We start from the raw sequence: 144179 nt of genomic DNA, 5'->3' as shown, positions 1-144179 counted from the left end.
GTTCAATTATGTTCAATTCATATTTGCTACAACACAAACTATTATGTAAAGAGGTTGACAGATGTTTACATTGGTCACAAGAAAAGTACACAGAAAATCCATTCTGTTTCTGTAATTACATAATGAATTTTCCCACCAAAAAATTCTAAATTTTATGTTTAAAAAGTTGCATCCTTTTGGTTAGAATTTTTCCCTGTAGTTGTGATAATATAACCCTTTAAACAAGGATGCTTTTAGTCTAGGTTTTTTAAAACCGCTTCTACTTCTCTCCTGCTGTTTTCATTAAACGAAAGATTTACACTAATCCTGAGCCATCTTTGAGATGTTTGGTTTCTTCCCATCTTCCTCAACAATATCATCTTCTTTAAGCCATGGGGAAATCTTCAGTGGCTGGCTGTCTAGCTCTGAAGCTACAGAGCCTGTAGAGAAGAAGGGATACAGCTTCCCAGAACAACAAATAGAAAATGTGTATAACTTCCTATTATTGTGGACATCATAAAAACATAGGCTTCCAGCTGGCATGTTTAGGAATATCCCTATTTTCGTTGGCTTCCCACTCACTTTAAGATAGGTCCATTGTTCTGTCCGAGCCCAATAATTTTTTCTACCTTCGAGTCCTATAACCCAGTAGCCATTCTGAGGAGACAGAGTGATCTCCCCTTTTCTATGAGCAAATTCAGAGGCAACCCCTAAATCCCACTTTCTTTTCTCGCCAACTTCCACTTCCCAGTAATGTCTTCCTTTGGAAAAACATTCTTTTGCCAGAACAAATGTATGGGAGTCGAACCTCTCCTCACAGTTAGGAACCTTAGATATGTTTCCTGTGTCCCAAAAACATTTTCCATCTGAAACGTTCAGTCTTGGGTGAGCTGTCTTGGGGTCCAAGACCACATTAGCTGCAAAGAAGAAAAAAGGACTTAACACAAAGGCACAGACTTGAGCTATGTGTTACTCTTTAAGGACAGTGACACCCCCTTGTAGATCACACTCAGGCCTGAAAATAGATAACTACAAATGGCACCTATCTATCATCTATCTATCTATCTATCTATCTATCTATCTATCTATCATCTATCTATCTATCTATCTATCATCTCTATATCTATCTATCTATCTATCTATCTATCTATCTATCTATCTATCTATATCTATCTATCTATCTATCTTATCTATCTATCATCTATCTATCTCTATCTCTATCTCTATCTCTATCTCTATCTCTATCTCTATCTCTATCATCTCTATCATCTCTATCATCTCTATCTCTATCTCTATCTCTATCTCTCTATCTATCTATCTATCTATCTATCTATCTATCATCTATCTATCTATCTATCTATCTATCTATCTATCTATCATCTATCTATCTATCATCTATCTATGTATGTATAATGGGCACTCTTTCTAAGTAAAAGAAGTAAACAAAGTGTGCTTCAAAGAGTATCAAACCCATGCCCACCCCCATGCAATTCTATTTCAGTCCATAGTACAGTGGAACCTCGATTGTCAATTGCAATCCATTCCAGAAAACCGTTTGACTTCCAAAATGTTCAACAACCGAGGTGCAATTCCCAGTAGGAAAAATCCATTGAAAAAACTGAGAAAAATGCCTCAGTTTGACTTCCGAGGTGGGTTCGAAAATGGAAGCATTCACTTCTGGGTTGTCGGTGTTTGAAAGCCGAAACGTCAGGGCAGAATCAGTACGCTCAGAATCCCGTGACATGGAAGAGAGCGTTTGGTTAGGAATGGAGGAGGCAGAAGAGGAGAGGGTAGGAGAGCCCAGCGGGGAAACGTCAACTCCTGTAGATGCAGGGAATCAGGAAGAGGTGGAAAGGGAGCAGGCAGCCTCACAGGCACCACAAAGGTTAAGCTCTGAATCAGAAGGAGGAGGTAGATTTATAATAGCTCGAGCCAGATACAGGACAAAAGACAGGGTCAAAGGAGAGTCATAAAGTTCCCACACATTAGATGCTGGAAATGGAGGAAGAGGTCACTGGTGGTATCTGATTCAACAGAGTCAGACTAATGGTGATTAGCTCATGATGACTTCTGTAAATACTTGTAAATAAAGACCATAAAAAGGTCAATGGTGTGAAGTGGCAATTACTGTGAAGAGAGAAACATAACTCCCTGACAAACGTTCAACTTCTGAAGTGTTCGACAACGAAAGTTCCAGCATGTTCAATGGGTTGTCATTTATTGTGCATTATTTACAGCACAGGTGGACCTCTTTCTTTCAGGATAATTGGCACATTCTTTGCACTTGGGGCAGCAGGCTTTGTGTTGATTTTTAAATAAATTATGCACAGTAATAGTGCACCCCTCTTAAACATGAATGTGAAAAGCTGAGAAAAGGTCAGGAGGGATAGAAGGACAGACAAATATGAACACTCTAAAGGTGAAGGGTTCCTTACCTTTCATTGCTATCTAGTTTGAGGGGATTTGGCAAGGGAGCTGCCTTTGACCAAGGCAAAGTTTGGAAGAAGCATCTCTTTGGACACTTCCATTTATCCCTGACCACTGACTGTGCTAGCTGGGGCCAGGGACATCCCTAAGGGATGCAAGGTCAGATGCAAATCACACATAGCATTTTTATACAGCTAAAAGCTGCATCTGGAGCTGAATCAGAAAGTAGAGGAACTGACAATCCCATATCTTGGCAAAAATAAATAAACCTAGAAGGGTCTGAAAATCCTTTTGATGAGCGATAGGGATAACTTGAAACGTTCTATGTACAAAACACACATTCTGACACTGTAAGTGCCACCTTAATTTACCCAGACCAGCACAAAGACCTTTATGACATTGGGATTCCATTGTATCAGTTGTTTCTGGGAAACAGAGTATCAAGCACAGTCTGCTTGCTACACAGAGTGTGTGTGTTTTTTTACTGCAGTGTATGTTGAAAAGTTTCAATAAAATCTAGGATCTAGGATGGATGAGAGAGAGAGAGAGAGAGAGAGATGTGGTTTGCAGGATGGTCTACATAAGCCCTATGAAACAACTAGGGTTTTAATTATATTAATTCATATAATTAATTAATTAATTAATTAATTAATATAATTAAATACTGCAAACCCCAGTATTGATTCTAATTGGTTCTCATTTTGCTAATTAGTATTTCCAAGCATTTGTTATTCTCACCTATGTAGCGATGGACATCTGCAAATTCTGTGAACAAAGGAATGGACAAAGAAGTTTCATGGGCAATAATGATACAGGCAGTGCTAGTCACACAACCACTGGGAATGCTGGCACAAGACGTCCAGACAAATATTCAACCCGTGTCAGTTCTCTGCACATGGGCAATGCAGAGCATGTTAGGAGTTCTCTAATGAGAGGCTGCTTCCGCAATTGTGGAAACATGAATGGACCCATCCTCATTCTGGCACCAGTATCGTAAGGGAACAAAGCAAGGTAGTATTCATTAGAAGGGGCCCTCACATTCAATCCCCGCCACCGAAGTAACATGTATCCAGAATTCTTCATGAGAAAGGATCCCTATACCCTGCTCCCAAACTGGTTCTCTCCCCTTTACCTGCAATCTATTAACAAAAGACCCAGAGGCATGAATAACATTACATCCAATTCAGGCCTGTGTTCCAGGCATGATTTTGTTTTCAACAAGGAATATGTTGGATTTCCTGGCAGTAAGGGAAAATAGCTAATTGCCAAGATATGATCGTATTTTGAATATCAGCATCTAGGGGCAGCTGCCAGAAGGAAAGATAGCAACAGACAGGGATCGGCTAATCTGTCTACTTTGGTTTCTTATTTTCCCAATCTTAAGGCTCAGTTCTCCACATTCCCAAATGAAAAGTCCTCGTGAAAATTCATTAGCATTGTTAGTGGATTTCTCTTGACACACACATTAATGCAATATTTCCTGATGTACACATTCCACAAGCAATCTTATATGTTATTTCCACACAAATATGCATATTCTATGCACACTATATCACATTTTGCTCATGTTACTTGACAGCCAGCTGGGTCCTGGCTGAGTTGGGATGGACGGGGGGATGCCAGCATATATCCAGCTGAGCCAAGAATGGAGAGTTATGCCAGTATAGTCCAGTTGCACCAGCAACCTATCAGGTCAGCCAGAGAACCACTGGATCCTAACCCTACTTAACCCAGTAGATCTTGATAAAGAATCACTCCCTCACCTAAGGAAGTTTGTGCTCTGCTATAACTACCTCTCTATCCTCTTCTCTTCCATATTCTGTTTGACAACCTGTCATATACTATTTTTTCAAGAACATGCATTTTCCCCCTGTTAGTGTGAAATGTTACATATGAATTACCTATTTCTGCCTTCAGTTGTTCTGAAAAAGAAAAGATATAATATAAAGATGACATTTTAAAATGAAGTATTATTTACCTCCCCTTCCAAAATCAGAAATTCGGTGGTGGAACACTGAAAAACTTCCTTGTGTAAAGGAAGTGCTTTCTGTTAGAACAAAAACCTACTGGACATAATGGATTCAGACAATAAGAAGTGTTGCAATATAGAATCAACTGATAGTTTAAGCTGGGTGATGTTAGAATACTGACCTATTTCTCTCTTTAATTCATCTGCAAAGGAAAAAAATATATGGATTTTACATGTAGTAAACATTTCAAAATAAAACTAGAATCAGTGTGTGGCTCAAATTCCTACTCTGACATTATTTAAAATCACTACTGCCCTCTCACTGTTTCACCCTGCGTGCTCTACTCAGACCTATGCTGTTGTTAAGAATAACCATTTTTCTGTCAGTGTTCCTCCATCCCTGCTTCCTCTACTCAAAGTTCTGCCATCCATCCACTGTTCTTCCATTCCTGCTGTACTCAAACTCCTCCCTCTCCCTTTTCTTAGCTGTCTTCTGTGAAAGACATGAAGGATGCAGAGCCCTCAAATATAATAATGCCACACAATGTATTTCATTCCTGGTACTATGTGATGTTTTCAACATGAAGTTCTAGATTCAGTGTTGTAATTTTAAGCAGGTATTTTATTAGCAAATACCTATATATGTGCAACATACATCAGCTGAACTTAGTATTCTCAACTGGGGTATCATCAGCCTTTACAGACCCAGGACCCACTTTTAACCCCAACATGCATATGGGAACAGATGTAGGTCAGCATGAAGAAGCAGGGCCAATTGTCAGTGAAGCTAACTTTTTATTCAAGGAAACGAGCATACGCTCAACAACACTTCCCAGTGTAAATGTAATAATATAATAAATATAACCACAAGAAAACTAAAAGTTTGTGATATATTTTCTAACGAAAAGTTGGGATCAAATAGTTGTTTAAGTGGTGAAGTATTTTACTACAGTACCAACTTAGAATAAGTGAATTAATATTTTTTATTGGCTGTATTGTTTTAAATCTTTTAGCTTTCTAAAAATTAGTTTTTTATTAAAGATTTTCTTATGTAACAAAGAAACAAAGAAAAGTGCATACAGTGCCTCTGCTTTTAATTCAGAGTCTTTTCCAACACTTACCATTTTCTGACTTTAAATCAGGAAACAATGAAAAATAGATTATACCTGCAAATGAAAAGTTTCAGATTAAAACAGTAAACAGCATGAAAATGAAACTAAGGATGATTCCTATTGTGAATCTCACCAGGCCCCGATTACAAGTCACACAAATCACTCTGCTCACAAGTAGTCTGCTGACAGGGGTCTATTTGTGTGCAATATAGCATCAGAGAAGATCACTGCAGCTTCTTCTGAAATACAGCTTGAGGGAAACCAGCAATCCCATTTTATGCAATAAATATTGTGTATTAACTTGCCCTGCTATTTCACTACTTACTTCAGTAGGCCCTTTAATGTGAGGAATTCCATCCCAATATCATCATTTTTTCAAAGAGAAGTCCCCATACGTCCAGGAAAACCTGGACATCTCCTCTTTTGGGGGGTTAACATGCTCGTCTGGGCAGATTTTTACATTTTAAAGGAAATGTCTGGGGTATTTGGGCTCAGGTGACTTGGGCTGTCCTCTTATCTGTTCTTCAAGATATGACAACACTAAGAATTGATGGTGTGCATATATTTCCAGTTTTTTCTACCTAACAGGTCAGGTTTGGGGAACCTTTTTGAACCCAAGAGCTGCAATCCCTGGCAACTGAATCCTTGGCCACTGGTGGCCAGGGCCAGAGGTGATAATAGACACAGCAAGAGATTTCAATCTTACATTTGTGCACCAAGCTACATTCCATCTACACAAAAATCAGAGGTTTCTAGTACACCCACAGGAGCCAACTCCTAGAGGCTGAGGACCCCAATAAAATAATTGAGAGTGTTGATGGGCATTGCCATTCAAATGGTGTGTGCGTGGCATGCCATGTGATTGATTATGTGGGTCGGGGCTTACCTGTGCCCCCCATATTTTATTCAAGTTTGACACTCCAAGTATGCCCAACACCCATATCTCTTTGCCCAGGCAAGCAAGAGCCTTTTCTGCACTTCAAGCATACATTGCAGCCAGACAAAAACACTCAAGGAGAGTTAGATGAAAATGCTACACAATCATATATTTAAAGTACCCACGAGTCTTTTCACTGTCCATTTCACAGAGTCACAAATGCATGAAAAAATGCCTGAAAAACAGAAAGGGGGGGATGAGAAAGGCCTGAGCTTAACTTCCACAGTCCCTCCCCCCATTTTTATCAAGCTTGCTTTTTAGGAGGCTTTCACATCTCAGGCAATCACTTCCCACCCTCATGCAGTTGTCCTGAAGCTATGGGAGGAGTTGGTGTAGCTTTGAAGACAACACCCTCTGTCTAGAATCACAGACCCTCCAAGTGTCCCTATTTTCCAGGGGTGTCCCTGATTTAGAGAAGCCGTCCCAGTTTCCGATTTGATCCCAGAATGTCCTACTTTTCCTTAGAATGCCCCTATTTTCATTGGAGAAATGCTGGAGGGTATGGAGTTATTCAACCCCTGAGCCATCTAAAGGCAATTCTGCATAGGGAAGTATTTTTTTCTAATGTTTAATGTTTTATTATGTTTTTACATATGTTGGAAGCTGCCCAGAGTGGATGGGGCAACCCAGTAAGATGTGTAGGGCAAAAATAGTAAAATTATTATTATGCAATGGGATGTCCCTATTTTTATTAGAAAATTTTTGGAGGGTATAGAATCATTGATTTGTTTTAGATGTCCAGACCAATATCACAATTTTTTCAAAGTGAGGATAGAATAGAATGGATGCTCAGTTTTTCCACCTAACAGATAACGGTTGTGGAGCCCTTTTCCAACTAAGGGATATATTCTTGGGCAGGCACAGGTAGCCTTGGACATATGGCCACTGTAGGCAAAATGCCATCCCCCACAGATTCAGACACCCTCATCTCCCCTTCCTTCCCCCCACTGTTGCATCTGTGCTGCCATTGGTCCTGCCACAACTGCACCCCTACTTGTGGTCGTGCATGCACTGCCAACCATGATGCAGTGGGGCAGCAGCGAGGGCACAGCAGTGGAGACAAAGGCACTGTGGCAGCAGTGGCAGTGGCTTGGGTAAAGCCGCAGCAGGGCTGCTGTCAGTGCAGCAGTGCAGTCAGGTAGGGGGCTGGATCTGCCACCCAAGGCAAATTGCTTCCCTCTGCTTCATAGACGGGCCATGCTTGTGCACAACCTGGGGGGTTTTGTGCCAGTGGTGGCCCAGGCCAGAGATGGTAGTAAGAACTGCAAGAGATATTACTCATATTGTAAAAATGCAAGTTTCATTCCATTTATACAAAAACCAGGGGTTTCTAGTACACTCACACCCATAGCTCTTAGTTTTGGCAAGCACGAGCCTTTATCATAGTTCAAGCATACATTCCAGCCAGACAAAAACACTCAAGGAGGGTGCAGAGCAAAGCTGGTGAGGACTGAGTCCTGAAGAGGGGTCATAACTTGGGAAGAACCCTGAAGGATGGTTAGAAAGGCCTGAAGAGCTGCATTCAGCCCCCAGGCTAGGGCGACTGCACTCCTGCAATAGATGATCTGTACTTTTAACATGTCAGTCATATACTTAAAGTACCTTTGGATTTCAAAAGCTGTAGACATTCTGTTATCAATCTCACAAATTCATGAATATAGAAGGAAATGCCTGAAAAACAAAAAGGGGAAAGGTAAATAAGGCCTGAGCTACAGAGGCGGGTGTGTTTGTGTGTGTGTGTGTGTGTGTGTGTGTGTGTGTGTGTGACATTGTTGCAGGTTGTGCCGGAACAGTTAGCTCTGCCTCTGCTGAGCTAGACCCCTATGGGGTTTTTTAATCAGTCTTGCTCTTTAGAAGGCTTTCACTTGTTACATAATCAACCCCCCCCCCCAATTATGTTATCCTGAAGCCATAGGGCGAGTTTGTGCATTTTCCGATGTGATTGCTGTTCCCTTGTGACTTTCTTGCTCTACTGGATATTGTTTTGATAATGAAACAGGAGGTGGCAAACAAGAAACATCATCCAAGTCCTTGGTGATGAAAATCTCTTTATCTAAACAAGAATAGGTTGAAAGCTCTCCTCTAATCTATGGTAGTGCTTCCACCATCTCAGAGCAGGAGTGACTGCAAAATTCATTTGGGGAATAAATTCATTTGGGAAAATAATGCCAGTAGTGAAGATCATTTGGGTGGAATTAATGTAAGAAAACAGTAGCAAATGTTTTATCAATGATACATAAGCACTGTTTATCTTTGTTTTATGAGGAAGACAAGTCTTGACTGTTTTTAAAAGGAAGGTGATGGGACTAAGGCTAGAGAGATTTTTAACAAATGTCAAACACATTACAGGAGAGCTATTAGAAGGTGCATATGTAGTTGAAGCATTCACTTTCATATTCAAGAATTGCTCAATCAATTACACAGCGCTTCTGATTCTTCAGTAATGCAATATTTGGAATTAGTGAAGCTATCGTACCTTGGATGGATTCCTGCACTGCAGTGGGGTTGAACTAGATGATCCTCAGGGTCCCTCCCAACTCTACAATTCTATGGCTACATGACTGGGTAGTGGCAATGATCATGTCAACTGTTAGCAAAACTGGTGTGCCACATATAGACAACCTAGAAGCCTAAATATGGGAAAGAACACATGTCTTCTAAGCCCTATTCCTCTCTATAGGATGCAGGTATCTGCAATCACTGATATTCTTTTTCCAAATAGGACTAAAATGTCTGTAGAAAAGTGTGAATGACACAGATATTTCCTTATATTTACTATATGTGTTAGCTGGTCTTTAAAAATGTCAACCTTATACTTAAAGTACCTCTATATTTTAAAGGTCACCTTGTGTTTTCAAAATCTCAGCTTTCTGCCTATGACCTCAAGTCAGGGACCGGTGCACAAATAAAGAAGGGAATGGTGCTTGAAAAACTGTAGAGGCAGTTAGTATGTCCTGGTGTCATGACAAATTACAGCTGACTGAAAGTGGAAGCAAAAGGTTTGGAATTCCTTCCAGCTTTGTTCCTTCTGCTTTTCCTAGCCTCCTCCTGGTCTCATATGCTGCACACTTGCCTTCCCTTCTCCAATTCATCTAGGAGAAGGAGCTTGGAAGCTTCTGCTTTCAGTTAATTGCAGTTATAGATCTATACATAATTTCTTATTCTTCTGCAATACAATAGTTGGAATTACTTAAGGTAACCTACCTTTAAATGTATTTTGCACCTTTTCATAGCATTTTCTCAGGAAACATTCTGTCACAGAACAAGAGTAACATTTAAGACATACATGTGGATGAAATCAGCTTTAAAATCAGCATTGTAATTATGACTCTAGGACCGGGAGATGGCACTTGTCAGTCTTCCAGTTGGCAAAGTGGAGGTGCAACACACGTACAACCTGGAGCCTAAATATAAGAGAGGGTGTAGAAAACCTATTGTTTTTCTGATGATTTTTGTTTTTTATTTCAAAGAGGTAGGTCAACTGGTTTATTTCAAAGAGGTAGGTCAACTGGTTTGTACAATTATTATTCCTCCTTGCTGTTTGGCACATCCTAAAGGATCAAGCCCTTTAGGACTCCCAAGGGCTTTTGGTTGACTTTATTGTCTTGATTTCTGTTTGTGCTTCAGGGATAAGTGCCAGCAGGAAGTGCAAGGGTGCTCTTGTGGGCCAGTTGAAGGCTGAGTGACTGCCAGAAGCAGTAGAGCTGCAGGATTAATAACTATGCTGGGCCCTGCCTATTTGCCTACCTCACCTGGCAGGTGATATAACATCCCTTGCATCATCCCAATAATAGCTTCTGGAACAGGTGTGAGGCATCTGGATATCAGGCCAGCCAGCATGTAACCACAAAGGGCCTAAGGTGCATAAATCTCCCTGATGGGGTCTGACATTGGAGCTTTGATATATGTAGGCCCTGCTCATAAGGGTTCGGTGTACTGCTTAGCTGCATCCTTTTTTGTTATTGTTTCCTGAAGCTGCTGATAACTGAATGGGTAATTATTTTATCTTGTTTATGCCATGTTATTCTCTTTAAAGACCATTTTGATGTGCATATTATTCTGTATTCAAGCAATGAATTTCCCCCCACAAGTGTTATTGCCGCTGAATCTAAAATAATGTGATTTTATTTATTTGGCAAAACAGAAGGTGTATGTCCTCTAAGTCCAGTTCTTCCCTCTAGAATGCTTTCTCCCTTTCTGCCTCAGGTTAGGTATCATATGTTTAGAGCCAGGACCAAAATCATCAATTCTTTAAACTGATGGAAAAAAATGTTATGCATAAACATGAATTTCATAGTTAATGGGTTGCCTATACTTTTACTGTTTGAGTTACGTATATATTTAAAGTACCTATAGATTTGACAGGCCACAAGTTGTGTGCATATTCTTGAAGACCTTTTGCTTTTGCTTTTATGAAGTCAGGAAACTGAAAAATATAGGCCAGAATGATATCTGAAAAGCAAAAAACAAACAAAAACAAACCAAAAAACACACACCACAGATGAATATAAAACCGGTTAAAGACGGGGTGAAGTATTCATGGATAGACAGTTTGGGATGAGGGCAGTATTGCATTAAAAATAGGATGTAACCAAAGATATTGCAGTTCCATCCTGTTGGCTAAAAATGGGGACATTTATGGGAAGTACCTGTGCAATTAACTCCACTCACAGCATTCTGCTATTTCCTATATCACTTGTAATTGCTTTGATAATGAATCAGAACATGACAATAAAATCCTTCCCGCTCTTATCAGGGGGAACAATTAATATATAGAAGGATTTGTCATATACATGCATACCTACATGTAAAGGATGTTGGGGAGATGTCAGGAACAAGACAAATGTCAAAGCCACAGCAGGTACTTTATAAACAATGAGGAAGAGTCAAACAGGGGGAGACAGAGGAGATGGAAAGCTGGGAGTCTGTGTTATCAGCAGTTCTTGGCATCCATCTCTTGCAAGAGACAATGGAGTGTGCCTCCAGGGATGAAGTCAAACTGCATTGTTTTTTGCTGTGTTAACAGCACTGAAGTGACCTCTCTGAGGCACAAGCCTGGGCAGTGTATATGGAGGTCCTCGGCTGCCCAAGTGACAAGACCAAACTCTCAGCCTCACTTATGTGGTCTAAAGGAAAGCACAGCAATACATTTGGCACCAGGTTGGCTGCAGGAGTTGCTGAAAGCAGGTGTACCAGATGCCATCCAACCATCTTACAAGCTCCTCTCCAGATTTGTGTAGCCTTTTCTTCTCATGAAGATGTCCCATAAGGCAGCAGAGGTTTGGGATCAGAGTTTTCATTCTCCTAGATGGACCACTCTCCCAGGTTGATGAGCCCTATCTGCCCTTCATTTCCCTCTACAGCACGTGCAGAAACTGCCTTATTGACTGTTGGAACCACTATTGGTCCACTCAATCTGCTGAAGCATGTCTTTGTGTTAAGTCCCTAACTCACTCAGGATTTGAAACCCATCAGCTACCCCCACCTGGTTAAGCCAGCCAGTTGAATCCATTCCTGTGGTGTGACCACTGTCTCATGCTGACAGCTTCAATGAGGCTGGAGACCAAAGGCCGACAAACTATGGATCATTACAAGATTTGTTTACTGGGAAGAGGAAATGCTATGGAGCTAGAAGGCAGATTGATTTGCTTGATGACTGACCATAGTGAAATCTTTGACCTCTGGAATAAATCTGGGATAAGCCAAGACTCTCCAAAGTAAGGTTGGGTTTATCTAGGAGATATTTTGTTTTCTCAGGGGGTGCAAGGAAGCTAAATTGACACTGAGTACCCTTATTAGCAAGGGAAATTTTCACAGTTCATTTGTGGGTCAAAGACAGGAACGATCTTGAATGTGGAAGCTACATCCGCAACAAGTATTTTCATACATTTATGAAGTTCACCATAATTGTCAAAAACAAGATAAATAAAAACATTGTAATTTTCAGACATGTTATTCAAAAGTATTTTATTTTAACTATATTTTCATTAAGATTTCAGCGTAACAAATTCAAAAGGTGGGCTAAACCATTGACCCAACAGTTTAATAACCCATAATTCAAATTATTAAAGCATTTCCAGAGGCAAAAAAATTATTCATACTACCTTGTCGTCCCTCAGTATGGGAAGTATGGGAAGTAATATTTACCTAGATTCATTCCTTCCCTTTTTTCAGGGCATTTCGGCTGGGAATCTTCCTGCTTCTCTGTGATAGGAAGAAAAATGTTTAATGCAAGCTTCAGGGTTAGATGGACTCTATCACTACATTAAATGATTAAAGCCACTCCAAAACCAATCATTATTCATTGTTCCTCTCCATGGTTTGTACTACATTAACTTACCCATAAACATTTTTTTCCCGATGCTTTTCTGTGAGGATATAGCTACTCAAATATTGCTTATGGGTGAATTGGACTTAAAAGTTACTGGTTATTATGACTATAAGTGAGGACTGCTGGCTGGGAGTGTTGAGAGTTGTATTCCAACAAGATCTGGAGGGCACACATTGATATAGATATAGAGGACCAGAAAATATCATTTTCCACCACTGATTCTCACAGGCAACTCTATTACAGCAGCAGTTGTTCTACCGCATTTGTAGAAAACTCTCCAAAGTTGTTTTTATTCTAGAAATGTGAGAAAGAAATATCTCCCTGCTCACTCGAAAAAGTTTTGTGAGACACGATGAATGAGATTTTAAAAACAGGAGAAGTCCCAGAAACATGGAAAGAGGCATATATAACATTAATCCCAAAACAAGATTCAGACATAACGTTAGTTAAAAATTATAGGCCCATTTCATTATTAAATAATGATTACAAACTGTTTGCATATATTTTAGCCAACAGAATGAAATTTTTTTTGGAAGAATATATACATCAGGATCAAGCAGGATTTCTCCCAAGTAGACAAAAGAAAGATAATATTAGGAATGTTTTAAACATAACAGAATACCTGGAAGTTCAAAATGAAAAGTAAGCTGCATTTATGTTTATAGATGCAGAAAAAGCGTTTGATAATGTTTCTTGGGACTTTATGAAAAATGTTCTTGAAGAAATGGAATTTGGAGAAAAAATTAAGACTGGTATCCAAGCCATATATTCAGAACAGAATGCAAAATTAATTATTAATCAGGTGATAACAAATCAATTTAAAATACAAAAAGGAACTAGACAAGGATGGTTAGTTATTTTAGGACAAGTTGCCGAAGAAAAATGGACATTATTTATGTATGCTACAACAGCAGCAAGAATTTTAATAACACAAAATTGGAAGACCAGAGAAGTACAGTGGTACCTTGGGTTAAGAACTTAATTCGTTCTGGAGAGCCAGTGTGGTGTAGTGGTTAAGAGCGGTAGTCTCGTAATCCTGGGTAACCGGGTTCGCGTCTCCGCTCCTCCACATGCAGCTGCTGGGTGACCTTGGGCCAGTCACACTTCCTAGAAGTCTCTCAGCCCCACTCACCTCACAGAGTGTTTGTTGTGGGGGAGGAAGGGAAAGGAGAATGTTAGCCGCTTTGAGACTCCTTAAAGGGAGTGAAAGGCGGGATATCAAATCCAAACTCTTCTTCTTCTTCTTCTTCTTAACCTCAAACTGTTCTTAACTTGAGGTACCACTTTAGCTAATGGGGCTTCCCTCTGCCGCTGCACCGCTGGCACGCAATTTCGGTTCTCATCCTGAAGTAAAGTTCTTAACCCGAGGTACTATTTCTGGGTTAGCAGAGTCTGTAACCTGAAGCGTCTGTAACCTGAAGTGTCTGTAACGCAAGGTACCACTGTACCAGCAAAAGAACAATGGCAAGAAAAGTTGATGAACTATGCATGGACTCGTTGGCAGGATTTAAATAAACATTTACAACTTTATTTACAGAGAAGAAGTTCAGCAATGTGATAACATAGTATTACATACGAACAGCAGAATGTATCATTTGATGTAACAAATGAGAAATGGAAGTTGAGGGAAGTCAACAGGGAGGGGGGAAATTGGAAAATGAATGTTTAGTAATGATAATGGATATTTGTTATGAGGAAAGAAAACTAATAAAAATTATTTTTTAAAAAGAAAAAGAAAAAGTTTTCTGAGAAAGTTTGACTTGATTTTAATCTAAGTTACCTTTAGATTTTAAAGACTGCATCACACTTCCAAGGGGTTGCCATTTTCCCACCATCAGCTTCACAATATCAGCAATCCAGAAAAGAACGTATAACACTTTCATGCCTGAAAGGCAGAAATTAAAAAGAATGAGATACGTCTGAGCTAAATCTCCATGGTTTTTGTTTGGTTTTTCTGCAACACAACTTGCTTTTAAATGGGTCTACTAACTTGTCACAAATTGTTTTCACATTTAAAAATTTAAAAACCCTGAAAGGTTGTTAACCAATTTGAATGTAGGTAATTCATACTTCAGGGTGTAATTTCAAGCATTTTAGCTACAAATAATTTCAAAGGGAGAACTTTAAGCATTTACTCAACACTTCCATTGTAAACAATGTAGTTAATTTTGGCTGAGGTCTCCCTTTACATGGTTCAAAAATGCACACTAAGAAAAATATTGAGTGCATTTTGTGAAGCAGAATCCTTGGCAGGCCACTCTAATACACTTTATGTAAGCAGCTACTCTATGTATATCATGCTAATGGCATGCCCCAGGGATTTATAGAAACTACAGAGAGATGTGAAATTTGACCAATAATATGAAAAAAATCACCAGTAATAGTCAATTTTACCTCAATGCATTTATTTATTTATTTACACCATTTTTATTACATTTTAGGCAAAGCCCACAAAAGGTGTCTCACAACCAAAACCAGAAAAAATCAACAAGTTAAAATAATAACAAAGGTCAAATCACCAAAATAAAAATGAAAGGTCTACAGTTTGTATTAAAGATTGTCTACTGAACTGGCAATATGATTCAGAATTATGAAATGTTTACCCCACTTTTATGGCAGAAAAATACTCTTTATACATACCTTTTCCTGAAGCAACCACAATGGTGTTGAAAATAATCACTCCCTGACTGAAGGGAAAAGAATGATTTCAAGTGAGATTTGCGGTTTTGCAAGAAACAACAAATCACACAAGAGTATGAACTTTGACTGGAGGCGGGTGGGGAATGCCACATACTCACCACCCAGGGAAAGTCATCTGTCGGCTTATTTGTAGTGAGAGGACAAATTCCATATCGATGATAAGAGAAAATGGATTCAAAATGAAACTTGACAGGATTTTTCAGCCAGGTATTGTGTTAAAAATAATAATCTGGTTTTTAAAAACATCAACCCATAGGTGAATGGCAACCACAATAGGAAAGAATTCAAGGAATGTAAGATCACAGGTGATAGGAGAACCCTTCTAGTGGGGTGGCCACCTACTTGTAAAATAACCCCCAAAACCTAGGGAACATGCAGCGTCAGAGGGTATCTGGAAATCACGCTGAGTGGCCAGAATGTTCTGCCAATGAGATATGCCATTATCAAGGAATTTAAGCCATATGAGCAGATAAGCTTTTACTGCATTACCCAGGCGAACCCTGTGATGTGGAGACTGAAAGTTCTCTGTTAGCTGCACCAGGTGTGCACAGAAAGCTCTGCTCATGGCAGTTACTCTGCATGCAAAGTTCAGTTGGCCGAGGAGTGACTGAATTTGGTGTAGCGTTACCTTCTTGAGTGAATTGCTTAATAACGTCTTGAATACCTTTTATCTCATCCTGTGCGGAGTGGTATGAACAAGGTTTGGCTTGGGCATGGGGTAATAATAATAATAATAATAATAATAATAATAATAATAATAATAATTTATTTATACCCCGCCCATCTGGCTGAGTTTCCCCAGCCACTCTGGGCGACTCCCAATCAAGTATTAAAAACAATACAGCATTAAATATTAAAAACTTCCCTGAACAGGGCTGCCTTCAGATGTCTTCTGAATGTCAGGTAGTTGTTTATCTCTTTGACATCTGATGGGAGGGCGTTCCACAATACTTTCACAATCAAAATACTTCTGGCCTGCCCACCAGAAGTGACATGTAGATTAATCCAGACGGGGGTTTCTAAGACTTACATCAAATAAGGTGACCCCCCCCCAAAGGGACCGCCATCTAGGGGAGTGTCATCGGTCCTGGCTCCGCCTGGGCACGCAGAAATTATCACTCCCCCCAGATCCCTTTAATGGGATACCCCAGTGTTTAGAGGGGCAGGAGGAGACTGCCACCTCCCCTCCACCCAAGACAAAGGATTGTTCCAATGCCCCAACTGCCAATCAAGCAAAACACTCACCACCAAACTACTTCCATCTGCATCCAAAACGTGAAACCTCATACAATGTCTGCCAACCAAATATCATTTCCTGGAAAAGTGCGTGCCATCAGACCTGAACAGAGTCTCTTCCAAGAATGTAATGTTGGAGTGCTGAATCACACAGCCACCCCATTGCAATATGTGGCACCTAACTGCACAGTTAGCCTCTTTCCAAGCATGGTTGATTCCCACTTGTGCCATTGTCGTCTCTCAAGCATATCTTACCATACAAGGCATATGGTGGGGTACATGTTGTGCAGCGTCTGCAAGTCCTTAATTATAGCCCATATTAGGTCTCCTGAGAGTAGAGTTTCATTGATTTCTTGCATTCACGTTCGGGGGTGCAACCAGACCAGCAGTTGCTTGGGCTCGACTGCAGCTGTCATTGCCTGCAGTAGGCCCCTGTCGGCTGGTCCCTGCTGCCTGCCCATGTGCTGCTGCTGTTAGTGGCATGTGGGATGTGCCCTTCCTTGTACGCCGTGGGGATACGGGCTCAGGCTGATTAGCACGTGGCATATTTGCTGAGCAGAGATAAGATACCTAGTCCCCAAAGAAAGCTCCCACACTCTACCAATGCCTTCTATAGAAGGACTTTGAAACAATGAGGTAGGAAACACATTCACAATGGGTTTACTATGCCTATTGAACACCCAGGTAGACCTAGACAATCAAGCAAAAATATCAATGTACAGAAAAATTAACTTGAATCAATGAACCACAACCACCAGGATGAAATATAATATTAGCCAAATACAATGTTTAGACCCAATGAATTGATTACACCCCTGCCACCTATCTGGACAGGGCACTTATGTCATGATTCCCTCACTGAAGCCTTAGTGGAGCCTCTGCTGTCCCACAATGCCGCCACACCAAAGGGGTGAGCAGACTTGCTCTACCCAGTTTCTCAGTGGAAACTGCTAGAATAGGGATCGAGGCCCTGTGGCATACACCTGGCCCACGAGGTCTCTGAATGCAGTCTTGATAGGCCATGGGGGTGGCCATGCTACATGGGGGTGGTTTGTGTGCATGGGAGTGTACATGCTTTAGCTCCATCTTGGGCATTAGCTGCTGGGGTGCAGCCCCACTCATTTTATCCTGAAAAATGTTTCCTATTTATATCCTAAGAAGGAATTTTCCACTACAGTTAATCTCTGAATCTTCTCCCTTTCATGTGAACTAAGCTACTAATTTTCAGAGTGGTTTCTGAATGAGGATTAAATGGGATAACGGATGAAAAGCTGCCTTTCTGACCATCAAATATTATCTTTAAGTAAACGTGCCTGAGGGTCAGAGATACATTGAATCAGAAAGAATGGTGTAAAAATTATACATCCTTGACTTGTAGCTGCAGCCACATCTGAGGGTGTCCCCTGGGGGAAGGGACAGAAACATGCATGCTGCAAAGGCCTGATCATTTTCATCTCGTCTGTGAGAGAATTAGAAGGACCTGAGAGTCAGAAGAGTGGCAACGTGAGATTGACAAGCCAACTCCTTCTCCGCCCTGATGAATCTCTTCTGGATTCTCTGTAAGTTTGGGAAACTGGGTAGTGAATTCACAAATATGGTTATTAGAAACTACCAGGGACTGATAGAAAATGCTTAAGCAAGTCCAAAAAAGCTGAAGTAAAAATAGTAGGTTAGGAGAATTCTTAAATCATTGCTCTGCCCTTGTTATTTCCTGTTAAAACATGGTGTTAACATATTGCATGAATGTCATTGCAGGTGCCCTGTTTGCAAATCACTGGTGTTTGGGTGACAAAGATTCAGAGCTTTGTACTTCAATAGGTGAGTTTGAGCCTGTGAAGCCTGTGCACACCAGTAAGTATATAAAGAACTGCAGGACTGTGTGTGTGTGTGTGTGTGTGTGTGTGTGTGTACTGCCACATTCCTAAAATCAATGTATAACTAATGAACATGTTAAGATTCAATATAAAAGAGCACAAAAAGGAATGCTAGGAAAGAAAATAATGCTCATAAATCAATCTACGAACTTTCACAGGACTGCTTGAATATTCATTTTCCATTGCAATTAAGTTTTCGCTTGCTCTCTGCATTCACTTATGCTTTTCTTTCTTTCTTTCTTTCTTTCTTTCTTTCTTTCTTTCTTTCTTTCTTTCTTTCTTTCTTTCTTCATTTTCTAGGTGAACCTCCTGGTCCTCTTTTCTTATTGAATGCAATTTTTGTTCCTGAAGTGAAAATTATCTTCATACTATGTGTTTGTCCATTAGAGGTTGTGCTGACCAAATTTATTTTCTGTAAAGATGGGTCTCTTATATCATCCCAGAAAGCAAATCCCAAAATGCTGATACATAGTCTATGCATTGTCAAAGAATTCTGGCCAATATTCAGAGTTGCGGCATCCTAGAATACTCATCCTATTGGAAGCTTGACATAGGATTGCCTCGTAAGATATTTTTGCTCACCTAACTATTAATCTTCCATATATTTCATACGATCATTGCAAGGGATCGTTGCCTTAGGAGAGCAAGAAAAATTCTCAGGGACGACTCACACCCTGGCTATCACCTCTTTAATCTTCTACCCTCAGCCAGGAGATATAGAAGTATAATCAGCCATACCAACAGGCTAAAAATTAGCTTCTATCCGTGGGCTGTTAGGCTGTTGAACGGAAAATAACATAGAAATTGACTTGCGAGGTGGTGTGTTGTTCGATAAGAGATTGAGTGTTGGGGGGGAGGCTCGTTTAAATTCATTGTACACAGGTTGTACAATGACAATAAAGGTATTATTATTATTATTTAAATTTTCAAAATTAAATTAAGAGTTTACAACCTCAATTTTCTAAATTGAGGTGGCATTAAAATGCTTTAAATAAATAAAACAGAGTAGGACACTTGCATGCCACTTTCCACAAAAAGAAATAATTAAAGGCAATATACAACAAATAATTACTGGGGGAGGGGACAGTGCTAAAAAGCAATACAGTAAGACAAAAATAATGGTGATAAAGCAATCTAATTCAGTCCATTGCAAAAACATTTTCACTTACTCTCTGCATTCACTTATGCTCTTCATTTATTTCATCTGTTCGTTCTCTAGGTGAACTTCCTGCTCCTGGTTTATTCTTGAATTCAACTTTGGTTCCTGAAGGGGAAATTATCGCAGTACTCTGCACGGCTCCATTAGAGGTTGTGGTGACCAGATTCTTTCTCTGTAAAGATGGGGCTCCTGTTTCATTCAAGAAAGCAACATCTCAATATGTTCGATACATAGTCCATGCATTGTCGAAGAATGCTGGCCAATATTCCTGTGGCTACCAGCAGAAGGATGCAAAGAACCAAGAGAAGACATCTGCCCTCAGTGTTGCTCAGAATCTGATTGTCCATCCAGGTAAGTTTGTAGAAATGATCAGATTAGGAAGGGACCTGCAAGAGAATGTTGCATGGTGGGATAGTCCTGTTCAGAGTTCCAACTACCCAGTCATGCTATATTCCAACACAGTCCATTTAATTCCCCACCCATTTGGTTTCTATTCCCCTACCACAACAGTTAATCATAGACATGGAGCATGTTCAGACTTCCCTGGAGCACATTCATATATTTATCTAAACAAAAATAGGCGGTGTTTTACACCTATGCAACAGATGTTGGAAGACCTGGCCAATAGCATACAGATGATGGCACTTCTCCAGGAACACTGGTCAATGGCCTATTAAAATAGATATTGTGTGGACAGGCAGAGTCCGCCCAACCGCAAGTGACCCCCGAACAGAATAATGACTCAAGACAACGTGCTATGGGATTAAAATTGGCCCCAACTTTATTAAGTTTCAGATGTAGGAAGACTTTGGCTCAGGCATGGGGCGTTTATCCTTATCAGTCCCCAGCCAGGGATCTGGGAGACTTCAGGGTTATCCAGACTGTGTGGGGATTGGGCTGGCTCTGGGGAACATATGTTCAAGCAGAAAGCCTGCCCCCCATTTCACTGCCGTTGGAGGGGAGAGCAATGACAATGCCTCCCTCAAGACCCCTTTAACGGGGAACCCTGGTATCACTGCCACAAAGGGGGCGTGGATCACCACTTCACAACCCCCCCCCCCATTTAGGAAGATAGACTAAAGGATTGCGCCCAAGGCCTGAAACCGCCAAAGTTGTGATGTTTTTTTACGGGAAAGGCAAAACCTGCTAATGCAGGAAAATTCCTTTCCGGCCCTTCAATAGTAACCCTGATGTAGCAGCGCCTGCGTACCTGTGGAGAAGAGGTTAACCTGCAAAAGAAGACTTAACTGAGGGAGGGCAGGGTGGGAGCCAACTGCCGCTTTGCAGGTAAGATTCACCCTGGCAACACCTCCCCAGGTGGGATTGGCACAGAACCGCCAGGTATCCAGCCTGGGAAGGATGAAGCCAGCCTGAACTACCAGGAGTTGCATTGGGATCCGGGGAGCTGCATACAACCATGCAAAAGGCGGCCCCTATTTGATGTGGGGAGTGGTCATTGCTGTTAGGCAGCTTATCAAAGAGTGGTGCTTTTACAACCTGTTAAAAATATTCATAATTTATGTGTCTAACCTCTAGCAATAGGGCTTAGGTCATCTCAAGTCCATTTTGTTTCAATTCTTTTGGCACTTCATGGTTTTCTGAAGAATGCATGAAAGATTACATGTGTTCTTCCATCCAGCTAAGTTATACTTTGAGTATGTCATAACCATTGATTATGTCATAACCATTGATATTTACTTCAAATCAAACCCATTATTATGATGTACATTAACATTTATAATCAGAGTGGAAAACTGTTATAATACACTTGCACATTCTTCCAAAAAGCATCAAACCATAGGGAACTTGTTAATGTCTATCTGCTGATTTATCTACCTGTCTCTGGTCATATCTGAATAGACACCCAAACCTTTCTGATCTTTTTCTAGTCGATCCAGGTCAGACAATACCTCCCTATATTTGGATTCTCCGCTCCTCATTGGTGCTTCTTCTCCTGGTCTCAGCTCCAATCATCACCTATTTCATGGAGAAGTGTAATTGCTCCTTGTTCGGACCTAGAAACTAGGAAATCCCATTGGAAGAAAGAAAAATGCCTCCAGACTGTTCTTTGTCTAACCTGCTTCTCTCATCCATCTATTCACTTACAATAACGTTTCCAGTATTCTACTAAGCCCAGATCAAGTACTAGTTTGGACCTTTAAGGTTCCAATAAATGGCTTGGGTTCATGACATCTGGTTAGCTTGCCAGAAGTTTTTATAGCAGGTACTGAAAACAATACAGCAAAGGCGTTTTCTTTGTATTAATGGACATCTTCAATGGATAGCATTTTGTCTACTGAGATTTAAATCATGTGCTGCTTATCTTAACATGCCTATGTTTTAAAATGTTATTTGTATTTCTGCCAAATAAATTGTTGAGCTATTGTATTGCTCTGTATTGTGCCGTATTTCTATAATATGTTACCACCTGGTGTGTGCTATGTTTACAAAGACTACATTCTATGTAAATGAGTAGAGAAATAGATATACAGATAGAAATACAATTATATGGGGATCCTCAGCTGGAAGACCATGGTGGGGAACCTTTTGGGGTCCAACCCCATTAGCCAGCTTTGACAGATGGACAGGGCAACCCACTTGTCCATCACATGATTAATTCTGTTAAAATCCCTTCATACATTTCCCAAACATGGGAACCACAAAGAAAGGGGGGGCTGTCCACCCTATGTTTTGCAAGCCACTTCATGACATGCCTTTCAACCTCCAAAACTAAGGACTCAAAGGAATAGCACAACACGGCTTCAAAGAGCTACACTGGGAAGGAGAAGCTTCTCCCCTTTCCTTGAGCAAGGTATGCTTTGCTCCAGCAAAGGGACAACTGGGGGCCCACGTGAAGCTCCCAATTGTTCCATTGAAGGCCTGGCTTTATTTATTTAGAAAAATATTTATATGCTGATATTCATACGTATATATCAATGGTATATAACTATGGTACATAAAACCATATAATAAAAATCGTATTAAAAGGTTAAAATCAGAAACAAGCTGAGGATGTCAGGTGTAGGATGGATGGAGAAGGCTCCCATAATTTGGTCAGCCAAAGGAGGAGACGTAATGGGCCTTGGTGTGCCTATGGACTGGAGTTTCCCAACACCAGTTTAAAAGCAATCCAACTGGCAACTTCCCTCCTGGCTCCTAAATATTTTTCATCCACAAAGGCATTCTTATTGCACACCTCATTGTGGGGATGACTAGGGAGGCAGGATATATTATTTAATACACACTGGTCAGAACATTGAGGCTGTGTGCTCCTCCATGCTAGTACAACAGACAGACCACACCCTCTTCAAGTCACATATCTACTGTTGGAATGTTGTACTTGACTGCAGTTTTACATCCCACACTTATTCCTCCCAAGACACAAACGTAGGAATGAGCAGGTGAAGATTTTAAAACTGGTGAAACACTGAAAACACTTTTATGCTGCATACAATTTTGTGACCACGGATTCCAGGCAAGAGGGAGAGCAAATTGTCCAAACAAGATGTCTGAGGTGTAACTACCAAATCAGAAGCACTTGCAGTAGTAGATGGTATTGTGCTGGTATCTATCCAGCCATTTGAGGTTGTGCTGCTCAGAGGACCAACGTCCTTCACTGTCAGAGTCAATGTTCATTAAAGTCCCTTTAAGGGAACTGGTCCCTCTCATAGAAGGCCAAACTAGCTACAGGGGAGTTCCCATGTAATGCTCAGTCTGAGTATGACTGCTGAAACAACAGCTCTGCTTTAATAGAGTCCCCAGGCTGAACCCTGCAAGGAACCATGTCCATAGTACTTTCTCTGTCATGCCTTGCTTTGCACCCCGTCATCTCTGTGCTGCTGAGGTAGTCAGTCCAAATGGAGAGCAATTTCGTAGGTTCTCCTCCCCAAAGGAATACCTTAAAGATCCTCTTCCCAGCCTTCCCTTTCATTTGAAAGACTTGAAATCCTTACTTCTGTCATGTATGTTGCATGAGTACTGCCTATTTCCCAGGGAAAATGTGCAGGCTGGGAAGTATCCCAGGATTGCAGATTGACCTCAGATTCTGTATCAAGCTGTGGTCATCCAGATGCTGTTGGACTACAACTCCCATTTTCCTTTGTCATAAGACATGCTGGCTGAGGCAGATGGGAGATAGAGTCCACCAGCATCTCAAGGGCCACAGCTTTCCCACGTTCACTCTATGCAGTATGTTGGCACATGGACAGGGCCACTTCAGATGCTTGCTGAACAGGGGCCCTCTAGTTTGCATATCAGTGACAGAGAGGTGGGACTATGATACGATAATGTTTATTAAATGTTTTGATCACTTTCAGAATTTTTTTATTCTGTTGTTCTAGTGATGTTTGCTGACATGGACTCTCTCATGAGCAAGGGTGTTGTTACAGCTGTGAAAGGTGAACTTGAGCAATAAGCTAAAATATTAAAAGGGCATTAAAAGGAGAGAATGGAATAGGTAATGAAGCCCCCAAATAGCACTTAGATTTATTGTAGACTCTTTTACCACACTGGTTCAGCCTAACATCTATTTTGACAAATACACTTCCTTCCTTTGAGGTTTCTATGAATGCATTTCTAATAGTTTGGCTTAATGGCTATGTTTAATTTTTGCAGTTCTGTTTTTCCAAGTACATCATTGCCTATTAGGAAGCAACCCTTTGCACAAAAAGCTACAGTAAAGCCAACCAAAGTTAAACCGGCATGAAGTTTAACTAGATCCAAGCCTCATTTTAGAAGCAGAGCTGCTGCTCTACTTAAGCTTGCCAAATGGAAAACAACTCTTGAAAGGTGTGTTTATGCCAGATTGCCAGGTCACATGATCTACATGAATGGGTTTAGAATCCAGCCTAAACTCTCCCTTCTTGGTCTTGTCCATGTCATGCCACCAGGATTTATTTGGGGAAGTTACACCAGCCTTGTCTCAGCTAGTTTTTGGTTCAGAAGGCTGAGCCTTGGTTGAACTGGGTTGAGCAAGTTACACCTTTGACTGAGCCAGTGTTGGGGACTTAATGCTGGCTGAACCCAGATGAGTCAGGAATCAGCTGACTATTGAATCCCAAACTCCCGATTTCAGCAGATCTTGCCATAGTGCTTTGACCAAAAGAAAGAATCCACCCACTAGCTATTCAAGTTACCTGGGGACCCTGTCATATAAAGAGCCAAGTTCCCCCACAAAAAGTTCTTTTCTTTTCCTTATACTGAATTTCCATAAAGAAGAGCAACTGCAATTTTAACAGGGAGAAATGTAAAGTATTGCACTTGGGCAAAAAAAATGAGAGGCACAAATACAAGATGGGTGACACCTGGCTTGAGAGCAGTACATGTGAAAAGGATCTAGGAGTCTTGGTTGACCACAAACTTGACATGAGCCAACAGTGTGACGCGGCAGCTAAAAAAGCCAATGCAATTCTGGGCTGCATCAATAGGAGTATAGCATCTAGATCAAGGGAAGTAATAGTGCCACTGTATTCTGCTCTGGTCAGACCTCACCTGGAGTACTGTGTCCAGTTCTGGGCACCACAGTTCAAGAAGGACACTGACAAACTGGAACGTGTCCAGAGGAGGGCAACCAAAATGGTCAAAGGCCTGGAAACGATGCCTTATGAGGAACGGCTAAGGGAGCTGGGCATGTTTAGCCTGGAGAAGAGGAGGTTAAGGGGTGATATGATAGCCATGTTCAAATATATAAAAGGATGTCACATAGAGGAGGGAGAAAGGTTGTTTTCTGCTGCTCCAGAGAAGCGGACACGGAGCAATGGTTCCAAACTACAAGAAAAAAGATTCCACCTAAACATTAGGAGGAACTTCCTGACAGTGAGAGCTGTTCAACAGTGGAATTTGCTGCCAAGGAGTGTGGTGGAATCTCCTTCTTTGGAGGTCTTTAAGCAGAGGCTTGACGACCATATGTCAGGAGTGCTCTGATGGTGTTTCCTGCTTGGCAGGGGGTTGGACTCGATGGCCCTTGTGGTCTCTTCCAACTCTATGATTCTATGATTCTATGATTCTATGCAATGAACAGACAAGTTTGAAAAAGAAATGAAACACAACACTGGGAGAATAATTTGATATGAGTTAGTTTTGATGAGTTTCTCTCAAATTAAATCAGAAATTGTTACAGTTCTTCGGGGCACAGAAATAATCTTCCAAAGACAGTCTAAAAGCTCACTGAAATTACCACTTCCACATCTCCAAGGAAACTGGAACCCTTTTCCATGGGGATACTAATAGAATGGCTGAATCCTTCACACCAGAGAGAGAATGTAAATAAAATGAAACTTGTAGCCAGACAGCAGGAAGGACCAGGTCACTTGCCTTACAAAACTGTTGCTCTATCAACTTTAATATCAGAAACTGGTAGAGCAGGGATCAAGGTCCTGTGGCATTAAGCTGGCCCACAAGGTCTCACCATGCAGCCCAGGCACTCTCCCTTCTTTATAGGCCAAACTTTTTTCAAAGCGGGCCAGATTTGATGAAGTGATCATGGGTGAGGGCCAGGCAAAATTGTTGAGCTTTTTTTGCCCCACAGAAATTGTTGGGTTTAACTTACATTTACACTTAGCTGTTGAAGAGACAGAAGAGAACAGTGACTGTGGTCAAACTTCAAAGAAAGAAGCTCTCCATTAGTATTAGCATCTCCTTACCTGGGATCCTTCAACTTCTGAGGCTCTACAGCAGCCTTTGTCATGGAGACTACAACATGCAGCAGCAGCAGCAGCAACAGAGCTGAGGCCTGATTTGATGAAGTGAACATTCGCGAGGCCCAACCATTTTGCCTGACATTCTGAGTTTCGGGTGCACCAGGGTTTACATCAGCTTAATAGAGTTGGCCAGGACGAAAGAAGAGATACAATTTATGAGCTTTCTCCATAGTCTGCACAGCAGGAGGTGTTCAGTCAACAGTGCAAAGGCTGAGCTGAAGCGTTTCCTGCTGGTTACCTGCTTTCAGCAATAGGGGTCACTGTTTGGTAGTAGCCAGTTGGTTAGCTGTCAGATTCTAGAGTCCATTAATAAAACACAGTGTTCATTCATAAAACAGTAACATAAATCTCCATTGCTACATATTGGGTGTGTATTTCAGCGGTTGAACGTACAACTTTATGGCCATGCTGTAGTGTAGTGCTTATGCAACTGTGAATAAAAGGTGGCTGGGCTCATCTTCCAGGGGTTTTGGGGAGAGGTGACAAAACTGATTTCCAATAAGTGCTCCCCTTTATTTCCATTACAAGTCCTTGAGTCTGTACTCTGAATAGTGACACCAGGGACCTAGAAGGTGCAGGACTAGTCAGTCCAACCCCTGCAGTCTCATCAGGGCTGTCCTTAAGGGAATTGGGGCAATTTGGCCAAATTGGGCCCCGCGTACCGCTCCTAAGGGGGCCCCCACACCAGGGCAATCTAGATGGATTTTATTTATATCTATAAGATTTTGCAGACTTTAGCTGGGAACTGGGGCCCTACAAAAAAAATTCAAGTTGTGCCCCACAGCTTCAAATTGGGCCCCACTGACTAGCCCTGCATTTCATAGTTGCTGGGCCTGAGTTGACCTGCCCTCACATGAAGTCTTGGGTTTGCAATTTTGGGAGAAGGGAGACTGCCTGCTGGGGAGCAGGTGGGCTGACAAGGCCCCCTAGATTTAGAGGCCCTAGGCTTCAGCCTACTTAGCCTATACATAAATCCAGCACTGGGTCAAGGCAGCAGCCGCCCCTCTGCCACCGCCATTGCTGCAGCATCAATGTCCCAAAAGTGTACTGTAGTATTTATTTATTTAGCCATGCCCGCCCCAGCCGACCAGATTAGTTGACCCGAGGAGTGATGCAACCGGGGACTCCCTAATTGAGCAGGGGCTAGCAACGCCCCCCGCGCAGAGGGGAAAACACGTGACAAGCCCGCAAAAAGGCAATGGCTTTAGTACGCAGGTGCTCGGGGGGCGCAAAAGATTGCTTTTTCAAAATTGTGGGGTGTGTGTGTTTGAAACCAGCCCGGGGGCTGCAAGTGGCCCCAAGGCCAGACTTTGGACATGCCTATTATAGGCCATGTTACCTAGGGGGTGGTTTGTGTGCATGGGTGTGTACATGTGTTAGCTCCATTTTGGTCATGGGCTGCTGGTATGCAGCCCCATCCACTTTATCCTGAAGGAATACTATCCTGGGGGAGGGGGGAGAGATTGTCTATTTCTTTCCCTAGAATGAATTTTTCACAGCATTTCATGTCTAAATCTTCTCTCTAACATGTGAAATAATCTACTCATTCTCAGGGGGTATCTGGTGGGGAGTTAATAGGATAATGGATGAAAAGCTGCCTTTCTGACCATCAAATATTATATTTAAGTGAATGTGCTTGAGGGTCATAGATACGTTGAATAGTCCACCTGAAGGAAAGGTATAAAATTAAACATCCTTGAGTCGTAGCTGCAGCCACATGTGGGGGTGTTGCCCAGGGGAGGGGATAGAAACTGCATTCTGCAAAAGTCGTGATGATTTCCGTCTCGTCTGTGAGAGAAGTAGAAGGAGCTGAGAGTCAGAAGTGGGGAAGAGCGGACAAACATCAGATTGGGAAGCCAACTCCTGCTCTGCCCTGATGAATCTCTTCTGGGTTCTCTGTAAGTTAGGGAAACTGGGAAGGGAAACTCCATAATTCCCATCAGAGTTTTCCTAGGAGTGTGTGTGTGGTTGTCAAAATTAATGGACTTAGCTGAGATGACAAAATTGACATGTTTTATCAGAGAAAAGTCATTATTAACATTTACTAAAGATTGGAAACCTCCCACAGACTATTTGCGTGGAAAAGAAAATGAAATAACGACATTTGGATTTGAGGATTGAAGAAAATTGTTTATAGAAGGTGGAATTATTAGGTGTTACACTGGAGTGGATGTAGCGAGTGACGTTTATACGTAGCGGTTGGATGAAGAATCAGAAGTTCTTTAACTTCCTAACTTTTCTCCCTTTTTCTCTTTTAATTCATTTATCATTTCCTTTTCTTTATCTCTTTCTTGTTCTTCCTTTCTTTTCCCCCTCTGTATTAATGTTTTGGTTTGGATTTTAGAAATAAATATTGGACAATAATCTTTGTTATTCTCTTTATAAACTCTAAGAAATTTTATTTTTTAAAAAAAGTTAATGGACAAATAGCAGGATTCTAGAAAAGTTATGTACAAATGGCCTCTTATACTTCTCCATACTACTAGTGGACAGAGAAACTAGGGATAAAATTAAATGTAATCACTTGAAATGGAGGAGAAATTTCCAACATTCCAGAAATAGCACAGCTTTTCATTTCCCCTTCCCTTTTCTCTGCTTCTGTGAAGTTAATGGCAATGGGAAATGAGTTGGCAGCCAGACTCCCATTCTGCATCCTCTCGCATTGCCCAAAACCAATGTCTTTTTAAGGCTATCTGGCGGGTGGGAACAGAAACAGAATAGAAAATTGTTGAAAATACTAGAAGCAAACGCTTCAAGATGGCCTTTTACTATAACAGTGAGAAAAGGAAAACTCATAGAAGAAAAAATATTTTTGAAATGTTTTCAGAAAAATACCTTGTAGGAATTTTTTGCTTCACTCTAAAAATAAAAATGGGGAGAGGCAACTCTAATAGAGACAACAGTATGTACTCATACTTAGGGTTGCCATACGTCCAGGAAATTCCAGAGCGTGTGCCTCAACAACTTTGTCTGGGTTTTTAGTTTTGGGAATGTGGCAAACTGTATGATGATAGATTATGTGACATTTCCATTATAGATCATAGTCCTACACAGAAGATGATGGCATAAAGCATACTGGAACAAGTTAAGCTGCGTTGAAGCAAGATCCAACCCATTTTCAACAGAAGGGCTGCTGCTCTAAGTGAGACAGGGGAAAAACAAGTCTAAAAGTATTGTTCTATGTGAGGTTGCCAGGACTCAAGACTGATTTGAATGAGCTCAGGTTCCAATTTAAGTCACCTGCTCGTTACCACATCCCTGCAACAGCCTTCTGGAGGACTTACAGTGTCCTCAGCTTAACTAGCTGTGCTATGATGAGCATATCTTTGTCTGAGCTGCATGGTGAGCCCAGCCGAGGGAGAGATCTGTTGCATCCTGAGGACTGCAGAAAACCCAAGCTGTTTTCAACAGACATTTTTAAAAATAAACCAAAATTAGGTCTTCCTCTTTAACTTGTGGAGGACATTTCATGAAAACATCTACCTTCTTTCTTCTTCTTCTTCTTCATCATCATCTTCTAGTACTATCTGCATGAGAATAAAGGATTTCAGTTTAAGAATGACTGGGTTATACAACATAATGTAAATGTACAAATTAAAGAAGTGCTAGTAGAAGGAACAGTGTGAAACACATGGGAAAGGGCAATTTTATTGGCTCCTGCTCAGCTCTGCATTCTCACATGCTTGTTTAATCTCTTTCAAACCCCATGCACCCTTTTGCACCCAGAAAAAAACCTGCAGCAGAATAGGAGATGCTCTGGCATATAGAAAACTTAGAAATTATATGCCATTACATTGACTCTCATTTATATGTGTATTATTTGCACAATTGGAAACTTCCAGGGATTGCTATAAAACTAAAGCCACTCAAAAGAGACTGCAGCCAAAATAGCAGGTCAGGAGAATTTTTAAAACACTGCTCTGCCCTTGTGTTTACTTGTTAACACATATTATAAACATATTGCATGGATGTTATTGCAGGTGCCCTTCTTGCAAATCACTGGTGTTTGGGTGATGACAAAGAGCTTTGCACTTCTGCAGGTGAGTTTGAGACTGTGCAAGACCGTGCAAGACTGTGTGTGCTAGTGTGTGCCACATTACAGAGTATGGGATGTGTGTTCCTCTACTAGAACCACATGTTTAATGCTAAATGTTCATTATCAAAGAAGGTCAGGGCTGTTTCATTTCATCATCAAGCTTTTAGAAAATATGAGATGTACTAGAAGCTGCCACCCACACTTCCTCAGCTCACCAATCCCACCAGCCCTCCATCCCCTCCACTTGGCTAACCCCTCCTCCATTTACCCCTCACTCACCCCCTTGCCTATCCCCTCATATCTGGCTAACCCCTCCCATCTTCCTTTAAGCAGCTCATATGGGCTGGAGCTAGAGAGTTGTTGTATCCTAAAATATTCAGCCTATTTTAAATGTGACATAGGATTGCCTCATAAGATCTTTTTGCTTACCTAACTATTGATCTTCTATACCTTTTAGAAGATTGAGAGCTTACAATCCCAAATTTCTAAACAAAAATTGAGTGGTAATAAAATGCTTTAAATAAATAAAACAGAGTAGAATACTTGCATGCCACTGACCCCCAAAAGAAGAAATTAAAAGCAGTGTACAACAATTATGAAAAAACTGTGCTAAAACGCTATACAGTAAGACAAAAATAATGGCGATAAAGCAATCTAATTCCACATGATTGCTGAAATATTCACCCTCCATTGCAACTGCATTTTCACTAATTCTCTGCATTCATTTATGCCCTTTCTTTATTTCTTCCCTTCATTTGTTCATTCTCTAGGTGAACTTCCTGCTCCTGATTTATTCTTGAACAAAACTTTGGTTCCTGAAGGGGAAACTATCACAGCACTATGTGCGGCTCCAGCAGAGGTTTTTCTGACCGGATTTTTTTTCTGTAAAGATGGGGCTCCTGTTTCATCCAAGAAAGCAGCATCTCAATATGTTCAATACATAGTCTATGCATCGCCGAAGAATGCTGGCCAATATTCCTGTGGTTACCAGCAGAAGGATGCAAAGAACCAAGTGAAGAAATCTGCCCTCAGTGTTGCTCAGAATCTGATTGTCCAGCCACGTAAGATTGTATGGGATAGTCGCGTTTAGAGTTCCAACCAGCCAGTCATTCCATATTTCAGCACAGTCCATTTAATTCCCCACCCATTTGGTTTCTATTTCCCTATGACAAGAGTTAACCACAGCCACAGAGCATGTTCAGACTTCCCTGGAGCACATTCATATATTTATCTAAATGAAAATAGGTGCTATTTTGCACCTATGCAACCAATGTTGGAGGATCTGGCTAATAGCATGGAGATGACAACACTTCTCCAGGAACATTGTTTAATAGCGTATTAAAAATAAGTATTGCTTTTAGGCAAGTTATTTAAAAAATCATTATTTATGTGTCTAGTCTCTAGGAATGGGGCTTAGGTCAACCTAAGTCCATCCTGTTTCATTTCTTTTAGCACATCATGTTTTTCTAAAGGTTACATGTGTTCTTCCATCCAGCTCATTTATACTTTGAGTAGGGCCAATGAAATGAATGGTTCTTTGTCATAACCATTAATTTTTAGTTCAAATCAAACCGATTGTGCATTCCTCAAAATATGGATTTTATCATTGCTTTTCAATGCATTTCCAAATAAAATACACAGGTTATATTAAAATATGTATTTCTGTGGGTGCCTTTTGTGGCAAAACCACATTACAAAATCCAGAGAAGTGTGTGATCTAATCAGGAGTTGTGTTCTGATGCACAGTTCAGGTAGGCACCACTGCCTTGATAGAGCACAATTATGAGAGCCTTGTTCTTGATGGGATGATGAGCCATGCTTTTCTGATATTGTCCATGTTTTTACCCACCCAGGTTATTATGATTCCAATGGTAAGTAAGCAGCATTGGTGAGTAAAAATATTGATTTATCTTACTGTTTTAGTATACCATTTTAAATCTTGACACAAGAACAAAACAATGCAATTCATAATCAAACACAATCACAAAAAGAAAACATTTTTTTTCTCATTTCCCATCAGAGATCATTAATACCCTAATGCCACATTTATAGAATCTTTTTGCCACTGTGGAAAGTTTGATAGCACTCTTGATGTCAGTGTCTGAATTTATCTCCTTTTTTGACAAATACAAATGATTACCATCAATCAAGAGCCACTTGGCTATAAAGAGAGTCAGGGAAATACATCACTCCTTACTGGTTTCCTTGCTATTTGTTCAAGCTTTTCACCATATCACTTTATGCCCCATTCCAGCCATTTTGCTTTGAGAGCTTCCTGCCTGCCTATCCTCGGGTGAGAGCCTTCACTGAGCTATTTTGGGTTGTTGGTTGACAGGACCGGAAAGGAATTTTTTCTCTCAGCCTGATTGGCATTTGTTTGGGGTTGGGGAGTTTTCCGCCTTTACCTCAGTGAAATTATGACTTTCCTTTGTTAGGTGGAAGAATATTGTTTGTATGAGGGTGGAAATGGCATTGGTCAGGATCAACATAGTAAAGGAGGGCCCATAAGGGGCTTGAGGGAAGGATTGACCATGGCAAACTCAAGCATGAGTTTGGTATCTGCCTGGTTGAAAAATGCAGCCTAGTGCTCCGGTGAGACCTTGCTTGCTTGGCTTGCACCATGGCAAGGTTTAACTCTGGCTGACTCCTGTCATACAGGTCTGGAATGATTCCAAAGGCACCAGATACATTCCTTCAACATGGGGCTTATGGAATGATGATCTGATCCTGGGACCCAATGCCATGCCAACCCTTGCCCTGCCTGCTGCTGTCAACAAAGATTTGGCCTAATTTTATCCCATCACCGTTGAGCAATCTGGTTATTTTGCTGCTCACATGGGTAACATAGTGCACTTGCCTGGGCAAAAAATGATTAAAAGAAACCAGCCACAAACAGATCATTCACACCCACTGTAAAATTAACTTTCATCAATAATGAGAGTTTTAAACCTCAGATAATATATATATTATATAGAAGGTATTCAATAGTTCAATTATGACTGGAGATTATGTAAATGATAAGGTCTGCCTCTTCAACTTGCTGTAGACATTTCAAGCAAACACCAAATTCTTCAACATTTTCCTTTCTTGTTCTCCCCTTCTCTAAAACACCCTCAAAGGGTGGATAGGATGGAGTATACAGGAAATAGCTATAGTTGAAAACTGAGCAGATTGTTTTTCTTTTACTATTTTATTATATGTTGCAAACTGCTACCGGGATTTCTTTTTCTTCTCTGTCATTCATTGTAAAGACCTTTGGCGAAAACTGATTGATTGATACTATTTGAGAGAATCAATAGGAGTATATAATCAGAGTAGGAAAAGTGTTATGATAAACGTGTACATTTGTCCCATAAGTATGAAACCATAGAGAACTTCTTAATGTCTATCTGCTAATTTGTCAGCTGTCTCTGGTCATATCTGAATAGAAACCCAAACTTTCTGATCTTTTTCTAGTTGATGCAGGTCAGACAATACCTACCTATATTTGGATTCTCCGCTCCTCATTGGTGCTTCTTCTCCTGGTCTCAGCTCCAATCATCACCTATTTCATGGAGAAGTGTAATTGCTCCTTGTTTGGACCTAGAAACTAGGAAATCCCATTGGAAGAAAGAAAAATGCCTCCAGACTCTTCTTTTTCTATCCTTCACACCTCATCCATCTATAAACTTACAATAATGTTTCCAGTATTTTACTAAGCTGGTTTTGAGCTTTAGGGTTCCAATAAATGGCTTGGGTTCATGACATCTGCTAGGCTTCCCAGAAGTTTTTATAGCAATACAGCAAAGGTGTCTGCATAGTATTAATGGACATCTTCAAGGGATAGCATTTTGTCTACTGGGATTTATATTATTTGCTACTTATTTTAACATACCTATGTTTTAAAATATTATTTGTATTTCTGCCAAATAAATTGTTGAGCTATTGTGTTGCTCTGTATTGTGCCGTATTTCTATAGTATGTTAGCCACCAGGTGTGTGCTATGTTTACACAGACCACATTCTATGTAAATGAGTAGAGAAACAGGTACACAGATAGTAAAACAATTATATGGGGACCCTCAGCTGGTAGACCATGATGGGGAACATTCTGGGGTCCAACCCCATTAGCCAACTTTGATAGATATACAGGGCAACCCACCTGTCCTTCACATGACATAATTCAGTTAAAATCCCTTCATACATTTCCCAAACATGGGAACCACAAAGAAAGGGGGGGGTTGTCCACCCTATGTTTTGCAAGCCACTTCATGACATGCCTTTCAACCTTCAAAACTAAAGACTCAAAGGAACAGCACAACATGGCTTCAAAGAGCTACACTGGGAAGGAGAAGCTTCTCCCCTCTCCTTGAGCAAGGCATGCTTTGCTCCAGCAAAGGGACAACTGGGGGCCCACGTGAAGCTCCCAATTGTTCCACTGAAGGCCTGGCTTTATTTATTTAGAAAAATATTCATATGCTGATATTTATATGCATATATCAGAGTGGTTTACAACAATTGTACATAAAACCATATAATAAGAACCATATTTAAAGGTTAAAATCAGAAACAAGCTGAGGATGTCAGGTGTAGGATGGGTCGAGAGGGCTCCCATAATTTGGTCAGCCAAAGGAGGAAACGTGATGGGCCTTGTTGTGCCCATGGACTGGAGGCTCCCAACAGCAGTGTAAAACCAATCCAGCCTCTGGCAACTTTCTTCCTGGCTTCTAAATCATTCTCACGCACAAAGGAATTCTTATTATGCTTCTCATTCCTCCCAAGGCACAAACAAGTGGGAATGAGCAGGTGAAGATTTTAAAACGGATGATACAATGTGAAAGCACAGTTATGCTGTAAAAACCTTGTGACCAGGGATTCCAGGCAGGAGAGCAAATTGTCCAAACGAACTGTCCCAAATGTACATACCAAATCAGAAACACTTGCATAAGTAGATTGCATTGTGCTGGTATCTATCCAACCAGTTGAGGTAGTGCTGCTCTCCTATGATGCTGAGGACTCCGGCTCAGAGGACCAGCCTCCTTCACTGTCAGAGTCAATGTCCACTAAAGCCCCTTTAAGGGAACTGGTCCCTCACATAGAAGGCCAAATTAGCTACAGGGCGTTCCTGTTTAAGGCTCAGTTTGAGCATGACTGCTGAAATAACAGCTCTGCTTTAATAGAGTCCCCAGGCTGACCCCTGCAAGGAACCCTGCCCATAGTACTTTCTCTGTGATGCCTTGTTTTGCATCCCTTCATCTCTGAGCTGCTGAGGTAGTCAGTCAAAAAGGAGAGCAATTTCGTAGGTCTCCTCCCCAAAGGAACACCTTACAGACCATCTCCCCGGCCTCCCTTTCACCTGGAAGACTTGTAGTCGATGTACATTGCATGAGTACTGCCTATTTCCCAGGAAAGATGTGCAGGCTGGGATTGCCTAGGATTGCAGGTTGACCTCTGATTCTGTATCAAGCTGTGGTCATCCAGATCCTGCTGGACTACAACTCCCATTTTCCTTTACCATAAGCCATGCTGACTGAGACAGATGGGAGATAGAGTCCCTCAGCATCTCAAGGGCCACAGCTTTCGCTGGCTAACTCTATACATTATGTTGGCATAGATACAGGGCACTTCAGATACTTGCTAAAGAGGCAGATGGGGGGCAGCTAGTTTGCATATCAGTGACAGGTGGGACCAAGGCAATGTTTATTAAATGTTGTGATCACTTTCAGAATTTTTTATTCCATTGCTCTAGTTATGTTTGCTAACATGGACTCTCTCATGGGCAAGGCTATTGGTGTTACAGGTGAATTTGAGGAATAAGCTAAAATATGAAAAAGGCATTAAAAGGAGAGAATGGAATAGGTACTGAAGCCCCCAAAATAGCGCTTACATTTTCTGAAGACTAATATACCACACTGGTTCAGCCTAGCATCTATTTTGATGAATATACTTCCTTCCTTTGAGGTTTTTATGAATGCATTTCTAATAGATTGGCCTAATGGCTATGTTTAATTTTTGCAGTTCTGTTTTTGCCATACACATCATTGCCTCTCATGAGGTTCCTGTATCTGTAGAGGTGGGTATCATAGAAAAAGTATTAGGGAGCAACACTTTGCACAAAAAGTTATAGTAAAGCAAAGCAAAGTTAAAGCGGCATGAAGTTTTACCATAGCCGAGCCTCATTTGAGAAGCAGAGCTGCTGCTCTACTTAAGCCTGCCAGATGGATAAAAATCCTTTAAATGCGGGTTTATGCCAGATTGCCAGGTTACATGATCTAGCTGAATGGGTTTAGGATTCAGTGTAAACTCTCCCTTCTTGGTCTTGCCCATGTCATGCCACCAGGATGCTCATTTTGGGTAAGTTACACCAGTCTTGTCTCAGGTAGCTTTGGCTTGGAAGGCTGAGCCCTGGTTGAAAGGGTTGAGCAAGTTACACCTTCGACTGAGCCAGGGTTGGGGACTTAATGCTGGCTGAACTCAGATGAGCCAGGAATCAGCTGGCTGAGCAAAAGATATATTGCATCCCAAACTACCCATCCCAACAGATCCTGCCATGGTGCTTTGACCAAAAGACGCAATCCACCCACTAACTATTCGGGTAACCTAGGGACCCTGTTATATAAAGAGCCAAGTCCCTCGCCCCCCCCAAAAAATGTTTTATTCTTTTCCTGTCATGATATTCTTTATACTGAATTTCCATAAAGAAGAGCAGCTGCAGTCCAGTCGTGACTGACTCTGGGGTTGTGACGCTCATCTCGCTTTATTGGCTGAGGGAGCCGGCGTACAGCTTCCAGGTCATGTGGCCAGCATGACTAAGCAGCTTTTGCCGAACCAAAGCAGCGCACAGAAATGCCGTTTACCTTCTTGCTGGAGTGGTACCTATTTATCTATTTGCACTTTGACGTGCTTTCGAACTGCTAGGTAGGCAGGAGCAGGGACAGAGCAACGGGAGCTCACCCCGTCGCGGGGATTTGAACCACTGACCTTCTGATCGGCAAGTCCTAGGCTTTGTAGTTTAACCCACAGCTGAAAAGGAAATGAACAATGGAACAATAATTTGCTATAAGTAAGCTTTGATGAGTTTCTCTCAGATTAATTTGGAAATTGTCGCAGTTCTTCGGGGCACAGAAATAATCTTCCTAAGCCAGTCTAAAGGCTCACTGAAATTACCACTTCCACATCTCCAAGGAAGCTGGAGCCTCTTTCCATGGGGATGCGAAGAATGGTAGAATCCTTCATACCAGAGATAGAATGTAATAAAATGAAACTGGTACAGACAGCAGGAAGGACCAGGGACACTTGCCTTACAAAATGGTTGCTCTTTCCACTTTAACATCAGAAACTGCTGGACTCTCACAATGCAGCCCAGGCACTCTCCCCTCTTTATAGGCCATGTTATCTAGGGGGTGGTTTGTGTGCATGGGTGTGTACATGCTTTAGCTCCATTTTGGGCATGGGCTGCTTCTATGCAGCCCCATCTACTTTGGCATAAGGGAATACTGTCTGGTGTGGGGGGATTTCCTATTTATTTCGCTAGAATGAATTTTTCACAGCAAATGTCTGAATCTTCTCTCTATCATGTGAACTAATTTACTCATTTTCTGAGGGGTTTCTGGTGAGGAGTAAATAGGATAACGGATTAAAACCTACCTTTATGACCATCAAATATTATCTCTAAGTGAATGTGCCTGAGGGTCATAGATACGTTGAGTAGTCCGCGGGAAGGAGAGGTATAAAATTAAACATTATTGAGTGGTAGGTGCATGTGCATCTTAGGATGCAACAGACCTCTCCCTCAGTGGGGGTGTTGCCCAGGGGAGGGGATAGAAGCATTCATGCTGCAAAAGTCATGATGATTTCCGTCTCGTCTGTGAAAGAAGTAGAAGGAGCTAAGAGTCAGAAGTTGGGAAGAGTAGACAAACATCGGATTGGGAAGCCAACTCCTGATCTACCCTGATGAATCTCTTCTGGGTTCTCTGTAAGTTTGGGAAACTGGGAAGGGAATTCATGGATATGGGCAACTTCTTGAAAGATCTGGGGAAAGTAAACTCCATAATTCCCATCAGAGCTTTCCTAGGATAGTGTGTATGTGTAAGATGGAAAGACTGATCATTACCAAGAATGGAAGAGTGGTTTTTAAAATTAATGGACTTAGCTGAGATCGTGAAATTGACATGTTTTATATGGAAAATTCTAGAGCATGTGAGGGAGCACGTGCCTGTGTGAGAGGGGGATCAGTGCAATTGGCGGTGGTGGACAGCAGGGCAGGAGTGGGTGATCGTAAAACTTTGACACACACCACCCCCCAAAAAAGAAAAAAAACTCAACAACTTCGTCCAGATCTGTAGTTTTGGGAATGTGGCAAGCTGTATGACGATAGGTTCTGTGAAGTTTCCAATATAGATCATAAGTCCTACGCAGAAGAAGATGGCATAAAGCATACTGGGACAAGTTAAGCTGGGTTGAAGCCAGTTCCAACCGATTTTCAACGGAAGGGCTGCTGCTCTAAGTGAGGCAGGGGAAAAACATGTCTAAAAGATATTGTTCTACATGAGGTTGCCAGGACTTATTTGAATGAGCTTTGGTTCCAGTTCAAGTTGCCTGCTCCTTGCCACATCCCTGCAACAGCCTTCTGGAGGACTTACAGTGTCCTCAGTTTAAATAGCTAAGCTATGAAGAGCATATCTTTGTCTGAGCTGCATGGTGAGCCCAGCTGAGGGAGAGATCTGTTGCATCCTAAGATGCACATGTCTTTAGATCTTGTGATAGGATTGCCACTGAGGACTGCAGAAAAGCCAAGCTGTTTCCAACAGACATTTTAAAAACTAAACCAAAATTAGGTCTTCCTCTTTAACTTGTGGAGGACATTTCATGAAAATATCTAACTTCTTCTTCTTCTTCTTCTTCTTCTTCTTCTTCTTCTTCTTCATCGTCTTCTAGTACTAACTGCAAGAAAATAAAGGATTTCAGTTTAAGAATGGCTGGGTTGTACAACATAATGTAAATGTACACATTAAAGAAGTGTTGGGAGAAGGAACAGTGTGAAACACATGGGGGAAAGGGCAATTTTATTGGTTTCTCCTAAGCTCTGCATTCGCACATGCTTGTTTAATCTCTTTCACACACCATGCACTCCTTTTGCACCCAGAAAGAAAAATGCACCAGAATAGGGGGTGCTCTGGTATATAGGAATCTTGGCAATTATATGCCTTTACATTAACTCTCATCTATATACGTACTGTATTGCTTGCATAATTGGAAACTACCAGCAGGGGCATTCCAAGAGGGGGTCTCACTCCGGGTGCCATTCCAAAGGGGGGGGGTGACAAAAAGCAGACCCCCAATTGGCGGCAACCCCCAGGGCACATGCCGTTTGCCGTGTGTCCCCCCCCCCACGGTCGGTGCACCGTGCCCTGTGGGCGGTGCACCACACCTCCGGGATGCACGTCACACCCCCTGAGACGAGCACCGCTCTGGGTACCAGAGCGGGTTGCTTCACATCTGACTAGCAGAGATTGCTAGAAAACACTTAAGACAATCCAAAAGGCTGCAGCAAAAATAACAGATTGAGAGAATTATTAAATCATTGCTCTGCCCTTGTGTTTACTTCTTAAAACATATTATAAACATAATGCATGGATGTTATTGCAGGTGTTCTGCTTGCAAATCACTGGTGTTTGGGTGATTTCAAAGATTCAGAGCTTTGCACTTCTACAGGTGAGTTTGAGACTGTGCAAGTCTGTGTATTTGTGTGTGTGCAGAATTGAATAGAATGGTGTGGGGGGGTGTTCCTCTACTCATTCCAAATGTTTAATGCTAAATGTTCATTATAAAAGAAGGTCAGGGATGTTTTGTTTCATCATCAAGCTTATAGAAAATATGAGATGTACTAGAGGCTGCCACCCACACTTTCTCAGCTCACCAATCCCTCCAGCCCTCCATCCCCTCCACCTGGCTAACCCCTCCTCCATTTACCCCTCACTCACCCCCTTGCCTATCCCCTCATATCTTGCCCAAACCTCCCCTTTAAGCTTGGCTGAACCTTCCTTCCTTCTTCTATACATTTTTAAGAATTAGATTGAGAATTTGCAACCCCAAATTTCTAAATAAAAATTGAGGTGGCATTAAAATGTTTTAAATAAATAAAACAGAGTAGAACACTGGGATGCCACTTTCCCCAAAAAGAAATAATTAAAAACAGTATACAATAAACAATTATGGGGGGAAACAGTGCTAAAAAGCAATACAGTAAGACAAAAACAAAGGTGATAAAACAATCTAATTCCACATGATTCCTCAAATGCTCACCTTCCATTGCAACTACATTTTCACTTACTCTCCGCATTCACTTATGCTCTTTATTTATTTCTTCCGTTTGTTCTCTAGGTGAACTTCCTGCTCCTGATTTATTCTTGAATTCAACTTTGGTTCCTGAAGGGGAAATTATCACAATACTCTGTATGGCTCCATCAGAGGTTGTGGTGACCAGATTCTTCCTCTGTAAAGATGGGGCTCCTATTTCATTCAAGAAAGCAACATCTCAAACTGCTCAATACATAGTCTATGCATCACTGAAGAATACTGGCCAATATTCCTGTGGTTATCAGCAAAATAATGCAAAGAACCAAGTGAAGACATCTGCCCTCAGTGTTGCTCGGAAACTGGTTTTCCACTCAGGTAAGGTTGTAGAAATGATCAGTCTAGGAAGAGACCTGCAAGAGAATGTTGCATGGTGAGATAGTCCTGTTTAGAGTTCCAGCTAGCCAGCCATAACATATTCCAGCACAGTTCATTTAATTCCCCACCCATTTGATGTCTATGCCCCCACCACAACAGTTAATCATAGCTACAGAGCATGTTCAGACTTCCCTGGAGCACATTCATATATTTATCTAAATGAAAATAAGTGCTGTTTTGCACCTATGCAACCAATGTTGGAGAATCTGGCCAATAGCATGGAGATGACAACACCTCTCCAGGAACACTGTTTAATGGCATTTTAAAATAGATATTGCTGTTAGGCAGCTTATCAAAGAGTGATGCTTTTGCAACCTGTTAAAAATATTCATGATTTATGTGTCTAGCCTATAAGGATGGGGCTTAGATCAGCCTAAGTCCACCCTGTTTCATTTCTTTTGGCACATCATGTTTTTCTAAAGAGTGCATGAAAGGTTACATATGTTCTTCCATCCAGCTCAGTTATACATTGAGTAGGTGTAATGAAATGAATGATTCTTAGTCATAACCATTGATTTTTAGTTCAGATCAAACCCATTGTTATGATGCACCTTAATATATACATTAATGTACACATTTTGTTTGCATTCCTCAAAATATGCATCTTATCAGTGCTTTTCAATGAATTTCCAAATAAAATACACATGTTATATTAAAATACATATAAAGTGGGTCCCTTTTGTGGTAAAACCACATTAAAAAATCCAGAGAAGTTTGTGATCCAATCAGGAGCTGTGTTCTGATCCACAGTTCAGTTTGGCACCTCTGCCTTGATAACAGCACATTTATGAGAGCTTTGTGTTTCTTGATGTGTTGATGAGCCATGCTTTTCTGATATTGTCCATGTTTTTTCCTGCCCAGGTAATTGTCCTTCCAATGGTAAGTAAGCAGCATCAATGAGTAATAATATTTATTTATCTTATTGTTTGTTTTAGTATGCCATTTTAAATCTTAACAGAAAGACAAAATAATGCAATCTATACTCAAACACAATCACGAAAAGAATTTTTTTTTCTCATTCCCATCAGAGATCATTAATACCCTAATGCCACATTTATAGAATCTTTTTGCCACTGTGGAAAGTTTGATAATAATAATAATAATAATAATTTATTATTTGTACCCCGCCCATCTGCCTGGGTTTCCCCAGCCACTCTGGGCGGCTTCCATAGAAACCAAAAATACACTAAAATATCACAGATTAAAAACTTCCCTGAACAGTGTCTGAATTTCTCTCCTTTTTTGACAAATACAAATGATTGCCATCAATCAAGAGCCAGTTGGCTATACAGAGAGTCAGGGAAATGCATCACACCTTACTGGTTTTCCTGCTATTTGTGTATGCTTTTCACCATATCACTTTATGCCCCATTCCATTCCAAATAAGCATGGGACGCCTTTGCCCAGCGGCACTGTGACCCATAGATTGCAGCAAAATACTGGGTAAGGTTTTGCTCAGTATCTTTTCTCTGTGTGATGGGCTCATGGGAAAAAGCTGCCGCATGAACCCTTGCTGAAGAGGGGAGGAAGAAGCTTACATAAGTCTCCTTCCCCTGGAGCTCACAGTCATTTTTCTTAGAGAGTATAGAGGTGGGCCCCATAAGAGGCCTGAGGAGAGGACTGACCATGGCAACCCCAAGCGTCGGTTCAGTATCTGCCTTGTTGGAATCTGCACCCTGGTCCCCCAGTGAGACCTTGTATGCTTGGCTTGCACCACTGCAAGATTCAACATTGGCCGAATCCTGTCGTACAGGTCAGGAGAGATCCAAACCCAACGGATCCATTCCATCTACATGGGGATTGTGGAATGGTGAACTTATCCTGCCATGCAAACCCTTGCCCTGCCTGCTGCTGTCAATAAAGACTTGGCCTGATTTTATCCCATCATTGATGTGCAGTCTGATTATTTTGCTGCTCTCATGGGTCACATAATGTGCCTGCCTGGGCAAAGAATGATTAAAAGAAACCAGCCACAAGATAGATCATAGAAATTGATTGATTTATATTATTTGAAAGAATCAATAGGAGTATATAATTGCTAGAATGGGGATCGAGAAACTGTGGCATACACCTGGCCCATAAGGTCTCTCAATGCACTCTTTATAGGCCATGGGGATGGCCATGCTACATGGGGGTGGTTTGTGTGCATAGTTGTGTATCTTGGGCATTAGCTGCTGGGGTGCAGCCCCACTCATTTTATCCTGGAAAAATGTTTCCTACTTATATCCTTAGAAGGAATTTTCAACCATGATTAATGTCTGAATCTTCTCTCTATCATGTAAACTAAGCTACTAATTTTCAGAGGGGTTTAGGTAGGTGTTAAATGGGATAACGGATGAAAAGCTGCCTTTCTGACAATCAAATATTCTCTAAGTGAATGTGCCTGAAGGTCCGAGATACATTGAATAGTTCATCAGAAGGAATGGTGTAAAAATTATACATTATTGAGTCGTAGCTGCAGCCAAATTTGAGGGTGTGCCCTAGAGGGAGGGGATAGAAACATGAATTCTGCAAAAGTTCTTGACATAGGATTGCCTCATAGGATCTTTTTGCTCACCTAACTATTAATCTTCTATAACGTTTTAAGAATTAAATTGAGAGTCTATAAGCCCAAATTTCTAAATAAAAATTGAGGTGGCATTAAAATGCTTTAAACGAATAAAACAGAGTAGAACACTTGCTTAACACTTTCCCAAAAAGAAATCATTAAAACAACTATGGGGAAAACCACTGCTAAAAAACAATACAGTAAACAAAATAATGGTAATAAAGCAATCTAATTCCGCCTCTATTGCAACTGCATTTTCACCTAGTCCCTGCATTCATTTATGCTCTTTCTTTATTTCTTGCGTTTGTTCATTCTCTAGGTGAACTTCCTGCTCCTGATTTATTGTTGAACACAACTTTGGTTCCTGAAGGGGAAACTATCACAGCACTATGTTTCGCTCCATCAGAGGTTGTGGTGACTGGATTTTTTTTCTGTAAAGACGGGGCTCTTGTTTCAGTCGAGAAAACAATATGCCAAATTACTCAATACATAGTCTATGCATTACCAAAGAATGCTGGCCAATATTCCTGTGGTTACCAGCAGAAGGATGCAAAGAACCAAGTGAAGACATCTGCCCTCAGTGTTGCTCAGAATCTGATTGTCCAGTCAGGTAAGATTCTCAGGGACCTGCAAAGGAATGTTGCATGGTGGGATAGTCCTGTTCCAGCTAGCCAGCCATGCCATATTCTATCATAGTCCATTTCATTCTCCATCCATTTGGTTTCTATTCTATTGTGGCTTAGGGCCCTCATATCTACGGGACCGCCTCTCCTGGTATGCCCTGCAGAGGACCTTAAGGTCCATGAATAACCATAGTTTAGAGGTCCTGGGTCCTAAGGAAGTCAGGCTATCATCCACCAGGGCCAGGACCTTTTCAGTGATGGTTCCGACCTGGTGGAATGCTCTGTTCCATGAGACTAGGGCCCTTCAGGATTTAACCTCCTTCCATCAGGCCTGTAAGACAGAACTATTCCGCCTGGCCTTTAATTTGATTTCAGCCTGATCTTTTATTTCCTTTCTCTTCCCTCCCCCTCCCCTTTTATGAAGATCACCCTCTCTGAGACCCCACAGCTAATTCTCCCCTGGCCTCCTTGCTGGATCAATTCAGCCAGCTAGCCCTGGGGATTATCTAACTGAGTTTTGATTTTTGAATTTTATTGTTATTCATGTTTTTATACTGTATTTTATACTGCTTATATAATTAAGTGTTTTAAAGTGTTTTAAATTTGTTGTTAGCCGCCCTGAGCCCGGTTTTTGAACCAGGAAGGGCGGGGTATAAATTAAAAATAATAATTATTATTATTATCATTCCCCCACCACAATAATTAATCAGTATTTCATAGCCACAGAACATGTTCAGACCTCCCTGGTCTGCTTTTGAGATTACAATGTTCAAACCGTACAGTGTCTTTGGAAATGTTTTTCATCTGTTTACATAAAACTAGCACATGCCTTGAGTGTGTAAGGTGCCATTTTGGTTGCATAAGGTTTGACACTCAACTCTAAGCAAATAGATTGTGGAAAATGTATGGATGATTGTTTCTGTAGATCAAGGAGCGTGAGTTCCTCCAGAGTGCCTTGATGGCATCTGATGACACAGAATTTCTAAATGATCAGCATAGATGTACCCAGTTTTCCCTATTCCAGGGAGGGAGGTAAATGATAGGTACATCCATATCCCATGAGTTGGAGTACTTTATGCACTCCTCTCAATTTTCCACTGTAGGCATGAAAATATTTTGAGCTGTGTGCATAGTTGCATTAATACTTTTGCCCTTTTAGTACTGCATAGCAAAACAGCTATGCAAACATTTTCCTTACCATGTCATTTCAACCCAGGTTTTTGCTAACAATAGGACCATCCTTGACTACAAATTAAGATTAAGTGGAAGAGGTTGAAGCACAAAGCTAGGTTCAGGTGAATCTCTAAACCAAACCTTTGTTTAGCTGCTATGTCAGTCATTCTATGCTTCCAACATGTTCCTATTTGAGAGAATCAATAGGAGTATATAACCAGAGTAGGAAAAGTGTTATGATACACTTGTACATTCTTCCAACAAGCATCCAACCATAGGGAACTTGTTAACGTCTATCTGCTGATTTATCTATCTGTATCAGGTCATATCTGAATAGACACAAAACCCTTTTTTTCCTATTCAATCCAGGTCAGACAATACCTCCCTATATTTGGATTCTCCGCTCCTCATTGGTGCTTCTTCTCCTGGTCTCAGCACCAATCATGACCTATTTCATGGAAAAGTGTAATTGCTCCTTGGTCGGACATAGAAACTAGGTAATCCCACTGGAAGAAAGAAAAATGCCTCCAGACTGTTCTTTGTCTATCCTCCTAAGCTCATCCATCTATTCAGTTACAATAATGTTTTCAGCATTTTGCTAAGCTGAGTTAAAGTACTGGTTTTGACCTTTAAGGTTCCAATAAATGGCTTCGGTTCCAGAAGTTTTTATAGCAGGTACTGAAAACAATACAGCAAAGGTGTCTACATAGTATTAATTAATAGACATCAATGTATAGCCTTTTATCCGCTTTATATTATCTGCTGCTTATTTTAACATGCCTATGTTTTAAAATATTATTTGTATTTCTGCCAAATAAATTGTTTTGCGATTGTGTTGCTTTGAATTGTGCCGTATTTCTATAATATGTTAGCCAACCAGTGTGTGCTATGTTTACAAAGACCACATTCTATGTAAAGGAGTAGAGAAAAAGATACACAGATTGAAAAACAATTATATAGGGATCCTCAGCTGGTAAACCATGGTGGGGACCTTTTGGGGTCCAACCCCATTAGCCAACTTTGACAGATGGACAGGGCAACCCACCTGTCCATCACATGACATAATTCAGTTAAAATCCCTCCAGACATTATCCAAACATGGGAACCAGAAAGCAAGGAGGGGGGGTTGGCAGCCCTGTGTTTTGCAAGCCACTCTTTTCTATCTCCAAAACTAAAGACTCAAAGGAACAGCACAATATGGCTTCAAAGAGCTACACTGGGAAGGAGGAACTTCTCCCCTCTCCTTGAGCAAGGCATGCTTTGCACCAGCAAAGGGACAACTGGGGGCCCATGTGAAACTCCCAATTATTCCATTGAAGGCCTGGTTTTAGTTATTTAGAAAAATATTTCTATACTGATATACATACAAAAATATCAGAGTGGTTTACAACAATTGTACATAAAACCATATAATAAGAACCATATTTAAAGTTTAAATTCAGAAACAAGCTTTGGATGTCAGGTGTAGGATGGGTAGAGAGGGCTCCCATAATTTGGTCAGCCAAAGGAGGAGATGTCATGGGCCTTGTTGTGCCCGTGGACTGGAGGCTCCCCATACCAGTATAAAAACAATCCAGCCTCTGGCAACTTCCCTCCCAGCTCCTCAATAATTTTCATCCACAAAGGCATTCTTATTACACACCTCAGCCCTCCCAAGACACAAACAAGTGGGAATGAGCAGCCAAAGATTTTAAAATGGGTGAAACACTGTGAAAGCACTCTTATGCTGTATACCATCTTATGACCAGGGATTCCAGGTGGGAGAGCAAATTGTCCAAACAAGCTGTCCCAGATGTACATACCAAATCAGAAGCACCTGCAGAAGTAGATTGCATTGTGCTGGTATCTAACCAACCAGTTGAGGTTGTGCTGCTCTTCTAGGATGCTGAGGAATCCTGTCCATAGTACTTTCTCTGTCATGCCTTGCTTTGCACCCCCTCATCTCTGTGCTGCTGAGGTAGTCAAGTCCAAATGAAGAGCAATTTCATAGGTCTCCTCCCCAAAGGAACACCTTACAGACCATCTCCCCAGCCTCCGTTTACTTGGAAGACTTGAAGTCATTACTCCTGTCATGAAGGTTGCATGAGCAGTGCCTATTTCTGAGGAAAGAAGTGCAAGCTGGGAAGTGTCCCAGGATTGTGGATTGACCCCAGATTCTGTATCAAGCTGTGGTCATCCAGATGCTGTTGGACTACAATTCCCATTTTCCTTTGCCATAAGACATGCTAGCTGAGGCAGATGGGAGTCCACCAGCATCTCAAAGGCCACGCCCACTCTATGCAGCATGTTGGCACATGGACAGGGCCACTTCAAATGCTTGCTAAACAGGATGATGAGGGCGGCTAGTTTGCATACCAGTGACAGGGAGGTGGGACTATGATACGATAATGTTTATCAAATGTTTTGATCACTTTCAGAATATTCTGTTGTTCTAGTGATGTTTGCTGACATGGACTCTCTCATGAGAAAGGCTGTTGTTGTTACAGCTGTGAAAGGTCAACTTGAAATATTAAGCTAAAATATTAAAACAGCATTAAAAGGAGGAAAAGGAAAAGGAGTGAAGCCCCAAAATAGCACTTAGATTTATTGTAGACTCTTTTACTACACTGGTTCAGCCTAACATCTATTTTGATGAATACACTTCCTTCCTTTGAGGTTTTTATGAATGTATTTCTAATAGTTTGGCTTAATGGCTATGTTTAATTTTCGCATTTCTGTTTTTCCAAGTACACCATTGCCTCACATGAGGTTCCTGTATCTGTAGAAGTGGGTATCATATTAGGAAGCAAACCTTTGCACAAAAAGTTATAGTAAAGCAAACCAAAGTTAAAGCGGCATGAAGTTTTACCAGATTCGAGGCTCATTTTAGAAGCAGAGCTGCTGCTCTACTTAAGCCTGCCAGACGAAAACAACCCATTAAAAGCGTGCTTATGCCAGATTGCCAGGTCACATGATCTAGCTGAATGGGTTTAGGATCCAGCCTAACCTTTCCCTTCTTGGTCTTGCTCATGTCATGCCGCCGGGATGCTCATTTTAGGAAGTTACAGCACCCTTGTCTCAGCTAGCTTTCGTTCAGCAGGCAGAGCCCTGGTTGAACTGGGTTGAGCAAGTTACACCTTTGACTGAGCCAGGGTTGGGGACTTAATGCTGGCTGAGCCCAGATGAGTTGGGAATCAGCTGGCTTAACAAAAGAACCATTGCATCGAAAACTCCTAATCTAACAGATCTTGCCATAGTGTTTTGACCAAAAGAAACAATCCACCCACTAGATATTTGAGTTACCTGGAGACCCTGTCATATAAAGAGCCAATCCCGCCCCCTCAAAAAATGTTTTATTCTTTTCCTGTCATGAGATTCTTTATACTGAATGTCCATAAAGAAAAGTCGGGGGGGGGGGGAGGAAACACAACAATGGAACAATAATTTGATATGAGTAAATTTTGATGAGCTTCTCTCAGATTAAATCAGAAATTGTTGCAGTTCTTCAAGGCAGAGAAATAATCTTCCTAAACCAGGCTCACAGAAATTACCACTTCCACATCTCCAAGGAAGCTGGAGCCCCTTTCCATGGGGATACTAATAGAATGGCTGGATCCTTCACACCTGAGATATAACATAATAAGATGAAACTTGTAGCCAGACAGCAGGAAGGACCAGGATCAGTTGCCTCACAAAACTGTTGCTCGTTCCACTCCAACATCAGAAACTGCTGGACTAGGGATCAAGGCCCTGTGGCATAAAAGTGGCCCACCAGGTCTCACAATGCAGCCCAGGCACTCTCCATTCTTTATAGGCCATGTTACCTTGAGGGTGGTTTGTGTGCATGGGTATGTACATTCTTTAGCTTAGGCATGTCCAAAGTCCATTTTGGGGGCCTAATCCGGCCCACCGGTTGGTTTAATCCAGCCCCTGTGGGGTAAAATCATTAAAAAACCTCAACAACTTCAATCCTAAAAAAGCCCAATAACTTCAATCCTAAAAAAAGCCCAATAACTTCAATCCTAAAAAAGGTCAACAACTATGGTTGGCCCTTTGGTTGGTCCTCACGGCCCTTCACTTCATCAAATCTGGCCCTTTTTGAAAAAAGTTTGGACACCACTGCTTTAGATCTATCTTGGGCATGGGCTGCTGGTATGCAAACCCATTCACTTTATCTTGAGGGAATACTGTTCTCGGGGAGGGGGGGATTTCCTATTTATTTCCCAATAACAAATTTTTCACCACAATTGATGTCTGAATCTTCTCTCTATCATGTAAACTAATCTACTCATTTTCACAGCACCTTCTGATGGGGGAAAATAGGATAACGGATGAAAAGCTGCCTTTCTGACCATCAAATATTATCTTGAATGTGCCTGAGGATCACAGATATGTTGAATAGTTCAGCAGAAGGAATGGTGTAAAATTATACATCCTTGAATCGTATCTGCAGCCACATGTGGGGGTGTTCCCCAGGGGAGGGGATAGAAGCATACATGCTGCAAAAGTCGTGATGATTTCCGTCTCATCTGTGAGAGAAGTAGAAGGAGCTGAGAGTCAGAGGTGGGGACAAACATCAGATTGGGAAGCCAACTCCTGCCCTGCCCTGATGAATCTCTTCTGGGTTCTGTGTAAGTTTGGGAAACTGGGAGGGCAACTTGATCTGGGGAAAATAAACTCCATAATTCCCATCAGAGCTTTCCTAGGAATGTGTGTGTTTGTGTCAAAGATGGAATTACTCATCATTACCAAGAATGGAAGAGTGGTTGTTAAAATTAATGGACTTAGCTGAGATGGTGAAACTGACATGTTTTATCAGGGAAATTCTGGAGCATGTGAAGGAACATGTCCCTGTGTGAGAGGGGGATCAGCGCAATTGGTGGTGGTAGACAGCAGGGCGGGAGTGGGTGATTGTCAAGCTTTGACCCCCCCCCCCCCCGAGGACTGCAGAAAAGCCAAGCTGTTTTCAACAGACATTTTTAAAAATAAACTGAAATAAGGTCTTCTTCTTCAACTTGTGGAGGACATTTCATGAAAACATCTAACTTCTTTTTTCCCTTCTTCTTCTTCTTCATCATCATCTTCTAGTACTATCTGCAAGAGAATAAAGGATTTCAGTTTAAGAATGACTGGGTTGCACAACATACTGTAAATGTACAAATTAAAGAAGTGCTAGTAGAGGGAACAGTGTAAAACACATGGGAAAGGGTGAATTTTATTGGTTTCTCCTCAGCTCTGCATTCACACATGCTTGTTTACTCTCTTTCAACCCCATGCACCTTTTTGCACCCAGAAAAAAACCTGCAGCAGAATATCAGGTGCTCTGACATAGAGGAAACTTGACAATTATATGACATTACTTTGACTCTCATTTATATGTGTATTATTTTCATAATTGGAAACTACCAGGGATTGCTAGAAAACACACTAAAGCCACTCCAAAGAGGCTGCAGCCAAAATAGCTGGTCTGGAAAATTATTAAAATACTGCTCTGCCCTTGTGTTTACTTGTTAAAATATATTATAAACATATTGCATGGATGTTATTGCAGGTGCTCTGCTTGCAAATCACTGGTGTTTGGGTGATGAAAAAGATTCAGAGCTTTGCACTTCTACAGGTGAGTTTGAGACTGTGCAAGACTGTGTGCGCTAGTGTGTGCAGGATTGCAGAGAATGGTATGTGTTTCTTCCTCTACTCGAACCACATGTTTAATGCTAAATGTTCATTATCAAAGAAAGTCAGCGCTGTTTTGTTTCATCATCAAGCTTTTGGAAAATATTGGATGCACTAGAGGCTGCCACCCACACTTTCTCAGCTCACCAATCCCTCCAGCCCTCCATCCCCTCCACCTGGCCAACCCTTCCTCCATTTACCCCTCACTCACCCCCTTGCCTATCCCCTCATATCTTCCCCAAACCTTCCCCCCCCCCCTTTCAGCTTGGCTGAACCCTCCTTCCCTCACATTCTGACCATTTACTAAAGCTATTCTGACTTTTTCTCACATCCTGCACTGCCTGCTTTTAAATGAGGCCAGGAGGGGCTTTAGAGAGCAAAACCACTCTCTGAAGGGCCTCCCATCCTCATTTAAGCAGCTCATGTGGGCTGGAGCTAGAGAGTTGTTTTATTCTTAAAAATATTATCCTATTGGAAACTTGACATAGGATTGCCTCATAAGATATATTTTGCTTACCTAAGTATTCATCTTCCATACCCTTTTAACAATTAATTTGAGAGTCTACAACCCCAGATTTCTAAATAAAAATTGAGGTGTGTTAAGATGCTTTAAATTAAATAAATAAATAAATAAATAAATAAATAAATTTAAATAAATAAAACAGAGTAGAACACTTGTATGCCAGTTTCCTCCCAAAAGAAATAATTTAAAGCAATATACAATAAATAATACAAAACTAATGGTGATAAAACAATCTAATTCTACATGATTATTCAAATGTTCGCCCTCCATAGCACCTACATTTTCACTTACTCTCTGGATTCATTTATGCTCTTGAATGAATGAATGAATGAATGAACAAATGAACTTTATTACGGTCAAAGACCAGCATAAGAAAAACATATAATAAAATAGTGGTTAGGATTTAAACAGATAATTGTTAGAGCAAATAAGGACGAAGAAACAAGCATAGGATAAAACATGTGAATAAAATATGAGATTAAACACTGATAATGGATGAATAAAGACTGATAATTAAAACAGATAAAAGCTAAGAAAAAAAACAAATAAAAAACATGCAGTTTAAACAACTGTAAGAAGCAAAACTTAAGGGAAGACAGGTCTTGCAATATGGGCCGTCAGTTTAGGACTGGTTTGTGACACAAACCATCCTTTGGTGTATATCCATCATGGCAGCGCAAAATCTAGCTACTGAGTATGTGACATCTGGGTTTTCATCCTGGAGTAGTAGGGAGATGTTAAGTTGTTCTGTACGTCCTGAGGATTTTTGCAGGATAGGCAGGATAAACCTGGCCCGTATGTCTATGTAATACAGTGGTACCTCTGGTTAAGAACGTAATTCGTTCTGGAGGTCCGTTCTTAATCTGAAACTGTTCTTAACCTGAGGTACCAATTTAGCTAATGGGGCCTCCTGCTGCTGCCGCCACTCAATTCCTGTTGTTACTGGGCCTACTTTGGGAGGTTCGCTATGCTTTCGGGAATTTGGCCTTATACCCATCAGCTCTATCCCTGTAGAGTTCCTGAAAACGTGTCTCCCAAATCCTTGACGGGATATAGGATTCTGCCACTAATGGTTTGTTAGGTTGGGAGAGCCTTATGATGTTCCAGAAGAGAGCTGCATTAGGGTTCTGTAGGATGAGGTCTGCAACGTATCCTTCCAGCTCACTCCATTGGGCTCTGTTGCGTGTTGAGTCCCACAACGTCACCCTCACCAAGAAATCACACTTCACACATCAATTTTGTTTAAGGATTTTTGGCATGATTTTGGCCACAACTTTATTAAAATACAAATACGTGAGTGGTTGCTTAGGCATTGGTTATGACTATCTGTCCATGCCCAGGGACAGAGCTGACTTCCGGATTCCAGCGGAAGCCAGCATGGGAAACAAGTATTGGGTGAGAAAATGAAGCCGGGTATCAGTCTCACACCTCTCACCCTCATGTTCCTGTGGGGCTTGCACGGCCCAAGTCCGACTCCGGGGACAAGGACGAAATGAATGGCAAGCCCCTGGATTCCTTTAACGGAATTCCCTTTCCGCACCACCATTTGGAGGGGTAGGCACTTACCCCTCTTCCAACCAATTTTAACCAATGCCTAACCGCCAACCTTACAAGTTGTGACTTATTTGCTACGCAGTAGGCGAAACCCAAATGGCCCCAGCCAATCAGCCAAATGGTAAATTCCTACCAGGCCCCCGCACCAAGGTGGACGACCCCATGACAGGCATAGCAAGGTCAAGCGAACCATAAAACCCAACCTATTAAAGGGAGGGTGGGCGGGTGATCCAGTGCAGAGGCCAAGAGGACGCCCCAGGAGTGGCGACCTGCATTTATAGCCTCTGACCCCTCCTCCCCTATTGGCAACATGCAAAATTCCCTGGCAACACAATTAACCCTTTATGGTTCGGCCCTTATCCCCTGCAAGGCAACTGCAGTGTGGCTTGTATGTCCCAACCGCAACACATGTTCTCATTTCAGGGAGAACACGCTATATCAGATTTCTGGCACATTGGGGGCATGTAGGCATTTATAAATAGTAGAGCCTTCTCATTGAGGTGGAGTATAGTAGCCATTGGCAAGTGTCTTGAGGGAGGGGAGGGGTCTTGGTGTAGAGCCAATGTTGGTAGAGATAAAGGTCCCCAACCGCCCTTTTGCTCTGCCAAGCCTCTTCCCTGGTTCAGCTCTGGTTGTAAAGGAATGATACCCATTTAATGATATGTCATCCCTGGCCCAGGTTTCCTGAATCAAGATGATGTGATGTTGTGATAGAAAATCAGTGAAGCAAGTACCCCTGATAGATGCAGCCTATCTGGCTACATTCCAGGTTTGGAGGATGACCTTATGCTGGCCTGTTGGCTGTCAGTCCCTCTTTCCCTCGTGGGATGGTTGGGGGGCTATTAGTTCCTTCTGTGCCCTTGGAAGTATTAGGGAGGCATGTGCTGCAAAGTGGGGATCTTTGACTAGCAAAGAGCCAACTTCCTGAGCAGGGACCTCATTTGTCCTGTTCTGCCAGAGAGGTAGTGGGGGAAACTGGTCCTCCTGTTTAACGGTGAGTATCTGGGCACCAGTTGGATTGTGAGTTTTGGAGGCATTAGGCAAAAGTCCATGTGTAGCCTGGGTACTATTGTGTGGTTTCAACTGTCTGTCGGCGACATGGGGTTCCTTGAAGGTTATTAACATGGGAGTGTCAGGGTTGTCAGAGTCCCCCTCTTCATCTCTGTCACTTGGGAAGAGATCAGTCAGATGCACACATGGCCTTCTTCATGATGGGGAGCTGTTGGTCATATTTAAATGTCGTGTTTACAGTTCCAGTGTCCTTACGTCTAGAGTTGAAATTTCAGACTTTATGCTTACTAATCTCCTCTTCAGCTCTTGTAGTTCTAAACTCAGGGTTTTATTCTCCCCCTTCGTGCAACTGGCAATTCTGTTATTTAATTTAGTTTCACTTTTCAACATTGGCTGTGATTCTTTGCCAGAGATAAGCTGTCTCACTGTTTCATCCTTGAAGACCCTTATCAGGGGAAGGGAGTGAGTCCGCCATAAGATGCTTTCATCTGCATAAGTCGGGATGGGAGGGCTGGTTTGCTAAAAGTGATAAGTAAACGTATAGTATTTCATATGCTGGGCAGAAAGTAGAATTTTTCCAGATCTTCTTTTTGATAGTGGCAGTTCAGAAGCTGGGATAGGGATGTCATGATTGACCTGTGTTTTGCCCATCTGTGCACATTGAGGTGAATCTCGAGCATTATCTGATTCTTTTGAAGGACTTGGCAAGATCTTGTTACATCCGGGACTCGGGTTGTTGGATCGATGATGCAGCTGTGCCTTGTCATCTTTTTAACCATTTGAGAGTTTGTCAAGGGGAACACATGTCCAAATATTCCTCTATATTAACTAATTTAGTCAGAATTTCATTCAGTCTTTGAAGAACTAAGACCATGGTTTCTGCAGACATTATGCAAATTTCTTGGTAGGGGTGTATGTTAGAAATCTGTTTAATACAAGCTCCTCCACTGTCTTGTTCTAAAGAGATGGGTGGGCCAGCATTTGGGATAGGGGGAACCCCTCTTGTTCCTAACCTCTTTGTCGGATTATCTCATTGCCTCCCTAAAAGGGAGGGGGTCCCATGACATCGTTACTTATTATTTGTTTGGTTTCCAATCTGGGGATGAAGGTATCAATTTTCAGCTGCTTCTCTACTTTAGAGGATTTGTGAGTCCCAATTATGCTGTTTGGGCTATTCCTGCCTCATTTTTCCCTTCTGGCAGCCATTCCAGTAAAGTTAGCAAAGTTCTACCAAGCTGGAGTCGAGTCTTTGCAGCAATGTTTTAGTCCAAAATTTTAGCCAGTAGACAAAACTGCAGGTCAGTCACAGAGGCAGGCTTCATCGGGCGTCCATTGTTGGGGTAAGTCAGGTTGAGCAGTAAAACAATACAACAATAAACTAAAAACAAGGAGAGGCGATAAGGCAGCCATTAAGATGTTAAAAATGTGAGATTAGAATCAGGAAATGGCTAAAAACTACTTAAAAGCTTAACTGAAGGCAGGAGCTCAGACTAGGCTGCTGTCTCAGTCGCCATCTTGGATCTTTTTGCTCACCTAATTATTGATCTTCTATACCTTTTAAATAATTAAATTGAGAGTTTACAACCCCAAATTTCTAAATGAAAATTGAGGCGGCATTAAATGCTTTAAATTGTAAAAAACAGAATAGAGCACTGACATGCCACTTTCCCCAAAAAGAAATAATTAAAGGCAGTATACAAGACACAATTGTGAAAGAAGTGCTAAAAAGCAATACATTTGGTCCACTGCAACTACATTTTCACTTACTCTCTGCATTCACTCATGCTCTTTATTTATTTATTTATTCTGTTTGTTCTCTAGGTGAACTTCCTGCTCCTGATTTATTCTTGAACGCAACTTCGGTTCCTGAAGGGGAAATTATTGCAGTACTCTGTACGGCTCCATCAGAGGTCATGGTGACCAGATTTTTTTTCTGTAAAGATGGGGCTCCTATTTCATTCAAGAAAGCAACATCTCAAAATGCTCGATACATCGTAAATGCATTGCCGAAGAATACTGGCCAATATTCCTGTGGTTACCAGCAGAAGGATGCAAAGAACCAAGAAAAGACTTCTGCCCTCAGTGTTGCTCAGGATCTGATTCTCCAGTCAGGTAAGATTGTAGAAATGATCAGACTAGGAACCTCCAAGTGACCTGCAAGAGAATGTTGCATGGTGGGACAGTCCTGTTTAGAGTTCCAGCTAGCCAGCCATGCCATATTTCAGCACAGTCCATTTCTATGCCCCCACCACAACAGTTAATCATAGCCACAGAGCATGTTCAGACTTCTCGGGAGCACATTCATATATTTATCTAAATGAAAATAGGTGCTGTTTTGCACCTATGCAGCCAATGTTGGAGAATCTGGCCAATAGCATAGAGATAATAGCACTTCTCCAGGGACACTGTTTAATGGCCTCTTAAAAAATAGGTATTGCTATTAGGCAGCTTATCAAAAACATTCATGATTTATGTGTCTAGCCTCTAGGGATGGGGCTTAGATCAGCCTAAATCCATCCTGTTTCATTCCTTTTGGCACATCGTGTTTTTCTAAAGAGTGCATGAAAGGTTACATGTGTTCTTCCATCCAGCTAAGTCATACTTTGAGTAGGCCCAATGAAATGAATGAAATGAATGGTGATTTTTAGTTCAAATGAAACAATTTAGTTCAAATTGTAATGATGCACATTAATATATACATTATATTCCAATGGTGCGTAAGCAGCATTACTGAGTAAAAATATTTACTTATTTATTTGTTTATTTGTTTGATTGTTTGTTTTAGTATGCCATTTTAAATCTTAACACAGAAACAAAATAATGCAATTTACTCAGGCACAATCATGAAAAGAAAATATTTTTTATCATTTGCTGTCAGAGATCGTTAATACCCTGAGACCACAATAATAGAATATTTTTGTCACTGTAGAAACTTTGATAGCACTCTTGATGTCAATGTCAATGTCTGAATTTTTCTCCATTTTTGACAAAGACCAATGATTGCCAGCAATCAAGCCGGTTGGCTATACAGTGGTACCTCAGGTTAAGTACTTAATTTGTTCCGGAGGTCCGTTCTTAACCTGAAACTGTTCTTAACCTGAAGCATCACTTTAGCTAATGGGCTTCCTGCTGCCGCCAAGCTGCTGGAGCACGATTTCTGTTCTCATCCTGAACAAAGTAGGTACTATTTCTCGGTTAGCGGAGTCTGTAACCTGAAGCATATGTAACCCGAGGTACCACTGTACAGAGGAAAATGGATAGTTTATTTATTCAAAAACATGAGGGAGGAGTAATACCTGATTTAGGGTTGCCATATTTCAAAAAGTAAAATTCCTGACACCCTAGCCTTCCTCCAAAAAACACACTGGGGGAGGAAGATGAAGTCATATTTATTTTCCACCATCCTTCTACTCCTCAGTTGGTACTACTGCATGTGGGGAGTCAGGGGGCACAAGCACCCTTTGGGTCTCCCATGTAATGGGGGACATTTCTTCTGCTGCTCGGGGGAGGCAGACCCCCCCCCCCAAAAAAAAACCTGGTTGCCACACGTACAGGAAAATCCAGACATCGCTTAAAATTCAAAAATTCCCCCAGGATGCCTTTTTAGGCATCTGATTTCTTTGCATATCTTGGAATTTTCAGGACATATGGCAATCCCAACCTGATTTAGGTGGGGCCAATTTTGGCTTTGTGAGGGAAACCAAATGAAGACTCTTTTTTGCGTGACCAGGCTACAACAGCCACAGCCCCCAAGGATCATAGGAAAGGAACAAAGACTCTCACAATGTGTTATGGAATTAAAATTAGGCCACAACTTTATTAAACTTCCGAATGTAAGAAGACCTTGGCTTAGGCCTTGGGCGTGTATACCTCCCAGCCCCCCCCCCCCCAGCCAGGGGAACTGGGGCACATCAGGGTAAATGGATATGGGGGTGCACTGCAAGATGTATGTGTACACAAGCAGCCCAGCCCATATCCCCGCATGTAGTTCACTGACGACACCCATAGGGAAAATAAGACTAAAGGATTCCACCCAAGGCCATAACCGCCAATTAGTCTTTGATCTAATTCAGGTTGCTCTTCTTTTTTGACAGGGTCAAATAAGAAAGTTATATATGGAGTTGTAGGTGTTACCATTCTGGTGTTGGTACTTTTGATCTACCTTTTGGTCAAGAAAGGTGAGTGCTGGTAACCTGAAGCAATGATAATCTACCACGAAAAGGCTTGATTTTTCAAGTAGAAACAACATTTGAATTGAAACTCAGCTTTCCTTCAAAACACACACTTGCAATGCAAGTCTCCAACCAAAAATGTCTTTACTTTCTATGTGTGTGCATATATGTGTGTGTGCGCACACATGCACAGGTATGGGAGAAATTGTGCACAAACATGTATATGTTAGCAAAAAGAAAGTACAAAACTGAATTCTGTTAGGGGAAATTGTATCCATTTAGAAGAGTGTGCATTTAGAGGAGTGGCTTCAACTGCCACTCCTCCTTCATGAAATTGCCCCCTCCTTCCAATTTTGTGATAGGATTGCCATATTACAAAAAGTAAAAACCAAAAACCACCCCTGAAGTTGTCGAGCTTTTCTTTTCTTTACAAAAACGCGCCCCCCCCCACCAAACACCGCCTTTTGGAAATTACATCCAGATGACAATTCCGCCTTTGAAATACCTAATTTGTGACAGTTTCTTTGCCTCTCTTCTTTTTTTTGTTTTAGTGCTGTGTCATCAGCTATCTTCAAGGCAGGACAGAGTCACCACTGAGCACATTCCTTTTGATTATGTGTAAGATTTTCATTTCTTCATTCGCTTTATTTGTATGCCGCTTTCCCACAAAAAAATTATGCTCAAAGCAGCATAGAAAAAAAGAAGGCAGGAATTTATTTCAAGCACTCCAAAAACAAGGTCATTGTTAACATAGCAAAAAAATATTTTTTCATGCACTATGTTCTTTGTTCAGCCCTACTGTTGAGAATGTGTGGGGATTTTTGTTTCTTGTTTTTTACACTTTCTCCTAAGCTGTTTTCCGGCAAGGTCCCTGCATCTCCCCACTGCCACTGTTGGACAAAAGGTTTTCTGCCTACAGAACCAGTAAATATGTAGCATCACAAATGCATTTGTCTCTTGTTTTTCTTAGGGAAGAAACTGCAGTCAAGGACAATAGCAGAAACCTGGCCTCTGAAGAAGTTCAGTGTAAGATAATTCTTTTCTCCCTTTGGACTGAGAGTCATGAAAACCACAATTGCATCACAAATCATGCCACAAGTCTAGCACACAATCAGAGGATCTGCAGAATGTTTAGCAGCTTTATATTTTTTGGTCTGAATAGTTAAGTTTGCAGACTTTGTGACTGTGGAAAAATGCTCTAAAAACGAGTATATACATGTTTCTGCTGAAAAACTAGGAAGACAGTTATGCTCTTCAGCTAATCACGTGACTGTAAAATGGGTTTGAAATATCTAAAATGAAGGATTAAGAACTTTGAATTCAGGTGTTACTTTTTAGTATTGCTATACAATCCCTTGGAGGTTTCTGTGTGAAAGGCAGAATTTAGTTTTAGGATACAAATATTATGTTCTGGAACATGAAAACCACAAATTTAATTAAGTTTTTAAAAATCCTTTCACTCTCCAAACCTTTTTTTTTTTTAGAATAATATTTATTCAGGTTTTAAAGCATTACCAAAAAAAAGAAAACACAATACAGAAAAACAAGACATTTCCAAGAAAAAATGCAAAAAATAAAAAAGCAAAAAAGCAAAAACAGATAAAAGGGAAAATACATACAATCAAAACAGAAGGGAAAAAAACAAGTTAAACCTTTACATAATTTTCTTTCTATGACTTATTTCCTTGACCTCCTCACACCTCCCCTCTTTGTTTTCTAGTTCAAATAGATATTTCAGCAAATCCTTCATCTTTATTTTTATCCTAATAATTTATCTTAATATACTGTAATTCTCCATTCTCTCTTTCACCAATTAACCATCCACTTTTACTTTATTTAATCTTATTTCTCATTAAAACTGATATATTTAAACCTATTCTCTTAAGACATTTCCCCTAGGGTCATAAAAATTCCATTCCACGATTCTCCATCTCTCATTAAAAACACTTTTTTAAAAAAAAACAAACCTCAATATATACACTTTAAATTCCCAATTTTCTTTCACCGTCTCCCCTCCCCGGTCTCGGCCCCTACCAACAGTTCCATCAACCTCCAAACCTAATGGAAGGTACAGTGGTTTTATTTTGTTATGCAGCTGCATTCCAATGACCTCAGATGCAAAACCTTGTGTCTCCAAGAGAAACTAGATTTTTCTGCAGTTATTTCTAACTCAGTGAAGCTTCTGGTTCATGCTTACCTACAAAAATTGTAATACATTATTTGGTAGAATAGGCTTATAAATAGAAGTTGTGGGCTGTGGGAGAGAATGCTCCCACTGTGGTTCCTAACCCACATGACGCATTCAACAAACAGTGACGCCCACATAGCCATTTCGGAAGGCTTCTCTCAATGTAGCTTTACCAGAACCGCTGAATTTGAATGTGTTACTCATTTCCAGAGAGCTATTTTTGAAGGCCTATAGTATACAACTGTTTTTGTTGCCCTCCCTGACCTCTTAGTCAGATGCATTCTCAGGATAGCACAACCACCCAGACACTGATGGATTATAACTCTCATCAGACCCAGCCAACATGCCTTTCCACTCCTGACCCTTGCTGTTGAATGAAGAACTCAAACTTTCTGTTTCTGCCAAATCCATTAACGCATAGACCTGGGTGATACCCAGGCAAACAAGAGTAAAGGTACAGCAGGTGAATTGTATGGCCAAGTGTGGGCTGAGACATTGATCCAAGAAGCTACACATACCCTGCCTCTTCCTTTTGAGGAGTAGGACAGAAACAAGTCTTGACATAGCAAACGAGAGGTGTTTCTGCTCTGGAAAAGCAAACTGAGAAAGCAAATTGGCACTTTGGTGAGTGAATGGGGCCTGTGAGGTATGTTTATGTCAGTGCTGACTGATTCTCAGACACCTTTCCCAGAGAAGCTCAATACTAGCAGGACTGACAGGAGGTGTCAGTGATGGCAATGGTCCTTGAGGAGCTGCGTGGGCATTGTTGTATTTGAAGCAAATGATAGCTTCAAGAAAGAGCCTGGTGATCAGGGATGAACCACTCCTAAAAGGCTGATACATGTTACATTTGTACACAATACACATAAGTACACATACTTATACACATCCTTGAAGATGTACTGTGTGACTAGACTAACTGTGAATTTGTCTTCAGATGCCACACTTACGGGACTCCATCAAACAGTGGTGAGTAAAATGTCTCAGCCAAATCTGGGGTGATCTGTCTTGGTACAGTAGACCATATTCAATTCTGACTTTGACTAGTTTATAAAGTGTACCAGACAGCCTCCTACCCCTGAACCCAGGACTGTTCAGGGGTAGGAGGCTGTCCAGTACACTTGCCCCAGGACTCGGAGGGCTAAGCTGGCTGGGGGGGGGGCGCCAGGGGCCTGCGGGACTTACACTGTTGTGCCAAGAACTTTATTCTAACAAAACTTCCTCCGTGAGCCTCAGACAAGCTCTGCATTGGCCTGATATTACCCAAGGAAGTGGACTATTGTAGCCTGCCCCACTCATACCCCCTCTGGGTCCACTTATGTACCAAGAACCCTGGAATACTGTGTAAAACTACAAATATATTCCAGATAGATGAACAGTTTTTTCTTGCCATAACAACAATTGACCCCAAATTACTTCTGCCAAAAAGCCAGTATCAGTAGGTAACTATTTTTTTTCCAATTTCCAAGCGATCACCACCCCGAAATACAGAAACAACAACCTATGCATCTGTTACTCCATTGTACATGCAACCTGATTGAGAGACCTCAAACATTTCACATGCCGATGCTGCATCCTCACAATGCATGACAATTTATGGGAATTGATAATATGGAAGAAGTTTGAAAGTGCTAGAACTGGAGGAATTTGGAAGCTTTACAGCCCCCAGAAGATCTGAGAAGACTTTCATCCAATTTTCTGTTTATTATTTTATTTACTCTTTCCTGCCTCTAACCATGCAATGATCCTTTATTTGTTTTCCTACTGTTATATGCACTTATCGGTAACCTTCAAATTCTACCATATCCTCATGGTTGTGTCTGATTGCAATTTCATTGATAATGTCAAATGTTAAATGATGTAACCACAGGTCGATGGAATGACAAAAGTGATGTTCATTCTGTTGTGTTAATTATGGTACACTTGTTTGTTCAACACAATAGAAATACCTGGGAATTCTGGTTGCTGACATCCTAGGCCTATAAATATGGGTATCATAGAAAGCATAGAAATCATGGCAAATGTAATTTGCCTATTGGTTTGTTAGATACGAAGATGAAGTAATCAATCTCTCCTTCACACATGAGAATGTTGGAGATTATCCTATATTCTAAATTAGCAGTGCGGTCAAAGCCCAGGATCTGTCCGGATAAGAGAATTTAGATAGCCTTCTCAGCAGTTGCGCCTGCCCTGTGCAACACCCTCCAATCAGATGTCAAGGAAATAAACAACTATCTGACTTTTAGAAGACATTTGAAGGTAGCCCTGTATAGGGAAATTTTAAATGTTTGATGTCGTGCTGTGTTTTAATTTGTTGGAAGCCACCCAGAGTGACTGGGGTAACTCAGTCTGATGGGTGGCATATAAAGTTGTTGTTAGATTTTCCAAGGGCTGAGCCAGGGCAATGCTGATTAAGTTCCCTGTGCTGGCTGAGCTGGAGATATTCCCACTGGTGAAACATAAGCCAGTGTAAGTCTAAAAAGGGGGTGGTAGGTACATGATGGGGAAGGAGAGGCATACACTTATTCCAAATGCAATCTAGCGTGATCATGTGACTCAGGGCCTAATTCACAAAACTTGGGCCCACAATCAACTGCCAGTTCAGGAATAGGGGTAACTTATGCTTGCCAGTTTGGGCATGACTCAGTCTCACTGAACATAGTGGAATTTCCTCCAGCATGAATATGAATAAAACTGGGCTTTCTATCTATACTTCATGTGCACCTGTAGAGACCTGAACACCACACAACAATAGGAATTGACTCATAACACAGTATGAGTTCAGAGTTGAGGAACAAGCAGTTTTTCTGGGGGAACTCCAGGGTATGCAGTACCACCACCTTCCCCCCCCCCTTCAAATGTTGAAAGTGTGGCACTTACTGTAATAACTTCTCTCATGGAGGTTCTCCACCTTCTCCTGTCCAGTGCAGATTCCCCTTTCTATTTAATCCATGATGGATTTGATAATGTATAATTGAAATCCTGCTGCCAATTTTTTTTATTTGACAAACAACATTAAAATTACATAACATCCCACATCACACCCTAATATATTACTGAACACAACTATACACAACTATACATTATCTTCATCACCAATCACTAATTTTATCAATAACTAATTTACAGAACAGAAAGAAGAAAAGAAGAAAAATTAAAAAATTAAGAGAAAATAAAATTGACTTCCGATTAAACCCATCGTACTGTCACTTATTTTGGTTATTTTACACACAGCATCATACTTGTCAGGGGTTCAGAAGGAGAGACACAGGAGGGGGAGCAAATGGAGAGTGAGGAGGAGTACGAGGGGGGCGCAGGCAGTGACAGTGGCCAGAGTTATTCCACAAGCCTCTCTAGCGAATCGGAGGACTCACAGAAGGGAGCGCCGGTGGCCAGAGCGAAGGGGGGTCCAGGGGGGAAGCCCCAGGAGGAAGGGGCCAGCGGGGAGTCCCTGAGCAGCAGCTGGAGATCAGGACCAGCGTCTCCACCAGAGCGCAGTGGGGAGGGGGAGTCCCAGGAGTCGGGACCAGTGTCCTCACCACCAGAGGGAGGAGAGGAGTCAGGTTTGGCAACACCCACATCAGGAAGCGGGGAAACGGTCAGAAGGAAAGTCACCGGCTGGGCGCGCGCGCCAAGTTCAAATGTACAGGAGCGCGGCACAGCGGGGAGCCCGGGAAGGGAGCCAGGTCCTAAAGCCCGCCGGAGGGAGGGGCAAGACTCAGGAGGCTCAGCGTCAGAGGAGTCCAGGAAGGAGGCAACCCCAGAGGGCAGAAGGACCCAGCGCAGGAAAGAGCAGCGCAAGAGGTGGAGCCGGGCTAGAATCTTAAACTGGTGTGGGTGGAGCAGTGAGTCAGAGGGGACTTAGCCGGTCTAGCGTAGAGACGTGGGTCTGCGCGCCCAGAGCTTGGAAATGGAAACTAAACTTTAATAAAGACTTTTGTATATAACATCCACTGGGCGTTGGTCCTCTGTGAGCTGGGACTTAGCGGCAGTCCTGACAGTAAGTCCCCTCTCCCCATTTTCCACCAATTTTAAAACCTCGTGGAGTGTTGGAAAGCAGCGAGGGGTGAAGATTGGTGCTTCGCGAGCTCACGAAAACCAGGGAAATGACTACCGAAGAGAAGATAGCGAGTCTGCAAAACGCAGTGACACAGCTGAACGCAGAAATTTTGGCGTCCAGAAAGAAGGAACAGGAAGCAGCTGCTGCCTGCCAGGATCTGCGAACCAGGTTAGAAGTGCTAACTACACAGAGGCTACCGGCCACCAGACCAGAAGGGATCGGGCTGGGGAACAGAGGAGGGAGCCTTGTGTCTCACTTCAATGGGGACCTGCAGGAGTATCCTAACTTCAGAGCAGATGTACTATATGCACTGCAGCTGCTTGACAAGGACTTTAAAAATGAGGAAGAAAGAGTGGGATTTATTGTTTCACATTTACGGGGAGAGGCGAAAACGTGGCTGCGCAATCTCTGGAGAGATAAGGATCCAGCCCTCCAAGATGCGGGTGCCTTCCTTAAAGTGATGGATGCGTGTTTTTTGTCTGAGATTGATGTGGATATCGCTAGGAAACAGATTCACGGACTAAGAAAAGGTAGAGCCACTGTAAGGCAATATCATTCACGTTTTTTCGCATTGGTGAACGCATTGGGGTGGGAGAGAGAATCGCCTGCCGTCAGAGATCTGTTTTGGGAGGGGCTGAACGGAGCTGTGAAAGACGAAATTGCAAGGGGGGAGAGACCCCAAACCACCAAGGACGTTGTGGAGAGGGCACTCACCATTGGGGTTAGGCTGGAAGGACGCTCTTGGGACAAAGAGGAAGTGCATTGGGGCCGCACGCCAACGAAAGCACCACCCCCCTTTCCCAAGGAAGCGGCGCGCACTCGATCCATGCCTCCGCTGGGAGGGGGAGAGGAGCCGATGGAGATAGGTGGTGCTAAGGCTCAGTCCACAGCCGGAGCCCTAACGCCGGGAGCAGTCAAAATGAAGCCTCCTAGAGGGACCAGGAAGTGCTACATCTGCGACAGTGCTCAGCACATGGCGAAAGAGTGTCCCCAGCGGTTTCACAAGCACACTGCAGCCGCAGCGACAGTAACAGAAGCAGTTCAGCAGAGTGAATCGCAGCAGGAAAACTCCACTGTCTGGCTGGAAATGGAGCCACTGGGGGCCAGCCAGACAAGTCAGTGAAGCAATCCCCAGTAATGTTACAGCCCACAGACCCCCTCCCACCCAAACCAGTAGTGCAGCTCACCGCATCCCTTCAACTTCCCAATGGGCTCACTGTGGAAATCCCCATTACGATTGACTCTGGGAGCAATGCAGATTTTATAGGCATGGACTTCATCCAGCAACATGGCATAGCCCTTCTGCCAGCGACGGTACCTCTGAACGTCGTCACGGTGGACGGCAGGGAGCTACTGGGAGGGCAAGTGCTGCAGCAGACGCCGCCGATGGTGATGCGCATTGGTAATCACCGCGAAGTCATCAGCTTCAACGTCACCAGCCTGTCAGACACGCCCATTGTGTTGGGCATGAGTTGGCTGGATAGGCACAGCCCGGCATTAGCTTGGTACCAGCGGCAACTGACCTTCGGCTCCTCCTACTGCACAGAACACTGCATCCTGGCTGACTTGGATGATGAGGGGCACGAGGATGGACCACAGCTGAACTTGGGCATGTTGCAAGCGGTACCTAATAAGTACAAAGAGTTTTTGGAGGTCTTCTGCGAGAAAGAAGCGGACAAGCTGCCTCCCCACAGACCCTACGACTGCAAGATTGACCTCCTGCCGGGGGCGACGCTGCCGACTGGGAAACTGTATTCCATGTCTGAGGATGAACTGCAGGAACTCAGGGAGTTCATAGATCACAACTTGAAGCGGGGGTTCATCCGAGAATCCAAAGCAGTGGGGGGCAGTCCCGTGTTTTTTGTGAAGAAGCGGGACACGCCCCAAAAGAGGCTTGTAGTTGATTTTAGAATTTTGAATTCAAAAACCAAGCCCACAGCCTTCCCCATGCCCAAGATCAATGACCTGCTGGCGATGGTGCGGAAGGGGCGCATCTTTACCAAGTTGGATCTACGCGGAGCGTACAATCTCATACGCGTGAGGGAGGGTGACGAGTGGAAGACGGCCATGTTTACGCCGCTGGGCACCTATGAATATAGAGTTATGCCTTTTGGATTACAAAATGGCTCCCACTGTTTTCAAGCATTCATGCATCATGTCTTGGCGGGTCTTCTCTACAACAAGTGCGTCTGCTTCCTGGACGACATCCTCATCTTCTCGGAGTCGCCGGAGGCTCACGAGAGAGATGTCAGGGAAGTACTGCAGCGGCTGCGGGAGCACCGGCTTTACGCCAAGCTGGAGAAGTGCCAGTTCGACAAGACGGAGGTGGACTTCCTGGGCTACAAACTGTCCGACAAGGGACTCGCCATGGACAGTACCAAGGTACGGGCAGTGCTGGACTGGAAGAGCCCACGCAATCGAAAGGAAGTCCAGAGCTTTGTCGGCTTTGCCAACTTTTATCGCAAGTTCATCAAAGGTTTCGCCATGCAGACAGCGGCCATCACTGACACCCTCAGTTCCAAGAAGAAGAAGTTCATCTGGACGGAGCAGGCAGAGCAGTCCTTTCGGAAGCTCAAGCACCTCTTCGCGTCCGAGGAACACCTGCTACACGTGAACCCCAGCAGGCCCATGAGAGTGGAGACGGACGCGTCAGACAGGGCCGTGGGGGCCGTCCTGTTGCAGCAAGACCACCAGGGGGACTGGAGGCCGTGCGCTTTCTACTCCAGGAAACTCAGCAAGTCGGAGCAGAACTACACCATCTGGGACAGGGAGTTACTGGCCATACATGCAGCCTTCAAGGCGTGGCGGCATTTCCTCGTCGGGGCCAAACACACGGTGCAGGTCCGTACGGACCATAAGAACTTGGAGTACTGGCGCACGGCGAGGTTCCTGAACCAGAGACACATCCGCTGGGCGGAGTTCTTTGCAGATTTCGACTTCAGAATAGAATACATCCCTGGAACCAACAACATCATGGCGGACGCGCTGTCCAGGAAACCGCAGTATCTCGAAGAAGAGGCGTCGGCGGTGGCCAAGCATATTTTCGCACCCAAGGCGTGGGCATGCGCGTCAGCCACGGTGGACCTGGATGCGGTGCGTCGCGCGCTGCAGACAGACTCCTTCGCGCGAGCCAAGATGGAGGAGGTGCGTAGCGGAACGGCGAGGGACGACGACTTCCAAATACGTGACGGCCTGCTCATCCGCAAAGGAGCCCTCTACGTGCCGGGAGACAACCTCCGCGCGAGGGTCCTGCAACAGCTGCACGACGCGCCCAGCGCGGGACACTTCGGCAAGGAGAAGACGGTGGACCTAGTGGCCAGAGACTTTTGGTGGCCCAAGATGAGGGGGGATGTCGCGGAATACGTCAGGAGGTGCGACACCTGCCAAAGGGCCAAACCAGTACACCAGCCGCCGGCGGGCCTCTTGGAACCGCTACAGACACCGTTCGAGCCGTGGGAGAGGGTGGCCCTGGACTTTGTCACGGATCTGCCCAGCTCGAGAGGCAAGACGGCAGTACTCGTGGTAGTAGACTTGTTCACCAAGATGGCCCACTTCATTCCTTGCGCGAAGGTGGCCACAGCCGAGCAGACCGCCAAGCTGTTTATAGACCACGTGTTCAAGGTGCACGGCCTACCACGGTCCATCCTGTCCGACAGGGGGCGCCAGTTCATATCCAACTTCTGGCAAAAGCTGATGGGTTTCCTGAACGTCAAGGTCAGCCTGGCGTCGGCACGACACCCGCAGACTAACGGACAGGCGGAGAGAGTCAACGCCATCATGCAGCAGTACCTGAGATGCTACGCGAACCAGCAGCCCTCGATCTGGGTGGACTACCTACCGCTAGCCGAGTTCGCCTACAACAACACGAAACACGTGTCCACGGGGGTGACACCGTTTTTCGCCAACAATGGGCGGCATCCCAGAACCTTCCCGGGTTTGGAGAAAGTGAGGGTGGGGGAGCCGCAGGGAGCAGAGGCAGTGGCAGCGGAGTTGCAGGAGATCCACGAGCAGCTCAGGAGGCAGTTAGAGATGGCGAAACAGGCTTACAAAGTGCAGGCAGACCGACACAGGAGGGTTGGGGAAGATATCCGGGTAGGGGACTGGGTCTGGTTAGCAGCCCAGGCAGTTCCGGCCAGATCGTTGGCCAAGAAGAAGCTCGGGCACAAGCAGTTAGGGCCTTACCAAGTAGAGGCGCAGATCAACCCAGTGGCCTTCCGTTTAACACTCCCGGAGGGGTCCAGAATGCACCCGGTCTTTCATAGATCAGTGCTCACACCCTACAAAGAGCCCCACAGGTTTCAGGCACCAGGGACAGCGCCAGACCCGCTCAGGGAAGCGCCCAAAAAGGGGGGGTCGCCGAGGAGGGGGCCACTCAACGAAGCCACTGAGATTTTAGACTCAAGGTGGGGGGAGGACGGGATTGAATATCTTCTCGCCACAGAGGACACCCCGGCCAGCGCCAACAGGTGGGTGCCGGATTACGCATTGGAGGAGCAGTTGCTCAAGGAAGAATTCCATACACTTTTCCCGCACAAGCCTATGCCGGCGGGCTTTTTCGATGATTGTCTGTTCACACCCACACTCTCGGCCAGCACTTTCCGGGGTTTCTCGTCAGCGGAGGACTCGGCTCCAGGAGGCAGCTCCCCAGAGGGATCGCTCTCAGGTTTTGGCACGGGGGGATCTTATTGGTGGGAGGACCAACCCGAAGTGGGATGGCGCAGAGACGTGCCGGAGTGACCCTGCGAAGTGGCGGCACCTCAGGCGACAGGGGGAGAAGGGGTTGTGAGTGATTTGGGGGCGGCCTCAGATTTCGAACACACCGCCCAGGAGATGGAAGCGGAGGGAATCGCAGTCGACGAGCCCATGGAGAACTTTCCGGACTTCTCACGATGGCTGCACGCCTCGGGGGACGAACTGTATCCTGAACTCACCCTGACAACTCTAGAGCACCCGGAACCCGCACCTGAAGAGGGGGAGGGGGGAAGGGGGGCTTCGAGGGGGGATGGATGTCAGGGGTTCAGAAGGAGAGACACAGGAGGGGGAGCAAATGGAGAGTGAGGAGGAGTACGAGGGGGGCGCAGGCAGTGACAGTGGCCAGAGTTATTCCACAAGCCTCTCTAGCGAATCGGAGGACTCACAGAAGGGAGCGCCGGTGGCCAGAGCGAAGGGGGGTCCAGGGGGGAAGCCCCAGGAGGAAGGGGCCAGCGGGGAGTCCCTGAGCAGCAGCTGGAGATCAGGACCAGCGTCTCCACCAGAGCGCAGTGGGGAGGGGGAGTCCCAGGAGTCGGGACCAGTGTCCTCACCACCAGAGGGAGGAGAGGAGTCAGGTTTGGCAACACCCACATCAGGAAGCGGGGAAACGGTCAGAAGGAAAGTCACCGGCTGGGCGCGCGCGCCAAGTTCAAATGTACAGGAGCGCGGCACAGCGGGGAGCCCGGGAAGGGAGCCAGGTCCTAAAGCCCGCCGGAGGGAGGGGCAAGACTCAGGAGGCTCAGCGTCAGAGGAGTCCAGGAAGGAGGCAACCCCAGAGGGCAGAAGGACCCAGCGCAGGAAAGAGCAGCGCAAGAGGTGGAGCCGGGCTAGAATCTTAAACTGGTGTGGGTGGAGCAGTGAGTCAGAGGGGACTTGGCCGGTCTAGCGTAGAGACGTGGGTCTGCGCGCCCAGAGCTTGGAAATGGAAACTAAACTTTAATAAAGACTTTTGTATATAACATCCACTGGGCGTTGGTCCTCTGTGATCTGGGACTTAGCGGCAGTCCTGACATCACTAATTTTATCAATAACTAATTTACAGAACAGAAAGAAGAAAAGAAGAAAAATTAAAAAATTAAGAGAAAATAAAATTGACTTCCGATTAAACCCATTGTACTGTCACTTATTTTGGTTATTTTACACACAGCATCATACTATTATTTTGTCTTCCTAATTCTTATCCAAAGTATTTGATTATTTGTCACCTTCGTCTTACAAGAATCAATCAAGGTCTGCCAGGAGATTTTTATTGTTACAACAATTTTTCAAGTAATCTTTAAATATTTTCCATTCATTGTGTATCTTCCATGTCAGATATCCTCTGACTCTCCCTGTCATCATGGCCAACTGTAAATATTCTATCATTTGGACCCACCATTCAGTTACTGTAGGAATCTTTTCACTTTTCCATTTCATTGCCACCAGAATCTTGGCTGCGGTTGTTATGTACATGAAGAGGGGTCTACCATTACTTTTTATTTCTGATGATATTATCCCTAAACGGAAGGCCTCTGGTTTTTTTTGAGAATGAGAACCTGAGTAGTTTTTTTAATTCATTATAAATGGAATCCCAGAATTCTCTAATTACCGTGCATTCCCACCACATATGCATATAAGAACCTGTACCTTTTTTACACCTCCAATAAAGTTCTGATCTCTTTTTATACATTTTAGCCAATTTGGCTAGGGTAAGGTGCCATCTATATTGCATTTTCATGATGTTTTCTCTGAGATTATAGCACGCCGTAAACTTAATATCTTTATTCCATAGTTTCTCCAACTGGTCCGTGTAAATATTGTAGCCAAGGTCCTGGGCCCACCTTACTATTACCCCTTTCCCTTCTTCCTCTTTTACCTCCCACTAGAGAAGAATATTGTACATCCTTGATTATATTAATTCTTTTTCAAATTTAGATGTTGCATTCTCGAATACTTTCTTTCTAACCATACTTAATCTCTCATTCATTTGAAAATATTGTAACCAGTCCATCAGATATATCCTTATTTCTTTTTTTTAAAAAATGAGTTTATTATTGTTTTCTTCTAACAGCATTCTATATGTGGCCCATTCTGCTTTCATGTTTTTCTTTTTTACAGTCAGGGCTTCTGTCGGTGAGGTCCACAAGGGGATTTTGGGTTCTAATAGATCTTTATATTTGAACCATATTTTATAAAGTGATTTTCTTACTATATGGTTCAAAAACCCCTTGTGAGCCTTCACCTTCTCATACACCAAATACGCGTGCCAGCCAAAGCAGTTATTGAAACCCTTCATTATAATTATCTGTATTTTTTAGAGTAATCCAGTCCTGAATCTAAACTAACCCAGCAGCCGCATGATATAATTCAAAATCAGGAAGGGTGAACCCTCCTCTCTCCCTCTGCTGCCAAAATTTCTTGATAAAACCATCTTTTTCTGTGAAGATCCTGAAATCCTGATAGTTCATGAGAGTGACGTGTGAAGGTGTTGGCACCTTGAAACTTTGTGTAACCCAAGTTATTTGTAAACATCACAATATTCATCAGGGCTAACATTATCCACACTTTAACTTTTAGTTGTTGTTTGTGGCACAAGTTTCTCTCTTTGCTCTTCAATGTTCCAAAAGGTGCCAGTTGCATTTCCTCGCTTGGAACTGACTGTTGAAGCTGCAAGAGGTAGTCCTTTGTTGATTGTTTTTGGATAACAAAACCATTCTGAGCTCAGAAAAAATGCACCTCTGTTACTCCCCTTTTCCTTTCAGGTGTGTGTTTGTGTTTGTGTTTCAGAGAGCAAAGATCAGGAACTGAAAACCACAAAACAAATTGAAAGTGCCAGCAGTGTCAAAGCCACCCTTTCTTGGAAAAGGAGCAGTTGTGGGAAATCAGGTTTGTTTCTGTCCTGGTGGATTAAAAGTGAAAGCCTCTTTTCTTATAAGGCACACAATTCCAGGAAATCGGCACTTGTGGAGACAGGCTGAATAAATTCCTCTCTTGATATGTGAGCAACAGTTTTCTATCTAAGCCAAGAGTTTGTGGGCATAAAGGGACAGAATAAGACCACCTGTCCTTTTTCATTGATGCTATCTAAATTTCTGTTTTAGCACTTTGACCTCAAATTGAGGAAACTGCTGTGCAAATGACTTATTAGTGGTTTGTGTGTATGTGTGTGTGTGTGTGTGTGTGTGAGAGAGAGAGAGAGAGAGAGAGAGAGGGGACGCACATAGAGTGAGAGATGGTGAGAACAAATTGTTAATTCATTTTTATTGTATTTTTACTGCTGGGGAGGCAGATTATCTGGCTCAGGTGCCAGATGTATAAGCAATGAAACAATGAACGCCAAGTGAAGCACTCTTAATGGGCAATTTAACTTCATTTTCATGTAGATACCTATTTGGGCATCTAGAAGGCCTTTATTAACTAAAAAGCATTCTTGAGGGCTTCCCTGGCAGAACAGCTAATTGGACTTAACCATTTCCTTGGACTTATCCCACTGCTGCATCAAACCTCGAGACAGAAATATCATGGTGTGGGAGCCTATGGTAACAACACAGCTAGAATGCAAATACAAATAGTTTAAATGTGTTTTAAGTGAGGTCTAGTACACGTCATGTTTCCCCTGCCTTTGCACTTTATTCCACAAAACTGGCAGGTGGGAGGAAGTTTCCTTTTTTGTGATCAATTGGAGAGAATTTTGCCTCCTGGGTTTTCCTTAAACTGCAAATGGGCTTGAACAGGGATGGGTAAGATGTGGCTCTCTGAATGTTGTTGTACTACAACTCCCATCTTCCCCAACCATTCACCATGATGGCTCAAGCTGATGGAAGCCATCAATATCTGGAAGGCCACAGATTCCCCTTCCCTGGGCAAGCTGCTTAATATCTTGAATCTGAAAGATTGGCTGGTAGGGGTGGGCTTTCTTTGGTAGCCACCTTCCTTTTGAAGGTGGTTTGGGCACAGCCTGTCCTTACTCTCCATCCAAGGACCACCTACACCTAAATGTAAGAACTCCTTATGAAGAGTTTGTATGAATTCTTAGACTTTAAGAAGATCAAGGCTGGATCTAGACACATCAAAAAACATTTCAGGAAAACTCTCACAATGCAAAATCACATTGCTGAAGGATCAAACTCTACAGCACCATCCAGTGTCACAGTGTTATAACACATTTAGAACGCTGTATTTTGACTAATGTAGCTGAGTCCCAAGTCAGGTCTACTTAGTATCTCCTCTCCTGTTTGTGATCTGAAATCAGAAACGAGGAACTTTTGGCCATCCAGACATTATCAAATACCAACTGCAACCAGACCTTGCAGGTATGGCCATGGTCAGCACTTATTGTAATTGTAGTCAACAAAAACTGGAGGCCCACAGCTTAGCTAATCCTGTCTTAAAATTGTTCTGGAGTCACAACAGCACTGCAGCCTAGCTTTTCGTTTAAGTGGTCTGATCATCCCAGTCTCATTGCTGAATGCTTAGCGAGGGAGTTTTTCACCTACATATCAGCGCACAACTCATGCAATTCCCCTTCCCTTTCGCTGCTTCCCTTTCAGTGTATGATTAATCATTAACTGGAAAAATCTACAGCAAGAACAACATCATATCGCTTTTCATGCACTGGAAGCCGAATCATGAATATTATTCCACTTTTAGGCGGTAAGATGTTTTTATATTTCTACAAAAAAACCCACAGCAAAATTACCCACAGAAAACCTCAAATATTGTGGGGATAAGGGATGAAGGAAAATTGGAGAACTATAATCGAAAGGAGATTAAAGTTTAACTCACCTGGGAATAAGTCTCATTCAGTTCAATATGGCTTTCTTTTGAATGGAAATGTACAGGATCACAGCCTTAATAACTTGGTAACAGAATAGAACTCCTCTTGAATTCCACTCTCATTCCCTTTCCATGTAGGTTTTACCTATACATTTTTTAATTATCCAAGGTGATGTTCAAATGCTTCTTTGCTTTCATAGCTGTTCTCACCAACTCCAGGAACAGTGCCATTCACTTGCTGCCATTCCTGATTATGAGTTATTCAGCAACTGGTAAGTATTCTGAGTGGTGTTTTTTTGTTTGTTTGTTTGTTTGTTTTAAAAGTAATTGCCTTGGCCAGTTCCCCGCTCTGTTTTTACTAGAAATGTCAGGTTTAATCAATTTAATTGGCAGTCACCAACTAAAGATTTAATTGGAGGGACTTTTATTTTTATTGGTAAAGAATATATTAAAGATGACCCTTCAATTTAACAATGAACCTAAAAAGTGATACAAAGCTCCTTCAGTGTCTCAATAAGACAGCTAATTTGAGTTTCTGGTCCAGTGAATAGTCAATTAATGGGTTGGAATTATAGGACTGGAAAGGACCTTGATGATCATCTAGCGCAAACCCCTGATGATCAATAAACCTGTTTTGCATTCAGTCTTGTCCACCTTTTCCTGTCTATGCAGTTTTGAGCATGCATAGAAGTGATTGCCCTTTCCAGTAACTGCTGTTTCAATATCCTTCAGACTGAGTTTATAATTCTGTCCCCAAACAAGCCTACCTTTAAGGGCGTGGAAAGCCACAGTTACCAGAAAACATGAAAATTTCTGAGCACACTCAAAACAATTCTTCTTTTAAGTGGGAATGACTAGAGAATGTTTTCTACATTCTTTGAAATAGAGTGGGATTGAAATTGACAAGCGTTACCTCAGAGCCCAATTTTTTTTCCTGCTATGCAGCTCACATAGTGGATAACATCATGTTCTTCATATTACAACTTTTTGTTTCAAACCCAGTGACCACTATTAATTCTACCCTAAAACATAGGACTCACTTGTGATTTTCTACAATATGTTTGCTTCTCCAATTAATTTTATAAAAACTAAGTGGTGGTAGGATTGGGTTGGCATGCAAGTTTCAAGACGACCAGTTGAATATCATTGCTTTATGTAACCCAGATTACAGAAATAAATACAAATTTTGCCCAAATATTTATTGGTGTTTATGCTTCACACTGAACTATCTTCCTATCTCTTTAGGTAACAGTACGAGCCCTTTGATTGTTGTTGACCAATATGAGGGTAGTGGGATCAGACTTGTCTGCAAATCTGAGAATGTGAGATCTCCTGAGCTTCTGCAGCTGTCATGGATGGATGGCAAAGGACAGGAACTTTCTGCTACTCCAACCACTCTGGGCAAAAGCAGCATTGAAAATTCTGTTCTTCTAGAATGGGGTTCTGGGAGTGCTGTCTCCTGCAGAATCACCAATAAATCTTCAAATACACCAATAGGATCAACTTCCCTTGTAATTGCAGGTGAATGAGAAACAGTGCTGTATAGAAACTGGTGATGAATGTGTAGAATGAACACAATGTTAACAATGAATATGCACAATGCTCCCTAACAATAGTATGAACCTTTGGGGAAACATTATTAAGTGAAATAAGTTACCTATGCATATTGAGGATTAGGAGCAAAGAAATCCAGTCTTCTGAGTAGGATTCACTTTAATGTTGCTTTCCTACATGGTTCATAGGACTAGGAAAAATTAATCCTATGAAGATTTGAAATATAACAAGAAACATGAATTGTTGCTCAAGTCGCATTATGGTTCCACATTCGGCTGAACTAAATAGTTCTGTCAATGGATGCAGAATTTGCTAGATGTCTTTTCTGCTATCTGTAGATATTTATATTTATTTATCGCTGTTATTTTGAAACTTGGTTTAATCTGTGCTTATTGTTTCCTATGGACAAATTAAAAAGAAAAAAGAAAAAGCAGAGAAGATCTTCTAATTGGTGACTTTGTTCTATTCACAGATATCTTTTTCCCTTCCACCTCCCTCTGTATGGTTGGCTTCTTCATCATTGCAGTACTTATCATCAATGTCATAATTTTCACCTATTTGAAACTAAACCGTAAGTTTTCCCATTGTTCCTGAACATGAACACGAAGACACACACACACAGAGAGAGAGAGACATTAAATGGGTATGGGATATCTTTATCATCATGTTTCTGGATTTGGGGAGAGAGAAAGAGTTGGATTGGATGTGCATTAGGGTATATAAATAACCACAAGCAGAACAAGAAAATTCAGAATCTGAAGTTAATCTATAACTAGGTTTATGCCCACTTTCTATAGGGGCTGGTTCACATGTCAGGTGTACAACGAAAATTTTACTATTATTGATGTAGTAGTTATTATTACAATTGTATCCCATCTCTGGTCCAAGAAGCTTATAGTGGCATACATGAATGAATCTTTATTTGTGTCAGCCATCGGCCATAACAATAAAACAACAATACGATATACAAAGAATAAAAATTAAAAAGTCAATTATATAAAATACATTTTAGGGTTTTGAATCAATAGCCAAATAGTGGATCTTATTCTAATTGCCCCAGCTAAAAACCTTGCAACCTTTGCTGTCACCTGCTTATCTTGATCAGGTGCCAAGAGAAAGGACACTGTGGGAGTGGCTAGGCAACCCGGAAAGGACAATAAAAGACGGGTAATAACCTCATTCCTTAAGTCTTTATAAAGAGAGCAGGCCAGAAGGGCATGTATCAATGATTATGGATGTGCCATCGCATACATAAATTAAGCAGAACAGTGACTGGTCCAAGGCCAACCAGTGAGCTTCATGGCTGAGTCAGGATTTCATCTCTTGTCTCTGGGGGCCTAATATGACACCACCATTCCCGGAGCCGCTGTGCCCATGAGGCAATGTAAGATGGCCACCTCAAGCAGCAGGAGCCACAGCAGTGGTGGAGCTGGCCTCCAATGAAGGCATCGCCCACTGCCGCCGCCGCATTGCTAGCAGCCTGGTGGTGGTGCTGGAGGAAAAGCAAGTAAAGACTTTCAGTGAAAAGGCAAACAGGAAGGAAGCATTTGGGCTTTGCAGCTGTGCAGCAGCAGCCTAGAGACATTGGAGAGGGCAGCCCTCCAGCCCCCTCTCCCCATAACCCACTTCATCACAGCACTTCAGACCTAAACTTAGGCAGGCCATTGTAATGCTGGTGTACTTGCAGGTGGTGGCAGTGGGGCGGCCACAACACTGAGTTGTGGTATGGTACATTTTGCCTCAGGCAAATCCTCTTGGCCCAGACCATTCCATACCGGCTCTATCATAGAAGTGTGCACCTAAAAACTCAAGAATGTCATGTAAGGTAAAACAAAAAACAAAAACGTAAAGGACCCCTGCATGGTTAAGTCCAGTCAAAGGCAACTATGGAGTTGCGGCCCTTATCTCACTTTTCAGGCTGAGGGAGCTGGTCTTTGTCCACAGGCAGATTTCCGGGTCATGTGGCCAGGATGACTAAACCGCTTCTGGTGCAATGGAACACCGTGACGGAAACCAGAGCACACAGAAACGCCTTTTACCTCCCCGCTACAGTGGTACCTATTTATCTACTTGCATTGGCATGCTTTTGAACTGCTAGGTTGGCAGGAGCTGGGACAGAGCAACGGCAGCTCACCCTGTTGTGGGGATTCGAATAGCCAACCTTCTGATCAGCAAGCCCAAGAGGCTCAGTGGTTTAGACCATCACATCATAGAGCCAGGGTTGTCTATGGTCTCCTGTTAAGCATGCACCTTCTCAGAACCGAACATTTATTGTTACATAATGCTGAGAGTGGTTTCCCCCTATAAACAATGAACATGCGTATAAAAATATAAAGTATATTAAAAATCTTGTTCTTTATTTTATTTCAGACGATCGTTGGAAGATTGCTTTTTCAGGTAATCACTGTTTCACTTTATGGAATGATTTATGGGATTGCGTTAACTGGGAGAATAAGGGGCTGAGCAAAGTCTGCTAGGTGGGGCAGAGTGAAGCCATTCAAGTCCTAACTATGCTGAGGTTCTTAGCAGGGCTGAAAGTTTATACATTGTTTGTTATAAGGTTCGAAGTAATAATAATTTTATTATTTATTACCCCCCCCCCAAAAAAAAAGCTGGCTGGGTTTCCATACATTACATAACAGAGCATGGATATTAGTGTTTTTGTTGCACACCCACCCAATAATTAGATATTCTGTGATATGGATTTTAAATGTTTCATAAGTTGATCATCATTTTAAGATTTTGTAAGTCAAACATTTTGTAAAGTGCACTGAACAAATGTTAATAATACTAATATATCCCTCCCCATGTGCAGAAAATGAAAAGTTAGCATTAGAGGAAGGTAAGCATGGATTTTCTACTCGTCCTTATTAAAATTGCACATGAATTACCCTGAATATGTTTACTTCCATGACTAGCACCATTGGGCATCCCCTGGCACTGGAATCCAATGACATTGCTCCTGCTCTTCCTCACTTGCCTGCCCCTCTGAGCAAATGGTCTGGGACAAGAGTGCAGGGCTGGAGCTACACCCTCCGCTTGACTTGTCCTCTGCATCTGGGGTCACCACTGTTTATGGCGTAGTCCTCTTGGCTAGTTTCTAACTGTGAGCTTTAGCATATTGTGCAGGGGAAGAATATAAGAGTACAGGCCAGTAGATAATATCTATGAACTGAAAGAGAAATGTTTACCTCCCGTTCATAATGAAGCGCACACACTTCCTGTGTATGTGTCTTGGATCAGTATCAGTTGCTGGTTTTCTGGAATATAAAACCCAAACCAGAACTGGAAGATGAGATACTGCCAGTGGGTCAGATCTTTAATTCCCCACTTCCCGAAGGCCAACTTTTGTAGTTGGATGTTACCACTGCTGCCCAACAGAATCCCCTTCTTCTTCTTCTTCTTCTTCTTCTTCTTCTTCTTCTTCTTCTTCTTCGATATATGGCATGATCTGGTAAATGCTAGCGGCTTTAAAGGTCTTGCTGATTTGAATGTGAATGTTACATCTGAAATGTGGCTTTAAAATCTGATTAAGGATATGCTTTTAGTTTATAGCTTTGAAAAGCCCACTAAAAGCATAATGAAATTCAGAGTACAACTCTCTTCCAAAACACAGTGCATTCATGTGCGTTCCCCCTCATTATCCACAGATGACAATAATATTTCTCTTCTCTCTCTCTCTTTAAGAAAAAGCAAAGCTTCAATGGGAACTAGGTAAGAGTCCCATTCAGTTTCTGCCTGTCATAATGGTACAATACATTGGGGTCATTCATTGTAGATTTCACACAGATATCATTCTGTGTTTATGTTCCCAGACACAGTTAGAAATGAAGTTTGCACAACTGCTATGGAGATCCACGTGCTACACTTAAAATTTCACTGTCAATACATTATCATCACCATCACCATTATTATATTTGTTTATATCCTGCCTCTTTCCCTGACAGGGACTCGTGGCAGCTTACAGATAAAACAGAAACATCAACTTGTACATTTCACTTGTTATACATTTTTAACAATTTTATAATACTTTGCTCACCATGTGACTAACTCTATCACTCTTTTATTATTCAGAGAAAGTAAAAGAAGAAACAGGAAAAGGTAATTCCACAACACTAGCAGGGATGTCAACTAGTCAAATTCTTAATGATAATACCTGTAATAATAATAACTTATCTGTACCCCACCCATCTGACAGGGTTGCTGCAGCCGCTCTTCCTTTTACAGCCTTATTCTTTCTCCAGCTGCAGCTGCCATAACTTGAACCTGGCAGCTAGACAGATGAAGCCCACTGACATTTAATCATAAAATAGAGACTGTATTGAATGGTCTAGTACAGTGTTTCCCAACCTTGTGCCTCCAGATGTTTTTGGCCTACAACTCCCATCATCCCTAGCTAGCAAGACCAGTGGTCAGGGATGATGGGAGTTGTAGGCCAAAAACATCTGGAGGCACAAGGTTGGGAAACACTGGTCTAGTAGATACTAAATATGAAGAGGAAATTCATTGCTGCACCTTCTAACCAAGGAAATACAGTGGTACCTCTGGATGTGAACGGGATCCGTTCCGGAGCCCTGTTCGCATCCTGAGCAGAACGCAACCCACATCTGTGCATGCGCAGGTCGCGATTCACCACTTCTGCACATGATGTCATTTTGAGCATCTGCGCATGCGCAAGCAGCAAAACCCGGAAGTAACCCGTTCTGTTACTTCCGGGTCGCCGCAGAACACAACCTGAAAATGCTCAACCTGAAGCTACTTTAACCCGAGGTATGACTGCACTACCTTAGAAGTTGGTGTATTTATAATAATTTTTAAACTGCTTAATATTTTAAAAATCTCTAAGGTCCTAGTCCTCAGAATGTAGTGAAAAATGTTTTGATATCTGCAAATCAAATCTGATCTAAAAACAGTATATATAATTAGATAATGATACCTGCCTTAAATTTTAGGAGGGATAGATAGATAGATAGATAGATAGTTCTGATTGTTTCTGGGGTATAGAAAAACTAAACTAAAAAAAACTAAGCTAATCTTAAACATTCTAAAAGGCAAAGCCCTACCTTGCTTATATTCATAAAATATTGATCCTTTTCATTTTGTTCATTTGCAGAATTCAGGAAAGTGCAAGAAAAAATCGGTAAGGATGATTTTCAGTAATATTCAGTAACATGTGACTGAGTGGATAGATGGTGCAACACTCACATATGTTTTTTGTTCACCCAGAGGCTGTTTTCATACATGAGGTTTAAATTGTCTATGTTTTCTATCCCCCCCCCCCCACTACACTCACAAGCCATAGAATGCACCTGCCAGGGCAAACAACTAGTAGTGTCACTGACGAGAAAAGTGGGTGTCTTGTTAAAGTACTTTCCCCCCTGAGACAGGCCCTGGAAGAAACATTATTTTCTCTGCCACATGAATCTATCCAGGAAGGATATAGCTTGCTGCTTGACTAAGAGGTTATAAGGCATTCCAGAGTCAGGATCCAAAAGCCACTCTCAAAGTGTGCCCCCCTTTAATTTGCACTTTAGGTCTTTTTATTTATTGAAGTTATGCATTGATCTGAGGTCTATAGCTATACTTTAACTTATAAACTACACTTAAGACCTAAACTCAGGCTACATTCAACTTCAATTGAAGAAGAATTGAGCAAAAGCCTTGCACTTCTTTATTTCTCCACGCTTAGTTTTAAAGCCATTCCACCTGATTGGTTGAAACACTCACATTACCTATGTTTTGTCAGAAGACGTTTGTGAAACAGTTGCTGATTGAATAATGTCTTCATTTACAGCAAAAGCCGAGGATGAACTAGGTGAGCTGGATCAAAACATGTTTTGATTCTTACATTCTTTAAATGTAAACTGTTGCACCATTGCAAATCTCACGATTACCTATTGTTTTACATTGCAGAGTTCAGGAGGGCATTGTCCTGTGCAGGTATGATCATTTGTGAATATAGAACACCTTTAGCAGTTGTCAGTCTATATTCTCAAGGCCAAATGAGATAGTATAGTATATTAAAGGCTTCCTTGCATTTAGTGTGCCCATTTTTAAAAATGCAAATAGTGGTGTTGGGAAGTGATAATTATCAGTATCTCAGAAGACTAATAAATTATTGCAGGAGGGTGAGGAGTTTAACTCTCTTCCTTTGACCGACTACATTCCTGACAAAAATCACACCCCCAAAGCTGCTATCTGCATATTCGTTGCTGTGAATGTTTGCACCAATGAGACCCATCTTCCCAATGCAAGCAGCATCAATGGAGGAGCAATTTTCATCTGGACCACAGCAAAATCAAAAAGGGTTAAACTTCCCTTATTCATCTGCTGTGATTCTGATAACTATAAACTCCCCACAACAATTGCAATCTGCACTTTAGAAATATGCATATTGACTATGGATGTATAGTGAAAGTCATAACTATTTTGGTCTTCACTCCAATCTAGAACTACATAAGAATCCCTTTATACAGTGCTTTTTTTCTTTAAAAATGTTTAGGGGTACTCTCATTTTGACACAAGAAAATCACAATTTAATAGTTCAAATTGGGAAAAATAAATATAGTGAATGGACAAAAGTACAAAGATTCACAAAATGTTTAGGGGTATGCATACCCCTGTGTCCCCCCAGAAAAAGCACTTTCTTTATATATATAATTTTCATTAAATTTTCTGTTTTACAATTTAGAATACTCATTTAAACATCCTTAAAATATCAATGACTTCCCTACTTCCCTTCCCATGGTTCATTTCACGTATGATAAATCCCTGCATATTTTACATAAACTAAACCATTCAGTATTCAATTATTACATCCATCAAAACTTATTTACACTGTTGAATTTATCTTACTGTTGCCAACATTTTCAAGTGTATACTAGAACTACATGAGAATTCCATTTACATCGGTTGAGGGGGCTATCAATGTGCCAAGTTAGAAAGTCCTTGTATTTAGGGACACTCCAGATGTCTTTTCCCCATATAGCGAATGGCTAGATTAGAGCATTGATTTCAAAAGCAGGTGCTGGGTTCAACATTATCATTTTAAAAGTATGTTTCTGTCTAAATTACACTGAAGTCAACAACCATAATCCTTGGTTGAAATTAAAAAAAAAAATGTTCAGCACAGAACAGTTCAAAGTAAAAGCATTTTTTATGTTAGAAATATTTTTTCCCTCACAATCTGCATTCCAGTCTAGAAGTCATAAACACAGTGCTATTTTTCTATTAAAAATATGTTTAGGGGTACTCTCATTTTCCTACTCATATTGAAATACTGCCCCTCAATGAGGCCAAACTTAGATTCACAAAATGTTTAGGTGTATGCGCACCCCTGCGTACCCCCAGAAAAAGCACTGCATAAATACAAGATGGAGAGTGCATTAAATTAGACTCCATATGGTGGTAATACTCAACGATGTGGTGGAATGTAATTGGACAGTGGTTTATGAGGTGGGTCAGAGATAGTTCACCATACCACTGCAAGGGGTCACAAGCAATAACCTTACACAAAAAAGATCCTGTGTTTAATATGGATAGTAACAATCTTCTTTTTGTAAATGGCATTGTTTCTTCTTGCTATCTAGTCGATGTCACTCTGGATCCAAAATGCACACATGCCAAACTCATCATCAAAGAGAAGAATAAAGTCAAATATAACTATTCCCCCTTTGATCAACCGAAAGATCCCAAAGGACCTCTGATTGCAGTGGCAAATGAGGGGTATGGTAAGGGGGAGATGTACTGGGAGGTGGACGTTGGAAGCAAATGTGAGTGGGAGCTGGGAGTACTTACTATAACTGCAAGGAAAAGGCTAGAAGAGGAGAAGCTGGAAAAGCCACTGGACGAGGGATATATTGGTATACGATGGTTCGAGGGTCAGTTTCATTGCACTGGAGGAAATAGCCTAATTGATTGCCAGAATGAAGAATGTGAAGCTGTAGGTGTTTTTCTGGACATGAATGGGCAAGTGCTGTCATTTTATAATGTCCAGAAGATGTGCCCTATTCGGTCAATCCCTTATAGATTCTCTGAGGAAATGTATCCATTCTTCAATCCTGGGAGTGATGATAGCTTCTTGGAAGTCCGATCAGTTAGCATCCCTAAATGTTTAATATCCCTGTGAAAGAAACTACTTACCATGTTTTCTACATGTCACCTGCTCCTTTAATTTTGATTAATTTTTTTTACACCTAATGACTCACAGTTAATGTAAATGCTCCTAACTTTTGAAATGAGGTGTTCTGCCTGTGTTGCAAGTCATCATTGTTAGATGTTGCTTCCATCAGATGATAATCATATATTATTGAACCAGCTTAAAGTGATTGATGGTGGGAGCGTTATCCTGGAAACAGAAACCAAAGGGCAGATATCTGTTGCGGGTGTTACTAGATCTGGATCAGAAGAAGACAGGTTCATTCTAGAAGCAGAAAAAAATGAGACAACCTTCATGCTTTTTCAGCTACAGAAAGAATCACAGACATTTGGACTAGCTTTTTTTGTATGGAGAGCACATGCCACAAGTTACTAATGTGTCTTGTCTCTTCAGATATGCAACAGGTTTGGGTTGTTGTTTTTTCCAGATTGTTGGATCTTGTTTTGTTTTGCAGAATATGCAAAACACCCCACAGCCTCAAAAGCACAAGATACTATAAACATTTCTGAAATGCCAAATTTCATGGATAAAACTGATCCTTTTCAGATAAAAAAATATAATATGCACTACCAAGCACTCAACTAAGCCTTGGTGCTATATTGAGAAAATGATAGATTGGTCAGCAATTCTGTACATATCAATAACTTGAGAAGTAGTATGAAATCTACTGTTGATAGTAATCATTAAAATAAAATATTTTGTATATTGTTGTATATATTTGTATATATATGGATATGTGATTTTTCTTGGTATATTAATAATAGAAAAATAAATAAATTTGAAAGATTTATGAAATATGAAATTACTCTGTTATATCACAGACTGCAGTCATCAGTCTCATGGTCTTCAACTGTAAACAGCAGAGAAGGACTACATACTTGTTTCAGTTATGTCACTACTTTTTTCAACACACTATATGTACTAATAAATTGGTTATATCTTTGTACCTTTTTCATCAGGTGCTGGAATTTTTATACAGTCAGTTACATAAGCAAAAATGAGACAATTGTCAGTGGGTTTAGAATTTGGAACTTATAAACTGCAGACATATGGTGTAACTTCTGGGATGGGCAACAATATTCCTCCTTGAAGAAGCTATTTGATAGTTTATTCTGATCACAACATTTTTATTTAGATCAGTAATCCTATTACTGGAAATTAAAGAACAATGACTAGGGACAGAACTACTAAAAAGAATTGAAACTTTTACCAAATGTACAGCCCTGTGTCAACTCATTCTCATGCTCTGGAATATATAGCACAACCTATCCTATATCCTGTTGCCATTAGCTCTCTCCATGAGTCACAGGGTGAGGAATTGGATCTACCCAGTGTACTGGATCCTTACCTTTCCACCAGCAGCAGCCAAGTTTGACAAAGATTGTGGGGCCACCTGTCAGTTTGTTTGGCCAGCTCCGGCCCATCTGGAGCTGACACTACGGCTCATCTTGCTTTGAGCCCAGCAGAGCTTAATTCCAGTCCGCAAACAAAAGGATAAGCAGGTATAGTGCTACATGCTAACTTTATTTACAAGCTATGCTGAGAGCATACAAACATACATCTTGCTTCTGTGAGACGCAGAGAGCAACTTCCTCTCGACACAAAGAAACCGAGAGAACACTGAAAAACAGGAAACCAGTGTACGTCACATCCAGTCTCCCATTCCCGTGGGAACCCAACAGTAACTCGGACTGTGGAATGTAAACAATGTCTTGTGACATGCAGTTGCTGCTCAGTGAGGAAGCAGAAACCAACACCACCTACTTTCTATCATCTGACATCTTGTAACAGTTTTTCCTTTGCATACATGAATTGGAATAAATTTGCAAGCACAGATGGTTACATATGACTTCAGAGGTAGGGCAGGTAGATGTGGCTTGGCCACATGGAGTTTCAGGCCGAATGGGAAGTCCTAAGCTCGTTGTTCACCACTGTTGCCTTACTTTTATGTAGAGGACAAGTGTAGTGAAAGCTGCAAGGTCATACATTTAGCCCAACCCTAGGAAAAATAACAGAGGTTATAAATCATGTAGAGAGCCTTCACACATAGAGAAACTTCTAAGTGCAAAAGATACACACAATGTGGTGATGGGTGGGTGGGAATGAAGAACAGCACAACCTTTGACGCCAAATCAATGAAGTCAATGTAAAAGGGAAGGAACATTTTTTGTTGTTGTTGACAACATGCCTTTTTCCCAAATGGAATTAAAGGTGGCTTGCAGATAAAACAAGAATCACTAAAAGCATAGAAAAACAATAATTAAAAACATTGATAGAATTAAAATGATACATGTCTATAAAATCTGTTTAAAACATGCAAATAATTTCCATAAAAACATCACGACACCAGCGCTTTCATTAAAAGCAGTCAGTTTCCCAAAGCCTGTTGGAACAAGAAGGTATTCAGCTGCTGGCAGAAGGACAAGGAGAGAGCCAGTCTAGCTCCTCCAGGGAGGGAGTTCTTGAGTCTGGGAGCAGGGCCCTCTCCAGTATGCCAGTGAGAATGGCAGGACCAAAGGTGCCCACTTTTATAAAATATTGGAGGGAGAGATAAGTCCCAGCCAGCATAATTGATCACAAGACACAGCATGCATACACCATTTGGATGGCAATGCCCCTCAATGGGGGGGAGGCCCACTCAAATATTTTAGGGGGAACAAAGGGATTTTGACCTCTAGGAGTTGGCTCCTATAGACAGGACCATAGGAGCTGCACCCCATTTCAATCAGGAGCTGCCCCCTCTCTCTGGGCTCTCAGCTTCCTCCTTGGGGCTCACCATTTCCCCTTACCCCACACCATCCCACTGACATCTCCACTGTGGCCATCACACCTGCCACTGCTTTGAAACCTACAACAACTCGACTTTCCAGCCAACATACATCCAAATGCCAGCGCTGCACTTCTGGAAGCCAGTACCTCATCCTGAAGGAGAAAGACATGTGGTTCTGTCTTTTGGTCCCACAGTCGGGTGTGAGCCAACTGACTCATGCCACGGTGTAGGAGCACAACATGTGTGTCTTTTTGTCTTTTGTTCTGGTGTGGCCAGAGCACAGGAGCCGAAATGGGACACTCAGGATTGGGATTCAGAAGCCAAGGTCGCTCCTGTAAATCCAGGATGGCACACTTAAGACAGGACAGTTGCATGGTATGCACTCTGCTTAAGGATAGTGTGCTTAGAGTAAGGTTACCAGATGTTTTTCAATGAATCCGGAGACACTTTTCAACTTCAGTGGATTTTGTATGGGCACTGATTTGTAAATCCGGGGGCTGTCCCCAGGAAATGGGATGTCTGGTAACTTTAGTTGGTGAAAACAGGATCTGAGACTCTTGGTTAAGGTATACAGGCCAAGAAGGTAAGAGAAGAATTTATTTATTGATCTGAACTACGAAGGATCTTTTAGGTATAAAACTACCAGGGCAGAAAGGGTGTGTAACAGTTAATTATTGAAAGGGAGCAAAGGTTGATATGCAGGCAGTTGAGACTTATACTTCCTTGTTTGCTCTCCTCCTCTGAATTCTGTGGTGACACACCCATCTGAGGCACAGTTGTAACCATTTTATTCTGATTCAATGAAGGGAGGATTAGTTAGAAATCTAGTCTCTGTCGTATTTGTCATTGACAACTCATCAGTTTCAGATATATTACTGTATCTTTTACCTTTTCGCTTCATGTAGTGCAAAGAAGATCTTGACAAAGACATGGAAGGTGACTTGTTGCTGATTGGCTCTTGTGGTAGAAAGAGGGCCAATCCTTTCTACTCCAGCCACCTATACATATACAGTGGAGCTAAGCCCGCCTTTATTCAAATTTGATGTTACTGGATACCATCCGATCAGTATTACAGGTTGTTGTTGTTTTAATCCAATGAATGAAAAAGTCTAAAGGTATGGTTTGGAAGAAGCCATATGGATATGGATCAGAGGAATGGATTATTGGCTCATATTTCAATTCATTTGCAAAATATATTGTCCAGTTCTGAGAATTAACTGTAAGTATGAGAGGTCTTCAGGTATGGCAAACTGGTTTTTTATGTTATTTTTTATTATGAAAGTTGATCCTGGTCTGCCTCTATTTTTAGAGTTGTTCACTAATTACACTTGGCAGGGTGATTTTTAATGTTTTAATAAAGCTAGGGGCAATAGTGTGTTTGTGTGAGAGGGAGGGAGGGAGGGAGAAGGAGACCCACAGTACGATTTGAAAAGCTGTGGATATCTTTATGAAGAAGAAGTAAACCTTAACAAAGGTGAATTAAACTACTGTCTCCTTTATTGGCTATATAAATCTACTGGTACGCTTGACAAAAACTTCTCTGCTCTTTTTAAAAGTAATTTGATACTGCTATTTATAAAGCACTCAAAACATCCTGAAATTATTTCTGAATACTACTGTAATATCCAGTGAATATCCATGCAAGTAATATTTTTAGTCATTTGGAATTACACACCCTGTCAGATATATTAAATCTCTCAGAGTGCTTTTATCATGGAAAATTCCCAAATGATATGCAATATATTTATTATTATTTTAATTATTATTAGCCATCTGCTCCCACTGCATGGTTGCTGCTTACCCAGCTGCTGTTGCTGCTGCTGCTGCATTGAGAGAAGCAGCCAGCTGAATAGACCCACCTCACTCACCCGCCATCTGACTCCAGCATCAGATGAGGGCCATATCCAATAACGAGTGATCAACTGTCTGTTGGCACTGGGCAAACATGGGGTCCAGTGCCCAGCTCTTTTCCTCTCTGCCCCCCACGCTTCCTGGGATTAGATCTTCTCTTCCTGGCTTGGGACCTCTCTGGTCTCCGTCACTCCCTTTTTAATCCTGTTGGGAGTCTGCTTAGCCGACCCCGGCAGCCAGACCTCTCCTGGGGGAGAAACCCAAAGCAGGGCCTCAGATCATGATTGCGGGGTCCAGGTTGATTCCTATAGGGAGAGGCAGCCTTATGCATAGGATTGTGCAGTCGGCTGATGATGGAGATGCAGTTGATGCTGATGATAAACAGACACTTAACCTCCTGCAAGGGCAACTTGTCGGGCTGCCCAGGGTGGGAATTGAGGGAGCAAACAATCAAAACGAGATTGAGGTTAAGGATGAGGAAGGAGGCAACACAGCTTTTAATTTGGAAGGACTGTAAAAAAAATATGCTAGTGAACCTGGAAATATTACATTTGACACCCATTCTGTGGGGAAGTTTATCAGTTAACTAAAATCCAATTCTTAAAATTATACTGTTCACAGACGATAATAGGTTTGTGTTGAGTAGTCAGAACACATTGCAAAGTCATGCATTGTTTAACCAACACCCCCCTTCTTTTATGCTGCTAGAGATCTGGATGGCTGCCAGGGATTTGTCATCACAATGGAGGGAGTAGTGAAGTCGATCTCTGTGGTTGGTGTTGTTATTATCAGTTATTTTGGATTATGGAGGAACGGTAAGAAGCAATTTGCTCTCCCCAGAACCACTGCTTGATTTGTCCCCAGAAACACTGCTTGATTTGTCATTATAGTTCTTATATACAGCATTCCCCAAAATTGTTTTCCCATAATAATGCAATTCTTACCTACCAGGACTTCAGGGGGATGGGGGACAGGGACGGCATCATTTTATTATGCTGGTATTGAGATCACATAGACCTCAAACTAATTCCATCAGTCAAAGTTGCTGTTTTTATCTCCTTACAGATGTTTATATTAAAGGAACTGTCAGCCCTGAAATTGTCCAAGTTGGACAAGATGTGATATTGCGCTGTCAAGTAGGAGGCTGCACATCCTCCAGGCTACAAATCCACTTATATAAGTGGGAAGGCTCCAAAAATCAAACCTTGTATATCCACAATAGCACAGAGCAGCAGTACAGCGTTCAAGAAAGCAGCATAGCAGAGAACAACACTCACAAAGGATACTATGAGAATGAATTCCTTGAAGTGACTCTCCTCCAGGTGCAGCTAGCAAATGGTGGGCAGTATGTGTGCTCCATGATGTGTGATGATGTCTATAAAGAAGATATTGTGGAGGTGACAGTAGAAGGTAACTACGAAGGCTTAGATGCTATCTCCCTAATCCATTACTTGTGAAGACCTGGTTTATATTACTGAGACTAGGTAGACGTCTCAGAAGATTTAGGCTTCCATAACCCTTTTTCCCTTCTGCAGAGGCAGGGGACCTGTTACGAAGGTCCACCCTCGAAAACTGCTGGATCCAAATGGCTTGCAGATGGTTCTGAGGGATTTTCCAGCTGATATGACCTGGAAAAAACCTGGGTGATTTGTGAAATATGGGTGCCATTAATACAATCACTTCTGACCACCCTCTTCTGCTTCACATTATTATTATTTTATGGCCCTTCACTCTAAGATCCCAGGGTGGGTTACACCATGTTAAAAATAATTAAAAATAACTTACTATCAGAGAAATATGATGGGTTCTAAAAATATACATTTCAAGTGTCAAAAGAGGTACATCTTCAGCATTCACCAGAAGCTGTGTAATGAAGATGCTAGATACATCTCTGTGGGGAGGGAACTCCACAATTTAGGAGCTCCCACAAATTATGCCATCTCCTGAAGGTCTGGTTGAACAACCAATGCCACTTTATACACCATTCTAAGCACCAGAGAGTGTCTGAAGGGAAGGAGGTGGCCTTTGAGACCTAAGTTAGGTAAGGTTTGAAACACGAAGGTGAATACCTTGAATTAGACCCAGAAACAAACAGCAAATTTTCCAAGTTAAATTGTAAAATTTTACCAAATGTGTTTATGGGAAATGATAGCTTCAGCTTTATACATCTCTATTTTCCACTCATTTCCTAGTATAGCTGTGCTATCACAAGTATGAACTACTGTGTGAGTGTATGTAAAGTATGAGTTATTAACATAAATGAATATTTTCCAGGTTTAATTAGTGTTGCTGTTGGGGATGTTGCCATTCTTCCATGCCAGATGATTGAGACCTATTATCCCTCTCATCTGAAACTGCAGTGGAGAAGAAGAAGCCCTGGGAAAAGCAGGACCATCTATTCTTACCAGCTTTATTGGGATACCTGCCCATCGGTTTGTTATGGAGACAAATTTATTGCTAGGTGCCCTTATTCAAATGGACCCAAGAGCCAAGTATGGCTTAGGAAGAATTACAAACTAAAGGCAGAGGTGTTGAAACACAATAATCTTGGGGATGGAAATATTTCCCTGAAACTAAATAACATTCAGAAGGAAGATGCAGGGAGATACGAATGTTCAGTGAACTCTAACTTGCGGCGCAAAGTGGTAATCTACAAGCTTGATGTGAGAGGTAAATAATACCAATGTCAGAAAGAAAGAAAGAATCAAGGGAAAGGGTTTGGTAATAACACCTTTTTCCTGCTTTGCTTGCAGGAGAAGTAACTGGGATTACATGAAAAATAACTGGGGTCTTTGCAGGCAATTTCAAAGCCTTGTTTTGGTAATAGTCAAGATTAAATGGCACACTAGCACTATTTTAAGAGTATTTGCTGTGAGTTGTATGTTATAACTGATAATTCTAAAATCATGAGTGCTTGTGAAAAATGATCACACCAGTGTGACTATGAACATCCTCCAGTTATGAATCAATAGTCTACTGGTCAATATTTGCATCTGCCATAAATGGTCCTGTTTTTGAATAGTGTAATCCTGTATCAGTCTACTCAAAAGCAACCCATTGACTTCAATGAGACTTACTTCCAAGTAGATGTGGATAGGATTACAGCTTGATCTTAAAGGTACAGGGGACCCCTGACCATTAGGTCCAGTCGTGACCAACTCTGGGGTTGCGGCGCTCATCTCGCTTTATTGGCCGAGGGACCCGCCATACAGCTTCCAGGTCATGTGGCCAGCAGGACTAAGACAGCTTGACCTTAAGACAGCTTGATCCTATTAATGATTAATCCAATGTGTGTCCATTGATTTTAACTGAACTTGTTCTAGACTCAAGTGGCAATTTTACACACACCTGAGAATCAGTTCCATTTAAATCAAGAGATAGCTGGAAGTATGCATTTATTCAGTCATTTATTTGCTAAGAGGTGAGGGGTAAATGAAGTCTAATAATATTTCTTATTACCTTTTTAGCCTTTGTAGGTGTTTCAGTTGTCGGCAATGTTAATCCTAAAATTGGCAGAATTGGACAAGATGTTATATTACATTGCCAAGTAAGAGGATGCAAATCTTCCAGGGTGCAAGTGCAATTATATAAGTGGGAAGGCTCAAAAAATCACACATTGTACACCCACAACAGCACAAACCAGCACAGGGTTGAAGAAAAAAGCACAAGAGAGAGTGATGATAATGGCATTCGCAAAGGATACTATAAGAATGGGCTCCTTGAAGTGACTCTTCTTAATGTGCAACTAACAGACAGTGGCCAGTATGTTTGTGCCACAACATGTGATGATGTCTACAAAGAAGATATTGTGGAGGTGACAATAGAAGGTAATTATAAAAGCTTAGATAGTTAGAACTTCCATAATTCTTCTCTTCTGCTCAGCACAAACTGTAACCCACTGATCTGCTAAAATGTGCATTTGATAAAGTTTCCCTCCTAAATGCATTTGGGGTTGCAATAAACACTTCTTCCTTTTTAGGACTGGGAGTTTTGTTTTTTTTAAAAAAATTGTTTATTTATTTAAAAATTACATCCTGTTTTTCACTATCTGAGGTTTCAAAGCAGTTCACAGCAATAAAATGTACACTATAGAATATTCAAAACCTAAATGAAACCTCCAAAATTTAAAACCTCAAGCATCTAAAATCTTAACAACTTAAGTTTCTTTCCTCCTCTTTCTTTGCCTGTTAGTGGTGCTATTCCAATTTTGTTGTTGGCTTTCTACCACAATCATGTCCTGGTGTGGCCATGGGTCTGTAGAGGACCTCATATATTCTGTGAGGGCTTCAGGAGATGTTTCCAAAGGGGTAATGACAGAAAAAGAGGTTCCGGAACTCACCATGAACGCTTTCCTTGTTCTCTTATGATGGCAATGGAGCCCACCTGAGAGGTGCCGGAACCTTTCAATCCATGGTTTGATTTTATAAAGAGGAAAACTGTAGATAAAAAATATAACTGCTTCTCTGACCACCTTGTATGACTTCTGTGGCACCCAATGGAACATCTGCCCTGCTCCTGAATATGGACAGAGTTTTTGAATGTGGCCAAAGGGAAATGGAGGGGCCAAAGCTTCATGTAAGTTCTAGAAGGAAGAGACCTAAGACACATTCCAAGATGAACTCTGGGCTTGTATGAGCCTCTGAAAACTCTGCTTCTGGTGAGGCAATGGAGGGTAATTTAATTAAGCCTGCTTTTGTCTTTTAGAAGTGCCTGTCCAAAGTGCTGAAGTCTGGATGTTCTGTGGCTTTGCTTTCCTAGGTAAGTTTCCTTACATGAATGGAGTAGGTATGAAATTCAATAAAATGTAGTGTTATGAACTGTGACATATTTATGTATTAAGATATGTTTTGAGCTAGAGAATTAAAAATAAGAGGTGGTGCTTTCCTTTCATTGTGTCAGCCCGTCTTCAAATTTATTTTTTGCATTGCATTAAGTAAGAAATAGGTTTTCCCCCTTTCTATTTGACAGAACAAGCCCACAGGGCTATGACTATCTCCAATCTTTGACCCTTTCTGTTACTGCTGTGAGGGATCAAAAGATAGCATAGGGATGAAGGAGGAATCCATTTTTAATGGGTATAAACACAGAATTTGGGGCTTCTGACCTCTTCAGGCTTTGCCTTTATTGGACTATCTCTTGCATCATGTGCCTGTTTATGCTGCTTGTGCATTGTCCTTTTTTCAAAGCTAGATAAGTTATCAGGGCTGCTTGTGCACATGTACACACACACACACAACCCAATCCGGGGATTCTGGAAGTAGGGTGGAATGCTGCTTCAGGGTAGGGCTTTGGGAAGAAGAAGTAGTGGCCAGGCAGGATTGATAAGTAGGGAGTGAAAGCCTGCACCCCAAATCAAATGGCATCCACCATCATCTCCCCACCTTCTGCCTGGAAAATGGGAAGTTGCTGCTAGTCAGGTAGGTTCCCCCTACTCACTTTTCATTGCCTCCCTTTCCCACCCAATGCCTGTCTTTCCTTTCTGCCTGTTGGGTTACCCCCTGACATCCCTGGATCCCTCAGGGCCACCCAACCCAACTTGAGCAACACTTGGATTCCACTGAAACTGACCCAATTCAGTTCCAAACATGGCTGATTGCAGTGCACAACCTTATTAATTATGCACAGTTTAAAATACATATGAAAGTGTGTAGCCCAGGGGTCAGCAAACTTTTTCAGCAGGGGGCCGTTCCACTGTCCCTCAGACCTTGTGGGGGGCCGGACTATATTTTGTGGAAAAAATGAATGAATTCCTATGCCCCACAAATAAGCCAGAGATTTATTTTAAATAAAAGCACACATTCTACTCATGTAAAAACACCAGTCAGGCCCCACAAATAACCCAGAGATGGATTTTAAATAAAAGGGCACATTCTACTCATGTAAAAACACGCTGGTTCCCGGAGTGTCCGCGGGTTGGATTTAGAAGGCGATTGGGCCGGATCCAGCCCCCGGGCCTTAGTTTGTAATTATGCTTTGTAATTATTAGTGCATAAATGTTTTTATATAGTTATATGAATTGTTGTATGTACCTGTTTCTGAGCTGGTCATTTTATTTAATCCCATCCCTATTTAAGTGTTCTTTGTCTTGTAAATAGCACTTTTTAAAATAAAAAGAATAATCTTTTCATTTATTCTCAGCTTTCCTCTTCATAGTAAGTTGGCGTTTTTCTAGAAAGCTAGGTGAGTTAATGTTCTCATTTGTTTAAGTGTCTGTGGGGTTTTTTTAACTTCTTAAACATACTTGCAGTGTTTTTGCCCTACCTTCAATTATGAACTAATATCGGAGACAAGGCCTTATCCTTTCTTAATTGTAGCCACTACAATTCTAGGACACAGAAAACTATGGAGTGATTTTCTTCCAAGAAGCAGGAGATGCATTTGTAACAGTGAACAGTGCTTGAAACTGGTATGGGAAGTTGCTTTCCTTCAGATATTTGAAACCCAAGTTGTTTAGGGCTTTAAGCATCAGTCTTTCAACTGAGCTCAGAAATGAATAGTCAGACAACAGAGTTATTTCAAGATTAAAGGAATGTGACTCCATATGGCTGAACCAATGTGAGGATAAGTTTATACTGGCAACAAATTGGCATTAGCCACCTTAGTGTTGGTGTCATACTTGGTTTTTCGCTCAAAGGTGTATCAACTAGGTACAGGCCGATTTGGATTCAGCTGGTCAAACACAGAAAATGCTCAAGGAAAACAACAATAGCCCGTTGAAATAGCACCTATACTTGAAGTAATCACCCCATGACCAGAAGAGGAGGGTATTAGAAAGCTTGTATACTTGTAAAGACTCTTACAAGAAGGGATGTTTATTACAACACCTCTGGACGTCGTGGCACATGGTACCACTCAGGATGAGAGCAGGGCAATGTGGTGAAGAAGAAGAGGGAAGCACGGGGTTATAGTGGGTGGCCAATGATACAGTTCAGTAGTCAACACTGAGACAGGCCCTCCTTGCAGATTTCAATTGCAATAGAAGATGTATAGAAAGGAAAGACAAACATAATCCATGATTTAATGCAGCCATTTTATTTTTGAAAACAAACAAACTGTTTATTGCAATAAAATCACTGTGTTTGTGTGCATGTGCTTTGCAGAAACAATTGCTCCCAATCAAAGTAAAGTGTAACATTTGTTTCTATGTTTTTCTTGGTGAAATAAATGCATAGCAAACTCAATGGCTGGATCTGCATGTCACAGTAAGCCACAGTTAATGGTTTACTCGTTTACCAAACAGATCACTCCTTACTTTGCTCCTCCCACCACCATTAATGAGGGGGAACCATAGTCGATCTTGTCTTTGTGTTTTGCCCAAACCAGGCATCATGGTTTGATTCACTCAAACAAACCACAGTCAGAAAGCTAAGAATAAACCTTGACTTCCATCAGGAAATGGTATGGAGGGGAAACGATTAAATATTCCCTTCCCTGCTGTGATTGCTCATAGTTGCTGTGAAGTTTTGTAAGAAGTGAGATAACTGAATCATGGCTTCCCTCTGTTACTTCTTCTTGGGCTCTGATTGTGCTAGGATGTGTGGTTTCTTATTTCAGAATATCTACCTCACATGAAACCTTTGATTTTTTTTGCAGAAGAATTAAAGAAAGGCAATGGTAAGTCTTGTAATAGATTCCACCTTTTAAACCATCAGTTGGTAGTGAAAGAAACATATCACAAATCTCATGCTGTTCTGGCTGATAAAATTTTCATTTTAAAATTCATATGAAAAGCAAATATATCTTACCTTGCAGAACAGTTAAAGACAGAAAATGGTAAGTAGCAAAAACTTTTCAAACAAAATCTAAACAAAATATTGTTGCACATCACCCTAATCTTGGAGCTGTGAGAGATTCCAGGGATTCCAGGCACTTACCCAGGGTTTGGTTTCCTTGGAACGAGTGACTGCGGAGACTGTGGTGTCTTTATGATATATGGTATACAACCTGAGCCTACAATGGAGGGGCTCATAGCATTAACATCCCAGAATGTTTTGCTTCTCCCATAGTCACAGCTTTGGATTCAAACAGAAATCAAACATGGCTCTCTCTGGCTTCTTCCTGCTTCTAGCCCAACTCTCTCACACAACTCAACTCCTGCTCTTGTCCGCTATTGTCCTTCTCACTACCAACCAAGTGTGGGAGAGGGCCCACCCATTTTACCTCTGGCACAGAGCAACTTCCTTTCTTATGCTAACAGTCTATACTTATAGGCAATTATGGTCCTTGCCTGGCTAATTCAACAATGGGATCCTTCATTTAGATTTAGATTTTAACATTTGCTGGAACCAGGAATTAGAAGGGGCTCAAGCATCATACAGCCTAACCCCACCACCAACCTCACAACAATATTACTTAGGTATCCTAGAAGGATCTCTCTCTCTCTCTCTCTCTCTCTCTCTCTCTCTCTCTGTGTGTGTGTGTGTGTGTGTGTGTAAGGAAATATATATTGCAAATTAGATTTACAGATGCCATAACTTGATTTCTAAACTTGTTGTTAAGATAAAACCATATATGTTCTCCTTTCTAGAAAAACTAAAGGGAGAAATGAAGGCAAAAACAGGTAAGTGTAAACACAGTGAATCTATCCTTTCTTGGTTTGGAACTTACACTTCAAGTAAAACTAAGTTTTATTCAGAGTAATTGCCTAGCATAGTCGTGATCATTCTTTTCAAAGTGTCTGCTGCGAGGAAAACTTAGTTAAATACCACCCATTATTTTTCCACTTCTAAAGAAGGGAACTTCAAAATCACACATTGCCAAAATAGCCTTGTCAGTAAGTATGTGCCAAATTAATGCTCCCCTTGCTATAGCCCTTTAAGAAATTACCCACCCCCAATCTGGGGGGGGGGACTATTCAGAAAGGAAGCTTCTTCCTTGAACATTAATGAAAGCTTTCGTCCAGCAGCTTCAGTGTGGGGAAGATTATTGTCATCAGGGTGCAATATGGAGAGAAATGAGTTAAAGCTCTGCTTCATGCATCACAGTTCTGGTTCCTTCCATCACAACTACTATTTAAAGAACAGATCGGGCATATTCAATACTTACACACATTTCACATAGCATTTAAGACATATTCAGAAGTTCTCCTCACACCTTAACTGGATTAATGATTTTACCAGCTCCAGTGGCATAGCGTGGGTTGTCAGCACCCGGGGCAAGGCAAGTAATTTGCACCCCCTAACCCGTGGATTTGCGCCCCCTAACCCTAACCCCCAGATGTTGCGCCCGGTGCGGCCGGCCCCCCCTGCACCCCCTATGCTATGCCACTGACCAGCTCTGCCAGTGTGCCAGTTTACACATGTGTGTAAATTCACCTGCTCCATGTATATTTACAGAAATGCATTTTGGGAGATCTTAAATCTAGAGATCATTGCATACCATGGTAGTTATTTCAGTGTGCCAAAACACTTTCAATCACTTGGGGGAATTCGGAAAAAACAGCAGATTCTCATTGTAAATTCAAATACGTTTTAATTCTTACAACCCAAAGGACTGACAGTCCATTAAAAGGCTTTGAGAGTGGAGGTGCTATGCAATGCTACCAAAATTGCCAGTTAATGCAAGATGATACACAGGCTACACAAACCCTTATTGCCTAAACTAATAGCTTACCTATCTAGCTGTTTTGTATAATAGAGATCAAGTCAGAGCCCCAAAAGTCTAATGATTCCTGTACAATATGTGGGAAGGTAGTTCAACACATCAAGCAGGGCTGCTATAGAGCCCTAGATGCACAAGGGGAAATTTGGATGCAAATGACGGTTTAGACAGCACAAGAATAGAAAGACTGAGATTCAGAAAATTTTGCCTCCCCTGCTCCATGTGACAAGGCAGTGTGCAGTCCATGGGTACCATATCAAAGTACTCTTGTGACACTTGGTATGAAAAGTTGGACCGCCTTGCACCAGATGGCCCACCATTTTTGGTGGCATTATTTGAGCATAAATATTTTTTTCCCATTTCAAGATAACAGAATGAGAAATCTCATTAAGTCTTTCAGTTTTCAACCAGTGAATCAATCAATTTATTATTTCACTTATTCTATGTTTCTCATTATGTCAAAAAACACATTTCAAACTCCTGATTTATTGGGAAGCATGTTTTTATTTTTAAACTTGTACTTCATCTGAGAAATATCTTTTTTCCTTTGCAGAAGAATATGAAGCAGGAAAGGAACAATTGGAGATGGTTAAAGGTGAGTCTTATGTAATGTTTTGCACATTTGAGGACAAAATACATTCTTTAGGAGGCACGGGGAATGAAAAGGTTATCCTTTTTATTTTTAAAAGTGCAATTTACAAGAACCATAGAAACTTAGATGTCTCACCCTCTTCCTCTTAATTGTTTCCTTTGCCATACTGCAATGCAGTGTGTGTGTGTGACCTTACCATGCCAACAATTATTATGTGGACATTTGCATCTTCACTGCTAGATCTTCTAAAAATTCAACTATGGTTGTCATCCTTCCTCACGTAATGTTTTTGTTTGTTTCTTTACATACAGAAATATTAGCTGCCCACTTACACAAAGGTGAGAATAACAAATACTTTTAAAAATTCACATGGTTTGATAAATGAAAAATAGGGTGTGTTTTTTAAGCAACACAAAATAACAACCAATGCACTGGTGGTAATCTGCAATTCTAATTTATTTCATAGAGGTTTTCCAGTTGATTCTTTAAAGGGAAGAGGGATAAGCGGTGATGAGAGAGGTGTAAAGTTCGGCATTGCAATGAAGGGGGAGTGAAGCTCAGCATGGGGAAAATATCTTCACTCTCCTCTATGTGTCTGATGCTAATCTTCATTCCCCATTTCTTTATCATGCTGATCTTCACTCCCTTCCAATTTTGATACTCCCCAAAGAGTTTATGTTGTCCTTCAGTTCTTCTGGAGGCTTGGGGACAGAGGTGTACAATGCCTGGGCCTGCAAGTATGCTGAGGATTGCAGCAGAATTACATTGGTGCATACATGGGTTGAATTGCTTCTTGAAACAAGCTTTGTTTAATTCTCTTGAATAGAAATTTGTATTTTCCATAATATGTCATAATGCCATGTAGCAGCAGATGTGTGTGTAACCCACAAAGGGATGCTGGTGTCCTCAAAGAGTCACATAAAGCAACCCTTCAATCTGTGCATTTTAAGTTCAGCCCTTTCCTTTCCTTTGCAGCTGATGTGGTCTTGGATCCCAGGACAGCTCACCCAAAGCTAAAAGTATCTGAAGATGGCAAAAGTGTTTGGAACACAGGAAATGTTTCTAAGGTTTCTGACTGGGAGGAGCGGTTTGACTCCCGCACATTCATTCTGGCAAAACATGGATTTTCAGAAGACAAACATTACTGGGAAGTGGAGATTGGTCAGAAGAAAACCTGGGACTTGGGAGTTGCCTCTGCAACCACTTCTAGAAAGGGGGAGATCACCCTGTCTCCTGAGAATGGCTACTGGGTCATAGGATGTGATGATGGGAAAGATTACTGGGCTCGGACAGAGCAATGGACCCGCCTGAAAGTGAATGGAAAGCTTACAAAATTAGGAATATTCCTAGATAAATCAGCTGGAAGCTTATCTTTTTATGATGTCTGCAGTCATAGGAAATTGCACACTTATAAAACACTTGGTGTTGAGGAGCTTTATCCCTTCTTCTATATAGGCTCTGTAACCGAACAGCCATTGAAAATTGTGTAATATTTGAAAGAAAATGAGATTGTGGAGAAAAAAATGAAAACAAATTCCACAGATAGCTGGGAATTAATTAGCACAGGTCTATGTTTAACCATGATTTTTTCTTTCTTTCTTATACTGGTGTCAGAGAATAAAAGACTCGGAATAGAAGTAATGTTACAGGTGACTGCGCTGTGTACAGTCCCCTTCCCCAATCAACTTTGTGGCTCTAATCCAGAGCCCCTAATTAAAGCAACCTTTCCTTAGCCAGCCCAGAAACCCATCTCAGATTAGTTTGGGAAGGGGCTAATTTTTAATCAAGGTAAAAATAAAAATAAAAACCTAAATAAATACAGAGCTGGGAGGATGACTGGTGAAGGAGACATTACATCTGAGAACTGGGGTTCAATTCTGCACCTTTATTAAGTGTCTTCTCTGATTGCAAAGCAGCATTGCTGCCTTCACTCAAAAGTTGTCAAGCAAGGGGAGCAATCCTGTGGGGCAAGTCTTCAGGAAAGGACAGTTAGGTTACATTGGGCAAAAAAGAGATTTTTCTGGTATGGTACAGACAGTGGGCAGATAGATCTTTGCCTTTTGTGGGGTTTCCTAAATGATGCCTGCTTGTCTTCCAGCTTGATGCCTTGCCCCCCGACAGCCCTCGATCACTCTGGGCCATCCAACCTGACCCACAGTGTTTGGCAGCTGAGTTAGCCCAACTCAGCTGACACCTGAATTTTTCTAAACAGGCTTGATTTGTCTCAGGACTTTGCTGAATCTGTGCACAGCCCCAACAAATGAGACAAACCATGTATTGTCTTTGTCTTTACCAAAGTGTTCAATCTTATCTATTTTCTCAGGCTTTTAACTCTTGATCTGGTTTTTGCTGTTGATTAATTATTTCTAAGTCACTCTGATAATCTGATTGAGGAGTTGGTTATAAATTTCCAAAATGAATAAATATATTGAATATTCAATACATGTTTCCTTTGTTTTCTTTAGAATTTTGTATAACTAATTTTGACATATATCAGAATTAAAAACTGTAATATAAAAAAATCCTCATATGAACCCAATCAGAGCAATCCAAATAGGGATATTTCTAAATTTGTTGTCCAGAAGTCCGTCTTTGCATGGTGTCCACAGAGGTGGACTGGATGTTGGCCAATAAACTGGGCTTGAATCCTGGGAAAGCAGAGGTTCTTTGATTGGATCACTCCCACATTTGGGAAATTGGCAAGTTGCATGTTCTGGATGGGGTTGCACTCCCTCTGTACTCCTGGATACATCTTTGTCACTAGATGCCTAAGTGTCCTCTGTGACTTGTTGTTGTTTAGTCGTTTAGTCATGTCCGACTCTTTGTGACCCCATGGACCAGAGCATGCCAGGCACCCCTGTCTTCCACTGCCTCCCGAAGCATGGTCAAACTCATGCTGGTAGCTTTGAGAACACTATCCAACCATCTCATCCTCTTCCGTCCCCTTCTCCTTGTGCCCTCAATCTTTCCCAACATCAGAGTCTTTTCCAGGGAGTCTTCTCTTCTCATGAGGTGGCCAAAGTATTGGAGCCTCAGCTTCAGAATCTGTCCTTCCAGTGAGCACTCAGGGCTGAATTCCTTAAGAATGGATAGGTTTGATCTTCTTGCAAGAGTCTCTCTCTCTCAAGAGTCTCCTCCAGCACCATAATTCAAAAGCATCAATTTTTCAGCGATCAGCCTTCTTTATTGTCCAGCTCTTCCTTCCATACATCACTACTGGGAAAACCATAGCTTTAACTATACGGACCTTTGTTGGCAAGGTGATGTCTCTGCTTTTTAAGATGCTGTCTAGGTTTGTCACTGCTTTTCTCCCAAGAAGCAGGTGTCTTTTTAATTTTGTGACTGCTGTCACCATCTGCAGTGATCATGGAGCCCAAGAAAGTAAAATCTCTCACTGCCTCCATTTCTTCCCCTTCTATTTGCCAGGAGGTGATGGGCCCAGTGGCCATGATCTTTGTTTGTTTGATGTTGAGCTTCAGACCATATTTTGCTCTCTCCTCTTTCACCCAAGATGGACAGGTCATAGTGGAGAGTTTTGACCAAACGTGATCCACCTGGAGCAGGAACCAGCAAGCCACTCCAGTATCCCTGCCAAGAAAACTCCATGGACAAAGACAACAGGCATATAAAAGTTATGATGCTGGAAGATGAGCCCCTCAGGTCGGAAAGCGTCCAACATGCTACTGAGGAAGAGCGGAGGACAAGAACAAGTAGATCCAAAGCTGATGAAGCGGCGGGGCCAAAGCTGAAAGGTCGCTCAGTTGCGGATATGCCTGGAAGCGAAAGGAAAGTCCAATGCTGTAAAGAAAAATATTGCATAGGAACCTGGAATGTAAGTTGGATGTGGTCAAAAATGAGATGGCAAGAATAAATATTGACATCCTGGGCATCAGTGAAATAAAATGGACGGGAATGGGTGAATTCAGTTCGGATGACCATCATATTTACTACTGTGGGCAAGAATCCCGTAAAAGAAATGGAGTGGCCTTCATAGTCAACAAAAGAGTGGCAAAAGCTGTACTGGGATACAATCTCAAAAATGATAGAATGATCTTGATATGAATCCAAGGCAGACCTTTTAACATCACAGTAATCCAAGTTTATGCACCAACCACTGGTGCTGAAGAAACTGAAATTGACCAATTCTATGAAGACTTATAACACCTTATAGAAATGACACCAAAGAAGGATATTCTTCTCATTATAGGGGATTGGAATGCTAAAGTAGGGAATCAAGAGATAAAAGGAACAACTGGCAAGTTTGCCTTGGAGATCAAAATGAAGCAGGGCAAAGGCTAATAGAGTTCTGCCAAGAGAACAAGCTGGTCATCACAAACACTGTTTTCCAACAACACAAGAGACAACTCTACACATGGACATTACCAGATGGGCAGCATCAAAATTGGATTGATTATATTCTCTGCAGCCAAAAATGGAGAAGCTCTATACAGTCAGCAAAAACAAGACCAGGAGCTGACTGTGGCTGAGATCATCATCTTCTTATAGCAAAATTCAAGCTTAAACTGAAGAAAGTAGGAAAAACCACTGGGCCGATAAGATACAATCTAAATCAAATCCCTTATGAATACACAGTGGAAGTGAGGAACAGGTTTAAGGATTTAGATTTGGTGGACAGAGTGCCTGAAGAACTATGGATGGAGGCTCGTAACATTATACAGGAGGCAGCAACTAAAACCATCCCAATGAAAAGGAAATGCAAGAAAGCAAAATGGCTGTCCAACGAGGCCTTACAAATAGCGGGAGAGAGAAGGCAAGCAAAATGCAAAGGAGATAGTGAAAGATACAGGAAATTGAATGCAGATTTCCAAAAATAGCAAGGAGAGACAAGAAGGCCTTCTTAAATGAGCAATGCAAAGAAATAGAGGAATAAATAGAATGGGAAAAACCAGAAATCTGTTCAAGAAAATTGGAGATATGAAATGAACATTTCATACAAAGATTACCATAATAAAGGACAAAAGTGGTAAGGACCTAACAGAAGCAGAAGACATCAAGAGGAGGTGGCAAGAATACACAGAAGAATTATACCAGAAAGATATGGATGTCTCGTACACCCCAGGTAGTGTGGTTGCTGACCTTGAGCCAGACATCCTGGAGAGTGAAGTCAAATGGGCCATAGAAAGCACTGCTAATAACAAGGCCAGTGGAAGTGATGATATTCCAGCTGAACTATTTAAAATTTTAAAAGATGATGCTGTTAAGGTGCTACGCTCAATATGCCAGCAAATTTGGAAAACTCAGCAGTGCCAGAGGATTGGAGAAGATCAGTCTACATCCCAATCCCAAAGAAGAGCCGTGCCAAAGAATGCTCCAACTGCCGCACAATTGCATTCATTTCACATGCTAGCAAGGTTATGCTTAAAATTCTACAAGGCAGGCTTAAGCAGTATGTGGACCGAGAACTCCCAGAAGTGCAAGCTGGATTTAGAAGAGGCAGAGGAACCAGAGACCAAATTGCAAACATGTGCTGGATTATGGAGAAAGCTAGAGAGTTCCAGAAAGACATCTGCTTCTGCTTCATTGACTGTGTCGACTACAGCAAACTATGGCAAGTTCTTAAAGAAATGGGAGTGCCTGGTCACCTCATCTGTCTCCTGAGAAATCTCTATGTGGGACAAGAAGCTACAGTTAGAACTGGATATGGAACAACTGATTGGTTCAAAATTGGGAAAGGAATACGACAAGGCCATATATTGTCTCCGTCTTATTTAACTTATATGCAGAATTCCTCATGCAAAAGGCTGGGCTGGATGAATCCCAAGCCGGAATTAAGATTGCCAGAAGAAATATCAGCAACCTCAGATATGCAGATGACACAACCTTGATGGCAGAAAGTGAGGAGGAATTAAAGAAACTTTTAATGAGGGTGAAAGTTGTTGTTGTTGTTTAGTCATTTAGTCGTGTCTGACTCTTTGTGACCCCATGGATCAGAGCGCGCCAGGCACTCCTGTCTTCCACTGCTTTCTCCTCACTTTCACACGACTGCCCTCAGTGTCTAGTTAGGGACTCTCTTTGCTCTTTAGGATTAAGGTGTCTGTACTTGCTGTATGAAGCAGCATTGCCTCTTTTCATTTCCATGTAATAAACCACTATTTCCCTACTTCCTAGAGTCAGAAGTTTTTTTGTTTTTGTTTAACTGATAATGCCATTCACATCTTGACTCCACACAAAAGGTACTAATCCTCTTGGACCTGAGCATTGAGTTGCTGTGTGTGGTGTACAAGCATGTTTGTTCAGACATATATCTCATAACACTCTTTTTACCTTCTGATCAGTTCTGAAGACATCATCCCCTCCTCTTCTTCAGACCATTGCATACCCCTGCTTAAATCTTTAACCAAATTTCCATGTCTCCCATTCCCTCCTTTTCCCTCCCATTTTCACATTAACTCTCTTTTCCCTTTCACCTTCTTCCTTACTTTTCTCAACTATTCCTTAAACACAGGTTGCCCCATTTCAATCTCGACTCTGCTGCCTGCTTTGCAAATGAACACTACTACATAAAGGCTTTCACTTGAACCAAAGTGTCGGGGGGGGGGTGAGGACCCTACTATTAGCATTCAACTCCCAACAAACTCTGTCTTTAGTATTTTTTTTTTATTTCATTTACAAATATGACAAGGGCTCATACCCAAAAATGAAGGAAAATATACAATAACGGCACAACCTATCTTCTATTTCTGAGAATGAACTGTGTTGGAGGTAAGAGGTTCAAGAACACTATGCCTGACTTAGGGGCAGTATAAGATTTCTACAACAGTCGAAAGCTGCCATAAATGTGCATCCATTGCAATTGTTTTTTTTAAAAAAAAACTGAAAGAAAAAGAGATGGCAAAAGCAAAGTAAAATTCCATCCATTCAATTGTGCTAGTATGTCCAGTACTGTTTCCATTATAATACACTCCTTGTGAAGCTTGGGCATTTCATGTCAACAGTTCTTCCATGAGAACTCTTCTTTTCTATCAGAAATCCTTTAAAAAGCTTACAAAGCTTTTCTTTTTTTCAATCTTTATTCACTTTAGACCACTGATTTCTGAAGCATTGCTTTTCTCTGATGGCTTTGGGTCACTGTTTACTGAAGCACTGCCATAAGCTAAAAATGGGTACAATTTGTCAGTGGATTTAATGGGGATAGAATCTAGAAGGAATCTGGGAACACTGGTGTTATAAAATGAGATTTCCCATTGCATACCCCTGCTTAAATCTTTAACCCAATTTCCATGTCTCCCATTCCCTCCTTTTTTGCAATGCTTTTTGTTCCTCCATTTTCACATTCACTCTCTTTTCCCTTTCACCTTTTCTCAACTCTTCCTTAAACACAGATCACCCCATTTCAGTCTCGACTCTGCTGCCTGCTTTGCACATGAACTCTACTACATAAAGGCTTTCACTTGAACCAGTGTGTGTGTGTGGACACTACTATTAGAATTCAACGCCCAACAAACTCTGTTTTTAGTATTTTTTATTTTAAATTTATTTACAAATACGACAAAGACTCATAGACAAAAATGAAAGAAAATATAAGTAATGGTACTATCAATCTTCTATTTCTGAGAAAGATCTGTGTTTGGAGGGAAGAGTTTCAAGAACAGTATGCCTGATTTAGGGGCAGCATATGATTCCTATGACAGTCAAATTTGTGCCATAAATGTGCATCCTTAGCAATGGTTAAAAAAAAAAAAGAAATGGCAAAAGCAAAAGCAGAATATCCATCAGTTCAGTCGTGCTAGCATGTACTGTTGCCACTTTTTTACCCTCCTTGTGAAGCTTGGGCATTTCATGCCAACAGTTATTCCCTGACAACTCTTCTTTTCTTATGGAAATTCTTTAAAAAGCTTTTCTTTAATGGCTTTGGACCCCTATTTTCTGAAGCATTGCTTTTCTCTGATGACTTTCGGTCACTGTTTTCTGAAGCACTGCCATAAGCTAAAAATGGATACAATTTGTCAGTGGATTTAATGGAGATAGAATCTAAAAGGACTTTGGCATCTTTGATGCTATAAAATGAGATTTCCCATTTTTCTTGATCCAGTAACAAACCAATCACTGAATAAGGCACATGCGGCTTCTTTTCAATCTCTTTCTCACACGGACCGCAAAAGAATTTTCCTTGGCTGCTTTTGAGAGCCCAGCAGCCATCCTGAAAGGACTTAACAACCCTTTTCTCCCTGAATTTGTCCCTTTCAGCCTGAGTCAGCACCCCTAGCTCCCAGTCCAACCTCTCTCCCACCTCCACCTCCCAGTAGTGTTTCCCAGCAGCATAACCTTCTTTCCCCACAAAAATCCATCTTCCCATAGAAGTGAGAGGTTGAAGGCTGGCTTTTTCTTTATCCTTACTGATGCTGATTTCTGGATGTTTATAATATGAATCCAAAGTGACAGAAACTATAAGGGAAGCAATCACAGGGAGAAAGGAAACCATGTTTAGTTCAGGAGCAGTAGATGTTTCAGTCTGCTGTAGAAAACACATTTTATTTCATAGCTGACCAATTATAGTTACTGCACAACTTGGATACAGAAACTTCATTTGTTTGTCTATATAGAAAAGCCAACACACTTGTGTAGGAACTCAGTACAATAAGAAGACATGGCTGTAGAGGTGTCATCATCACCCCTTCCCCTGTTTCAGAATGTTTTTTTGGGGTTTTAAATTTTACATTGTGTATCTGTTTTCTGCCCTGGGCTCTTTTGAGATTAATAATAATACACATGAGAAAGAGCTCAAGTGCTGACTTTTCTATACAGACAGCCACATGCAAAGTACAGTCCTAAAGAAATCTATTAGCTCAGTTTCTCTCTGGTCTGTGTGCATGTCAGCTCTGCACTTTCATACAACTAGAGCAAGGATAGGACAGTTTTAGACACCCGGATGTTGAATTCTGATTGCCTCAGAATTAATTAAAACTATGAAAGCACAAATTGAATTAATCCATTGCTACTGTGATGTTTACATGTGAAAAAGGACCACAAGTGAAAAGTCACTGAGTGATGACATTTGAGTCATGTATGCACAGCCATGCATTAAGCCTAATCATGACAGTTTCCTTACCTGCGTATTGCTGAGCTCTTCTAACCTCTACAAGCAGAAGAGAAAATTTATCAAACATAGAGAACAGAGAAACATCTATAAAACAAGTGAACAACCCAGAATTTTTCAGAATTGAATAAAGTTATTTAGACTCAATTAACATACTAGAAAACAATACTTCAGTACAGAACAATCATTGCCTCATCAAAAGCCATCTGCCTTACCCAGCTCATTGGAGAGTTGACCTGAAGTGAAATAATATTCCAATTAGTGATATCATTGTCAAAATATATGGCGTTGTGCATCATGACAAACTTAGTCCACATTCTCAACTTATATTTATAGCATTATTATTCCATGAATACCCCTAAAGCATCCTAAGAACTGCAGTTTGTTAAGGATGCTGAGAGCTGTTAGGAGACGCCTTATAGAGCTACAATTCCCACGGTGGTTTAACCATCAATCCTCTGGAAAGTGCAGCTCTGTGAGGGTAATAATAATAATAATAATAATAATAATAATAATAATAATAATTTATTATTTATACCCCGCCCATTTGCCTGAGTTTCCCCAGCCACTCTGGGCTGCTCCCAATCGAGTGTTAAAAACAATACAGCATTAAACATGTAAAACTTCCCTAAACAGGGCTGCCTTCCGATGTCTTTTAAAAATAGGATAGCTGCTTATTTCCTTGACATCTGCTGGAAGGGCGTTCCACAGGGCGGGCCCCACTACTGAGAAGGCCCTCTGTTTGGTTCCCTGTAACCTCACTTCTCGCATTGAGGGAACCACCAGAAGGCCCTCGGCGCTGGACCTCAGTGTCTGGACTGAATGATGGGGGTGGAGATGCTCCTTCAGGTATACAGGACCGAGATCGTTTAGGGCTTTAAAGGAAAAGTGGTTGTGTGTGTTTCCTTACAACTCCCAGCACCCTTAACAAATAACAGTTCCAAGATGCTTCGGGGAAAGCTATTACTGATAAAGTGGTATGATATTGCTTTAAATGTATGGTGCAGATGTGATCTTGGTCACACTTAGGTCCTATTGAAATTAAAGTAAGAAATTAGTCATGGTGACTTATTTGTCCCATTGATTTAAAGGTGGACTAAGTGCAACTAACTTAATCTGGATCCAACCTAAGAAAAATATTTTGCAGGGTAAACTCATAATACTATTATATATTTGGAATTCTATATAGTACTAACTATACATGAAATAAATTCTGATCCAAATTGCAAAATACAGTACTTTCTCCTACCAAAATGCATGTCACCGTCCTACTCCTTCCCTATTAATTCAATCCCTAATCCCTGCCTCCAAATCCATACATCAAATTTTGTCTCACCAACACGGCATTCTAGTTCCAAAACACCTATAAAAGAATGACTTGAATTAATACAATGAAGAGTTAAGAAAATAAATGAGAAGACGCAAATGACTAAGATGTGAGGCCAAGCTACACAACTGAAAATCCATATAGGTCCTATGTTGCTTTCAGTGCATGCTAGATGCAAAACCCACAGTGCTGCTCCCCGTGACCCCCCATGACCCCTTGTTCCTTGCCACTGCCAGGCACCCACCACTTGGTGCTCCCCACTGCTGGCTGTTCATCTCCTCCTTCCCCACTGCATCCATGCCCCTCCTATGTATATCATGGAAACTGTTGTTATCATATATAAACTTTTATGATAATGAGTTATTTCACTGCCCCAAGAACAATGAATGATTCATCAGCACAACATAAAGTAATTTATTTAGCAGTCAATAGGTGAGCCTGTTCCCCATGCTCTTTATTCTACTAGGAACATGGATTTGTTTATTTCATTTTCTATTTTGAAAATAATTTTTATTAATTTTTAATTTTTATTAAAGCTTTTCATGGGTTATAAAAGTAGATTAATTGTCTCTATTTTCAGGTTGCAGAGTCATTTTGAAATGTATATCCAACCCTTCTTCCCAAATGCCCATCTGGAGATCTGGAAGAGAGAGAAAACCCCAAGGGCTCTCTCAGCGCCAACCCAAGTCTGCTGCTGGCCTTTGGTTGTGTATCAAGGAGCTGGTAAGAATGGCTCACATAAGTGCAGGAAAGAAGCTTGCAGTTTATCAAAGACTACAGGCACTTTGTGGCTAGTTATTCATTCAAAGGATACTCACTTGCTTGTCCTGTGAGCTTCTCAGTTTCTACAACAATAAATGAAAAAGAGTATATCTTAGCACACATGTACCCAGCTTTTCATTCAGTTCCTGGAATACTTGGTTTAATTTGAGCAGAACACTAGCCTGAAGGGGCCCATCCTCCATTCATTGTAATTTTATAGCCTCTGTCCTCCTTTTACAATTGTGCAGATTACCTTCCTATGGATACCTGTATGATGTGTTTTATTTTCATAATAAAACCTGCTCTCAAAACCACACAGGGAAGCAAATTCCTTTTAATTCAGCTTGTGCCCAGCACAAAAAGAACCCTATACAGTGGTACCTCGGGTTACATATGCTTCAGGTTACATACGCTTCAGGTTCAGACTCCGTTAACCTATAAATATTACCTCGGGTTAAGAACTTTGCTTCAGGATGCGAACAGAAATCGTGCAGCAGCAGCACAGTGGCAGCAGGAGGCTCCATTAGCTAAAGTGGTGCTTCTGGTTAAGAACAGTTTCAGGTTAAGAACAGACCTCCAGAACGAATTAAGTTCTTAACTCGAGGTACCACTGTACTTATTTGTCCATAATTTGGAAGATTTCTTTCCCAGAAGTACTTCTCTCATATGCACTGTTTTCATATATGACTGTAAAACAACAAGGCAATTTATGTGGCTTCTTGTTAGCTACCTCAAACAGAAAGCCTACTCTTGCAGAAAAACTACAGCAATATTCTTTTTACTTTTGGAAGGATTCATCCCTCCTGAATGGGGAAAAACAACAACCATGCCTGACAATTTTATCCACCTCTGCCAAAAATAAAGATTAAATACCAAAAGGAAAAATAAGCAAAGTAAAAACTTTCTACTGAGCACAGAGGACAAAAATCAAAATCAAAACAAAATCTTGGGCCTCTTTGCTTGTCATTTGGCAGATGTTCTTCACTCTGGAAGCTCTGGCTGTGCTCCATTGGATGTGGTCCAAAAGGCATGTTGTGAATCTGCCCAGAGACTCACATGGGAGAGAGAGGAAAGTGATGACCAGCTCATCAGCCAAGCTCAGGAGAGCTGTAGCCATTGGCAGAGGGGAGAGGCAGAGGGGAGGGAGATTGGGCTGCAATCCTGCTGGGGTGGAAATGGCTCTTCCTGACTTAGCTTCTGCATGAGAGACTTCTCCCTAACAGTGGATCTGAAAAAAAGCAGGAGGCAGAAGATGGCTTTTGGCGGATCTGCTGTGAAAATTACTTGAGCCAGTCAATGCTTCAGTTGTGACCATACATAGGCAGTGGCAGGGCTTGCCCACGATGTTTTACCGCTTGAATTCCTGGTACATTATAAGGCACATGTTAAAACCAGAGCAATACATATATTATTCTCCCTCTTTTTATGCCCCCAACATATAAACATGATCACATATCTCCTTCTCCTTGGCTTTCTCTTCTCTAGCTAATAGATCTAGTTTATCTTTTACTCTTTTTTTGATATATCTGGAAGACCCTTAACAGCCCAACTCCAAGTTGTCAGCATTATGGAATTTGAAATGCCTCTTGCAGTTGTCAATTTGAACATGGTTCCAGGAGTAAAACTTCATAGCAATACAAAATGCCTAGACAGGAGATGAATCAAAGAACCTATACTGCAGAAATATGATATGATATGATACAATAATCTTTATTGTCATTATCCCATACAGAACAACGAAATTGAAAAAATCTACACCAGACATTCAAAAACCAACAAGCTTGCTATCCCAGTTAGGCTTTTGAAATCTTGCAAGGATAGAATAAATCTCGCCAATATAAAAAAAAGGGGAGCTTGAAAAAAGGGAAACAATTTCATCTTACCTATTGCTTCAATTGCATGATTTTGGTCTGAAAAGAGTGATAGCAAAATGTTAGTCATACACACTCTATACATACATGTAAGTATGATTAATCAAGGCTTTACTTGCACCAATATAGCTAAAGGGGTATCTTTTGTGGGGAGAGTCCCTTCTACTACTCTGCCTGTTAGCTACTATTGCCAACACAACTACTATTAATAATACACATTATGGTATATAAAGCATTATCTCAGGGGCGTAGGAAGGGAGGGCGGAGGGGGTGCCCCCCCGTGTGCCACTCTGGGAGGGGTGACAAGATGGTCCCTGCCTCCCCCCAACTGTAGAGCAGCCAAGGGCATGCGCAGTCTGTATGGACTACACATGTGCGGCAGCCTGAAAGGACTGTGCATGTGTGGCATCCCGTTCGGTCACCGCACATGCGCAGTCTGTATGGTCGCTGCCTTGCAAATGGCGGCCTGTATGGAGGCCGTGCAAGTGGTAGCCCGTACGGACTGTGCACGTGCCGGATGCCACACATGCACAGTCTGTATGGGCTGCACCACCCCGGATGCCAGAGAGGATTCCTCTGCCACTGCATTAGCTTGGCAAGGTATCTTGAGGATGTGACAGGATTACTCCTTCCTTGCTCAACCCAACCTCTGCTTTGAATAGCTTCAGTCACGAGGGCTACTGTTTGACCATCCAGTCATATAGCTATTCCAGCACATTAAGTTTTTCCAGGTAATAAGAGCATTTATTTATTTAATAAAAAATTCTGGGGCTCACTCATTTATTGTGGGTAAAATTTTGCTATTTTTCTCCTGCTCCTCTTTACTGGGCTTTTTAAAAAAGTGTTACTGTTAGTCAGCCTGAAAACAATACTGATGGGGGGGCATATGCTAAAAATATAAACAATTATGGAACACTATTATAGAAGATGTGCATCTCTCTTAGAGGCATTTACCAGTTTGTGCTTCATTCTTCTGTTTTTCTGCAGAAAACAAGATGCATTGCAACATTATTCATTTATTTACTGAACATTATATGCTGCACTGTATCTGTTTAGAAAAAATTGTAGACCACAATCACAAAGCTTTTAAAGAGATGCACACTATTGGTAAAACACAGCTAAACTCAGTTAAAACCCACAAGACTGATTAAAAAGTATACAAACAATAAATATCACTGAAACAGAGCATAGACAACTATGTAAATATATATCTGGGGAGACTTGTTGAAATAAATAAGTTTGTAGCACCTGTAAAAGTGCAAGTTCTGCAGACTGAAACATTCAAATTGGCATGTAAAGTGGTTCCAAATTGTTAATGGCTTTACATACTAATAGTAATACCTTGAACTTCGCTTAGTATCAAAGTTGCAGCCAGTGCAGCCAGTATTGCAGTGTTCTGCACTGACTGCAGTTTCCAGATCAACCACAAGAGAAGTCCTGTATAGAATGAATTACCAGGGTATTGGCATTTCCAATGACTGAACTCTTGTGGTCAAGCTATCACAGTTCAGGAATGATTCTCGCTGTGGCACCTGCCCAAGGTGACAAAAGGCACTCCTAGCCACCAAGGTTACCAGGGATTCAAGTCGCAATATTTAAGGTAGGTATCATCTCCAGAAGGGACGCAGGTGGCGCTGTGGGTTAAAGCCTCAGTGCCTAGGACTTGCCGATCGAAAGGTCGGCGGTTCGAATCCCTGCGGCGGGGTGCGCTCCCGCTGCTCGGTCCCAGCGCCTGCCAACCTAGCAGTTCGAAAGCACCTCCGGGTGCAAGTAGATAAATAGGGACCGCTTACCAGCGGGAAGGTAAACGGCGTTTCCGTGTGCGGCTCTGGCTCGCCAGATGCAGCTTTGTCACGCTGGCCACGTGACCCGGAAGTGTCTCCGGACAGCGCTGGCCCCTGGCCTCTTAAGTGAGATGGGCGCACAACCCCAGAGTCTGTCAAGACTGGCCCGTACGGGCAGGGGTACCTTTACCTTTACCTTTTATCATCTCCAGAAATGGTAAGCATGCATTTAATGCTTCTCTCCAAAACAACCAGAAATTAATTAAAGCCATTGTGGATTTCCCCACTTCTTGGTTACATCTAACAAATCATAATCAAAGTAGACTCACTATAATCAGTGATCTTATTTCAATTGTGTGATGGCTTGTGAATGCTCTCCGCAAGAAATGCCTCTGCTCACTCAGAGGTGCATATATACAGTCTTTATTTTACATATGTACAAGCAGCACGTTACAATCATGCATCTGAATCCTCCGGCTCAGATTCTTGGAGTGACTTGTGCCCGCCCCTTCTCCAACAGAAAAGACGTGGAATTTTCATGTGATGTTTCTGTCCCCTCCTCTTTAACACTCTCCTTTCCTTGGCAGACAGAACAGGCATTGTTCCACTGTCTGTGCCAGAACTTCCTGGGCGGTGTTGAGGCTCTGGTCCAACATCTGTGAGCCATTCCTCCTCTTGGCTTTCCCTTCCTTCCTCCACCTTCCTCTGCCTGTTTCTCCTCCTCCCCTTCATTCTCCGTCAATACCATGACAAATTAATCCTACAGATCTCAGCAGGAAGGTGATGTCAGAGCATGACTTCATCTACCAATCCCTCCAAGTGTCCCTGTTTTCCAGGGATGTCTCTGATTTAGAGGAGCCATCCCAGTTTCTGATTTGATCTCAGTGTGTCCCACTTTTCCTTAGGTTGTCCCTATTTTCATTGGAGAAATGTTAGAGGGTTTGGAGTTATTTGACTCCCAAGCTGTCTGAAGGCAATCCTGTATAGTTTTTTTTTTAAAAAAAAATGTTAAATTTTTATTGTGTTTTATATATGTTGGAAGCTGCTCAAATTAAACCCCAGAAAAGCTAAATAACAGAATATTCCATGGTTAGCCATAGTTGAATAATAGGGCTTGATCCTCTGTAGAGGTGGAAGGGATGCGGATGGCACTGTGGGTTAAACCACAGAGCCTAGGACTTGCCGGTCAGAAGGTCGCGGTTCGAATCCCCGCAACAGGGTGAGCTCCCCTTGCTCGGTCCCTGCTCCTGCCAACCTAGCAGTTTGAAAGCATGTCAAAGTGCAAGTAGATAAATAGGTACCGCTCCGGCGGGAAGGTAAACGGTGTTTCTGTGCGCTGCTCTGGTTTAGTGGCTTAGTCATGCTGGCCACATGACCCGGAAGCTGTACGCCAGCTCCCTCGGCCAGTAAAGCGAGATGAGCGCCGCAATCCCAGAGTCGATCACGACTGGACCTAATGGTCAGGGGTCCCTTTACCATTTTACCTCTGTAGAGGTGGAATTTGTTTTCATCCAAGGAAAGGAAAATAGACGTGCCAAGGAATTTGATTTTGATCCTTTATACCTCAGTAGTGAACTCCCTGTCCCTTACATAAATGATATGTATAAAATATATCACTGTCAGTTACTCACCATACTGAGATAACTTCTGATAATTCTCTGAAATAAATATAGCAAATGATAGAAATAAGACAATTTATTTATCTGACAGTCCTTATTTCTCCTAATACACACATTTTTGAAGGCTATTTCTTTTAATATGATGCATTATTTTCACTAATACAGTGGTACTTTGGGTTACAAACGCTTCAGGTTACAAACACTTCAGGTTACAAACTCCGCTAACCTGGAAGTAGTACCTCTGGTTGAGAACTTTGCCCGAGGATGAGAACGGAAATCGCATGGCAGCAGTGGGAGGCCCCATTAGCGAAAGTGCGCCTCAGGTTAAGAATGGTTTGGGGTTAAGAATGGACCTCCAGAACGAATTAAGTTCGTAACCCAAGGTACCACTGTATATGCATTTTTTTGTGTACACTTTCCCTAATATATTTCAGGTTGAAAAAATGAATCACAAAATTCAATAAATTTGCATTTTGGTTCGCATCCTGGTTTGCTGAGTCCAACATAGGTAGAATCACATTAAAATTAAAACTGCACTAAATTTGCCAACTACAGCATCTGTTGGGGAAGTGACTCTGATTGCCTGAAGCAGCTTTTAAACTATATTCATTTTAAGGCAGTTTAAGGAGCAATTACTTGCTGTAGTAAATACGTATTGATTTAACTGGTATGTATTTCTTCTCTGTATCTAAGAACACACCACTCATTTTTATAAACATGGGTACAAATAAACAGAAAGTTTCTGTAATAGTTTACATCTACAGTTTAATGAGATTATGAAAATGGCAGATTTAATACTTACGTCTGACTTTGTACCCAGCACCAACAAGAAGGCATATGAAAAGCAACAGAATGATTAGGAAGGGTGCTAGCCAATGGGAAGTGGCAGGATAAAGGGCATCTGAAACACACATTAAAATATCAGTTACAGCAAAACTAACCTAACCAGAGTCTGACTTTGCCACTCTCCTGCACTGCCCCAAACTCTCCTGAACTTCCCATTTTGGGAGGAATTGGCAGAACTGAGCTGAAGTTGTGCCAATGGGGGGAGGGTGGCTTCAGCTGTGACCTGCCTGTCTCTCTGGTGAATAGTGGATATGGGGACCAGAAGAAACTTTAGCCATTACCCCAGATGATAACTGATGAAATGTTGCTGAGCAGAACTACAGTTGTAGATAATCTGGATAATCCATTCAAAGAGCCTGGTGTACTTCAGAGGCATCAAAATGGAATAAATTTCCCAAACCTCTCTCTTCTTATAGTACTTGTACTGAAAACACAGTGAAAGCATTTAACCTCTTGCCACTTTTGTGTCACCCCTACTCACCAGAAATCAGGATTCTCGATTCACTCTCCATCTCTAGCAGTTCGTTGATGATTTTGCAAGAGACTTCATGGTCAACTCCTGAGTCTGTTGTGACGGAACTGGAAACACTGAAGTTCCCTGCCTTGGTCTCTGTGATTGTAGTGTCTGACTGTTTACTTTGGACTTTCCCTTCACTGTCCAGCCAGAAAGCCTTGGGCTTTGGGTACCAACCGTTGGAGCTGCAGGTGAGGCCAATCCCCCAGTCTTTATAGTCCACCAAGGCAATGGTGGGCTCTGTTCCTTTTGCTGCAAAAGAAGAACACCACATATTAATTTGCCATTGCTCCAAGTATCATAGAACCTGTCTAGAGTTTCTGCACACTGACCAAATACCAGGAATGATGCATTATTACAGTCAGTTCTTACTGTACACGTTTTGTGGCAAGCTACTGTTCAAAATTCCATTTTTGTGTCTACTGTATTGTCAAGCTACAGGACGATTGGTCCTGTCAGTGGTGCTCATGGGTGCGAAAAGATTGAGAAGTCTGAATGAGTGAATCACTGACCTGAGTTCTAGAGTTTTAAGTTTGACAACTTGTATTTCTGAAAATGTATGCTTAATATAGCCCACAACACATGGCGATGTCCCTGTGTCCTCAGACATGCTCAAGAAGAACATCCAGGAGTTAGTAGGTGGTGGAGGCAGCAAGGCTTGGCTGCTGCTGCTGCTTTTCTTCATGTGCTCCTCTCGCTTCTGCAGCCATGCATCTTGTGCCAAGTGTCCATGCATACTCTTAACCCCATCCTCCTCTAGAACCCAGCCCATTTCCTTTTCTTCCTCTGATTTCTCTCCCATCACAGAGCCCTGGAGAAGGAGGTTAAGTGGCGCACGCGCACACACACACCCCACATATGGGGCGGGGAACAATTGGCTTCTGCGGGCTTGAAGCCTGTAAGCTTGATGCAAAGTCTTCTAAAAACATGGTATTCCCCCAAAGGTGCTCTTGCCTACCTGGAGATTCAAGTCCTCTTTCTGCACCCTGGAGTGGGGCAGGCAAACCTAGAGACTCCAGGTCAGCCCCAGAAGTTAGGCAACCCTAATAATAAGAATAATAAGAATAAACTCACCTGCCAAAAGCAACTCAACCACCACCTCCTCATACCAGTCTCCAAGGAAGACTATACAGGTGTAATTTCCTTGGTCATTCAGATGGGTTTTCTTCAGAATCAAAGACATGTTTCCTTTACTAAGACCAATACGGGAAAGCTCAGCTCGATCTCGGTATCTGTTATCCTGTGTTTCTGGCCTGTTTCGACCATAATAGGATTTCACGTCAATTTTTTCTGAGGATTTATCCAAGATCCACTGGACCTGTATGCTGGTGCTTTCCGGTATGCTTGAAGTTGTTAATTGACATGGCAGGATAACTTCTTTTCCAAGGAAACCAACTATAGGGTTTTCAGGTGGAATGATTGTAAATCGACCTTTGGGGAATAAAAATAATAATCAAAAGTTCACCTTAAACTGACCAGTACTGGCAGTGATTCCTCCATGGAATTCTTTTTTGGGGGTGGGAAGATATGGCACCCATGTAAGAGTGTAAGATTCTGCACTCAGGCAGGAAAAACCTGGCTTGCCAATAGTACATTTTAAAAGGATCTAGGGGTTTTAGTGGACCACAATCTGAACATGAGTCAACATTGTCATGCAGTAGAAAAAAAGCTATTGCTATTCTAGGTTGCATCAACTGAAGTACAGTCATACCTCGGATTACAGATGCTTCAGGTTGCATGATTTCGGGTTGCGCACTGCGTACTGGAACAGGTTACTTCCGGGTTTCGGCACTCATGCATACGCAGAAGCACCAAATCATGACCCGTGCGTGCACAAACACAGCGTAGTGGGTTGCGAACGCTGCAGGTTGCAAACTTGCCTCCCACACGGATCACGTTTGCAACCTGAGCGTCCACTGTATAATGTTCTGAGGAAGAGAAGCAATAGTCCCACTCTATTCTGCAGAATACTGATGAACTTCAGGACGGTAACAGTTGTTCAACAGTGGAACAGATTCCCTCGGAAAGTGGTGCACTCTCCTTTATTGGAGGTTTCTAAGCAGAATGTGTTGGATGGCCATGTGTCACTGATGTTTCAGGAAAGGTTCCTACGTTGCAAGAGGTTGTACTAGATGACCTTTGATTCTAAGAAGCATGTTTTTGCTCAGCAGTAATTTACACCAGTTATCTTCAACATTTTTTGACCCAGAACCTACTTTTAATCCAAACATGCATTTGGGGATTCATTTCTTAGTCTTTTATCACAGATTTGCATGGTGGGAGTACCTATTAGTGGGTTCTGAGCCACCAGTTGAAGACCAGTGCTTTACACACAAGCAGTAGCTCAGAGCTGAACTGCTAACTGCAGTAAACCTTACAAAAGTAGCTTGCTTACCTATAGTTAGCACATGGGAGATATCCAGAAAGATCAAGATGCAAACAGTTGTTGATGAGGAAGACATGGGTCAAAGATCTGCAGAATAGGACTATACCTGCATAATTGTTGGAAGAAAGAAATAAAATATAAAATTGCAAGATCCACTGGTCACCATTTATTAATTACTATCAACAGTTCTGTCTACTTTGTTTAAATAAATATAGGCATCTTTGTACATTAATCTTCATGTAATGTACTTTGGCTTTGTTAAAACTTTATTTATGCTATATATACCAAGAATAGTATATATTATGCAAATCTGTATCTTTTGCAAGTGGGTCAGAGGGTCATATTTAAAACAGTGTTTTGTTTTGTTCTTTCTGGTAACCAAGCTATATTTGAAGTTTATTTTTCTATTATGCATTTTTGTTATTCTGATTATCTTGTTTTGAACTTATTATATTTATATATTTATTGCATTTATTTCACACCACTTTTCAGTCAATGCACTTGAGGTCATTTACAATTTTAAAATGGTAGAACAAAAATGTAGTGACAGAGACCTCTCAGGTTGACTGACAACTCACGGCATTTGCTCCTGGCCTCAGCTTCCTTGCCATCTCTCAGGGCAGATGGGACTTTAATAGCCCCAGAGAAGGTGAATGAGGGCTGTCCCAGTAGTTTTCTCAGGCCACCTATCAGGAGCTGATTTGCCATGTTTCCTAGCCTGGGCATCCCAGTTTCTGATTTTCCTCAAGGAAGACAGCAGCACTAGGGACACTGGGGGAGGGGCTGCCTCAATGATTCTGTCAAGTCAAATGGATAGTTTTGTCAGAAATCAATGATATGGACTCTCTGGCCTGGGCTCACTTGCTTTTATGGCTTAATATGGATAGTGATTTTTTGGTCATGCATTTGATGTGTATTGCTTTGAGCACAAAGTATGTGGGGAAATGCTGCACAAATAAAGTGGCAACGATACTGGTAAGTCTTTTTTCACTTTCCCCTAGAGTTGGAAGCAGCTTGAAAAGAAGATTGCTACTTATATAGTATACATTCAATCCAGTTTCCCGTTTGTCTATTCTTCTACTCCTTCTCCACAAATAGGTATATTTGCAATTTATTATTATATTAAATAAAACAAAGGGATTTATAGCTGTGTATTTTACCACACCAGCAGAATGCATGTGTGAACTAAAGCTCTATAGGCACACTTATCTGAAAATGAGACATGTATAGGATTTTACTTTTGTTTATATATAATACATTTTATGTTCTTACCCTGTTTCAGTTTAGATCTGACAAAAGAAATATATTGCATATATACTGTAGTAAAAAAAGATGAATTCAAAAGCCATCTACTCTGTCTCTATTGTAAGTGGATGGATGATGTTTTTCCCCACATCTTGTCAGCATTTCAGGAAATCGAACACCCTGCTCCAAAATTATTAAACTACAATACTAAATTTTAAAAGTCACAGGTAAATTGTGTTGTGCAGCACCATCTATGTATGTCTCATAGTTACTGCTTTTTCTGTCCTACACCACTCACTAATCCACTTTCCTCATGTTAATGTTGATACAGAGCTTTTCACAGCACAACATATTGAGGTATAAGAAATATTCCCATAATGGGAAACTGCATCCTCTGAAGTGAAAAACAGGTTTTGTAGAAAGGGTCTAGAATTGGCTGGTAATACATATGTACTGAAATAAATGACTATGTGGAAGATCCATATTTAACTAAAGAGCTTGAAAAGCAGGACAAACCCTTCAAGTTGAGAGCTGGTGAATGACATCCCCAACTCAGAAGACCAGGAACTTGGTGAAAAAAGTCTGAGAAATCCCATGGCAGAGCTAACTGTGTGCCAAGGGATAAATATCACTTGCCAGTGTCAAATGGGAGTGGCAAAGAAGCAGCCATTTTATGTCCATTACAAATGAAAGAAGCAATGACAAGTATTCAGGCTTGTGTGACTAGGAAGGATCTCTGCAGAAAGGAGAAAGTCACTTTCATTCTTCTTTCAAAAACACACACACATTTATATTTGTAAACTTACATTTTGCATGGAAGCCCCTGAAATTCATTATCATAAGTATATTTGCAAATGTGACTTGAAAGTTTCTACACGAAGATAAACGAATCCTATATATCCTGAATGGAAGCAAATGAAGCTTCTCTCCTTTCACCTCACCACCAATTCATCATTAAACAAACACATTCCAATAACTAAAAGAATTAAATGTAATTCTGGAAATATTTTTCTTACCTTGTAGGAAACTGTAAGATTTGTTCGTCAGTTACTGTACCTTGCTCCCGCTTCAGGTGGACCTGTGTTACGGAAATTATTTACTTTAATTTTCCTGCTCTGCATCAAGATAAGTAACTGCCAACAATTTGCTCTATGGTTAATGGCCCTATGACAGTCAGCACCTGCCTCCAAAGGATAGAGGAGTGTCCCGTGCAAACACTATGCTTGTCCCAAGCAAACACTAAGCTCCACCGATACTTGTAGAGCTAATGCAGTGGTGACAGGGCTTCATTTGAAAGGACAGTCCTATATGAATGGCTCTCTATCCCAAGTCTGGTTTAAAGATAACCTTAAGAAGGGAGAACAGAAACCTTGAAGTACTGCAGCACCAATTAGCCTCAGGACAACAGCCCGACAGTCACACAAGTCTCCTGGTCACAGACCTCCGTTCTATGATGAGCTGTGCTGAAATTCTATTTAAAATGTAGCAATTATTTCTAAATTTGCATCTATAGAGGAAAGTGGGGCATATTGATACATCAACAATATTTCAATATCGAGGAATGTTATCTGTGTCACGGCATCACTAAAATGTGTCTATACATGTGTGAGTACAACAGTTGCGACCGCGCTGCCCACCAGCTAGCTGTTGGTGTTTGACGAGAGTAGGTGTGTTTTTAGCAAGGCCAACTAAACAATTGTGTGAAATGTAAAAGTGTTCCAACACTGTTTTACGCCATTTAGTTAAGATTTAAAAATACCAAAGGTAAGTTATTCCACTCAGTAATCAGGATTACACGTGATTTTTAAATAAGTTCAGTGGTTATATTAATAATTGTTAGGGGTTTTTTTAAAAATGTCCATTGGGGCACATTGATACATATAAAAGTGCCCCAATATACAAGTTTGCATGAAATCTCTAAACTCATTAAATTTGAAAAGAAAAAAATTGCTGTTTATACGTGGCCAAAGTCATTTCTAAATATAATATGACCGATTATCAAGCGTCATATCTCAGGAAAAGTCCAGGATCTTGTATGTTTGTCTTCCTCATTGTAGAAGATAAGGCAAGCGTTGATTTCAAGGATGTTTTGCCATTGCCAAAACCAAATTTCCCAAAGGGCACATCTCAAACATCATCTCTTTAAACATTTTTCTATTGACTTAAGTGGATATAATGTGCAAGTGAAACTAAACGTTAAGTAATTATCTTATTTTTTATAAACATTTTGTTTAAATTGCTATTTTTTGACTATCTAATAGTCTAATAGTTCTTAAACTTTCTAAGTTTTTTCAAAAAAAATATTGGATAGGTGTTTGAGGAAAGATTAATATAAGTTTTGATGTTTTGTTAAGAAAACTTGCCATAAAGTCTATGATGTGTGAAACACTGTTAGTTTTGATACGTACAGTTTTACCTTGTTTTGCGACCGGGATCCGTTCCGGAACCCCGGATGCTAGATGAAAAGGACACATGGCAAAGCGTGATTTAGTGCTTCTGTGCATTCACGAGCGGCAAACCCAGAAGTAACCCGTTCGGATGTTCGATGAAATGGACGCTTGACAAGGCGGACTCAAAACAAGGTACCACTGTAATTTAGATTTTAAGTAACAAATTGTAAGGCTCATTGTGATCTCTCACAATAAAAATTGTTTTTTCATTAAATTTTTGCAAATAATTACCATTCTCATACAATTTACGCTTTGTATCAAAGTGCCCCGTCCAATGTATCAAAGTGCCCTGTAGGTGAGGCAGAATGATACAAAATCCATTTTTTACTAAAGTCATCATATTCTTATTATCTTCTAACTTTAATGGTTCTTTTGATTGCTATTATAATATTGATTAATTATGCCATGCATCAAGCCAACATTTTTATTATTTCACTTAGGAGATTGAATTTTTCTGTATCAATCTGCCCCACTTCCCCCCTATGTAATGTATAAATCAGAACATGCAAACTGATGACCTCGTTTCTTGATTTCTTTATGCTACTAGAGTTAAAGGAGGAGATTCATTCTAGATCACGATAGACCAGGCATTCTGAATTAATGCAGTGAATGTGCAACTTAGCCCTGTTTATTGCCTTAATTGCTACAAATCTACTTGGTTTCTTTCTTCTCAATAATTTAATGTGATTGGCATCCACATGAAAGAGTGCGCTTTCAATGGTGAGGTCAACCTGTTGGAAAGTTACAGCGCCTGCTATGGCTGTGGAAACTGATACCAGGGACACATGTCTTCCTACGGTTGTGCTGCTGTAGAGGCTCCATGGTGTTTATTCTCTCTGTGCTCCTAGTGGCTATTCCTCCTCTGGTCACTGCTGTGGAGGCACAACCTGTCTGTCTCCAGGCACTGCGGTCATCTGCAAGGGATTCCCATGTGACTGGGTTAATGTTGGCAGCCTTCATGTCACATCTACAGACATGTGATGTACACTACTACATTTACACTTAGATCCTGAGATTGAGAAATGGCATCTGTCAAGAGCACACCATGTCAAGTTCTCATGGGCTTTCCTTCAGGAGATATGTCTCATTGTGCCACCACCAACGGGTTCTTTGGAGCAGATACAATGGATTCATTTCCTACTCATCTTGTTAAAGTATTATCATTGTTGTTGTTTTGTATTTGAATTACAAACTTCATGAGTCTACACAACTGAAAGTGAAACAGGGGCACCCACATTTAAGGTATTGGCTTCAGCACACTCTGGAACCTCCCAGGTATGCAGAAGTGGGTATATTTTATATAAAACATGAAATAAGGACTGAGACTATTCATTGGCTTCCAGGACCATGAAGCTGTCAAATCAGCCTCTTGAGCCTCTAACACTATAAAGTATCCTTTAGGGAGAATTACAGTGGGATGACTACCAGAAACTGTTCCCACATAAACAGCAGTAAAGCAGTTAGGCTGGGGGTGGAAGGTGGAAAGGGGCTGTTTGTAATCCCTATCCCTGAATTGGCAGGTGAGTGTGGGCCCAAGTTTTGAGAATTAGGCCCTATGTCACAAGATCATGCTGGATTGCATTTGGAATAAGTTTATGCCTCTCCTTGCCCCATCATGTCCCTACCACCCCCTTTTACTCTTACACTACTTTTGTTTCACCAGTGGGAATTTGTGCTGATATATATTTCCAGCTCAGCCAGAACAGGAAACTTAAATAGCATTGCCCTAACTCAGCCCTGACTTTAGCCGGGAAAATCTAATAACAATAACAATTATAATTATAATATATTTATATGCCACCCACCTGAGTTAGTTACCCCAGTCACTCTGGGTGGCTTCCAACAAATTAAAACACAACACGACATCAAAGAATGGGAACCTTTTACAATCTATTTAAGAAGACAACAAAATGAACTGGACTCCTTGGCAGGTTTTTAATGAGAAATCAGAGAGAGGAGCTGAGAGAAGTCCTGGGGGGGGGAGGGAGGGAAGGTTTGTTGGGGAGGGGGAAAATGGGGCGGATGACAATGAAGATGATTTGTATTGATGATTTGTTATGCTGAATTTGTTAATATATATTTTTATTAAAAACAGTACATCAAACATTTAAAACTTCCCTATACAGGGCTGCCTTCAAATGTCTTCTAAAAGTCAGATAGTTGTTTATTTCCTTCACATCTGATTGGAGGGTGTTGCACAGGGCAGGTGCAACTGCTGAGGGCTCCCAAAATCTCTTATTCTGGACTTCAACCACACTGCTATTTTAGAATATAGGATAATCTCCAACATTCTCATGTGTGAAGGAGAAATTGATTACTGCATCTTCCTATATAACAAACCAATAGGCAAATTACATGTGCCACAATTTCTACGCTTTCTATGATACCCAAGCTGAATTCCCATGTATTTCTATTGTGTTGAACAAACAAGTAAACTATTATTAACACAACAGAATGAACATCACTTTCGTAATTCCATCTACCTGTGGTTACATCATTTAACATTTGACATTACCAATGAAATTGCAATCAGACACAACCATGAGGATATGGTAGAATTTGAAGGTTAAGTGCATATAACAGTAGGAAAACAAATAAAGGATCCTTGCATGGTTAGAGGCAGGAAAGAGTAAATAAAATAAACAGAAAATCGGATGAAAATCTTCTCAGATCTTCTGGGGGCTATAAAGCTTCCAAATTCCTCCAGCTCTAGCACTTTCAAACTTCCTCCATATCATCAATTCCCATAAATTGTCGTGCATTGTGAGGATGCAGCATCAGCATGTGAAATGTTTGAGGTCTCTCAATCAGGTTGCATGCACAATGGAGTGATAGTTGCATAGGTTGTTGTTTCTATATTTCGGGATGGTGATGGCTTGGAAATTGAAAAACAAAAAAATAACAGTTACCTACTGATATTGGCTGTTTGGCAGAAGTAATTTGGGGCCAATTGTTGTTATGGCAAGAAAAACCTGTTAACCTACCCAAAGAATATCTGGAATACATTTGTAGTTTTACACAGTATTCCAGGGTCCTTGGTACATAGGAGGGGCTGTGAGTGGGCAAGCTACAATAGTCCACTCCCTTGGGTAATACCAGGCCAATGCAGAGCTTGTCTGAGTCCCAGAGAGGTAGTTTTGTTAGAATAAAGTTCTTGGTGTAAGTCCAGTGTAAGTCCAGCAGACCCCTGACACCCTGCCTCCCCCTCCCCCTAGCCAGCTTAGCCCTCTGAGTCCTGGGGCAAGTGTACTGAGCAGCCCCCTACCCATGAAAAGCCCTGGGTAATGAACTATATAAACCCCAGATTTGGCTGAGATGTTTTACTCACCACTGTTTGGAGGAGTCCTGTAAGTTTGGCATCTGAAGACAAATTCACAGTTAGTGTAGTCACACAGTACATCTTCAAAGATGTGTATAAGAATGTGTACTTCTGTGTGCAATCGTAACATGTATCAACTTTTTAGGAGTGGTTCATCCCTGATCATCAGGCTCTTTCCTGAAACTATCATTTGCTTCAAAGACAACAATGCCCACCCAGCTCCTCAAGGCCATTGCCATCATTGACATCCCCTGTCTGTTCTGCTAGTAATGAGCTTCTCCAGAAGAAGGTGTCTGAAAATCAGTCAGATACTGAGTGACACTGACACAAACACACCTCACAGGCCCCATTCACTCACCAAAGTGCCAATTTGCTTTTCCAATTTGCTTTTCCAGAGCAGAAACACCTCTCGTTTGCTATGTCAAGACTTGTTTCTGTCCTACTCTTCAAAAGGAAGAGGCAGGGTGTGTGTAGCTCCTTGGATCAATGTCCCAGCTCACACTTAGCCATACAATTCACCTGCTATACCTTTCCTCTTGCTTTGCCTGGGTATCACCCACGTCTATGCATTAAAGGGTTTGACAGAAACAGAAAGTTTGAGTTCATCATCCGACAGCAAGGGTCAGGACCGGCATTTTGGCTATCCATCTGTGTCTGGATGGTTGTGCTATCCTGAGAATGCATCTGACTAAGAGGTCAGGGAGGGCAACAGAAACAGTTGTATAGCACAGGCCTGCAAAAATAGCTCTCTAGAAATGTGTATCACAATCAAATTCACCCGTTCTGGTAAGGCTACATTGAGAGAAGTCTTCCAAAACAGCTATGTGGGCGTCCGTGCTTGTTGAATGCATCATGTGGGTGAGGAAAAACAGTGAGAGCGTTCTCTCCCACAGCCCACAACTTCTATAAATAAGCCCATTCTACCAAATAATGTGTTACAGTTTTTGTAGGCAGGAATGAACCAGAAGCTTCACTTAACTGCAGAAAAATCTAGTTTCTCCCAGAGACATAAGGGTTTACATCTGAGCTCATTGGAATGCAGTTGCATAACAAAATAAAACCACTGTACCTTTCATTAGGTTTGGAGAGTGAAAGAATTTCTTAAAACTTAATTAAATTTCTGGTTTTCGTGTTCCAGAACATAATATTTGTATCCTAAAATGAAATTCTGCCTTTCATGCAGAAACCTCCAAGGGATTGCATAGCAATACTAAAAAGTAACACCTGACTTCAAAGTTCTTAATCCTTCATTTTACAGTCACATGATTAGGTGAAGTGCATAACCTCTTCCTACTTTTTCAGAGGAAACATGTATACACTCGTTTTTAGAGCATTTTTTCACTGTCGCAAAGTCTGCAAACTTAACTATTCAGACCAAAAAAGATAAAGCTGCTAAACATTCTGCAGATCCTCTGATTGTGTGCTAGACTTTGTGGTTGTCATGGCCCTCAGTCCAAAGGGAGAAAAGAATTATCTTACACTGAACTTCTTCAGAGGCCAGGTTTCTGCTGTTGTCCTTGACTGCAGTTCCTTCCCTAAGAAAAACAAGAGACAAATGCATTTGTGATGCTCCATATTTACTGGTTCTGTAGGTAGAAATCCTTTTCTGAGAAGGGTGAGATCTGCATTCCTTCACACAACCATGAATGATACAAAATGCAGGAGATCCAAACTTTTAAACTGGGTTTAAATAGTCACATGAAGCTTCAAATCTGATAAGAGCAGCAGTCGAATTGTTTGGGCGACAGCAGAAGACTCTTGTTAGTTCATTCATGTATTTTCTTCCCCTGTACTACATCTCTGATCAAAATCCCTCTGCTATTTGTCCAACAGTGGCAGTGGGGAGATGCAGGGACCTTGGTGGAAAACAGCTTAGGAGAAAGTGTAAAAAATAAGAAGCAAACCCCCACACATTCTCAACAGTACGGCTGAACAAAGAACATAATGCATGTTCTTTTTGCGATGTTACTATGATCTTGTTTTTGGAGTGCTTGAAATATATTTCCATTTTCTTTGTTTCTAAGCTGCTCTGAGCATGATTTTTTTGTGTGGAAAAGTGGCATACAAATAAAGTGAATGAAGAAATGAAAATCTTACACATAATCATAAGAAATGTGCTCAGTATTGGCTCTGCCCTGCCTTGAAGATCTCTGAAGACACGGCACTAAAACAAAAAAGAAGAGAGGCAAAGAAGCTGTCATAAATTAGGGCTGACATATGTCTTTAAGGTGCTACTGGAAGGAATTTTTTGTTTAGTCCTCCAAATGGATGCAAACTATTTTCCCTAATAGAATTCAGTTTTGTACTTTCTTTCTGCTAACATATGCATGTTTGTGCACAATTTCTCCCATACTCATGCACATGTGTGTGTGCGCGCACACACACAGATGGAAAGTAATGACATTTATGGTTGGAGACTTGTATTGCTGAAACTTGAAAAATCAACCCTTTTCATGGTAGATTATCATAGTTTCAGGTTCCCATCACTCACCTTTCTTTACCAAAAGGTAGATCGAAAGTACCAACACCAGAATAGTACCAGCCACACCGCCACATATAATTCCCCAATTTGGCCCTGCCAAAAAAAGAAGAGTAATCTGAATTAGATCAAAAAAGAAAAAGGAGTCTTCATTTGGTTTCCCTCACAAAGCCAAAATTTGCCCCACCTAAATCAGGCTAGGCTTGCCATATATCCAGAAAAGTCTGGACATGAAAGGAAATGGCACCCTGGGAGAATTTTTTAAATTTTATGAGATGTCTGGAATTTCCGGTACGTGTTGTTGTTGTTGATGTTGTTGTTGTTGTTGTTGTCTGTCATCATCCCCCCTGAGCAGCAGAATGAATGTCCCCCCCTTACATGGGATACCCAAAGCATGCTTGCGCCCCCTGCCTCCCCAATTGCAGCAGCCCACACTGAGGAGTAGGGGAGCACAGAGGACAGTGGAAAGAGGGAGAGAGCAGCCCCGAGCTCCTGCCAGCCTCAAGGGAGGAAAATAAAGAGGACTCAGTTATCCTGCCCCTGCCATTGTTCCCCCTCGAGAGCTGCTGTGTCACTTTCTCAAAGCTGCTGCAGCTGCTTCCTCAAGGAGGAAAATTGCTACCCTTTCCAGGATGCAGAGGAGGAGACAAGGAGCCCAGCTAAAAGGGAACAGGGCACCTGTGGCTACTTGTTCAGGGGTCCAAAGGAACTTACCTCCTCATTCCCACCCTCCCAAAGCGGGGGGGGGGGTGGACCTCAACAAGAAATCCCCTCTTCTTTCCTTGCTAAAAGAAAAAGAATCGGCTCTTGGAAACATGGGTTTTTAAAATTATTTTTATTTTTATTTTATTATTTATTTATTTATTTAGCTGGGGCGGCAGGAATGTTAGTTTTTGAAATATGGCAAGACTAAATTTTGTAATGTGGATTTTGTAATGTAGTTTTGCCACAAAGGTAAAGAAGTAAAGGGACCCCTGACCATTAGGTCCAGTCGTGGCCGACTCTGGGGTTGCAGCGCTCATCTCGCTTTATTGGCCAAGGGAGCCGGCATACAGCTTCTGGGTCATGTGGCCAGCATGACTAAACCGCTTCTGGCGAACCAGAGCAGCGCATGGAAACGCCGTTTGCCTTCCCGCTGGAGCGGTACCTATTTACCTACTTGCACTTTGACATGCTTTCGAACTGCTAGGTGGGCAGGAGCAGGGACCAAGCAATGGGAGCTCACCCTGTCAAGGGGATTTGAACTGACGACCTTCTTATTGGCAAGTCCTAAGCTCTGTGGTTTAACCCACAGTGCCACCCGCATCCCTTTGCCACAAAAGGGGCCCACAAAATGTCCACGGCAAGTTGAAGAGGGAGACCTTATAATTTACATAATCTCTAGTCAGAATTGAACTATTGAAATACCTGCTATTTAATATACATATTATCTCAGATTTAATTGATGAAAGTTAATTTTACAGTAGGTGTGAATGATTTATCTTGTGACTGGTTTCTTTTAATCATTTTTTGCCCAGGCTGGCACATTATGTGACCCATAAGAGCAGCAAAATAGTCAGACTGTACAACAATGATGGGATAAAATCAGGCCAATTCTTTATTGACAGCAGCAGGCAAGGGAAGGGTTGGCATGGCATTGGGTCCCAGGATCCGTTCACCATTTCACAATCCCCATGTTGATGGAATGGATCCACTGGGTGTGCATCACTCCAAACCTGTACAACGGGATTCAGCCCATGCTTATAGGGCACGGAATGTGGCATAAAGTGACATGGTGAAAAGCTTGCACAGATAGCAAGAAAACCAGTAAGGAGTGATGCATTTCCCTGACTCTCTGTATAGCCAACTGGCTCTTGATTGATGGCAATCATTTCTCTTTGACAAAAAGGGAGAGAAAAATCAGACATTGACATCAAGAGTGCTATCAAACTTTCCACAGTGGCAAAAAGATTCTATAAATGTGGCATCGGGGTATTAACAATCTGTGATGGGAAATGAGAAAAAAATGTTTTCTTTTCATGATTGTGTTTGAGTATAGATTGCATTATTTTGTCTTTCTGTTAAGATTTAAAATGTCATACTAAAACAAACAATAAGATAAGTAAATATTTTTACTCACTAATGCTGCTTACTTACCATTGGAAGGACAATTACCTGGGCAGGAAAAAACATGGACAATATCAGAAAAGCATGGCTCATCAACCCATCAAGAAACACAAAGCTCCCATAAATGTGCTCTTATCAAGGCAGTGGTGCCAAACTGAATTGTGGATCAGAACACAACTCCTGATTGGATCACAAACTTCTCTGGATTTTGTAATGTGGTTTTGCCACAAAGGGGCTCACTTTATATGCATTTTAATATAACATGTGTATTTTGTTTGGAAATGCATTGAAAAGCATTGATAAAATGTATATTTTGAGGAATGCATACATATTGTGTACATTAATGTATATATTAAGGTGCATCATAACAATGGGTTAGATTTTAACTAAGAATCAATGGTTATAACTAAGAGCCATTCATTTCAATGGGTCTACTCAAAGTATAACTTAGCTGAATGGAAGAATACATGTAACCTTTCAAGCACTCTTTAGAAAAACATGATGTGCCAAAATAAATGAAACAGGATGGACATAGACTGATCTAAGCCCCATCCCTAGAGGCTAGACACATAAATCATGAATATTTCTAACAGGTTGCAAAAACATCACTCCTTGATAAGCTGCCTAACAGCAATGCCTATTTTTAATACACCATTAAACAGTGTCACTGGAGAAGTGTTGTCATCTCCATGCTACTGGGCAGATCCTCCAACATTGGTTGCATAGGTTCAAAACAGCACCTATTTTCATTTATATGAATATATGAATGTGCTCCAGGGAAGTCTGAACATGCTCTGTGGCTATGATTAACTGTTGTGGTAGGAGAATAGAAACCAAATGGATGGAGAATGAAATTAACTATGCTGGAATATGGCATGGCTGGCTAGCTGGAACTCTAAACAGGACTATCCCACCATTCTCTTGCAGGTCCCTTCCTAGTCTCATCATTTCTACAATCTTACCTGACTGGAGAATCACATTCTGAGCAACACTGAGGGCAGATGTCTTCACTTCATTTTTTGCATCCTTCTGCTGGTAACCACAGGAATATTGGCCAGCATTCTTCGGCGATGCATAGACTAGGTATTGAACATATTGAGATGTTGCTTTCTTGGCTGAAACAGGAGCCCCATCTTTACAGAAAAAAAATCTGGTTGGCACAACCTCTGATGGAGCCACACATAGTACTGCGATAATTTCCCCTTCAGGAAACAAAGTTGAATTCCAGAATAAACCAGGAACAGGAAGTTCACCTAGAGAACGAACGAACAAATGAATGAACGGAAGAAACAAAGAAAGAGCATAAATTAATGCAGAGAGTAAATGAAAATGTTTTTGCAATGGAGGGTAAACATTTGAGTAATCATGTACAATTAGATTGCTTTATCACCATTATTTTGTCTTACTGTATCACTTTTTAACACTTTTTTCATGGTTGTTTATTGTATACTGCTTTTAATTATTTCTTTTCAGGGAAAGTGGCATGCCAGTCTTCTACTCTGTTTTATTTATTTAAAGCATTTTAATGCCACCTCAATTTTTATTTAGAAACTCTCAACTTAATTCTTGATGATGAAACGAAACAGCCCTAATCTTTGATAATGAACATTTAGCATTCACCATTTGGTTTGAGCAGAGGAACACACACACTCACACACACCAGTCTCTGCAGTCTCACACTAGTGTACACAGACCTGCACAGTCTCAAACTCACCTGTAGAATTGCAAAGCTCTGAATCTTTGTCATCACCCAAACACCAGTGATTTGCAAGCAGAGAACCTGCAATAACATCCATGCAATATGTTTATAATATGTTTCAAGAAGTAAACACAAGGGCAGAGCAATGATTTAATAATTCTCCTGACCTGCTATTTTGGCTGCAGCCTTTTTGGACTGGCTTTAGTGTTTTCTAGCATCCCTAGTAATTTCCAATTATGCAAATAATACACATATAGATGAGAGTCAATGTAAAGCCATATAATTGCCAAGTTTCCTATATGCCAGAACACCTCTTATTCTGGTACAGTTGTTTTTTTCTGTGTGCAAAAGGGTGCATGGTGTTTGAAAGAGATTAAACAAGCATGTGTGAATGCAGAGCTGAGGAGAAATCAATAATATTGTCTTTTCCTATGTGTTGCAGGCTGTTTCTTCTACCAGCACTTCTTTAATTTGTACATTTACATTATGGTGTGTAACCCAGTCACTCTTAAGCTAAAATCCTTGGTTCTCTTGGAGATAGAACTGAAGGAGGAGGAGGAGGAAATTAGATGTTTTCATGAAATGTCTTCCACAAGTTGAAGAGGAAGGCCTTATTTCAGTTTATTTTTTAAAATGTATGTTGAAAACAGCTTGGCTATCTGCTGTGCTGGGGGGCAATCCTACCACATAATCTAAAGACATGAGCATTTTAGGATGCAGCAGATTTCTCCCTCAGCTGGGCTCACCATGCAGCTCAGACAAAGATATGCTCATCACAACTCAGCTAGTTAAACTGAGGGCACTGTAAGTCCTCCAGAAGGCTGTTGCAGGGATGTGGCAAGGAGCAGGTGACTTAGACTGGAACCTAAGCTCATTCAAATCAGCCTTGAGTCCTGGAAACCTCACACATAACAGTATTTTTAAGGCTTGTTTTTCCACTGCCTCACTTAGGCAGAGCAGCAAAGTTGTATGATCGCCCACTCCCTGCCCTGCCATCCACCACTGCCAATCTTACTGATCCCCCTCTCACACAGGCACATGCTCCCTCACACGCGCCAGAATTTCCTGGGTGTATGGCAACCCTAACTATGAGTACACACAGTTGTCTCTATTAGAGTTGCAACTCCCCATGTTTATTTTTAGAGTTAAGCCAAAAATTCCTACAAGGCATTTTTCTGAGAACATTTCAAAAATATGTTTTCTATGAGTATGCCTTTTCTCACTGTTTTAGTAAAAGGCCATCTTGAAGCATTTGCTTCTAGTATTTTTCAACACTTTTCTATGCTGTTTCTGTTCCCACCTGCCAGATAGCCTTAGAAATACATTGGTTTCAGGCAATGCGGAAGGATGCAGGATGGGAGCCTGGCTGCCAACTCATTTCCCAATACCGTAAATACACAGAATCAGAGAAAAGGAGATGGAAAATGAAAAGCTGTACTACTTCTGGAATGTTGGGGCATTTCTCCTCCACTTCAAGTAATTACATGGAATTCTTTCACTAGTTTCTCTGTTCACTAGTAGTATGGAGAACTATAAGAGGCCATTTGTACATCACTCTCATTACTTAGGAGCCTTTTCTAGAATCCTGCTTTTTGTCCATGAAGTGATTTCCAGAAAATGTCAAAGTTCCAATCACTGAACTATTTACCCTTTCCTTTCCTTTTAGGGCAGCATTCATATACATTCACACACAGAGACACACAAACACACACACACAAACACTATCTTTTTTTAAAAAAATACGTTTTATTGGCGTTTATAAAGAGAAATACAAAGATTATTGTCAAATATCTATTTTTAAAATCCAAACTAAAACATTAATTCAGAGGGGGGAAAGAATGGAAGAACAAGGAAGAGAAAAAAGAAAAAGAAATAATAAAGGAATTAAAAGAGAAAAAGGGAGAAAAGTTAAGAAGGTAAAGAACGTCTGATTCGTCATCTTACTGCTACATATAAACACCACTCACTTCATTCTCTCCAGTGTAACACCCAATAATGCCACCCTCCATAAACTATTTTCTTCAATCGTCAAATCCAAATCTAATTATTTCATTTTCTTTTCCATGCAAAAAGTCTGTGAGAGGTTTCCAATCTTTAGTAAATGTTAACAATGACATTGCTCTGATAAAATATCTCAATTTTGCCATCTCAGCTGAGCCCATTAATTTTAACAATGACTCCACCATTCTTGGTAATGATGAGTTTTTCCATCTTTCTCTCTCATACACACACCCCTAGGAAAGCTCTGAAGGGAATTGTGGAGTTTACTTTCCCAAGATCTTTCAAGAAGTTGACAATATCCATGAATTCCCTTTCCAGTTTCCCAAACTTACAGAGAACCCAGAAGAGATTCATCAGGGCAGAGCAGGAGTTGGCTTCCCAATCTGATGTTTGTCCCCACCTCTGACTCTCAGCTCCTTCTACTTCTCTCACAGATGAGATGAAAATTGTCACGACTTTTGCAGCATGCATGCTTCTATCCCCTCCCCTGGGGAACACCCCCACATGTGGCTGCAACTACGTCTCAAGGATGTATAATGTTGCACCTTTCCTTCTGGTGAACTCTTCAACGTATCTATGACCCTCAGGCACATTCATTTAAAGATAATATTTGATGGTCAGAAAGGCAACTTTTCATCTGTTACCCTGTTACCCAGCACCAGAAACCTCTCTGAAAATGAGTACATTAGTTCACGTGATAGAGAGAAGATTCAGACATGAACTGCTGTGAAAAATTCATTCTAGGGAAATAAATAGGAAATCTCCCCCCGCCCTCCTGCCGTCGCCAGTATTCCATCAAGATAAAGTGGATGGGACTGCATACCAGCAGCCCATGCCCAAGATGGAGCTAAAATGGGTTTTTATGGAAGCCGCCCAGAGTGGCTGGGGAAACCCAGCCAGATGGGCGGGGTACAAATAATAAATTATTATTATTATTATTATTATTATTATTATTATTATTATTATTAAAACATATACCCACCCATGCACACAAACCATGGTCTATAAAGAGGGGAGGGTGCCTGGGCTGCATTGTGAGACTTCATGGGCCACGTTTATGCCACAGGGCCTTGATCTCTAGTCTAGCAGTTTCTGATGTTAAAGTGGAAAGAGCAACAGTTTTGTAAGGCAACTGCCCTTGGTCCTTCCTGCTGTCTGGCTACAAGTTTCATCTTATTACAAGGATTTAGCCATTCTAGTCGTATCCCCATTGAAAGGGGTTCCAGTTTCCTTGGAGATGTGGAAGTGGTAATTTCTGTGAGTCTTTAGACTTGTTTGTGTCTTGGGAGGAATGAGGTGTGTAATAATAATGCCTTTGTGGATGAGAACTATTTAGGAGCCAGGAGGAAAGTTGCTAGAGGCTGGATTGGTTTTATACTGGTATTGGGAGCCTCCGGACCATAGGTACACCAAGGCCCACCATGTCTGCTCCTTTGGCTGACCAAATTATGGAAGCCCAGTCCACCCATCCAACACCCGACATCCCCAGCTTGTTTCTGATTTTGACCTTTTAATATGGTTTTTATTATATATATTTATGTATCATTGTTGTAAACCACTCTGATATTTTTGTATGAATATCGATATATAAATATTTTTCTAAATAAATAAAGCCAGGCCTTCAATGGAACAATTGGGAGCTTCACGTGGGCCCCCAGTTGTCCCTTTGCTGGAGCAAAGCATGCCTTGCTCAAGGAGAGGGGAGAAGTTCATGCTTCCCAGTGTAGCTCTTTGAAGCCGTGTTGTGCTGTTCCTTTGAGTCCTTCGTTTTGGAGGTTGAAAGGAGTGTCATGAAGTGGCTTGCAAAACACAGGGCTGCCAACCGCCCTTGCTTTGTGGTTCCTATGTTTCAATAACGTCTGAAGGGATTTTAACAGAATTATGTCATGTGATGGACTGGTGGGTTGCCCGGTCCATTTATCAAAGTTGGCTAATGGGGCTGGACCCCAAAATGTTCTCCACCATGGTCTACCAGCTGAGGGTCCCCATATAATTGCTTTTCTATTTCTCTACTCGTTTACATAGAATGTGGTCTTTGTAAACATAGCACACACCGGGTGGATAACATATTATAGAAATATGGCACAATACAAAGCAACGCAATAGCTAAACAATTCATTTGACAGAAATACAAATAATATTTTAAAACATAGGCATGTTAAAATAAGCAGAAAATAATATAAATCCCAGTAGATAAAAGGCTATCCATTGAAGATGATCATTAATACTATGCAGACACCTTTGCTGTATTGCTTTCAGTACCTGCTGTAAAAACTTCTGGCAAGCTAACCAGACATCATTAACCTAAGCCATTTATTGGAACCTTAAAGGTCAAAACCAGCACTTGAACTGGGCTTAGTAAAATACTGGAAACATTATTGTAAGTGAATAAATGCATGAGAGAAGGAGGACAGACAAAGCACAGTCTGGAGGCATTTATTTTTTTCTTCCAATGGGATTTCCTAGTTTCTAGGTCCAGCCAAGGAGCAATTATACTTCTCCATGAAATAGGTGATGATTGGTGCTGAGACCAGGAGAAGAAGCACCAATGAGGAGCAGAGAATCCAAACATAGGGAGATATTGTCTGACCGGGATCGAATAGAAAAAGATCAGAAAGGTTTGGGTGTCTATTCAGATATGACCAGCGGCAGGGAGATAAATCAACAAATAGACATTAGCAAGTTCCCTATGGTTTGATGTTTGTTGGAAGAATGTACAAGTGTATCATAGCACTTTTCCTACTCTGATTATATACTCCTATTGATTCTCTCAAATACTATCAATCAATCACTTTTTATTGTACATAGCCAAAGGCCTTTACAATGGACAACAGAGAATAAAAGGAAATGTTCATCTAAAATCATACACATAACCTGTAGCAGTTTGCAACATATAATAAAATAGTAAAAGAAAAACAATCTGCTCAGTTTTCAACTATGCCTATTTCCTGTATACTCCATTCTATCCACCCTATGAAGGTGTTTTAGAGAAGGGGAGAACAAGAGGAAAAAGTTGACGAGTTTGGTGTTCGCTCAAAATGTCCACAGCAAGGTGAAGAGGGAGACCTTATCATTTACGTAGTCTCCAGTCAGAAATGAACTACTGAAATACATGCAGTATAACATATATATTATCTGAGGCTTAAAACTCTTGTTATTGATTAAAGTTAATCTTATAGTGGGTGTGAATGATCTATCTTGTGGCTGGTTTCTTTTAATCATTCTTTGCCCCATGTTGATGGAATGGATCCACTGGGTGTGCATCACTCCAAACTTATTGAACACAGAATGAGGCATGAAATGATATGGTGAAAAGCTTGCACAGATAGCAGGAAACCCAGTAAGGTATACTGCATTTCCCTGACTCTCTGTCTAGCCAACTGGCTCTTGATTGAGGGCAGTCATTTGTCCTTGTCAAAAAAAGGAGAGAAACTTTAATTTATTTTTTGTTTTAGGGGGAGGCTGGGGTGTCAGGAATTTTTGAAATATGGCAAGACTAAATCAGGCAGAACTGCTTCCTCATATCTTTTGAATAAATAAACCACTTTTCTCTGTATACTGAATCGGCTCAATTGATGGCAATAATTGGTCAAAAAAAGGGGGGGGACAAAGATTGACATCAAGAGTGCTTTCAGACTTTTTACAGTAGTAAAAAGATTCTATTAATGTGGTCTCAGGGTATTAATGGTCTCTGTTGGGAAATGATAAAAAAGTTTTCTTTTTGTGATTGTGTTTGAGTATAAATTGAATTATTTTGTTTCTGTGCTAAGATTTAAAATGACATACTAAAACAAACAATAAGATAAATTTTTTGCTTACTTAGCATTGGAAGGACAATTACCTGGTCATGAAAAAACATGGACAATATCAGAAAAGCATGGCTCATCAACCCATCAAGAACAACAAAGGGTAAGAAATGGTTGATCTCTCCCCTGTTGATCAGAAAACTCCTTGTTGATTCACAAAGTTCTCTGGATTTTGTAATGTTGTTTTGCCACAAGTGCCCACAGAAATATTTATTTTAACATATCGTGTATTTTATTAGGAAATCTATTGAAAAGTATTGTAAAAATACATATTTTGAGGAATGCATACAAATGGTGTCATTTAATGTATATATAAAGGTGCATCATAACAGTGGATTTGTTTCAAACTAAATCATAGGTAGGCCCACTGAAATCAATGGTTGTGTCAGGGAACTGCTATCAGCTCAGAGGTGAGAGGTGGAATGGCAGTTGTGTTTCAGGGAGCCTCCAAAGATCTCGCGAAGCAGTTCTTCCTCTGATGAGGAGGGAAGCCCCTTCTCCAGTGGGGAAGGAACGCAGGGATCAGAAGATGCTAGGGAGAGCCCCAACACCAAGCCTGAGCAAAGCGGAGGGGAGGCAAGTCCCCCTTTGCCAACTCTGCACAGTAGGTTTATGCGCAGAGAGGGGAAGAGAAGGATGGGGGTCACACAACTGTTATGCTGGGGAGGGTATAAGGACCGCCCACTCCCAGATTTTGCTAGCGACTGAGCAGACATGGACTTGCGACTCTCTGCACTGTAAATAGTTTTGTACAGTTAATAAAACCTGGAAAAGACAGGTTGGAGTCTTGCCTGTTTGCTCTCGAGCAACCACATAACAGGTTGCAACTAACTAGGATCTATTAATTCCATTGGGCCTACTCAAAGTATAATTTAGTTGGATAGAACAACACCTGTAACTTTTCATGTATTCTTTAGCAACATATGCAGTACCAGCAGAAATTAAATGGGGTGGACTTGAGCTGATCTAAGTCCTATCCCTAAAGGCCAGACACATAAACTGAACACATGAATATTTTTCACAGGTTGTATGTAAACCAATGAAAAACACTGTAAGGTTGAATCTCAAAAGCAGACCAGGGAGGACTGAACATGCTCTGTAGCTTTGAAATACTGATTAATTGTTGTGATGGGGGAATAGAAACCAAATGGATGGAGAATGAAATTAACTATGCTGGAATATGTTATGGCTGGCTAGCTGGAACTCTAAACAGGACTATCCCACCATGCAACATTCTCTTGCAGGGATCTTTCTAGATGGAGCATTTCTACAACCTTACCTGACTGGACAATCAGATTCTGAGCAACACTGAGAGCAGATGTCTTCTCTTGGTTCTTTGCATCCTTCTGCTGGTAACCACAGGAATAGTAGCCAGCATTATTCGGCAATGCATAGACTATGTATCGAGCATATTGAGATGTTGCTTTCTTGAATGAAACAGGAGCCCCATCTTTACAGAAAAAAAATCTGGTCGGCACAACCTCTGATGGAGCCACACATAGTACTGTGATAAATTCCCCTTCATGAACCAAAGTTGCATTCAAGAATAAATCAGGAGAAGGAAGTTCACCTAGAGAATGAACGGAAGAAGTAAAGAAAGAGCATAAATGAATACAGAGAGTATGTGAAAATGTTTTTGCAATAGAGAGTGAACACTTGAGTAATCATGTGGAATTAGATTGCTTTATAACCTTTATTTTTGTCTTACTGTATTTCTTTTTAAGCACTGTTTCCCCCCCCCCCATAATTGTTTGTTGCATACTGCCTTTATTTATTTCTTTTTGGGCAAAGTGCATGCAATGTTCTATTGCGTGTTGAGGTCCCAAATCCACCCCCCAAAATAACTCACAACGGACACGTAATTTTTGTTTAAGATTTTTGGCATGATTTTGGCCACAACTTTATTAAAATACAAACTGTGAGTGGTTGTTTAGGCATTGGTTAAGACTATCTGTCCCCCCGCCTGGGGACAGAACTGACTTCCGGGCACCACCGAAAGACAGTGCGGGGGAAAGCAAGTCGGGGAAGAATTGGAGCTGAGACACAGACCCTCAACTCTCACCTGCCTGCTCCCCGAAGTCTTGCCGGCCCTAGTCCCATTCCAGGGATTGGACGAAAAGATGGCAAGCCCCAGGATTCCTTTAACGGAATTCCCTTTCCGCAGCAACCATGGAGGGGCAGGCCCAGCCTATCCTGAATCCCTCCATGGAGGGGTAGGCCCAGCCTATCCTAACCCCTCCTCCACCAGATTTATAACCAATGCCTAACCACAACCTTACAAGTTGTGACGATTTGCTACGCAGTAGGCAAAAACCACCCAGCCAGCCAATTTGCCAGGTGGAAAAATTCCTACCAGGCCCCTGCTCAAAGGCAGACGACCCCATGACAGGCATAGCAAGGTCAACGCAACAAACCCCTTATTCTAGGGCGGGTGGGTGGGTGATCCGTTGCACGCAGCAAAAGAGAAAGTACAAGGCTGCGTGCAGAGTATTTAAACCTTTTACCCCTCCCACCAAAATTGCAACATAACTTTTGTCCCAGCAACTCGGCAATCCAATCAATGCCCCCTGGCCATCTTGGAGAACTTACCCAGCAACAAAGGGGTGGCTCAGTAGACCCCACCCCAACACGTGCTCTCCCTGAAGGAGAACACGCTTTCTGTTTTATTTATTTAAAGCATTTTAATGCCACCTCCGTTTTTATTTAGACATTTGGGGTTGTAAACTCTCATGAAGAAAGAAAGAAAGAAAGAAAGAAAGAAAGAAAGAAAGAAAGAAAGAAAGAAAGAAAGAAAGAAAGAAAGGAAGGCATAAGTGAATGCAGAGAGCAGGTGAAAACTTAATTGCAGTGGAGGACAAATATCTGAGCAGTCCTGTGAAAGTACGTAGATTGCTTTATCGGCATTACAGTGGTACCTGGAGTTACAAACGCTTCAGGTTACAAACTCCGCTAACCTGGAAAAGTTACCTCAAGTTGAGAACTTTGCCCCAGGATGAGAACAGAAATCATGTGCCGGCGGCACAGTGGCATCAAGAGGCTTCATTAGCGAAAGTACACCTCTAGTTAAGAACAGTTTCAGATTAAGAACAGACCTCTGGAATGAATTAAGTTTGTAACTAGAGGTACCACTGTATTTTCATTCTCACTGCTTTGCCTTCCTAGCACTTCTCTTTGTGCTCTTTTATATTGCGTCTTAACATGTTTATTAGTTGTACACATATGCACAATCCTGCAGTTCTTTACATACTTACTGGTGTGCACAGGCTTCACAGGCTCAAGCTCACCTGTCGAAGTGCAAAGTTCTGAATCTTGATCATCACCCAAACACCAGCAATTTGCAAGCAGAGCACCTGTAATGACATTCATGCAATATGTTAACAATATGTTTTAACATGAAATAACAAGGGCAGAGCAATTAATTAAGAATTCTCCTAACCTACAGTTTTTACTTCAGCTTTTTTTGGAGTGGCTTAAGTGTTTTCTAACAATCCCTGGAAATTTCTAATAACCATATTTGTGAATTCCCTTCCCAGTTTCCCAAACTTACAGAGAATCCAGAAGAGATTCATCGGGGCAGAGCAGGAGTTGGCTTGTCAATCTGACGTGCCACTCTTGACTCTCAAATTCTTCTACTTCTCTCACAGACGAGATGGAAATGATCAGGACATTTGCAGCATGCATGTTTCTGTCCCCTCCCCCAGGGCACACCCTCAGATGTGGCTGCAGCTACAAGTCAATGCTGTATAATTTTTACACCATTCCTTCTGGTGAACTATTCAATGTACAGTGGTACCTTGGGTTACAGACGCTTCAGGTTACAGACTCCGCTAACCCAGAAATAGTACCTCGGGTTAAGAACTTTGCTTCAGGATGAGAACAGAAATCATGCGGCAGCAGCTAGAATGGTACCTCAGGTTAAGAACGGACCTCCAGAACAAATTCAGTTCTTAACCCAAGGTACCACAGTATCTCTGACCCTCAGGCACATTCACTTAGAGAATATTTGATGGTCAGAAAGGCAGCTTTTCATCTGTTATCCCATTTACCCCCCCCACCAGAAACCCCTCTGAAAATGAGTAAATTAGTTCACATGATAGAGAGAAGAGTCAGACATTAATCGTGGTTGAAAATTCCTTCTAAGGATATAAAAAGAAAACATTTTTCCAGGATAAAATGAACGGGGCTTCACCCCAGCAGCTAATGCCCAAGATACATACCCATGTACACAAACCACCCCCATGTAGCATGGCCACCCCCATGCCACAGGGCCTCGGTCCCTATTCTAGCAGTTTCTACTGTGAAACTGGGTAGAGCAAGTCTGCTCACCCTTTTGGCGTGGCAGCATTGCGCGACAGCAGAGGCTTCACTAAGGCCTCAACAAGGGAATTGTGACATCAGTGCCCCATCCAAATAGGTGGCGGAGGCATAAGCTCTCACCACCCATCAAGAGTCAAACCCTGGCCTGCACCCCGGATAGGCAAATGGTGATGCAGGCTCGGACATGGGCTGGGCCAGGGGGGCAGAACCGATGGAGCAGGCAGGCTTCCCTTGGGTCTGGTCCCTGGTCATTTAAACAGCCCTCACCTGGAGCCCTACCTGCTTTTCCTTTGTCGGGTTCTATCTGCCCTTTTTGACCTCGTGACCATGCCTGCACCTTCCAGCCCCCCCCCCCGCCTGAGATCATTGCCGTTTGTTTCGCCTTGCCTCGTCAGAGCAAAATCACATTTGAGCTGAAATCACTTTAAGCTGAACCAATTGTGAAGTCATTAACTGCGAGGGTTTTGAGCTCCAGCTCTGCCCAGTCTGCTGGCTTCACACGCAGCAGAGAGTGGTGCCGGAGCGATCATCAGTGGCGTGGAGAGTGGCAGCAGTGGCATGTGTGCTTGGGCTTCAGGGTAGCAGTGGTGTAATTATTTTGGCCAAGGAGCAGCAGCGGCTCAATCATCCTCAGCTAGTGAAGTCTCCATTTTGCCATCTTTGAGTGTTTGGCCCATGGGCTCAGCTGGCTGGAGTGGCGCTACTTGCCTTATCAAAGTAGGTGATTGGCGGTAAACAAGAAACAAGAAGAAAGTGTCCTGCGATCGGTCAGTGCCATTTTAGATGTTTTGATTTTTTGTTAATGACTTCTTGGAGTTTTATAGTATATTTAGTCATATGTTGTTGTTTAGTCGTTTAGTCATGTCCGACTCTTCGTGACCCCATGGACCAGAGCACACCAGGCACTCCTGTCTTCCACTGCCTCCCGCAGTTTGGTCAAACTCATTCTGGTAGCTTCAAGAACACTGTCCAACCATCTCGTCCTCTGTCGTCCCCTTCTCCTTGTGCCCTCCATCTTTCCCAACATCAGGGTCTTTTCCAGGGAGTCTTCTCTTCTCATGAGGTGGCCAAAGTATTGGAGCCTCAGCTTCACGATCTTTCCTTCCAGTGAGCACTCAGGGCTGATTTCCTTAAGAATGGATAGGTTTGATCTTCTTGCAGTCCATGGGACTCTCAAGAGTCTCCTCCAGCACCATAATTCAAAAGCATCAATTCTTCGGCAATCAGCCTTCTTGATGGTCCAGCTCTCACTTCCATACATCACTACTGGGAAAACCATAGCTTTTACTCTACGGACCTTTGTTGGCAAGGTGATGTCTCTACTTTTTAAGATGCTGTCTAGGTTTGTTATTGCTTTTCTCCCAAGAAGCAGGCGTCTTTTAATTTTGTGGCTGCTGTTACCATCTGCAGTGATCATGGAGCCCAAGAAAGTAAAATCTCTCCTTGCCTCCATTTCTTCCCCGCCTATTTACCAGGAGGTGATGGACCCAGTGGCCATGATCTTTGTTTTTTTGATGTTGAGCTTCAGACCATATTTTGCGCTCTCCTCTTTCACCCTCATTAAAAGGTTCTTTAATTCCTCCTTACTTTCTGCCATCAAGGTTGTGTCATCTGCATATCTGAGTTTGTTGATATTTCTTCCAGCAATCTTAATTCTGGCTAGGGATTCATCCAACCCAGCCTTTTGCATGATGAATTCTGCATATAAGTTAAATAAGCAGGGAGACAATATACAGCCTTGCCGTACTCCTTTCCCAATTTTGAATCAGTCAGTTGTTCCATATCCCATTCTAACTGTAGCTTCTTGTCCCACATAGAGATTTCTCAGGAGACAGATGAGATGATCAGGCACTCCCATTTCTTTAGGAACTTGCCATAGTTTGC

General features: G+C 41.7%; 5 protein-coding genes and 1 pseudogene across 11 annotated transcripts in view; 3 read left to right on the top strand and 3 right to left on the bottom strand.

Moving 5' to 3' along the window:
- LOC310829586 (E3 ubiquitin-protein ligase TRIM39-like) overlaps window positions 1-15553 on the bottom strand; it is a 15627-nt gene extending 74 nt beyond the window's left edge. Inside the window, exons 1-12 of one of the 3 annotated variants that reach the window (XM_083708265.1) lie at window positions 15396-15524; window positions 14536-14640; window positions 12572-12628; window positions 10775-10876; window positions 9629-9676; window positions 8027-8095; window positions 6546-6599; window positions 5497-5541; window positions 4558-4578; window positions 4308-4328; window positions 3145-3171; window positions 1-896 (exon numbers count right to left, since the gene is read on the bottom strand). The exon at window positions 1-896 is cut by the window's left edge and continues 74 nt beyond it. In XM_083708265.1, coding sequence (XP_083564391.1) covers window positions 301-896; window positions 3145-3171; window positions 4308-4328; window positions 4558-4578; window positions 5497-5541; window positions 6546-6599; window positions 8027-8095; window positions 9629-9676; window positions 10775-10876; window positions 12572-12628; window positions 14536-14638 — 1143 coding nt within the window. In that variant the 5' untranslated portion in view covers window positions 14639-14640; window positions 15396-15524 and the 3' untranslated portion in view covers window positions 1-300. Of the gene's footprint in view, window positions 897-3144; window positions 3172-4307; window positions 4329-4557; window positions 4579-5496; window positions 5542-6545; window positions 6600-8026; window positions 8096-9628; window positions 9677-10774; window positions 10877-12571; window positions 12629-14535; window positions 14641-15395 lie in introns of all 3 variants that reach the window. The other 2 variants (XM_083708266.1, XM_083708267.1) reach the window with 2 other exon arrangements.
- A 2610-nt stretch (window positions 15554-18163) lies between these two features.
- Window positions 18164-63827, top strand: LOC310829594 (uncharacterized protein). Of its 3 annotated transcripts, XM_083708283.1 has the most exons (10): window positions 28226-28320; window positions 40085-40150; window positions 40820-41110; window positions 42032-42049; window positions 56076-56366; window positions 58349-58432; window positions 58978-59044; window positions 59397-59452; window positions 61552-61583; window positions 62084-63827. In XM_083708283.1, exons 1-10 carry the CDS (start codon window positions 28299-28301, stop codon window positions 62153-62155), a joined length of 999 nt encoding a protein of 332 aa, XP_083564409.1. In that variant the 5' UTR covers window positions 28226-28298; the 3' UTR covers window positions 62156-63827. The 3 variants fall into 3 exon arrangements, with proteins under 3 accessions (XP_083564408.1, XP_083564409.1, XP_083564410.1); XM_083708282.1 differs by lacking the exons at window positions 28226-28320; window positions 61552-61583; window positions 62084-63827 and adding an exon at window positions 18164-18250 and having other exon boundaries at window positions 59397-59854; XM_083708284.1 differs by lacking the exons at window positions 28226-28320; window positions 40085-40150; window positions 40820-41110; ... (1 more) ...; window positions 61552-61583; window positions 62084-63827 and adding exons at window positions 49472-50124; window positions 51045-51110 and having other exon boundaries at window positions 59397-59842.
- Window positions 63828-71621: 7794 nt separating this feature from the next.
- Window positions 71622-85247, top strand: LOC310829717 (butyrophilin subfamily 3 member A3-like; annotated as a pseudogene). Its single transcript, XR_014568599.1, has 12 exons — window positions 71622-72291; window positions 73956-74058; window positions 74382-74453; window positions 75427-75702; window positions 76208-76306; window positions 78106-78132; window positions 78551-78577; window positions 79423-79449; window positions 79810-79836; window positions 80849-80875; window positions 81530-81675; window positions 83325-85247. The product of XR_014568599.1 is annotated as a butyrophilin subfamily 3 member A3-like (transcript).
- A 2204-nt stretch (window positions 85248-87451) lies between these two features.
- On the top strand, window positions 87452-101146 carry LOC310829560 (butyrophilin-like protein 8). Its single transcript, XM_083708185.1, has 14 exons — window positions 87452-87903; window positions 89223-89329; window positions 89580-89924; window positions 90789-91184; window positions 91991-92341; window positions 93219-93272; window positions 94653-94694; window positions 96108-96128; window positions 96267-96287; window positions 97042-97074; window positions 98668-98709; window positions 99018-99044; window positions 99682-100355; window positions 100555-101146. Exons 2-13 carry the CDS (start codon window positions 89257-89259, stop codon window positions 100194-100196), a joined length of 1920 nt encoding a protein of 639 aa, XP_083564311.1. The 5' UTR covers window positions 87452-87903; window positions 89223-89256; the 3' UTR covers window positions 100197-100355; window positions 100555-101146.
- Window positions 101147-106466: 5320 nt separating this feature from the next.
- On the bottom strand, window positions 106467-121549 carry LOC310830480 (butyrophilin subfamily 3 member A2-like). Its single transcript, XM_083710260.1, has 10 exons — window positions 121135-121549; window positions 118883-118979; window positions 117562-117918; window positions 116455-116739; window positions 115930-116028; window positions 115140-115166; window positions 112679-112705; window positions 111737-111763; window positions 109910-109936; window positions 106467-107025 (listed from the first exon to the last, which is right to left on the bottom strand). Exons 2-10 carry the CDS (start codon window positions 118947-118949, stop codon window positions 106517-106519), a joined length of 1425 nt encoding a protein of 474 aa, XP_083566386.1. The 5' UTR covers window positions 118950-118979; window positions 121135-121549; the 3' UTR covers window positions 106467-106516.
- Window positions 121550-124928: 3379 nt separating this feature from the next.
- LOC310829700 (uncharacterized protein) lies at window positions 124929-141583 on the bottom strand. Of its 2 annotated transcripts, none has more exons than XM_083708437.1 (9): window positions 141526-141583; window positions 132187-132252; window positions 131435-131725; window positions 130503-130520; window positions 128379-128462; window positions 127985-128051; window positions 127367-127422; window positions 125897-125928; window positions 124929-125443 (listed from the first exon to the last, which is right to left on the bottom strand). In XM_083708437.1, the coding sequence occupies exons 1-9, from the start codon at window positions 141545-141547 to the stop codon at window positions 125372-125374; spliced, it is 708 nt and encodes a 235-aa protein (XP_083564563.1). In that variant the 5' UTR covers window positions 141548-141583; the 3' UTR covers window positions 124929-125371. The 2 variants fall into 2 exon arrangements, with proteins under 2 accessions (XP_083564563.1, XP_083564562.1); XM_083708436.1 differs by lacking the exon at window positions 141526-141583 and adding an exon at window positions 134505-134626.
- Between the last annotated feature and the right edge of the window lie 2596 nt (window positions 141584-144179).

This window comes from Podarcis gaigeae, assembly GCF_964106915.1.
Source record: "Podarcis gaigeae genome assembly, chromosome: 13".
Taxonomy (NCBI): domain Eukaryota; kingdom Metazoa; phylum Chordata; class Lepidosauria; order Squamata; family Lacertidae; genus Podarcis; species Podarcis gaigeae.
The sequence above is the reverse complement of the archived record's forward strand: the minus strand, read 5'-3'. Positions and strand labels throughout refer to the sequence as shown.

Bases quoted from the DNA above. Each gene is read 5' to 3' on its own strand.
- LOC310829594 (XM_083708282.1), top strand. From the start codon at position 18,229: ATGAATCTCTTCTGGATTCTCT. The intron at 40,151-40,819 runs GTGAGTTTGAGA...TTTGTTCTCTAG, and splicing joins AGAGCTTTGCACTTCTACAG to GTGAACTTCCTGCTCCTGAT. The intron at 56,367-58,348 runs GTAAGATTGTAG...CTTTTTTGACAG, and splicing joins GGATCTGATTCTCCAGTCAG to GGTCAAATAAGAAAGTTATA.
- LOC310830480 (XM_083710260.1), bottom strand. From the start codon at position 118,949: ATGTCTTCCTCATCAACAACTGTTTGCATCTTGATCTTTCTGGATATC. The intron at 117,919-118,882 runs GTAAGCAAGCTA...TATTCCCCAAAG, and splicing joins CTCCCATGTGCTAACTATAG to GTCGATTTACAATCATTCCA. The intron at 116,029-116,454 runs GTGAGTAGGGGT...TGTGTGTTTCAG, and splicing joins ATCGAGAATCCTGATTTCTG to ATGCCCTTTATCCTGCCACT.
- LOC310829700 (XM_083708437.1), bottom strand. From the start codon at position 141,547: ATGAATCTCTTCTGGATTCTCT. The intron at 127,423-127,984 runs GTAAGATTTTCA...TGTTTTTCTTAG, and splicing joins CACATTTCTTATGATTATGT to GGAAGGAACTGCAGTCAAGG. The intron at 125,444-125,896 runs GTGAGTAAAACA...TCAATTTCCAAG, and splicing joins CAGGACTCCTCCAAACAGTG to CCATCACCATCCCGAAATAT.
- LOC310829560 (XM_083708185.1), top strand. From the start codon at position 89,257: ATGGAGGGAGTAGTGAAGTCGATCTCTGTGGTTGGTGTTGTTATTATC. The intron at 89,925-90,788 runs GTAACTACGAAG...AATATTTTCCAG, and splicing joins TGTGGAGGTGACAGTAGAAG to GTTTAATTAGTGTTGCTGTT. The intron at 97,075-98,667 runs GTAAGTGTAAAC...TTTCCTTTGCAG, and splicing joins AGAAATGAAGGCAAAAACAG to AAGAATATGAAGCAGGAAAG.